This window comes from Hemitrygon akajei, chromosome 8 (assembly GCF_048418815.1).
Source record: "Hemitrygon akajei chromosome 8, sHemAka1.3, whole genome shotgun sequence".
Classification (NCBI taxonomy): Eukaryota; Metazoa; Chordata; class Chondrichthyes; order Myliobatiformes; family Dasyatidae; genus Hemitrygon; species Hemitrygon akajei.
The window spans coordinates 127,611,584-127,755,348 of NC_133131.1; the positions used below are offsets into that span (position 1 = coordinate 127,611,584).

The 143,765-nt window shown below is 41.7% G+C and overlaps 1 protein-coding gene across 3 annotated transcripts; it reads left to right on the top strand.

Annotated features, from left to right (window-relative positions):
• The first annotated feature begins 44,729 nt into the window (after positions 1–44,729).
• On the top strand, positions 44,730–109,821 carry LOC140732249 (alpha-2,8-sialyltransferase 8F-like). 3 transcript variants are annotated; one of them, XR_012100026.1, is made up of 8 exons: positions 44,730–44,911; positions 62,583–62,672; positions 66,637–66,723; positions 70,631–70,775; positions 85,226–85,338; positions 93,910–93,999; positions 105,548–105,677; positions 106,187–106,318. XR_012100026.1 is itself a non-coding variant. In XM_073054596.1 (7 exons), the coding sequence occupies exons 1-7, from the start codon at positions 44,811–44,813 to the stop codon at positions 106,656–106,658; spliced, it is 1,098 nt and encodes a 365-aa protein (XP_072910697.1). In that variant the 5' UTR covers positions 44,730–44,810; the 3' UTR covers positions 106,659–109,821. The 3 variants fall into 3 exon arrangements, 2 of the variants coding, with proteins under 2 accessions (XP_072910697.1, XP_072910698.1); XM_073054596.1 differs by lacking the exon at positions 105,548–105,677 and having other exon boundaries at positions 106,187–109,821; XM_073054597.1 differs by lacking the exons at positions 105,548–105,677; positions 106,187–106,318 and adding an exon at positions 99,933–100,245.
• Positions 109,822–143,765: the final 33,944 nt, after the last annotated feature.

Genomic DNA, 143,765 nt, shown 5'->3' on the forward strand with positions numbered 1-143,765 from the left:
TAGGCTTTACAATTCTACCGCCAGGACTTAAGAACTTTTTAAAAACTATTATTAATGCTTTTTGAGATAGTGATTTAGATGCATATCATATTTTTTTACTGAGTTAAGTACTGTATGTAATCAGTTTTGCTACAACAAGTGTATGGGACATTGGAAAAAAGTTGAATTTCCCCATGGGGATGAATAAAGTATCTATCTATCTATCTAACCTTAAGACAGTAGCTGACACTAGGATAGCCTTCCCTTTCTCACTGATCCTGTCTGCTACAAGATGAACATTTACCTACCCAAGATGTTAATTCATGAATGACTCCAAACCTTTCCATACAGCTGTGTTTCAATAGCTGCCATTTAACACTTTAAAATAAAAATACTCATTAACAGTAGAAGTAGCCATAAACACTAGACATTGCATATCTTTCTTTGATCAAAAGCTAGGTTTTCCACTGCTTCCAGTCTGCCACTGTGTACAACAGTACTTCAACACTCTTCTCCTTTTCTGCTAGTATCTGAACTCATTGTTTGATTCAGTTTTCATGCATTGTTGTGATCAAATCTGCAGTATTACATAAGACATATTTAAAGAAGGACGTTAATGTATTTGAACTAGTTAAAGTCATTGAACTAATACCACAGGGAGAGCTTGTTGCTTTTTGAGGAAAGCTTAGACAGGTTAGCTCATGCTTCATGTATTCACAGGAATTTAAATTAGATATTTCAGACAAAACTATCCAAAGCCCTTGATTTAAAGTTGCAAGTAAAGTTTAGTGCAGAGAAATTTGAGGTGAAACCCTTTTTGTAAGAAGAAAGAATAGCATTCCTAAAGGAATACAAAGGCAGAGGGTCTTGTGGGTGTAGGTCAACTCATTCTAGAAAGAATATGGAAGCATTGCAGAATGTCTGCAGGATATTTCTCAGCATGGTTCTTGGAATAAGGGACACATTTCTGGGATGAAAGTGTTTGGCAAGTCATGCAGATCCAGAGTAAAGAGAAAAGACTCAGTGTTTTTAATTATGAAACCTTGATCAGATCAGGAAAAGTGAGAAGATAATTAGTAACTGACTTTCTTTCCACAGATGCTGACTACTGTTTCCAGAATTTTCTGTCTTAATTTCAGATTTCCAACATCTCCAAAATTTTAACCAAAGGTATTGTCTGTGATGAGACCAAAGTTGTCAAGTCAACCATCATCTTATAAATTGGCATTTAAAAATAGGAACAAAAATACTATATAGTCAGAATGAAACATAAAATATTGAAATAAAGTCACAGGTACATCTTCGTAAAAGTCACCTGGAACTGTTATGCTCAGTACTAAGTAAGGAATGAGATATCCTTAATTGCAAAATGTGATGCTTGTGCTCAATCTTACAATAGGCATCATTGGAACAATGTAGAAGTCCCACAGTTTGCATTTGATTTCTCCACAACAGCAGCACCAAATGGAGTAAGTTCAACTCAAAGAAATACAAATTAATTGATGCTTCACTTTTAAGGACTGTTAAGATCCATGGGTGGTGGGAAAGGATGAGGGAGAGAGCAAGAATTTCATCCCCAGCATTTGTAAAAATACTGTGAGAAATGGTTGGCAAATTGGAAAACGGAACTATGGAGTTGTGAACCCTCTGCAGTATACAAGATTTTTAAAAATTCAGCGCATCTTACACTGACTCTTAATTCATATATACTTGAGTAAACTATCACCGACCTTAGGAAGTAGATTGACAACATCTGTAATTTTAAAAATTCTTCGAAGTTCTGCACTATAACTGATATTTGTTCCCAATGGTGAATTGTCCTGAGTGACAAGAAAATTTTGACTTGCATTGCAGCATTTCTGCAGCTGTGACCTGGAAGAGAAATCATTGAATCACAGAAGCAAACAGCACAGAACCAGACCCTCTCGACCCACCTCATCGAGGCCAACCATTCATCACTCAGTGTGTAAAACTACCCCTCAGTTCACATTTCAATGCATTTCCTCTCACCTTGACCTGCTCACTTGAGTTCTATACTTTTCACCTCAGGCAAAAAAGTACTCAAGGCCAATTATGCTATCTATATCAACCATGATGCCTGTCCCTACTGATCGTTAGACCCATATCCAACCGCTCGACTTTCTTTGGTACTGCTGCGCAGACCAAACATTCCTCTGAGCAGAAACAATTTTACATGGTCTAAAGACTGCACAGCATTTTATTCAAACAGTACTTAAAAGCAAGTTCCAGCTAAGTGGCAACAAACACTATGTGTGGGGGGAACGCTTCAGTGACTTCCAGGCTGCACACCCTTGCATATTAGGGGGAACAGTGCCTGTATTCTTTTCCACCTTTCTTATCCATGTATCTGCATCAATCCATGTAACAGTCCAAATGCCTCGTAAAGATTGTAATAGTATCTACCTCTACCAGTTTCTCTGGCTGCTCATCTGAAATATTCAGCAATCCGTCTGAAAAATTTAGCTCTCAGATAGCCATCAAATTCCTCCCCCCTTCCTTTAAACCCTTCCATTCTAGTACAAGTATCCCCTGCCCTGGGAAAATTATTCTACTTACATCTATAGCCCTCATAGTTTGATAAACCTCTATAAGATTACCCCTACAATCACTTACATTCCAGTGAGAATAAAACAAATCTGTCGAACAACTCATTTCAACTACAGACTTACATTACAGTCAACATCTGGTCTACCACTTCCGCACTGACTCACGTGCCACCACATCTTTACTGTAGCCTGTTGAACAGAATTGTATATAATACACTATGTGTGCACTCACTAACATTTTGTACAACTGCAACATGGTATCATTACATGTGTAATGAGGCACTATTGTCTATTCACAATTTTCCGTTTGGCAACACCATCACTTTTGGTCAGGAAATTATAGATTCCATGTCCAGTCGAGATTTCAGTCAAAACTCAGGCAACCACAAAGCGTGCTGGGATACTGACTATCAAATCTTTCCTTGTGAATGCATTGTTTTAATCTACAAATTACAGGAACCAGTTTCCTGAGTACTTCTGTGCACATCTTAAGAATTCTGCTTGTTTCTCTTTAAATTATTTTATTTAATAAAACATTTTTATATTACAAAGACCATAAGATGGGAAGCATAATTAGGCCATCCAGCTAAGTGAGTCAGCTCTGTCTTTCAATCGTGTCTGATTTTTTTGTCATAAAATATTTCAGTATAACAGGTCCTTTGGCCCACCTAGCCCATGCCAAACCAATTAATCTGCCTAGTTCCATCAGCCTATACCTGCTTCTAAGCCCTCCATTCCCCTCCCAATCAGATTTATCTTAAATGTTGAAACTGAACCTGCATTCACCATTTGCATTGGCAGCTTACTCCACCCTCTCACTGCCCTCTGAGTGAAGATGTTTCCCCTGATGTTCCCCTTAAACATTTCACCTTTCATCCTTAACCCATGATCTCCAGTAGTACTCTCAGCCAACTTCAGTGGAAAAAAAACCTGCTTGCATTTACTCTACCTATATCCTTCATAATTTTGTATACCACTGTCAAATCTCCCCTCACACTTCTACGTTCTAGGGTATAAAGTTCTAACCTATTCAGTCTTTCTTTATAATATGAGTCCTCCGGAACTGGAAACATACCTGTAAATTCTCTCTGTACTCTTTCAAGTTATTTATATATTTTCTGTAGGCAGGTGATCATAAATGGACACAATACTCAAAGTTAAGCCTCACCAACGTCTTGCACAATTTAAACATAACATCCCAGCTCCTGGACTCAATACTTTGATCTATGAAGTCTAACCTGACAAATCCTTCTTTACAACACTATCTGGCTGTGACACTGTGGCGACCCACTTCCTAGCGCACTCGAACCGGCTCACAAATAGCCAGCGCGCAGGCACAAAGGCCAGGTCCGCAACAAAGGGAAAAAGCCTGCAGGGGTTTGTGAGTACGTGTCCCTTAGAGCATCCGCGCCGCGGGAGGGCGGGATGAGGGAGGCTTTAAAGCAAGGCTGTAAAGTTCGAATAAAATTATCTTTGATTGCAGTTTACCAACTCCGTGTCATTATTTTAGCGCTGCGTGTAGCACACCGCTACTATTGGTGACCCCGACGGTCCAAACGATTTTTGGACCGGAGATGACCGACGCCACATTTGTTCATGCGGTTTCGTTGAAACTGCCAAGCTTCTGGACGCTACGACGTCACCTATGGTTCCTGCAAGCAGAAGCCCAATTCCACATTCGGCAGATAACCTCAGAGGACACCCGTTGCCACTACGTGGTGAGCTCCCTCGACCAGGACACAGCGGCCCAGGTTGCAGAGTTCGTACAGTCTCCCCCGGCAGACGGCAAGTACACGGAATTCAAAGCCCTGCTCCTAAGGACTTTCGGTCTCTCACGGCGCGAGTGGGCTGCCCGTTTACCGCACCTGGATGGCTTGGGAGACAGACCTCCATCGGCTTTAATGAATGAGATGTTGTCTTTGGCCGGCGGACACACACCCTGCCTTATGTTTGAGCAGGCATTCCTGGAGCAGCTGCCCGAGGACATACGCCTGCTGCTGTCCGACGCGGATTTCAGCGACCCCCGGAAGGTGGCAACCCGGGCAGACTTGCTGTGGAACGCCAAGAAGGTGAGTGGGGCGTCCATCGCACAGATCACCAGGCCACGCTCCCAGCAGCAGACCAGACCAGGCCCGGCAGCAGAGCCCGCTAACCCCAGAGGCAGGGGTGGGGAGCCCAACGAACACTGGTGCTTCTACCACCAGCGGTGGGGCGCAGAAGCCCGCTGTTGTCGCCCGCCCTGCAAGTTCCCGGGAAACGCCAGGGCCAGCCGCCGCTGATGGCTACGGCGGCTTTTCATCGGGATAGCCTCCTGTATGTCTGGGACAAGCAGTCGGGACACCGCTTTTTGGTCGACACCAGTGCCGAGATCAGCATCTTTCCTCCGACGAGTTACGACACCCGCAACAGGGCACCGGGTCCCCCCCTGAGGGCCGTGAACGACAGCACAGTAAGGACCAACGGGACCCGTACGGTGCAGCTACAGTTCGGCTCCAGCCGGTTCACGTGGGACTTCACACTGGCCGCCGTAGCCCAACCGCTTCTGGGTGTGGATTTTTTGCGGGCTCACAGCCTACTGGTCAACCTGCCGAGGCAGAGACTGGTCCACGCCGAGACCTTTCAGACGTTCTCCCTGGGTGAAGCCCAGTTGCCAGCCCCACACCTCGGCTCCATCACGCTGTCCGACAACGACTACACCAGAGTCCTGGCGGATTTCCCATCGGTTCTGGCACCGCAGTTCACGGCAGCCATGCCCCGACACGGCGTACAGCACCACATCCCGACACAAGGACCACCCCCTCCATGCTCGTGCTCGAAGGCTTCCCCCGGACAAGCTCCGACTGGCGAAGGAGGAGTTCAAGAGGATGGAGGAATTGGGGATCATCCGGCGGTCCGACAGCCCATGGGCCTCCCCCCTGCACATGGTGCCCAAAGCGACAGGGGGCTGGAGACCGTGCGGCGACTACCGCAGGCTGAACGAGGCTACCGCACCGGACCGCTACCCTGTGCCGCACATTCAGGACTTTGCAGCAAACCTGCACGGCGCACGGATCTTCTCCTAGGTAGACCTCGTCCGCGGATACCATCAAATCCCGTTGCATCCGGACGATGTCCCCAAAACGGCTCTCATCACCCCGTTCGGTCTTTTCGAGTTCCTCTGCATGCCGTCCGCACAGACGTTCCAGCGGTTAATGGACGCGGTGGGACGCGACCTGGACTTCGCATTCATCTATTTGGACGACATCCACATAGCCAGCAGCAGTCGTCAGGAGCATCTGTCCCACCTCCGTCAACTCTACGCCCGACTGAGTGAATACGGTCTAACAATCAACCAGGCCAAATGCCAGTTTGGGCTCGACACCATTGACTTCCTGGGCCACAGGATTACTAAAGACGGGGCAACCCCTCTGCCCGCTAAGGTAGATGAGGTCCGCCATTTCCTCCGACCCACCACGATCAAAGGCCTTCAGGAGTTCGTAGGCATGGTCAATTTCTACCACCGCTTCCTCCCTTCAGCTGCCCGAATCATGCGCCCCCTGTTTGCCCTGCTGTCGGGTCCGGGCAAGGACATTGCCTGGGACGAGGAGTCCGCCGCCGCTTTCATTCAAACGAAGGATGCCTTGGCGAACGCCGCGATGCTAGTGCACCCCAGAATGGACGTCCCTACCGCCCTCACAGTGGACGCGTCTAACACGGCAGTCGGTGGGGTACTGGAACAACTCATCGAGGGTCGCTGGCAACCCCTGGCGTTTTTCAGCAAACACCTGCGGCCACCCGAGCTCAAATACAATGCTTTCAACCGGGAGCTATTAGCGCTATACCTGGCAATCCGGCATTTCAGGTACTTCTTAGAAGGTAGGCCCTTCACCGCGTTCACGGACCACAAGCCGCTTACCTTTACGTTCACGAAGGTGTCCGATCCCTGGTCGTCCCGCCAGCAGCGCCATCTGTCCTACATCTCTGAATACACGACGGATGTCCGGCATGTCTCGGGAAAGGACAATGTCGTGGCGGACGCGCTCTCTCGCCCTACCATTCATGCCCTGTCCCAGGGGGTAAACTTTGAGGCGCTGGCAGAGGCGCAGCAGGCAGACGAGGAGATCCCGAGTTACAGAACCGCAGTCTCCGGCTTACAGCTCCAGGACCTCCCCGTAGGCCCAGGTGAGAGGACCCTACTCTGTGACGTTGCCACCGGCCAACCCCGTCCCGTCATCCCGGCAAACTGGCGGCGCCATGTCTTCGACTCCATTCATAACTTAGTGCACCGCTCCATCAGGACAACCGTCAGCTGGTAGCCAACCAGTTCGTTTGGCACGGACTCCGCAAGCAGGTCAGTGAATGGGCCAGAACGTGCATGCACTGCCAAACTGCCAAGGTGCAGCGGCACACCAAAGCTCTACCACAGCAGTTCCACCCCACCCACCGGCATTTTGACCATATTCATGTGGATATCATGGGCCCCCTGTCAGTGTCGCGAGGAGCGCGGCACCTCCTGACTATCGTGGACCGTTTCACAAGATGGCCAGAGGCGGTCCCGCTCACCGACACCACCTCCGAATCTTGCGCCCGGGCACTGATCGCCACCTGGGTGTCCCGCTTTGGTGTACCGGCCCACATTACCTCCGATAGAGGCGCCCAGTTCACCTCCAGCCTGTGGTCAGCTATGGCCAGCCTTTTGGGGACACAGCTGCACCACACTACTGCCTACCACCCACAGTCAAACGGACTGGTGGAGCATTTCCACTGTCACCTAAAGTCGGCTCTCATGGCCCGCCTGCGAGGAGCTAACTGGGCGGTCGAGCTTCCCTGGGTCCTGCTCGGCATCCGCACGGCACCCAAAGATGATCTGCACGCCTCGTCGGCCGAGTTGGTGTACGGCGCACCCCTGGTCGTCCCCGGGGAGTTCATACCAGCCCCAAGGGGGCAAGAGGAAGAACCCGCAGCGGTCCTGGGCAGACTATGCGAGAGGCTGTCGTGGTTACTTGAAATGACTTGGAGACACAGACAATTCTTCAAGAAAATTAAACCTTTATTTGCAAACAAAGGCTGAGGCAATCAATGAACTTGTCACCGAAAGCCCCCCGAGCTCCGGTGTACAGCATTCTTTATAGTAATTTCTTATCTCAGTTACATTTCGGTTTTATCGCCATAGCCAATCAATTTTTAGTTGCATATCATCTATATATGAATTAATTAATCGCTCTTGCCTAGCCCGCGGTATGTCACCATTGTTTTTCACCCGTTCACATTGGGGCCTTATTCGTGGCCAAGATTATGTTTTTCAGACAACCTCCCTCACAGTACATTCCTGCTCGCAGCATCCTGTCCGCCACCGTTATCTCGTACTAAACAAAGGCTGAGTGTAATACATGGGATACATCGCAGCTAATAGTGTTGCAAAACAAGCAGGTGTTCTGTAAGTGCCATAATATGCAGCTAAGAGAGTAAAAATTATCTAGTGAAAACAACACATAACAAAATGTGCCTAGTAAAATAATACATATTAATATTCGGTACCTAGAAGTGATTACATAGTATAGTAAATAGCTAATACATAGTGATTATAGTTCAGGTATATATAATGATTATATCAGGTATATTTCTCAATAAGGCTCGGTGACCTGGCCCCCATACCCACTTCGCAGCATGGGCAGAACCCGACCTGCGTAGCCAAAGACCTGCAGAACTGTAAGTTTGTGTTTGTACGACGGGGCGGGCATCAGCCACCGCTGCAACGGCCCTCCGAGGGGCCATTCACGGTGCTCAGGAACAACGGGTCCACGTTCGTGCTGGGCGTTGGGGGGAGAGAGAAGGTTTTCACGGTGGACCGACTCAAATCGGCCCATGTGGACCTGGCGCAACCGGTTGAGTTTCCGGCACCGTGGCGCAGAGGCCAACCTCCCAAACAGGGTCCGGCCCAGACTGTGGACACTGGGGAGTGTATCGCCGGTTCTGGGGGGGGGGGGGGGTTATGTGGCGACCCACTTCCTAGCGCACTCGAACCGGCTCACAAATAGCCAGCGCGCAGGCACAAAGGCCAGGTCCGCAACAAAGGGAAAAAAGCCTGCGGGGGTTTGTGAGTACGTGTCCCTTAGAGCATCCGCGCCCGGGGAGGGCGGGATGAGGGAGGCTTTAAAGCAAGGCTGTGAAGTTCGAATAAAATTATCTTTGTTTGCAGTTTACCGACTCCGTGTCGTTATTTTAGCGCTGCGTGTAGCACACCGCTACAACACCACTTTTAATGAATTATGAACCTTTATTCCCAAATCCCTTTGTTTTACCACATCCCTTAGTGCCCTTCTGCTCACTGTGTAAGATCTACCCTGGATGGTCCTCCCAAACAGCCACACCTCACACTTGTCTGCATTAAATTCCATCTGGCATTTTTCATTACATTTTCCCAGCTGGGCCAGATCAAGCTTTAATACTCTTTTTTGTTGTTCATTTTACCCCCAATCTTGGTGTCACCCACAAATCTGATGATCCAATTAACCACATTATCATCCAGATCAGCTGCTCGCTGATTTATTTGGCAATTGGCTGAACTGTTTATTCTTCAGTTCCCTGTGTAGATCTGGTTTCAGGATGTCTATGTGAGACAGCACTGCAGCTATTTGGTTTGTCATTGCACGAACAGAGTTCCAATACTCAAAAATCAAATTATCTAACTTGTGCTGTAGAGAAATCTCCTCCTTGTCCATATCTTTAATAGACTTCTTGAAGGTTTGGATAAAACATTTATCTAAAGCATTCTTTACTAGGTGGTGAGGAGATTACTTGAATTGCTTGATGCCATTTTTCCTCGTTAATAGTCTGAACTCTTCTGACATATATTGTGGTCTGTTGTCACTCACAATTTGTTCAGGTAAGCCATTTTTGGAAAAGATAGTCCTCAGAGTGGAATCAGTCTTTTCTGAGGTGGTTGACCTCATTGGTATGACCTCCAGCCTCTCAATGACCAGATGCAGCAATCAGAAACATGGAGTCCATGAATGGCCCAGCAAAGTCAATAAGTACTCTTTTCCATAGTGAACATGGCCACTCTCACAGGGTTAATGGTGCCAGTCGGTGTGCACCTTGATCTTTTGGGAATCGTGAACAGCTCTTGGTGAAGTCTTCAATTTGTCTGTCTATTCCCAGCCAGAACACGTAACAGTGTTGTGGGTACACAGTCAAGACTCTTCATCTTGACTGCGTACCCAGGTGTAGTTCATGTAGATTCTTTAACCATCTGGCGTGCAGTTTTGAGGGAACCAGAACACAAGATCCACACATCAGTGTTTGTTGCCATACTGACAGTTGGTCTTGTCACATTGAAAACTCTGGAAATATAGGATTACCATGAGCTGGCCATCCTTGCATGGTGATGTCATAGACTGTCAGTTCATTCCTTGTTTCTATTGGTATATCAGAATTTGTTTCCAGCAACTAGTCCACCTATATGGAATAATTCTGCTGGCTCACAGTATAAAGACTTTTCTACTTCAGTTGCCAGAAGTGGAAGACATGACAAGCTGTCAGCATTGCTGTGTTGTTTAAGTCATAAGAGCGGGCTCCAAGGAACAATGCCCAATGTTGTAACTGGGTAGCAGACATCACTGAAATTCCCTTTCTGCTATTGAAAATGTACAGAAGGGGCTGGTGAGGTGTCACTAGTGTAAGCTTTTGTCCATACAGGTACTGGTGCAACTTCTTTATGCCCTGTAATAGATTAAGGGCATCTCAGACCAACTGTGTGTAGTTGTGGTAGTAGTTTACAAGGCCCAAGTATGACCTGAGTTGTGACACAGTTCCAGTCTTCATGCTTGTAGTGCTACTTCAGTCTTCTCTTGTCACGTATGTAAGCCATCTTTGCTCATGACATGTCAACAATATGAGATTTCTTTCTTGCAAAACGCACATTACTCTTTCTTTGCATGAAGACCATACTCACTGAGCCTGATAAGCACTTTACCAAGGTTCTGGAGATGCTCTTCATCATTCTTTCAAGTTACAATAATGTCATCAAGGTAACGTTGTGTTCCTGGGATATCTTGGAGCACTTGGTCCATTGCTCTTTGTCAAATTGCTAATGCGATGCTAAAGACTATATGATTATACTGGAACAGTCCCCTGCGAGTGTTGATTGTGAGGAACTTCCTGCGTGACTCCTCAATCTTCATTTGCAGATAGGCTTGTGACAAGTCAATCTTTGAAGACCTCTCCCTGCCTGACAAAGATACAAAAATGTCTTCTACTTGTGGCAGGGGATGCTGCAAAGTATACAGTACTGGGTTTGATGTTCATTTTGAAATCCACAGATATGCGAATGGCTCTGGCCGTCCCTTCCTTGATCACCTGGACAATAGACATAGCCCAATCGCTGCACCCAACCTTGGAGAGAATTACAGACACTTCCAAGCTCTCAAGTTCAGGATCCACTTTACGACACTGTGCATAAGGAATTATGCACAATTGTGCACATTTTATGGAATCTTCATGTTGCTACGTCAGTCATTTCAATTCTGGCCATCACGCCTTTGAGTTTACCAATACCCTTCTCATGAGCATTAAGCAGTTGTGACAGTCTCTGGTTAGTGCTACCATTTGGGCTGCAATAGCCAGATGATGGCATATTGAGAGCTTTGATTGTGTGCCAGTCTAGTTAGATTTTTCTAAACCATTTATGTCCGAAAAGGGCTGCCCGTCTACTTTTCAACACATAAACCTTTCTTTGGACTCTATATGTCATATTCACTTTCAGTTTGCCTTTGGGAGACACTTTTTTTAGCTGTGTAGACCTTCTCTAGGTCGTCTAGAGAAGACCTTCACTGAGGTCTTCTCTAATGGTAGCTTGGAAAACAGTCTGTTGTAGATAGCCTCTGAAATTATAGACAAAGCTGACCCTATGTCCAGTTCCATTTTTAGTTTTACACCAGACACATCTATCATGATCCATAAGAATTTCTGATCTGCTTCTGTAATACTGTATAGTTCTAGACAATCTTTCAACATTTTTTACATCTTTTCTGCACTTGGATGACTAAAACTGCACACAATGCTTCAAATTAAGCCTCATTAACATCTTATACAACTTCAACATAACATTCCATCTCCTGTACTCAATAATTTAATTTGTAAAGGTCAGTGATTCAAAAGATTTCTTTACAACCCTATCTATAAATTTGCCAATAATGCAATTGTTATGGCAGAATTTCAAATGGTGGCAAGGAGGCATACAGAAGTGAGTTGGATAAGTTGGATGAGTGGTGTTGCAACAACAATCTTGCACTCAAAATCTGTAAAACCAAGGAATTGCTTGTGGACTTCAAAAAGGGGAAGTCATGGGAACACAAACCTGTCCTCATTGAGGGATCAGCAGTTTCAATTTCCTGGGAGTCATCATCATCATCTGGTTGCATCATCATCTAGTATGGAGAGGTCATTACGTAGGATCAGAAAAAAGCTGCAGGAAACTGTAAACTCAGCCAGCTCCATCATGGGCACAAGCACCCTGCTCATAGCATCAAGGACACCTTCAAAAGGTGATGCCTCAAAAAGGTGGTATCCATCATTAAGAACACCTGTCAGCCAGGACATTCCACCTTCTCATTGCTAGCAACAAGGAGGAGGTACAGTTGCCTAAAGACATACACACAATGTTTCAGGAACAGTCTTCCCCATCTGATTTCTGAATGGACAATGAATCCTCTCTCTATCTGCACTACATAGAAACACAGAAAACCTACAGCACAATGCAGGCCCTTTGGCCCACAAATTTGTGCCGAACATGTCCCCACCTTAGAAATTACTAGGCTTACCTATAGCCCTCTACTTTACTAAGTTCCATGTACCTATCTGAATGTCTCTTAATAGACCCTATCGCATCTGCCTCCACCACCGTTGCTGCAGCACATTCCACACACTTACCACTCTAATTAAAAACATTAACCCTGACATCTCCTCTGTACCTACTCCACAGCACCGTAAACTTGTGTCCTCTTGTGGCAACCATTTCAGCCCTGGGAAAAAGCCTCTGACTATCCACACCATCAATGCATCTCTTCATCTTCTTCACCTCTATGCTGCAGGGACAGGCAGTGCAGACTAAATTGTAAAAATTCACATTTGGCATCTTTAAGGTGACTGTTTTAGTGGTGGTAGCGAGGTTAGGAGTCTCTTATGATACTGCCATCTAGTGCAGTGGTCTACATGAAGCAATACGGGATACTTGGTAGACACTCGGAGGTGCTTGACATGATAAAAGGATTATTAAAACAAGGAAAGAACAGACATTCAATCACAAAGTATAGAGTCCTGTTTGGCCAGTGATGTGATTAGTTGGCAGTTGGAGAATGACAGTTGTTTATCACTGGTTAAGTAAACACGGCCCTCTGTTAGCTGCAACTGTCCAGAACATATTGAGCTTAGTGAAGACAGAAACTGTAACAGAAGGACGCGAAGTTACTATGAGACCCAACCTCACCATTGTGATGTGGATGCCCTTGGAGGATTCTGTTCTCAGAATGGGGAGGTCATCATAAACCTCTCTTGTAAAGTAAAAGTGGTACATTGCAAAACAAGCAAAGCCCAGAGGGAGTCAGCAAGTCACATGTCTGTGGATAGGTGTATAGAGACAATCGAGCCTCCTATTCTAGTGCCTCCCTCCCTGTTAAATGGGGCATGCCATAACACAGCTGCCTGAAGCAAACATCACATCTAGTTTACTGATGGCTCCAGTCACTGGAAAGCCAGTGTGGAGGGGTGGAAAGCTGTTGTATTTCACTCAGTCACAGAAATAACATTATAGCCGCAGGTGCAGAGGAGAAATTGCCAGGAGAAACCATTTGTCTATGTTAGAAGGGGGACTGGTCCAGCCCAGTATGGCAGATTGGTCATGTCAGACCCTTGCCACAGCAGCAATGATTTAAATACTTGCTCACTATGATGGACACCTATTCTGGTCCTCTGGTGTTAATTTCTTGGACAAAAGGTGATCAGGACCTTACTTTGAAGGGATTTCAGAAGTTAATATTTTGCTGAGGGCACCAAGTGATTATGGGTCTAATTTCTCAGCATGACTGGACGGCCCAAGAAGGCATTCATTGAGTGTATCACATATCCTATTTGTCAGTATAGAATCATGACTAATGGAATGGACTATTGAAATAACGAATTTGTTTATTATCACCAATTCACAGTTTACTGGGTTGTGCTACCCCTTGTACAATCTTGTACGACAGCGCCTCCACTTAAATCTGCAGATGTTTGACATGTCATCAAAAACTGCTATAGGTCTGTGGTGGAAAGTATGCTGACTGGCTGCATTATGGCTTGGTATGGGAACACCAATGCAATTGTGCAGAAAGTCTTACAAAAGGTAATTGATTCAACCTTGTACATCACGGATAAAACCCTCCCAACTACTGAGCACATCTACATAAAGCATTGCCAGAGTTCATCAAATATCTTCACCACCCAGGCCATGCACTTTTCTTGCTGCTGCCTTCAGGTAGAAGGTGCAGGTATCTCAAGACTCACACCACTAAGTTCAAGAACAGTTATGACCCCTCAACTGTCAGGGTCTAGAACAAAAGGATATCTACACTCACTTATGTACTCTGTTATATTGTTATTTCAAGCTTGTTACTTATTGCTAATAATTTATATCTGCATTTGCACAGTTTGTTTACAATTCACAGTTCCTGATGTTTAGATTGTTTACAGTTTACAGTTACTATGGTATAGATTTGCTCACTATGCCACAGAAAAAATTTCTCAGGGTTATATGTGGTGACATGTACGTACATTCAAACAAACAGTGAAATGCAATGTTTGTGCTGAAACACATCAGCAAGGATTGGGCTCTGCAGCCCAGAAGTATTGCCAGGCTTCCAACGCCAACACAGCAAGTGCACAACTCTCCAATCTGAACTGAACATCTTTGGAATGTGGGAAGAAACCAGAGCACCCAGAGGAATCCCAAGCAGTCACAGGGAGAACATGCAAATTCTTTACAGACAGCAGCTGGAATTGAACCTCAATCCTACAGATAGCTCTCTAACAGTGCTATGCTAATCATTGTGCTATAATGCTACTCTATTCTATACAACTCACCGTGATTTCATAAAGTTATTGGTTTCCATGCACCATAATCATCCCTTGATAGTTTTAGTAGCCAATTTCTTTATGTGTAAGTCAAATTGCTGGCTTCTTTCCATGCAGCATGATCTTGAATTGATCGTGAAATGTTAATATTCCTTATCAAGCATAACTATCACTAAATTCTCTCTGCAAGGTTATGACTAAAGATAATTGATATTTACACCTGCCAAACTGGCAGAAGTTGTTGGACTAGAAACATTCTGTTTTAGAAAATTATCATTAACAGACATGGGTGAAAACATGGCAGATATGTCAAGGAGATATGTCAAATCATCCACCTTGAAACACAAAACACAAAACAGTGACTTACTTGGAAATGTTTGACTTTAAATGTACCTTGGTGTCCTTGTACAAACACTATTAAAAGTTAATGTGAAGATACAGCAAACAATCTGAAAAGCAAATTGTATGCTGGTCTTTATTACTCGGTGATTTGAGTACAGGACCAATGTTGTCTTACTACATTTATAAAGGGCTTTGCTGATTCCACATCTGAAATATGATTTATAGTTTTAGTCACATGCCTTTAAAAGGGATGTACTTGCTGTGGACGGTGAGCAGTTAATATTCATTGAACTTAATTTTCTTGTTGCTGTACAAGGAGTGATTGCACAGATTAAGCTTTTTTTCTCCAGAGTTTAAAAGAATGAGAGAAGAATTATTTGAAGACTAAAATATTCCTACAGAAACAGACAGGCTGGGTGGAGTGACAGCATTTCCACTGGCTGAGTAAACAAATATTAATCCTATGACCAATATGAGTAGAAATTTTTTCATTTGCTGATTGTTTATCATTATCTAGGGCTTTGGAGCCTCAATCATCAATTTCACTCAAAAGAATAGATTTCTGAACATTAACAGATATGGGGATAAGGTGTGAGAATGGAGCTGAGGAAGATGGTCTGCCATGATGAGTAGTGGTGCTGCCTCTGATGGTCAGACAACCAATTTCTGGTTCTTTGGTTATGTTCCCATGCTCTCTTGACATTCCATGCCATTTGCATCACAGAATGTCCCGTCAGCAACATAATACTAATCATACTGTTCACCGTTGACCAGATATTTACTCGGATCATCTAGAACTGGAGAATCCTTTGCCCACCTCCGTTTAAATTAACCAGAACTTGAACTGCCAAGAGCTGTGCATTAGTGCTGCCAAAAGATTTTACTAAATGGGAAACAAACCATTTTCTATGATAAAATACTTTGAGGTTATGTTGTTACAGTAACCTTAAGACAGTAGCTGACACTAGGATAGCCTTCCCTTTCTCACTGTCCCTGTCTGCTACAAGATGAACATTTGCCTATGCAAGACATTAATTCATGAATGACTCCAATGATAGGTAAGGATTCCATTCCATACAGCAGTGTTTCAGTAGCTACAATTTAATACTTTTAAGATAAAAATCCTCTTTAACAATAAAAGTAGCCATAAACACTGGACATTGCATACCTTTCTTTGATCTAAAGCTAGCTTTTCCACTGCTTCTAGTCTGCCACGGTGTACAACTGTACTTCAACACTCTTCTCCTTTTCTGCTAGTATCTGAACTAGTTCTGAATACTACTGAATAGAACTGACGAAGGGTCTCGGCCCGAAACGTCGACAGTGCTTCTCCTTATAGATGCTGCCTGGCCTGCTGTGTTCCACCAGCATTTTGTGTGTGTTATCTGAACCAGTTGTTTGATTCAGTTTTCATGCAATAGTCATAATTTTAAATTACATTCCAGATGTTGAAACACAATTCCTGTTGTTTCATGAACCTACTCTTTGTTGTTGAATGAAGTTATTGAGCTGAAACGCTATGCGTACATATGAGATAAAACTGCATCAGAAGTTAGTGCCACAATAAAAGCACCTAACACAGGACATAACAGATTGGAATAAACAGATAGTTGACCGGCTAACGGGAAACAGACATTACATGGGGACTTTCCTGCTTGATAAAGCATGACAAGTGATGATAATCTATGTAAACAGCTTGGATGAAGGAATGAAAGGTACGCTTGTTAAATATGCTCTTGGCATTAAGTAGCAGAGTAAACTGTGAAGTGGATGAAAGGAACCTACTAAGAAATACAGGTTTAGTGAATAAATATTTGGCAAATACTGTATATTATAGAATAATGTGAAATTGTACATTCTGGTATTATCTAAGAGGTAAGAGATTGCAGAGTTCCAAGATGTAGAAGGATCAAAATGTCCCGGTGCATAATTTGAAACAGACTATAACATGAAAAGAAAGTAATTATGAAGACTAACACTAATTCATTATTTATTTCCTGATAACTAATAAATAAATTAGGGAGGTTATTTTTCCATCATATGGGGCATTGTTGTGATCATATCTGCAGTATAGTATAAGACATATTTAAAGAAGGATGTTAATGTATTTATAACCATATAACCATATAACAATTACAGCATGGAAACAGGCCATCTCGGCCCTTCTAGTCCATGCTGAACACTTACTCTCACCTAGTCCCACTGGCCCGCACTCAGCCCATAACCCTCCATTCCTTTCCTGTCCATCTACCTGTCCAATTTTACTTTAATTGACAATACCGAACCTGCCTCTACCACTTCTACTGGAAGCTCATTCCACATGGCTACCACTCTCTGAGTAAAGGAATTCCCCCTTGTGTTACCCATAAACTTTTGCCCCCTAACTCTCAACTCATGTCCTCTTGTTTGAATCTCCCCTACTCTCAATGGAAAAAGCCTGTCCACGTCAACTCGATCTAATCCCCTCATTATTTTAAATACCTCTATCAAGTCCCCCCTCAACCTTCTATGCTCCAAAGAATAAAGACCTAACTTGTTCAACCTTTCCCTGTAACTTAGGTGCTGAAACCCAGGTAACATTCTAGTAAATCTTCTCTGTACTCTATCCATTTTGTTGACATCTTTCCTATAATTTGGTGACCAGAACTGTACACAATACCCCAAATTCGGCCTTACCGTTGCCTTGTACAATTTTAACATTACATCCCAACTCCTATACTCAATGCTCTGATTTATAAAGACCAACATACCAAAAGCTTTCTTCACCACCCTATCCACATGAGATTCCACCTTTAGGGACCTATGCACCATTATTCCTAGATCACTCGGTTCTACTGCATTCTTCAATGCCCTGTCATTTACAATGTATGTCCTATTTGGATTATTCCTACCAAAACGTAGCACCTCACACTTAGCAGCATTAAACTCCAACTGCCATCGTTCAGCCCACTCTTCTAATTGGCCTAAATCTCTCTGCAAGCTTTGAAAACCTACTTCATTATTCTCAACGCCACCTATTTTTGTATCATCTGCATACTTACTAATCCAATTTACCACCCCATCATCCAGATCATTAATGTATATGACAAACAACATTGGACCCAGTACACATCCCTGAGGCACACGTCTAGTCACCGGCCTCCAACCTGACAAACAGTTATCCACCACTACCCTCTGGCATCTCCCATCCAGCCACTGTTGAATCCATCTTACTACTTCAATATTAATACCTAATGATTGAACTTCCTAACTAACCTTCCGTGCGGAACCTTGTCAAAGACCTTACTGAAGTTCGTATAGACTACATCCACTGCTTTACACTCATCAACTTTCCTCTTAACCTCTTCAAAAAATTCAGTAAGATTTGTCAAACATGACCTTCCACGTACAAGTCCATGCTGACTGTTTCTAATCAGACCCTGTCTATCCAGATAATTATATATTACCATTTTTAAGAATACTTTCCATTAATTTACCCACCACTGACGGCAAACTGACAGGCCTATAATTGCTAGGCTACTCTTAGAACCCTTTTTAAACAATGGAACGACATGTGCAATATGCTAATCCCCGTTTCTAATGACATTAGAAATATTTCTGTCAGAGCCCCTGCTATTTCTACACTAACTTCCCTCAAGGTCCCAGGGAATATCCTGTCAGGACATGGAGATTTATCCACTTTTATATGCCTTGAAAACGCCAGTACTTCCTCCTCTTTAATCGTCATTGTTTCCATAGCTTCCCTACTTGTTTCCCTTAACTTACACAATTCAATATCCTTCTCTTTAGAGAATACCAAAGAAAAGAAATTGTTCAAAATCTCCCCCATCTCTTTCGGCTCCACACATAGCTGTCCATTCTGATTCTCTAAGGGACCAATTTTATCCCTCACTATCCTTTTGCTATTAATATAACTGCAGAAACCCTTCGGATTTATTTTCACCTTATTTGCCAAAGCAACCTTGTATCTTCTTTTAGCTTTTCTAATTTCTTTCTTAAGATTCTTCTTACATTCTTTATATTCCTCAAGCACCTCATTTACTCCATGCTGCCTATATTTATTGTAGATATCTCTCTTTTCCCTAACCAAGTTTCCAATATCCCTTGAAAACCATGGCTCTCTCAAACTTTTAACCTTTCCTTTCAACCTAACAGGAACATAAAGATTCTGTACCCTCAAAATTTCACCTTTAAATGACCTTCATTTCTCTGTTACATCCTTCCCATCAAACAAATTGTCCCAATCCACTCCTTCTAAATCCTTTCGCATCTCCTCAAAGTTAGCCTTTCTCCAATCAAAAATCTCAACCCTGGGTCCAGTCCTATCCTTCTCCATAATTATATTGAAACTAATGGCATTGTGATCACCGGACCCGAAGTGCACCCCAACACATATCTCCATCACCTGACCTATCTCATTCCCTAACAGGAGATCCAAAACTGCCCCTTCTCTAGTCAGTACCTCTATGTATTGCTGCAAAAAACTATCCTGTACACATTTTACAAACTCCAAACCATCCATCCCTTTTACAGTATGGGCTTCCCAGTCTATGTGTGGAAAATTAAAATCTCCCACAATCACAACCCTGTGCTTACTACAAATATCTGCTATCTCATTATCTCATTGCAAGATGAGTAAATAGTTTTTTCATTTGATGATTATATATCATTGTCTAGGACAATGGAGCCTCAGTCGTCAACTTTGCAGGGTCAAAGAACCAATTTCTTGTTCTTTGTTTATGTTCCCGTGCTCTCTTAACATTCCATGGCATTTGTATCACAGAATTTCCCATCATAATAGTGCTCATGTGTTCACCATTGACCAGAAATTTACTCGAATCATCTAGAACTGGAGTACACTTTGCCCACCTCCATTTAACTTAACCAGAACTTGAATTGCCAAGAGCTGTGCATTAGTGCAAAAGATTTTACTAATTGGAAAACAAACCCTATTCTATGATAAAATACTTTGAGGTTATGTGGTTACAGTAACCTTAAGACAGTTGCTGGCACTAGGATAGCCCTCCCTTTCTCACTGACCCTGTCTACTGCAATATGAACATTTGCCTACCCAAAATGTTAATTCATGAATGACTACAATGATAGGTAAGGATTCCTTTCCATACAACAGTGTTTCAGTAGCTGCCATTGTATACTTTTAAGATAAAAATACTGATTAACAGTAGAGATAGCCATAAACATGAGACATTGCATATCTTTCTTTGATCGATAGCTAGATTTTCCACTGCTTCTAGTCTGCCACTGTATACAACAGTACTTCAACACTCTTCTCCTTTTCTGCTAGTCCCTGAACTAGTTGTTTGATTCAGTTTTCATGCAATAGTTATAATTTTAAATTACATTCCAGATTGTTTAAATACTATTCCTGGTTGTTTCATGAACCTACTCTTTGTTGTTGAACGAAGATATTGAGCTGAAATGCTATATGTACACATGAGATAAAACTGCATCAAAAGATAGTGCCACAATAAAAATACCTAACACAGAGCATAACAGATTGGAATAATCAGATAGTTGACCGGCTAACAGGAAACAGCCATTACATAGAGAATTTCCTGCTTGAAAAAACGTGACAAGTGATGATATTCTATGTAAATAGCTTGGATGAAGGAGTGAGAGGTACACTTGTTAAATATGCTCATGGTACTAAGTAGCAGAGTAAATTGTGAAGAGGAGGAATGGAGCCTACTAGGAAATACAGGTTTAGTGAATAAATATTTGATAAATACTGTATATTATAGGATAATGTGAACTTGTACATTTTGGTATTATCTAAGAGGTAAGAGATTGCAGAGTTCCAAGGTGTAGAAGGATCAAAATGTCCCAGTGCATAATTTGAAACAGACTATAACATGAAAAGAAAGTAAATAGGAAAACTAACACAATTTCATTATTTATTTCCTGATAACTCTAATAAGTAAATTAGGGAGTTTATGCTTCAGACATATGGGGCATTGTTGTGATCAAATCTGTAGTATTGTATATGACATATTTATAGAAGGATGTTAATGTATTTGAACTAGTTAAAGTCCTTGAACTAATACCACAGGGAGAGCTTGTTGCTTTTTGAGGAAAGCTTAGACAGGTTAGCTCATGCTTCATGTATTCACAGGAATTTAAATTAGATATTTCAGTCAAATCTCTCTGAAGCCCTCGATTTAAAGTTGCAAATAAAGTTTAGTGTAGAGAAATTTCAGGTGAAACCTTTTTTGGATGAAGAAGGAATAGCATTCTTAAAGGGATACAAGGGCAGAGGGTCCTGTGGGTGTGGGTCAACTCATTCTAGAAAATATGGAAGCACTGGAGAGAGTCTGCGGGAGATTTCACAGCAGTTTCTTGGAATAAGGGATGCATTTCTAGGATGAAAATGTTTGGCAGGTCATGCAGAACCAGAGTAAAGAGAAAAGACTCAGTGTTTTTAATTATGAACCCTTGATCAGATCAGGAAAAGTGAGAAGATAATTAGTAACTGACTTTCTTTCCACAGATGCTGACTACTGTTTCCAGAATTTTCTGTCTTAATTTCAGATTTCCAACATCTCCAAAATTTTAACCAAAGGTATTGTCTGTGATGAGACCAAAGTTGTCAAGGCAACCATCATCTTATAAATTGGCATTTAAAAATAGGAACAAAAGTACTATATAGTCAGAATGAAACATAAAATATTGAAATAAAGTCACAGGTACATCTTCGTAAAAGTCACCTGGAACTGGTAAGTTCAGAACTAAGTCCTTAGGATTGTGATATCCTTAATTGGAAAATGAGATGCTGTTTCTCAAACTCACATTACGCATCACTGGAACAATGTAGCAGTCCTACAGTCTGCATTTGATGTCTCCACAACAGAAGCAGCAAATGGAATAAATTCAACTTGAAAAAATACAAAATAATTGTTGCTTCATATTTGAGGGCTGTTAGGATCCATGGATGAGGTATAGAGGAAGAGTTTCATCTCCAGCATTTGGAAAAAATGCTGTGAGAAGTGGAATAGTTTGGTAAATTGGAAAAAATAATTATGTTGTGAACCCTCAGCAGTATACAAGATTTTTAAAAATGCAGCGCATCTTACACTGACTCTTAATTCATGCATACTCGAGTGAACTATCACCTACCTTTGGAATTAGATTGACAACATCTTCTGTTATTTTAAAAATTCTTCGAGGTTCTGCTCTATAAATGATATTTATACCCTATCATGAATGGTCCTGAGTGACAATAAAATTTTGACTTTCATTGCAGCATTTCTGCAGCTGTGACCTGGAAGAGAAAGCATTGAATCACAGAAGCAAACTGCACACCAGGCCCTCTCGACCCACTTCACCCAGGCCAACCATTCATCACTCAGTGTGTAAAAATACCCCTCAGTTCTCATTTCAATGCCTTTCCTCCCACTTTGAATCTGTGCTCTCTGGTTCGATACTTTTCTCCTCTGGGGAAAAAGTACTCGTGACAATTTATTCTATCTATATCAACCATGATGCCTGTCTCTACTAATCGTTAGACCTATATCCAACCCCCGACTTTCTTTTTTACAGCTGAGCAGAAACATTTTTACATGGTCTAAAAACTGCACAGCATTTTAATAAAACATGATATAAAAGAATGTTCCAGCTACGTGGCAACAAAGGCTATGTGTGGAGGAGCATTTCAGTGACTGCCTGGCTGCACACCCCTGTATCTTAAGGGGAATAGTGCCTGTATTCCTTTCCACCTTTCTTATCCAAGTACCTGCATCAATCCATGTAACTGTCCAAATGCCTCAAAATGATTGTAGCAGTATCTACCTTATTCAGTTTCTCTGGCTGCTCATCTGAAATATTCAGCAAACTCTATATGAAAAATTTAGCTCTCAGATCCCCTTTAAGTTCCTCCCCACTTCCTTTAAACCCTTGCCTTCTAGTACTAGTATTGCCTGCCCTGGGAAAATTAGTCTACTTACACCTACGCCCCTCGTAATTTGATAAACCTCTATAAGCTTACCCCCACAATCACTTACATTCCAGTGAGAATAAACTAAATCTGTCCAACCACTCATTTCAACTACAGACTTACATTACAGACAACATCAGGTCTACCACTTCCACACTGACTCACGTGCCACCACATCTTTACTGTAGCCTATTGAACAGAATTGTATATAATACACTATGTGTGCTCTCACTAACATTTTGTACAACTGCAACATGATATCATTACATGTGTAATGTTGCACTATTTTCTGTTCACAATTTTCCATTTGGCAACACCATCACTTTTGGTCAGGAAATTATAGACTCCATTTCCAGTCAAGATTTCAGTCAAAACTAAGGCAACCCACTCATTGCAATGTGTGCTGGGATATTCACGATCAGATCTCTGTCTTGTGAATGCATTGTTTCAATGTATAAGTTACAGGAACCAGTTTCCTGAGTACTTCTGTGCACATCTTAAGCATTTTGCTTGTTCTTCTTTAAATTATTTTATTTAATAAATCATTTTGATATTCCAAAGGCCATAAGATGGGAGGCATCATTAGGCCATCCAGCCAAGTGAGTCAGCTGTCTTTCAATCATGTCCAATTATTTATTTTGTCATAAAATATTTCAGCATGACAGATCCTTTCGCCCATCTAGCCCATGCCAAACCATTTAAACTGCCTAGTTCCATTGACCTATATCTACTCCATAGCCCTCCATACCCCTCCCAACCGAATTTATCTTAAATGTTGAAACTGAACCTGCATTCACCATTTGCACTGGCAGCTTACTCTACCCTCTCACCGCCCACTGAGTGAAGACATTTCCCCTGATGTTCCCCTTAAACATTTCACCTTTCTTCCTTAACGCATGACCTCCAGTTGTACTCTCAGCCAACCTCAGTGGAAAAAAAACCTGCTTTCATTTACACAACCCATATCCTCCTTAATTTTGTTTACCACTATCAAATCTCTCTCACACTTCTACTTTTTAGGGGATGAAGTTCTAACCTATTCAATGGTTCTTTATAATTCAGGTCATCTAGATCTGGAAATTTGCCTGTAAATTCTCTCTATACTCTTTCAACTTATTTCAACTCTTTCCTGTAGGCAGGTGATCATAAATGGACACAATATTCGAAATTAAGCCTCACCAATGTCTTACACAACCTTAACATAACATCCCAACTCCTGGACTCAATACTTTGATCTATGAAGACTAATGTGACAAAAGCCTTCATTAAAACAGTGTGACACTGTTTTTAATGAATTATAAACCTTTTTTCCCAAATCCATTTTTTTTACCACTCCCCTCAGTGCCCTTCTGCTCACTGTGTATGACCTACCCTGGTTGGTCCTCCCAAACCTCACACTTTTCTGCATTAAATTCCATTTGATTCTTCTCAATCCTTTTTCCCAGCTGGTCCAGATCCTGCTGCAAGCTTTGATACTGGTTCCTGCTGTTCATTTTCCCCCCAATCTTGGTGTCATCCACAGATCTGCTGATCCAACTAAGCATGTTATCATCCAGATCAGCTGCTTGCTGATTCATTTGGCAATTGGCTGGACTGTTTATTCTGCACTTCCTCGTGTAGATCTGGTTTCAGGATGTTCATGTGAGACAGCACTGCAGCTATTTGGTTTGTCATTGCACAAACAGAGTTCCAATACTCAAAAATCAAATTATCTACCTTGTGCTGTAGAGAGATCTCCTCCATGTCCATATCTTTAATGGATTTTCTGAAGGTTTGGATGAAACTTTTAGCTAAAGCCTTCTTTACTGGGTGGTGAGGAGATGACTTGAAATGCTTGATGCCATTTTTCCTCATTAATAGTCTTAACTCTTCTGACATATTGATGCACCATCAATAACTCTCAGAGACGGGAGGCAAAAGATAGGCTTTTATTAGCTGCAAACGTGACCACAACATCTTGGAGACTGAGGGAGGAGCTGTGCCTCCAATCACCTTTATACAGGGGTCTGTGGGAGGAGCCACAGGAGCAGTCAGCAGAGGGGCGTGTCCAGACAGGTATACATGGTTTACCACACATACATTGTGGTCTGTTGTCACTCACAACTTGTTCAGGTAAGCCATTTTTGGAGAAGATAGTCCTCAGAGTGGAAACAGTCTTTTCTGAGGTGGTTGATCTCAGTGGTATGACCTCCAGCCTCTCAATGACCAGCTGCAGCAATCAGAAACATGGAGTCCATGAATGGCCCAGCAAAGTCAATAAGTACTCTTTGCCTTGGTGAAAATGGCCACTCTCACGGGGTTAATGGTGCTAGTTGGTGTGCACTTTGATCTTTCTGGAATCCTGAACAGCTTTAGTTCAAGTCTTTAATCTGTCCGTCTATTCCTGGCCACCACACATAACACTGGGAGAGACTCTTCATCTTGACTGTATCCAGGTGTCCTTCACCCAGATTCTCTAACACTCTGATGCGCAGATTTGAGGAAACCAGAACACAAGATCCACACAACAGTGTTCTTTGACATACTGACAGTTGGTCTTGCCTCATTGAGAACTATGGAAATATAGGATTACCATGAGCTGGCCATCTTTGCATGGTGATATCATAGACTTTTAACACTGTCAGGTTATTCTTTGTTTCTATTGGTATTTCAGAATTTGTTTCCAGCAACGAGTCCACCTGTATGGAACACTTCTGCTGGCTCACAGTATAAAGACTGGCACTTCAGTTCCCAGCAGTGGAAGACATGACAAGCTGCCAGCATTGCTGTCTTGTTTGATACCGTTAAGTCATAAGAGCGGGCTCCTAGGAACAGTGCCCAATGTTGTAACTGGGTAGCAGACATTACTGAAGTTCCCTTCCTGATATTGAAAATGGACAAAAGGGTCTGGTGAGGTGTCACTAGTGTAAGCTTTTGTCCATAGAGGTACTGGTGGAACTTCTTTATTCCCCATAACAAACTAAGGGACTCTCAGTCGATCTGTGTGTAGTTGTGGTGGTAATAGTTTACAAGACCCAAGTATGACCTGAGTTGTGACACAGTTCCAGACTTCATGCTTGTAGTGCTACTTCAATCTTCTCTTGTGACATATGTAAGCCATCTTTGCTCATGACATGTCAACAATATCAGATTTCATTCTTGCAAAACGCACATTTCTCTTTCTTTGCACAAAGACCATACTCACTGAGCCTGATAAGCACTTTACCAAGGTTCTGGAGATGCTCTTCATCATTCTTTCAAGTTACAATAATGTCATCAAGGTAACATTGTGTTCCTGGGATATCATGGAGCACTTGGTCCATTGCTCTTTGTCAAGTTGCTGATGCAATGCTAAAGACTATATGATTACCCTGTGAGTGTTGATTGTGAGGAACTTCCTGCGTGACTCCTCAATCTTCATTTGCAGATAGGCTTGTGACAAGTCAATCTTTGAAGACCTCTCCCTGCCTGACAAAGATACAAAAAATGTCTTCTACTTGTGGCAGGGGATGCTGCAAAGTATACAGTACTGGGTTTGATGCTCATTTTGAAATCCACAGATATGCGAATGGCTCTGGCCGTCCCTTCCTTGATCACTGGGACAATGGGCTTAGACCAATCGCTGCACTCAACCTTTTTAATTACAGACACTTCCAAGCTCTGAAGTACATGATCCACTTAAGAACATAGTGCATAAGACACTGGACGCACTTTATGGAATCTTGGGGTTGCTAATTCATTTAATGTAATTCTGGCCTTCATGCCTTTGAGTTTACCAATACCCTTCTCATGAGCACTAAGCAGCTGTGACAGTCTCTGGTTAGTGCTATCATTTGGGCTGCAGTTGCTGGTTAATGGCATATTGAGAGCTTTGATTGTGTACCAGTCTAGTTGCATTTTTCTAAACCGTTTATGTCTAAAAAGTGTTGCCCCTCCACTTTTCAACACTGCTTTGTTTGGCCTCCATGTGTCATATTCACTTCCAGTTTGCCATTGGGAGACACTTTTTTAGCTGCATAGATCTTTAGCATCACCGAGGTCTCCTATAATGGTAGCTTGGAAAACAATTTGTTGTAGATAGTCTCTGTAAATTATAGACAAAGCTGACCCTATGTCCAGTTCCATTTTCATTTTTACACCAGACTCATTTATTGTGATCTATAAGATTTTGTGTTCTGCTTCAGTCATACTATGTAGTTCTAGACACTCTTTCAACCTTTTTTACATCTTTTCTGCAGTAGGGTGACCAAAACTGCACACAATGCTCCAAATTAAGCCTCATTAACATCTTATACAACTTCAACGTAACATACCATCTCCTGTATTAAAATGTTTAATTTATGAAGGCCAATGAGTCAAAAGCTTTCTTAATGACCCTATCTATATATTTACCATTAAGACAACTATTATGACTCCCGGTTAAGACGGCAATGGTTTAGTATCTAAAAGCTATCGCTCTGTTTCATTTCTTATCTCCGCACTCCTTCTTTCCCTTTTTTTTCACTCTAAATTGTTAAACACTTTATTTTCCCTTCTGCCTGTGATTAAGCCTGTTTTACAATCGCTTCAAAGGCCACCAAAACAGGGAAGACAGAAGTTCCTGTGGATGGCCCCTTGGGCGAAAACATTATCTTGATTTTGGAGCAGCACCAACAGGAGTTAATAGCTGAATTTAAGTCTTCTATCAATTCAGTGAATTTGGAATTGGATCACATGAAGTCCATAGTGGAGGGTCATGCCCAATGCTTATCACATCTCGAGTCTGCCACAGATGAGTTAGATTGCCATTTTAAAGAGCTGGAAACCACTTGTTCTGACTTGAGAGATCAAAACAGCAAGCTATTATCCAAAGTTACTGATTTGGAAAGTCAGAGCAGATGTCAAAATCTACTTAATTTCGGCTTCCCAGAGTCTATTGAATGTGGATCTCCCGCTGCATTTTTTCTCTACTCTGTTATATCAGATTATTGGGAATGATATACTTTCGACTTCGCCCGAGATAGACAGAGCTCATCGCACCTCAGGCCCTATGCAGGAGGCGGGGCATAGGCCACATCCGGTAATAATTTGTTTTCATCGCTACCAGATTAAAGATCTTCTGATTAAGGAAGCCCGTAGAAGACAGAAGTTAGAATATAAAGGTCAAGTAATTTGTGTTGTCGAAGACTATGCTCCCCAAGTTCTGAGTCTGCGAGCTGAGCTTAAAGGAATAATTAAAGAATTATATAATCGCGGATTCAGGCCTTCCCTTCGGATTTTCAGCTCACCTCCCGAATAATTCTTACTAGCGGAGGCAAGAAGTGTTTTAACTCAGCTTCAGAAGCACAGAGGTTTATCAATGGCCTCCCTGTGGCTTTGATTCCCTCAGATTCAATTTGATTACTTATATTGGTGGAGAAGTACTTTTTTTCTCTCTTTTTCTTCCTGATCTTTCTTTCTTTGTCTGTAATTTTTTTTTCATAGTTTCATAGTTTCATAATTTTTTTTTCGCTAGTAGGTTATTGGATAAAATCTATTTACTTGTTTTTATATTTTTTTCTCTTAAACACTAGTTCACACCTTTTTTTTGATTATTACCTTGAGATAAGCTTAACAAATTTTGGTGGAATGTTTTTTCGTTTTATTGTGTATAAGTTTAGTTTGTAGTGCTTAAAATTTTCTTTTTTTTAAAATGATAAAAATGGAGCTGATGACAATGTTAAGAGATGGGAAGTCGGTTTATGGGGTAATTTTTTTTGCTGCTGTTTTTCTGCAGCTCTCTTGCTGGGGGGTGGAGTGATGTTAGGAGGGAACTCTAACACCAATTCTATTCATAGAACCTTTAGACATTTATATTATTCAGGACATATTTCTGTCCTGTTTCTCTTGTTGTATGCCTTTGCCCCTGAGCTGTTACTCAAATTTTTGACAATGCTTATGCCTACTATTCTCTATCTTTTTTTAAAGAACGGCTAGTCCGTTGAATTTTGTAAGCTGGAATGTTAAGGGATTAAACCATCCTGTTAAAAGAAGGAAGGTGTTTTCACATCTTAAACAGCTAATGCAGGAATTGCTTTTTTGCAAGAAAGTCACATTCGTAGTTCTGATAACTCTCATCTCATGTCTAGATGGGTGGGCAGCAATTCCTTTCTACATTTCAGGCTAAAGACGGGGGTTTTCAATTCTTATCAATCAAAATGTTCCCTTTGAGCTTCATAACAAAGTATCTGAGACAAATTATCATTTTATTATTGTCTCTGGGAAATTATACAACACACTGGTAGTCTTGGCTCACTTATATGCTCCCAATTTGAACGATGTGGAGTTTTTTGATTGTTTCTTCTCTCTATTGCCAGAGCTGAATTCATATTCCCTCATATTGGGTAGTGATTTTAATTGTTCATTAGATCCAGTTTTGGATTGATCAACCTCTATTCCTAGACTACCAAGCAAATCTGCATTATCAATTCAGTCTTTCCTTTCTAATTGTGGTATTTCTGATGTATGGCGTTTTCTCCATTCAAATGTGAGAGTTTATTCTTTTCTTCATGTGTCCATTATACTTTCACTAGAACTGATTATTTTTAATTGATAATCTGCTGATTCCATCTATTCGCTCTTGTGACTATCGGAGTTTCAGGATATCTATAAGAGACAGCACTGCAGCCATTTGGTTTGTCATTACACGAACAGAGTTCTAATACTCAAAAATCAAATTATCTACCTTGTGCTGTAGAGAAATCTCCTCCTTGTTCATATCTTTAATGGATTTTCTGAAGGTTTAGATTAAACTTTTAGCTAAAGCCTTCTTTGCTGGGTGGTGAGGAGATGACTTGAAATGCTTGATGCCATTTTTCCTCATTAATAGTCTGAACTCTTCTGACATATATTGTAGTCTGTTGTCACTCACAATTTGTTCAGGTAAGCCATTTTCGGAGAAGATAGTCCTCATAGTGGAAACAGTCTTTTCTGAGGTGGTTGACCTCATTGGTATGACCTCCAGCCTCTCAATGACCAGATGCAGCAATCAGAAACATGGAGACCATGAATGGCCCAGCAAAGTCAATAAGTACTCTTTGCCATGGTGAAAATGGCCACTCTCACGGGGTTAATGGTGCCAGTCGGTGTGCACTTTGATCTTTTTGGAATCCTGAACAGCTTTAGGTCAAGTCTTTAATTTGTCTGTCTATTCCTGGCCATGACACGTAACACTGGGAGAGACTCTTCATCTTGACTGTAAACAGGTGTCCTTCACTCAGATTCTCTAACACTCTGGCACGCATGGGAAATGGGAACATTACCTTGAATCATTCTGAAATCAATGATACACTCCAGAATTATTATTCTCATCTCTATATTTCTGAATATCTAAAGGATAATATTTCTGTGGAGCATTTCTTAAATAGTTTAAATATTCCTACGCTTTCTCCTAATCTTGAAACAAAACTGAATGAACCATTATCACTCGAGGAAATATCCTCAGCTATTTCTGTACTGTAGTCTAGTAAATCTCCTGGATCTGATGGGTTCTCTGCAGAATGCTATGAATCATTTTCCTCTCTGCTGTCGCCTCAACTAATGTTAGTTTTTACCGGCTCATTTAAACATGGTAAATTGCCAGCATCATTTATTGATGCATGTATCATTCTTCTAGCAAAAAAAGGTAAAGATCCAACAGAGTGCTCTTCGTATAGGCTGATTTCTTTGCTAAATGTTGATGTTAAAATTTTGGCAAAAGTTTTTGGTCATAGATTGGAGAACATTTACCCTTAATTATCTCTGAAGATTAAACAGGTTTTATTAAAAATCATCTCTTTTTTTAATATATGGTGTCTATTTAACATCTTATACTTACTATCAGCTGGGATTCCTGAACGTGTCATTTCCCTAGATGCGGAGAAAGCATTTGGTTGTGTGGAGTGGAATTATCTTTTTTCGGTTTTAGGAAAATTTGATTTTGGACAGAGTTTTATCACGTGGATTAAACTGTTATATTCACACCCCACTGCTTCTGTCTGGACTAATTCTTATCAATCCCAACCTTTCAACCTTAAAAGTGGCACCCGGCAAGGGTGCCCTTTAAGTCCCTTACTTTTCGATTTGGCCATAGAGCCATTCGCGATTGAATTTCATTGTTGTACTGAATAGATGGGGATTTGGAAGGGGGTGTTGAGCACAAAGTCTCTCTTTATGCTGATGATCTTTTACTTTTTATATCAAACCTGACTACCTCCTTATCCCCAATGTTTTCAACACGTACAGCATCTGCAGTGTACTTTGTGTTTACCCCAATGTTTTCATTCCTCAATAAATTTAGTCAGCTTTCCAGATTCAAACTTAACTTACATAAGAGCAAACTCTTTCCAATTAACAGAGAAGCACAAATATTAGAATTTGATAACCTCCCTTCTAAAATAGTAAATAATCAATTTACTTACCTTTGCATTACAGTAACAAGGAATTATAAGCATTTTTTGGAGAAAATTTCACGAATCACAGTGGCCTCCCTTGTCCATCTCTCTGATAGGTCAAATTAATGTTGTTAAAATGTATATCCTTCCTAAATTTTTATACTTCTTTCAATCTTTACCAACTTTTATTTCTAAAGCTTTTTTTGACTCATTGGATTCTATTATTTCACCCTATCTGTGGAAGGGCAAACATCCCAGACTAAATAAAGCTCACCTTCAAAAACCTAAAAGTGTAGATGGAATGGCCTTGCCCAATTTTTGTATATACTACTGGGTAGCCAACATACGGTATCTTATCTTTTTGTTATACTTTTATCATCAGTCGGACTGCCCAATATGGGTGGCAATGGAGTTGATCACCAATAAGAATCACTCCATCTCTGCACTTCTTGAATCTGCACTTCCTTGCTATTTGCCTAAATCAATTGTTAATCCAGTTATTAGACACACTCTGAGAATATGGGCTCAGTTTAGAAAATATAATGCGCTTCATGGTTTCTCTCACTCTAATCCTATTCTACATAATCATCCTTTTCAGCCTTCTGTGCAGGATTTAACATTTCTAGACCGGCACAGAAAGGGCATTAGGTGCTTTGAAGATTTTTTCATAGACAAGCGCTTTGTAACTTTTGAACAACTGTCTGTAAAGTTTGACCTACCCAACACTCATTTTTTAGATATCTCCACATTAGATATTTTATTAACCCTTTAATACCAAACTTTCCTGAGGTACCTGATAAAAATGCTGTGGATTTGTTTCTTCCTATGAACCCACTGGGTAAAGGGTTAACATTTACTATTCGAGATATCTTACCGATGTTGAGGCGAGTCCCCTTTGATAAAATTAAAACTGCTTGGGAGCATGATTTATATCATCTTCTGTCCAACGAGGTTTGGAATTCAATTCTCAAGTCAGTTAATTCAACTTCTCCATGTTCTTGCTACTGTCTTTTACAGTTCAAGTTTATACACAAGGCTCATATTGTCTAAAACTAAATTATCGTGGTTCTATCCTGATATTAGTCCCCATTGCAATAAGCGTAAAGCGGGCGAGGCTTCCCTTATCCATATGTATTGGGCTTGTCCTAGTTTGGAGAAATTCTGGAGAGATTTTTTTAACTTTATCTCATATACTTAATTGCTACTTGGAACCTAACACTCTGATAGCTCTTTCTGAAACCTTGGGAGAAGTTGACATCTATCTGATGCTGATTAAGCATCGTAAATTTTCTTTCGCCTCTCTTTTGGCCAGACATGCAGTCCTTCTTAGGTGGAGGGATGAAACCCACTCATACTCAATGGCTCCGAGACATTATGACCTGCTTAGACCTTGAAAAAATACATTACTCACTTCTTAATTCGGACATAAAGTTCCAAAAGGTGTGGGGATCTTTCCTTGAATATTTTCATAATTGCCATTTAGATTAAGGGTGCATCCCTCGTTTTTCTCTTTTGCATTTAAATCCCTTAAAAAGCTTCTTTCGGTTAAGATTTATGGTTTTTTTTTGTGTGTAACCATATTATAGTTCAGGTAGAAGGCAATATACCTTATTTTTATAATTTCAGCTCTGTGGTGATAAAAGTTCTGATTAACATTTTATATATCGTAAGGTTGGCTTGGAGTTGGGTAGTGGGAGGGTGTGGTGGTATCTAACTTTATATGATTCCACTATGGGTGCTTTTTCTTAATTGTTATGAACTGTACATTCGATATCTTTGTTTTGCACTGTATTAACCATTTTTACTGGTTTTTTTTTTGTTTTGTCGCATTGTAGAAACTCAAAAATTAATTTCAAAAAAGACAACTATTATGGCAGAATTTCAGATGGTGGCAAGGAGGCATACAGAAGTGAGTTAGATAAGCTGGATGAGTGGTGATGCAACAACAATCTTGCACTGAAAATCAGTAAGACCAAGGAATTGATTGTGGACTTCAAAACGGGGAAGTCAAGTGAACACACTCTAGCCCTCATTGAGGGATTAGCAGTGGAAAGGGGAGGATATTTAAGTTCCTGGGAGTCAACATCATCTGTCTGGATCATTATCTGGTATGGAGAGATCAATTACATAGGATCAGAAAAAGCTGTAGAAAATTGTAAACTCAGTCAGCTCCATCATGGGCACTAGCACCCTGCTCACAGCATCAAGGACACCTTCAAAAGGTGATGCCTCAAAAAGGTCAATTCAAGTCAAGTCAAGTCACTTTTTATTGTCATTTCAACCATAACTGCTGGTGCAGTACACAGTAAAAACTAGACAACATTTTTCAGGACCATGGTGCTACATAGTCAGAGTAGAAATAGGAGGATATTTCAGATGAACACGTGACTTGAAAAATGGTGCAAGAGGGAGGGATTCAAATTTCTGGGGCATTGGAACCAGTTCTGGGGGAGGTGGGACCGGTATAAACAGGACGGTCTGCACCTGGGCTGGACTGGAACCAATGTCCTAGGGGGAGCGTTTGCTACTGCTGTTCAGGAGGAATTAAACTAATGTGGCAGGGGGATGGGAACAAGTGCAGAGAGACAGAGGGGTGTAAAATGAGGGTAGAAACAAAAAGTAGTATGGTGAAAAGTAAAAGTGGCAGGCAGGCAAATCCAGGGCAAAAAGCAAAAAGGGCCACTTTTCAACATAATTGTATAAGGGCTAAGAGTGTTGTAAAAACAAGCCTGAAGGCTTTGTGTGTCAATGCGAGGAGCATTCATAACAAGGTGAATGAATTGAATGTGCAGATAGTTATTAATGAATATGATATAGTTGGGATCACAGAGACATGGCTCCAGGGTGACCAAAGATGGGAGCTCAACAACCAGGGATATTCAATATTCAGGAGGGATAGACAGGAAAGAAAAGGAGGTGGGGTAACATTGCTGGTTAGAGAGGAGATTAACGCAATAGAAAGGAAGGAGATTAGCCTGGAGGATGTGGAATTGATATGGGTAGAGCTGCATAACACTAAGGGGCAGAAAACACTGGTGGGAGTTGTGTACAGGCCACCTAACAGTAGTAGTGAGATTGGGGATGGCATTAAACAGGAAATTAGAAATGCGTGCAATAAAGGAACAGTAGTTATAATGGGTGACTTCAATCTACATATAAATTGGGTGAACCAAATTGGTATGCTGCTGAGGAAGAGGATTTCTTGGAATGTATGCGGGATGGTTTTCTGAACCAACATGTCAAGGAACCAACTAGAGAGCAGGCCATTCTAGATTGTGTATTGAGCAATGAGGAAGGGTTAGTTAGCAATCTTGTTGTGTGAAGCCCCTTGGGTAAGAGTGACCATAATATGGTGGAATTCTTCATTAAGATGGAGAGTGACATAGTTAATTCAGAAACAAAGGTTCTGAACTTAAAGACGGGTAACTTTGAAGGTATGAGACGTGAATTAGCTAAGGTAGACTGGCAACTGATACTTAAAGGGTTGACGGTGGATATGCAATGGCAAGCATTTAAAGATCGCATGGATGAACTACAACAATTGTTCATCCCAGTTTGGCAAAAGAATAAACCAGGGAAGATAGTGCACCGGTGGCTGACAAGGGAAATTAGGGATAGTATCAAGTCCAAAGAAGAAACATATAAATTAGCCAGAAAACGCGGCACAACTGAGGACTGGGAGAAATTCAGAGTCCAGCAGAGGAGGCCAAAGGGCTTAATTAGGAAAGGGAAAAAAGATTATGAGAGGAAGCTGGCAGGGAACATAAAAACTGACTGTAAAAGCTTTTATAGATATGTGAAAATAAAAAGATTGGTCAAGACAAATGTAGGTCCCTTACAGTCAGAAACAGGTGAATTGATCATAGGGAACAAGGACATGGCAGAGCAATTGAATAACTACTTTGGTTCTGTCTTCACTGAGGAGGACATAAATAATCTTCCGGAAATAGTAGGGGACTGAGGGTCCAGTGAGATGGAGGAACTGAGGGAAATACATGTGAGTAGGGAAGTGGTGTTAGGTAAATTGAAGGGATTATAGGCAGATAAATCCCCAGGGCCAGATGGTCTGCATCCCAGAGTGTTTAAGGAAGTAGGCCAAGAAATAGTGGATGCATTAGTGATAATTTTTCAAAACTCCTTAGATTCTGGATTAGTTCCTGAGGATTGGAGGGTGGCTAATGTAACCCCACTTTTTAAAAAAGGAGGGAAAGAAAAACTGGGGAATTATAGACCGGTTAGTCTGACATTGGTGGTGGGGAAAATGCTAGAGTCGGTTAACAAAGATGTGATAACAGCACATTTGGAAAGCGGTGAAATCATCGGACAAAGTCAGCATGGATTTGTGAAAGGAAAATCATGTCTGACAAATCTTATAGAATTTTTTGAAGATGTAACTAGTAGAGTGGATAGGGGAGAGGCAGTGGATGTGGTATATTTAGATTTTCAAAAGGCTTTTGACAAGGTCACACACAGGAGATTAGTGTGCAACCTTAAAGCACACGGTATTGGGGGTATGGTATTGATGTGGATAGAGAATTGGTTGGCAGACAGGAAGCAAAGAGTGGGAGTAAACGGGACCTTTTCAGAATGGCAGGCAGTAACTAGTGGGGTACCGCAAGGCTCAGTGCTGGGACCCCAGTTGTTTACAATATATATTAATGATTTAGACGAGGGAATTAAATGCAGCATCTCCAAGTTTGCAGATGACATGAAGCTGGACGGCGGTGTTAGCTGTGAGGAGGATGCTAAGAGGATGCAGGGTGACTTGGATGGGTTAGGTGAGTGGGCAAATTCATGGCAGATGCAATTTAATGTGGATAAATGTGAGGTTATCCACTTTGGTTGCAAGAACAGGAAAATAGATTATTATCTTAATGGTGGCCAATTAGGAAAAGGGGAGGTGCAACGAGACCTGGGTGTCATTGTACACCAGTCATTGAAAGTGGGCTTGCAGGTATAGCAGGCAGTGAAAAAGGCAAATGGTATGTTGGCATTCATAGCAAAAGGATTTGAGTACAGGAGCAGGGAGGTTCTACTGCAGTTGTACAAGGCCTTGGTGAGACCGCACCTAGAGTATTGTGTGCAGTTTTGCTCCCCTAATCTGAGGAAAGACATTCTTGCCATAGAGGGAGTACAGAGAAGGTTCACTAGATTGATTCCTGGGATGGCAGGACTTTCATATGAAGAAAGACTGGTTTGACTGGGCTTATACTCACTGGAATTTAGAAGATTGAGGGGGGATCTTATTGAAACATATAAAATTCTAAAGGGATTGGACAGGCTAGATGCAGGAAGATTGTTTCCGATGTTGGGGAAGTCCAGAATGAGGGGTCACAGTTTAAGGATAAAGGGGAAGCCTTTTAGGACTGAGATGAGGAAAAACTTCTTCACACAGAAAGTGGTGAATCTGTGGAATTCTCTGCCACAGGAAACAGTTAAGGCCGATTCATTGGCTATATTTAAGAGGGAGTTAGATATGGCCCTTGTGGCTAAAGCGATCAGGGGGTATGGAGAGAAAGCAGGTACAGGGTTCTGAATTGGATGATCAGCCATGATCATACTGAATGGTGGTGCAGGCTCGAAGGGCCGAATGACATACTCCTGCACCTATTTTCTACGTTTCTATGTTTCTATGAAACAGTACAAAAACTACATTGAACACAGTGGTATCCATCCTTAAGGACTCCTGTCACCCAAGACATTCCATCTTCTCATTGCTACCAACAAGAAGTAAGTACAGATGCCTAAAAACGTACACACAATGTTTCAGGAACAGTCTCCACCATCTGATTTCTGAATGGACAATAAATCCGCTCTCTTTTTGCACTAATTATTTGAATTTTTTAGGATAATTTATTGATTTTTTATTATTATGTGTTGCAATGCACTACTGCAGGAAAACAAAAGTATGCTAGCATATGCTAGTGATATTATACCTGATTCTGATTCTGATCAAGGTACAGGTACATCTTTATACATAAGCTAGCTGAAAATATAGTTGGAGTGAATATGCTGCAGTGTAGAATAAACTGTGAAAATTCACATTTGGCATCTTTAAGGTGATTGTTTCAGTGGTGGTAGCGAGGTTAGGTGTCTCTTATGATACTGCCATCTGGTGCAGTGGTCTACGTGAAGCAATATGGGATACTTGGTAGACACTCGGAGGTCCTCGACATGATAAAAGGATTATTAAAACAAGGAAAGAACAGACATTCAATCACAAAGAATACAGTCCTGTTTGGCTAGTCAAGTGATTAATTGGCAGTTGGAGAATGACAGTTGATTATCACCAGTTAAATAAGCACATTCCTCTGTTTGCTGCCACTGTTCAGAACATACTGAGCTAAGTGAAGACAGAAGCTGTAACAGAGAGAAGAGAGGTTAATATGAGACCCAACCTCACCATCATGATGTGGCTGCCCTCGGAGGATTCTGCTCTCAGAATGGGGAGGGCATCTTAAACCTCTCTTGTAAAGTAGAAGTGGTACATTGCAAAACAAGCAAAGTCCAGAGGCAGTCAGCAAGTCACATGTCCTATCTGTCATCATAGAATCATGACTAATGGAATGGGCTATTGAAGTAACAACTTTACAATTCACAATTTACTGGGCGGTACTACCATCTGTATGACAACACTAATGAAATCTGCAGTGTTTTGACATGTCATTAAAAACCTTGGCAACCTGCTATAGTTCTGCAGTGGAAAGTATGTTGACTGGCTGCATTTTGGCCTGGTATGGGAACACCAATGTCTTTGAGCAGAAAATCTTAGAAAAGATAATTGGTTCAGCCCTGTAAATCATGGGTAAAACCCTCCCAACTACTAACCACATCTACTACAGCACAGTGTAGGCCCTTCTGCCATCGATGTTATGCCGGCCCATATATTCCTCATAAAAAAAGTACTAAACCCACGCTACCCTGTAATGCTCTATTTTTTTCATCTATGTGCCTGTCCAAGAGGTTCTTAAATACTCCTAATGTTTTAGCCTCCACCACCATTCCTGGCAAGTCATTCCAGGCACCCACAGCCCTCCATAAAAAAACTTATCCCTGATGTCTCCACTATACTTCCCTCCCTTAACTTTGTACACATGCCCTCTGATGTTTGCTATTTGTGTCCTAGGAAATAAGTGCTGGCTATCCACCCTAACTATGCCTTTCATAATCTTGCAGACCTCGATCAAGTCCACTCTCATCCTTCTATGTTCCAAAGAGAAAAGTCCCAGCTCTGCTAACCTTGCCTCATAAGACTTGTTTTCCAATCCAGGCAATACCCTGGTATATCTCATCTGCACCGTCTCCATAGCTTCCACATCCTTCCTATTATGAGGTGACCAGAACTGAATACAATACTCTAAGTGTGGTCTCACCTGAGATTTGTAGAGTTGCAACATGACCTCTGTACTCTTGAGCTCAATCTCCCTAGTAACGAAGCCTAGCACCCCTTAGGCCTTCTTAACTATCCTATCAACCTGTGCAGCCATCTTGAGGGATGTATGGATTTGAACCCCAAGGCTCCTCTGTTCATCCACACTCTTAAGTATCTGACCATTAACCCTGTACTCAACCTTCAGGTTTGTCCTTCAAAAATGCATCACCTCACACTTATCCGGATTGAAGTCCATCTGCCACTTTTCTGCCCAACTCTGCATCCTGTCTATATCCTCTTGTAACCTTCAACAACCTACAGCTCAATCCACAACTCCTCCGATCTTTGTGTCATCTGCAAACTTACTCACCCATCCTTCCACCTCTTCATCCAGGTCATTTATAAAAATCACAAAGAACAGGGCTCACAGGACAGATCCTTGCAGCACTCCACTAGTCACTGACCTCCAAGCAGAATACTTTCCTTCCACTACTACCCTCTGCTTCCTTCTTGTAAGCCAATTTTTAATCCAAACAGCAGAGGTTCCATTGATCCCATGCCACATGACTTTCTGGATGAGTCTCTCGTGGGGGACCTTGTCAAATGCCTTGCTAAAATCCATGCCTTGCACATGGATGAAAAACAAATACCTTGCTAAAATCTACATCTACCACCCTACCCTCATCAATTTCTTTTGTTATCTCTTCAAAAAACTCAGTTAGGCTCATGAGGCATGACCTTCCCTTCACAAAGCCATGTTGACTATCCGTGAGTAGACTGTACTTCTCCAAATACTCATAGATCCTATCCTTAAGAATCCTTCCAATAGTTTGCAGACCACCTATGTAAGACCCACCTACGTGGGTCTATAGTTCCCAGGATTATCCCTATTATCTTTTTTAAACAAGGGAACTACATTTGCCATTCTGCAATCCCCCAGCACCTCCGCTGCTGCCAAAAATGATTCAAAGATCATAGCTACTGCTCCAGTGATCTTTTCTCTCACTTCCCACAGCAACCTGGGGTATATCACTGATGCACCATCAATAACTCTCGGAGATGTGAGGCGAGATATAGGCTTTAATTCGCTGGAAGAGAGCAGTCAGCAGCAAAAGACCCCCACACGACATCCTGGAGACTGAGGGAGGAGCCGTGCCTCCAATCGCCTTTATACAGGGGTCTGTGGGAGGAGCCACAGGAGCAGTCGGGGGGGGGGGGGGGCGTGTCCAGACAGGTATATGTAGTTCACCACAATCACATCCTGCCCTGGGGACTTGTCAATCTTGATGTTTTTAAGAAGATCCAAGACTCCAGCACACAGGCTTGTTCTGTTTTGACCTCACCCTGATCAAGGTCCTTTTCACTTGTGAATACTGAAGCAAAGTATTCATTTAGGACCTCTTCCGCTTCCAGGCATATGTTGCCTTCTTAATCCTTTAGCGGCCTAACCTTCATTCTTGCCATACTTCTGTTCTTTACAAAACCATAGAACGCCTTAGGGTTCTCCTTAATCCTACATGCCAAAGCCTTCTCATGCTCCCTTTGAGCTCTCCTAAGTCCTTTCTTAAGCTCCTTCCTGGCTACCCTATATTTCTCATCAGCCCCTCCGGCTTCCTGCTTCTTATATCTAACATATGCTTCCTTCTTCCTCTTGACGAGTTGCCTCATGTGTTTCGTCAGCCATGGTTCCCTTTTCCTACCATTTTTCCCTTGTCTCAGTGGGACAAACCTATCCTGAATGCAGCCCAGTGGTCCCTAAACTACCTCCACATTACTTCTGTGCTTTCACCCTTGAACATCTGTTTCCAATTTACTTTCGCTAGTTCCTGCCTCATCCCTTCATAGTTAGCCCTTCCCCAGTTAAGTACTTTCCTATTTTGTCTGATTTTATCCCTTTCCATAGCTATGCTGAAGCTAAGGGAGTTGTGGTCACTCTCACCAAAATGCTCCGCCACAAAGAGGTCTGCCACCTGACCAGGTTCATTACCCAGAACTAAATCCAGTATGGCCTCTCCTCTTGTTGGCCGGTCCACATCCTGTGTCAGGAATCCTTCTTGAACACACCTGACAAATTTAGCCCAATCTATCCCCCTTGCAGTCAGGAGGTGCCAGTCAATATGCGGGAAGTTAAAATCACCCATAACTTCAACCCTGTATTTCCTGCACCATTCTAAAATCTGCCTGCTTATCTGCTCCCCTATGTCCCGAGGGCTATTTGGGGGCCTATGGACTACTCCCAGCACAGTGATTGATCCCTTCCTATTTCTGACTCCCACCCACACCATCTCAGTGGACAATCCCTCTGCAGTGTCCTCGCTTTCTATAGCCGTGATACTATCCCTGAGCAATAATGCTACTCCCCTCCTTTTCTACCTCCCATCCTATTCCTTTTAAGACACCTAAACCTGCATCAGCCAATCCTGCCCTTCCTCCAGCCAAGTTTCAGTAACAGCCACAACATCGTAGTTCCACGTACTGATCCATGCTATAGGTTCATCCCCTTTATTCCTAATACTCCAAACATTGAAATAAACACATTTCAATCCATCTAACTGGCTACATTTATGTTTTGTCCCCTGCCTGCCCTTCCTCAACAACTCAGAACATCATCATGCCTTTGTCCTTCTATCCTAATCTCTGCACACACATTCTGATTCCCAACCCCCTGCCAAACTAGTTTCACCTCTCTCCAACAGCTCTAGCAAACCTGCCCGCCAATATATTGATACCTTTCCAGTTCAGGTGCAGTCCATCCTTTTTGTACAGGTCTTCCCCAGAAGAGATCCCAAAGATCGAGAAATCTGAATCCCTGCCCCCTGCACCAACTCTTCCACCAACCATTCATCTGTCATAACTTCCTGTTCCTACCCTCTCTGTCTCATGGCACAGGCAGCAATCCTGAGATTACCACCCTTGAGGTCCTGCTTTTTTATTTATTTCCTAACTCCCCATCTTCCTTCTTCAGGACCCCATCCCTACTCCTATCTATGTCATTGGTCCCCACTTGTACCATGACATCTGGCTGCTCATCCTGTCTCCTGAGAATACTGAGAACTCGATCCGAGATATCACAGGCCCTGGCAGCAGGGAGGCAACAGACCATCCGGGATTCTTGATCTCTCCCACAGAATGTCTTTATTGTCCCCATAACTATCAAATCCCCTATCACTACTGTTCTCCACTTTTCCCTCCTTCCTTTCTGAGCTGAGGGTCCAGTCTCAGTGCCAGAGACGCGACCACTACAATTTGTCCCTGGTAGGTCATCCCCACCAACAGTATCCAAAATAGTATACTTATTGTTGATTGGAACTGCCATAGGGGTGCACTGCTCTTTCTGTCTATTCCTCTTCCCTCTCCCGACAGTCACCCAGTTACCTGTCTCTTGACTTTTAGGGGTGGCTGTCTCTCTGAAACTCTGATTTATTACTGCCTCTACCTCCCGAATCACCCGAAGTTCGTCCAGCTCCAGCTCCAGTTCCCTAACTTGGTTTGAAAAAGAGTTGCAGCTGGATGCAACTTTTGCAGGTGTAGTCATCAGAGACAATTGTGCTGTTCCTGACTTTCCACATCTTACAATCGGAGCACTGGACTGCCCTGCTACTATCTCCATAATCAACTCCTAAGTTAATTAAATTAATTAAAGAGACTTAACCGGCCTTACCTCACTGGGAGCAAGCTCGTCCTCCACCTCTTCTCACCGAAGCCTCTCGAGCCAAAGCCTCAAACCTCCACTCCTTTACTGGCCCACTCACTCACTTACATTCCTTTTGTTGTTAGGGTTGCCACACATTGAGTCAAGCAGAAGCACAGATAGTACAAGTGAATTATTTCTCAAGTCTTCCAATCACTCACAAGTCTGTTTCTCTTCCCAACAGTCATCGATAAAGTAAACCATGTCCCCAGTGAAGAGCAGCTGAATTATAGTCTTAGATTAATATAGCAAAGAATCAGGCCCCTTATATCAACTGCTCCACAGCATCCATCCCACTAGTCCCAGTTACCCATGACTGGTGCATAACACTCTAAGCCCCTCCTCTCCATGTACCTAACCAAATGCCTCTTAAATGTTGCTAATGTACCTGCATCAACCAACTCCTCTAGTAGCTCACTAACCTTGATGTGGAGAAGTTACCTCCCAGGTCTCTTTCAGATCTCTTCTCTTATGCCTGTGTCCTTTAGGTTTATGTTGTGGTAGTTATTAGGTTAATCCTATGCCACAGAGTTAGTTGCTCCCACATGGGATAAGTTCATATACTGCACAAGTGGCGTTATCAATACGGTTCATTTGAATAGACTGCCTGCTGCTGGCGTTCTTGTATGCTCTACACTCTCTCTCATTAATGAACACAACAGTTTGAACTCCCCAACACTGGGATAAAGCCTATTACCATCCATTTAAAGATTTATTTAAAGATACAGTGCGGAGTAGGTGCTTCAAACTGTGTCACCCAGCAACCACCAATTCAACCCTAGCCAAATCACAGGACAATTAACGTATAACTGTTATGGCTTTAGATTGTGGGAGAAAACCAGAGCAGCTGGAGAAAACACAAGGGTGTACAGCTCCCTACAGATGGTGTCAGAATTGAACTCTGAACTCTGACACCCAAGCTGTAATGGTGTTGAACTAACTGCTACGCCACTGTAGCACCCCAATAAAAATTATCCATATCACTCATAATTTCATAAACTTTTATAAGGTCACCCCTCATTCCCTGACACTCCACAGAATAGAAACCCATTATGGACAATCTCTCCCTATAACTCTGGTCCACTGGTCCATGCAACATCATCATAAATCTCTACAGATATATCATGGCGAGCATTCTAACTGACTGCATCGCCATATGGTATGGGGGAGGGGGTGCCGGCTAATGCACAGGATCAAAAAAAGTTGCAGAGAGTTGTAAAGTAGTCAGCTCCATCATGGTCTCTAACCTCCGTTGTATCCAGGGCATCTTCAAGGAGTGATACCTCAAAAAAGCGCACCCATCATTAAGGACCCTCATCACCCAGGTCATGCCTTGTTCTCTTTGCCTACATCAGGAAGGAGGTACAGAAGGCTAAGGACACACACTCAATGATGCAAGAACAACTTCTTCCCCTCTGCATCCGATTTCTGAATGGACATTGGACCCATGAACTCCACCTACTTTTTAATTTCTATTTTGCATGGCTTATTTAATTTAACTATTTAATATACTGTGTGTATACATATATATATATATATCTTACTATAATTCATACATTCCTTATTATTATGCACGGATCGTACTGCTGCCGCAAAGATATCAAATCTGCTCCTCAGACAGGATGAAGAGGTCAATACTCCCCAATGCCATTAGGCTTTACAATTCAACCGCCAGGACAAGAACTTTTTTTAAAGCTATTATTAATGCTTTTTGAGATAGTGATTTAGATGCATGTCATATTTTTACTGAGTTAAGTATTGTATGTAATTAGTTTTGCTACAACAAGTGTATGGGACATTGGAAAAAAGGTTGAATTTCCCCATGGGGATGAATAAAGTATCTATCTATCTATCTAAATTTCACGGAATATGCCTGTGATCTTAAACCTGATTCTGATTCTGAAATCTCTCTGTACCCTCCAGCTTTACAATGTCCTTCCTCCAGAAGAGTGACTAAAACTGTTCATAATACTCCGTGTAACCTCAGCAAGGATTTATGTAACTGTAACATAATGTCGCCCACGCCTCAGAGCTAGCTGTCTTGACAGATTACAGCCGACATGTCTATTTGTGCAGCCACTTTGATTCTCTTTCCTACTCGACACTGCCCCGCCATTTCCATCTAGGTTCTACCCTGATTTAACTGTCTAAAATGCATCAGCTCACACTTATTTAGATAAAAATCCATTTGCCATTCCGTAGCCCGTCTTGCTAATTGAGCAAGATCTCTTTGCAATACATTCCAACCTGCTTACTCTACCGATGTAAGGTTTTCGAATGAACAACCCGTAGGCGCGTGGGTGGAACCACTCGCTGAAACACACTCGGTGAATTTTCTTATAATTTTCACTATCGTGAAAGGCGAGCGAAGTGAAACTGTGATTGGCGTCTAGAGAATCACCAGCGCAAACTTGGTTTAGCATCTCTTTCTCAGACATTTGAAAGATAAACCATGCGAAATATATTATACCGGTATTTCTTTATTCTACTAGTTCTCCTATTTTGCTTCTGGTGCATTTCCTGGATGGGACGAGAGAAGACTAACTACTTAAGGTATGAATTCCAATATTTGCGAATATTTTATCGTTGTTGAAAGACTCGCGTGAATAGTTTGAAAGTAAAATCCAATACATAAATGCATTAAGTAATTTGGCTTGACCGCTCTATGTTTCTCTACGAAGTAGTTGTTTTCTCTAATCCCCTCAAATCTTTTCATTCATCCCAATATTCAAGATGAGTTTTCAGAATACAATGTAGAGATAGCTTTTGCTGTCGATAAAAAGCTGCGGGAATTGGGGTGTTGGGGTTGGACGACCCGCATCCGTTTTAGTAAAAAAAATCCTTAATGACTGGCTAAAAGACTGATACGAGACGAAACGAGCTAGAAATATGAATTGAACTGCCTTTATTACTTACATCCTACACAGTGAGAATAAGAATAGAATGAGGTGGAGGATAAATGCGTGGCTGAGAGATTGGAGCAGGGGTCAGGGATTCAGATTTCTGGATCATTCTGACCTCTTTTGGGGCAGGTGTGAGCTGTACAAAAAAGGACGTGTTGCACTTGAATCCCAGCGGGACCAATATCCTGGCTGGGAAGTTTACTAAGGCTACTGGGGAGAGTTTAAACTAGAATTGTTGGGGGTGGGAACCAAACTGAAGAAACTGGGGAAGAGGTGGTTAGCTTACAAATAGAGAAAGCTTGTTGACAATGCGAGAGGGAGGATAAGCAGATGACAGAGAAGGGGCGCGTTCAGTCCGAAGGCTTGAGATTTTAATGCGAAGAGTGCTGTGAACAAAGCGGATGAGCTTAGAGCGTGGATCAGCACTTGGAGCTGTGATGTTGTAGCCATTACAGAGACTTGGATGGCTCAGGGACAGGAATGGTTACTTCAGGTGCAGCGTTTTAGATGTTTCAGCTAGGACCGGGAGGGAGGCAAAAGAGGTGGGGGCGTGGCACTGTTGATCAGAGACAGTGTCACGGCTGCAGAAAAGGCGGACGACATGGAGGGATTGTCTACGTAGTCTCTGTGGGTGGAGGTTAGGAACAGGAAGGGGTCAATAATTTCTGGGTATTTTTTATAGGCTGCCCTATGGTAACAAGGATATCGAGGAAGAGATAGGGAAACGGATCCTGGAAAGGAGTAAGAATAACAGAGTTGTCGTGATGGGAAATTTTAATTTCCCAAATATCGATTAGCGTCTCCCTAGAGTGAGGGATTTAGATGGGGTGGAGTTTGTTAGGTGTGTTCAGGAAGGTTTCTTGTGTTACGTACCCCATAACTGGGTGTCCGACCAACAGAGATAGAAGTTTCCGTTGGAGTCTGGTGGTACTATATTTAAAGGTGTTTATTAATAAATTAAGCAAAACCTTATCAATAATGCAAATATACATATAACACAAGGTAGCAGTAATAAACCTAAAAGTGTAGGAATAATAATAACAATCAATAATAAACAAGCTCTATCGATGTCGAAGGGTAAAGGAATTGTCATAGAATATAAAGTTCAGTTCATGAGTGCTGAGTGCTTGTTATGTTGTAATCGTGAGAGAGAGAGAGAGAGGAGAGAGAGAGAGAGGAGAGAGAGAGAGAGAGAGAGAGAGAGAGAGAGAGAGAGAGAGAGAGAGAGAGAGAGAGAGAGAGAGAGAGAGGAGAGAGAGAGAGAGGAGAGAGAGAGAGAGAGAGAGAGGAGAGAGAGAGAGAGAGGAGAGAGAGAGAGGGAGAGAGAGAGAGAGAGAGAGAGAGAGCGAGAGATGTAACAGCTACAACAGCCAAACCTTCCTTTGCTTTCTTAATCCGTCGTATTGTTGTGGTCATTCAGTTATGACCCCTCTGGTCTTCAGCCAGACCATTCTTCCATGGTGGACTCGTCACCCTGGCATGAGTGGACACACACACAAGTCCACACCGGCCCTGCTATAACACTGTGAGTTTACTGACCGATCTCCTGGTTCAGTCTCTGAAAGTCCCACCTTTCTGTGGGTTCCAACACTCAATCAGTGTCCACTGGCGTGTCTGGAGGGTGTCTCTCCAGACCTGTCTTTTTATCCCTACTAACGGGGTCTCAGCTATCCATCAATTCTGAATGACTGTGTCCATCAAATCAGGGCACTCCTGCAGTCCACTGAGGAATGTTATTGAGCAAACTATTGTCCTTGCAGCGAAACAGTAGATAATTCAAAAGGAGTCACAATACAGTTAATCAGCAAACTCCTCTCTCTCTTATCTGTCACAAATGTTCTTGCCTGTTTTTCATCTCTCTTTCTCATGGTCAGCATAGCAACAGTAATAGTTCGTGGTTCCGGGGGGGGGGGGGGGTATGGTTAACTCCTTACCCCATTGTCCATCAGGTCTGTTCATCACTCATGACACTTGACACAGTATGTAGATAAGCCGACAAGAGAAAGGCTCTACTTGATTTGGTATTGGGAAATGAACTTGGTCAGGCGTCAGATCTCTCAGTGGGAGATCATTTTGCAGATGCTGATCATAATTCTATCTCCTTTACAATAGTATTATAGAGAGATAGGCATAGACAAGTTAGAAAAACGTTCCCTTGGAGTAAAGGGAATCAGACAGGAAATTGTAGGCTTAAATTGGAAACAGATGTTCTCAAGGAATAGTATGGAAGAAATGTGGCAAATATTCAGGGGATATTTGTGCAGAATTCTGTATAGGTACTTTCCAATCAGACAGGGATGTTATGGTAGGGTACAGGAACCGTGGTGTACAAAGTCTGTAATAAATCTAGTCAAGAAGTAAAGAAAAGCTTTCAAAAGGTTCAGAGAGCTAGGTAATGTTAGAGATCTAGAAGATTATAAAGCTGCTAGGAAGGAGCTTAATAAGGAAATTAGGAGAGCCAGAAGGGGCCGTGAGAAGGCCTTGGTGGGCAGCATTAAGGAAAACCCCAAGGCATTCTACAAGTATGTGAAGAGCAAGAGGATAAGACGTGAAAAAATAGGCGCTATCAAGTGTGACAGTGGGAAAATTTGTATGGAACTGGAGGAAATAGCAGAGGTACCTAATGAATACTTTACTTCAGTATTCACTATGGAAAATAATCATAGTGATTGTAGTGATCACTTGCAGCAGACTGAAATAGCTTGAGCATGTAGATATTAAGTAAGAAGATGTGCTGGAGCTTTTGGAAAGCATCAAGTGGGATAAGTTGCCAGGGACCAGATGAAATGTACCCTAGGCTACTGTGGGAGGTGAGGGAGGATATTGCTGAGCCTGTAGCAATGATCTCTGCATCATCAATGGGGACGGGAGAGGTTCCAGAGGATTGGAGGGTTGTGGATGTTGTTCCTTTATTCAAGAAAGAGAGTAGTGATAGCCCAGAAAATTATAGACCAGGGAGCCTTACCTCAGTGGTTGCTAAGTTGATGGACAAGATCCTGAGAGGCAGGATTTATGAACATTTGGAGAGGTATAATATGATTAGGAGAGTCAGCATGGCTTTGTCAAGGGGAGGTCGTGCCTTATGAGCCTGAATAAATTTTTTGAGGATCTGACTAAACACATTGATGAAGGAAGAGCAGTAGGTGTAGTGTATATGGTTTACAAGGTTGACATAGCTGGAGAAGATAATGAGGGTAAGCTCTCACTACCTATAAAGTGCTTCCATATGGCTTGCGTCTCAAATAGCCTCTGTCAACCAAGTCCAGCTCCCGGCCTTCATGTGGCGGAACTGTTCTTACCAATGGGAGAAGTGGGAAAGGTGGGTCTCTGGCGCCTCAAAACCAGATGCTTCGGGCGGATGAGGCTTGTTAGTCTTGGTCGACTGCCCACCTAGGAGAAGGAAAACTCTGATTTTTAAACCTCCGCTGCCTTGCGGCCACACCCAATCTTGAGAAAAGCTATGGGAGTAAACCCTGAGAAGAAATCCGGAGCCGGAGTACCGTAGGTGGTCAATAGGGAGGAATTCATCAATCTATTGTCCGGCAACTCCTGCAGCCGAAGAGGCCACCATGTGTAACGATCTTCGTGCCAGTGGATCCTGACCTCCGAGGCAGAGAGAGTGGGACTGTCTCCATGCTAAGGCTTTTTCACTATAATATCTTTCACGCACAGGTCCTGGTGTTGTGCATTTTTGTCTTCTTTCTCTCTTCAAAAGTCCTTCGGCGATGGGAGAGCAGCAAACCAACAGGTGGAGGTGACCACTGAGTTGCAGTTGCAAACCTGCACGTAGGCGGCCCTTGGACAGATGGTCGTTCTCCTCTGAACTCAGGGCAGTAGGGGAGTCCGACACCATCTTCGGTGACTGGGCAGCCCTTTTTAGGACAGTGGTGCCCACCCTGTAATCAGGAAGGTGCCCTAGAAAAGGTGGCCTAAACATCGCCTGCATTAGATCATCCGGCCAGTTAACCACGACTGACGGATGACCCAATCATTGCGGTCGAAATCAAAATCAAAAGAAAAAGATTCTCCGTCTAGGAGCATGGAACGTTTGCACCTTAATGGATAAGGAAAACACTGCAAGAACCGAAAAGAGAACAGCTCTCATTGGTAAAGAACTTGCTCGCTACAACATTGACATCGCAGCGCTGATTGAAACCAGGGTTGCAGATGAGGGATCCATCACTGAGCTTGCCAGCGGCTACGACTTCTTCTGGAGAGGAAGGGCGCAGAACGAAGACAGAATCTATGGAGTGGGCTTCGCCATAAGGAGTACCCTGATGAAACAGCTCCCCGACCTGCCTGTTGGCATTTGCGAAAGATTGATGAATCTGCGTCTGCCCCTCAGCCAAAACTGACATGCAACTATCATTAGTGCCTATGCCCCCTCCCTGACCAGCTCTACTGAAACCATAGAGCAGTTTTACGCCGACCTTGACTCCATCCTGCGCTCAGTGTGCCAGCCAGTGATAAGCTGATCTTGCTGGCAGATTTTAATGCCCGAGTCGGCCAAGACCATGATCAGTGGAGTGGAGTACTTGGCAGACACGGGGGTCGGGAAGATGAACAGCAATGGCCTTCTGCTTCTCAGCAAATGTGAAGAGCATGACTTCACTATCACTAACATAGTGTTCAGAATGGCCAACAAATTCAAGACAACATGGATGCACCCTAGATCCAAACAATGGCATCTGATCGATTATGTCATTGTCCATCAACGTGACATCCGAGACATGGTCATCACACGAGCCATGCGAGGAGGGCAGAGTGTTGGACGGACCACAGACTCCTCCACACCACCCTCAAGCTACACATTGTTCAATCTCATAAAACGCGTCCAAAGGAAGTACAGCCATCCTTTAACACCTCAAAACTTCAGCATCCTCCGTGTCTATGTGAATTTCAAAATACTCTTAAACAGAAACTATCAATAAACCAGCCACTCACGGGTAACCCAATCCAGAAATAGAGCCACTTCAAAAATGCTATAACTGAAACGGCAGAATCAACCCTAGGCCTCAGAAAGTGCACCCACCAAGATTGGTTCAATGAGAATAGCACCACCATCGATGACCTACTCACCAAGAAGAACAAGGCATTCAAGAATGGCAGGATAACCCGAACTCCACCTGCAAAAAGGACAGATTCAAGTCCTATCAGGCACTCGCTCAAAGGGAAATCCGTATAATACGCGACACATCGTGGAATAAGAAGGTGGATGAGGTTCAGCACTATGCTGACACAAACAACACCAAGCAGTTCTTCAACGCCATCAAGTCTGGCTTTGGTCCCTCAAAGTCAAGCATAGCTCCTCTGCTTTCTGCAGATGGATCCTCGCTTATCAAGGACAAAAAAGGGCATTAACAACAGTCAGCTCCTTAATTGCCCTCTACTGTCAACCAGTTCGACCAGATTCCCCAGAGCCCAGTCCATGAGCACCTCAGCAACACCCCCCACCCACCCCGACCGAGGTCAGCACAGCCATCAAACAGATGAGCTGTGGCAAAGCACCAGGCAAGGATGGCATTCCCGCAGAACTGTACAAAGCCCTCAACCAGGAGTCACTCGAAGCATTTCAGGACATCCTGGTCAGTATCTGGGAAGAGGAAGTAATGCCACTCGACCTTCGGGATGCTGCAATAGTCACCCTATATAAAAACAAAGGCACGTGCACAGACTGTGGGAACTATCGGGGCATCTCCCTACTTTCCATCGGCGGCAAAATCCTGGCTCGCATCATCCTCAATAGACTTATTTCAACAGTATCCGAAGGAAACCTCCCAGAATCACAATGCGGCTTTCGGCCTAAACAAAGTACTGTGGATATGATCTTCACTGTTAGACAAATGCAGCAGAAATGCCTGGAGCAGAACATGAACTTGTACTTTGTCTTCATTGATCTGACTAAAGCGTTTGACACTGTCAACAGAGAAGCCTTGTGGATCATCCTTGGGAAACTTAGATGGCCTCCAAAGTTCATCAACCTCATATGCCTCTTCCATGCCAACATGATTGGAGAGATTCTATCAGCTGACGAAACTAGCGAGAAATTTGACATTTCCAATGGCGTTAAGCAGAGCTGTGTGCTTGCACCAGTACTTTTCAACCTTTTCTTCACTCAAGTACTAATGCATGCTGTCAGACCTAAACCTGGGCATTTATATCAAATACCGCCTGGACGGGTCACTCTTTGATCTACGTCACCTTGCAGCACACACAAAGACCCTCCGAAAGCTGTTCATAGAAGCGCTCTTTGCAGATGACTGCGCACCAATGGCGCACGAAGAGGACCACCTACAAACAATGGTCAGCAGATTCTCCGCCGCATCTAAATTGTTCAGCCTGACAATCAGCCTCGGTAAAACAAAGGTCCTCCTGCAGCCTGCACCTAATAGTGCCCCTCCATAGCCATGCATCGCCATCGATGACACACAGCTACGGAACATTGACAACTTCAAATACCTGGGGAGTACCAGCTCCAGCGACAGTGCCCTTGATAAACAAATCACGTCAAGGATCCAAAAAGCAAGCCATGCACTCGGAAGGCTCCGGGTCAAAGTTCTGCAGCACAAAGACATTCTCCTCTCCACTAAACTAAAGATTTACAACACTGTTGTGGTCTCATCACTTCTATATAGTTGTGAAACCTGGACACTGTATCCAAGACATGTCAACCAGCTTGAACAATTCGACAATCGCACTCTGCGATCAATCACACAAATCCGCTGGCAAGACCGTATCTCCAACCTGACAGTCCTGGACCGAGCCAATTCCACAAGCATTGAAGCCAAGGTTTTGAAGGCTCAGCTCAGATGGACCGGCCATGTGATCCACATGGAATGCCGCGCCAGTTGTTCTCCGGAGAATTGGAGCAGGGCAACCGTGCCCAAGGTCACCCAAGGAAGAGATACAAGGACAACCTCAAGTCAAACCTTAAGTGGGCCAAACTTCAGCCCCGAGATCTCGAACACACTGCTGCTGATTGGTCCAAGTGGTGCAATCTATGCTCCAAGGCAGCAAACAACTTCCAAGGCAACTGGCGCATGCAGCGCCTCAAGGCGAGCCAAGAAAGACACAGGAAGGCGTCCGCTCCTGCCCCAACAGGCGGTGTTCCTTGCCCCACCTGCAACCATTTCGGACTTTGGCCTCAGAAGTCTTATGCGTGCCCACAGACGTTAACTACACAACACATTTGTCTTCCTCGGACTTTGAGAGACTACTACTATATGGATTTCAGCAAGGCATTTGATAAGGTACCCCATGCAAGGCTTACTAAGAAAGTATGGAGGCATGGGATCCAAGGGGACATTGATTTGTGGATCCAGAACTGGCTTGCCCACAGAAAGCAAAGAGTGGTTGTAGAGAGGTCATATTCTACATGGAGGCCTGTCACCAGTGGAGTGCCACAGGGATATGTTCTGGGACCCGTACACTTCGTGATTTTGATAAATGACCTGGATGAGGAAGTGGAGGGATGGGTTAGTAAGTTTGCTGATGACATAAATATTGGAGGTGTTGTGGATAGTGTTAGGGCTGTCAGAGGTTACAGTGGGACATTGATAGGATGCAAAACTGGTCTGAGAAGTGGCAGATGGAGTTCAACCCAGATAAGTGTGAAGTGGTTCAATTTGGTAGGTCAAATATAATGGCAGAATATTGTATTTATAGTAAGATTCTTGGCAGTGTGAAGGATCAGAGGGATCTTGGGGTCTGAGTCCATAGGATGCTCAAAGCAGCTGTGCAGGTTTACTCTGTGGTTAAGAAGGCATATGGTGTATTGGCTTTCATCAATCGTGGAATTGAATTTAGGAGCTGAGAGGTAACGTTGTAGCTATATAGGACCCTGGTCAGACCCCACTTGTAGTACCTTGCTCAGTTCTGGTCACCTCACTACTGCAAGGATGCAGAAACCATGGAAAGGGTGCAGAGGAGATTTACAAGGATGTTGCCTGGATTGGGGAGCATGCCTTATGAGAATAAGTTGGGAAACTCGGCCTTTTCTCCTTTGAGCGAAGGAGGATGAGAGGTGACCTGATAGAGGTGTATAAGATGATTAGAGGCATTGATTGTGCGGGTAGTCAGAGGCTTTTTCCCAGGTCTGAAATGGTTGCCACAAGCGGACACAGGTTTAAGGTGCTTGGGAGTAGGTACAGAGGAGATGTCAGGGGGTATGTTTTTAACGCAGAGAGTGGTGAATGCATGGAATGGGCTGCCAGCAATGGTGGTGGAGGCAGATACGATAGGGTCTTTTAAGAGACTTTTAAGGGGGACATGTTTGGCACAAGTTTGTGGGCTGAAGGGCCTGTATTCAGCCATAGGTTTTCTATCTTTCTCTGTTTCTACTGTCACATACACACAACCCTGCAAAAGTATCAGCAGCAATAGAACACACCTGGAGTCTGGTTTTGCCATTAACAAATCACTATTTTATTAGTAACTTAAAACAGGTAAATCAAGAGTTAACTGTGTTATGCACATATAGGTGTAAATAAAGTTCCCAAACTTATTCAAGCTCAGGTGTCAAGAGTTACAGTCTTATGATGGTATGAAAGAAAAGTTCAGTTCAAATGCACAGGTTAATTAATGCCAGATATTTGTAATTCAAAGGCGAGTGTTGTGAGAAGGTAATTTTGTTGATATTCCACAGATTCCATGACAGCAATACAAAATAACATTAGCAGTAGGTTTTATCTCCGAAGTTGTTCCAATCCACACATGAAGTATCACCAATAGTGATCTTCAACGAATATCCTTTCAACACAAGTGGTACCATACCCATATTCAGCTACGGGACATCTCAAAGTGGTAGCCACAGGATGCTCAAACTGAATCCACGTATGGATTATCACCAACAGTAGCTTATCACAAAGGGCACCCTCTTCAAGGGAACCACCACCCAGGCAAGGGTCGACACACCGGTAGATTCCACAAGGTTACCCCAATCACACAACGTGATAGCCACTTATCCAGTTCGATGACATACGAAATAACTCCAACAGTGATTTGCCACAGGGGTGCCTTTCTTCAGTGAAATACCACACACAGACAAAGGGTAAACACACATGTGGTATTCACAAAGGTTTTCCCCCCTCACCAGAGAACCTTCCCCTGTGGATTAACTAAGTGACAATCACACTTTCGTATTCGAATGGAATCAAGCTCACCCTCACGGACTACTTAGAGAGAGAATCCAAACAGTGATCTCTTTGTCACTAGGTTTCTTCTCTTTCAATCCTTCCTCTCTTCTCTGCAAACTTCTTCTAGTTGCAACACACACACACACACACACACACACACACACACCAAAAATACATAATGAAGCACCAAAAAATTCAAGATGATAAATGTAGAAAATGACGAGAAAAACCAGAAACAATCCAACACATTACAGGATCCTGTAGCAGGTTAACACAATTTGATGTATTGACACAGGCACAATTAGATGTCAAACATCATTCATCAAAAGCTTGCTTTAAAATACAAACTCATTAACGAAGTCACACCTTACTATAGGTACAAACCTGATTCAGCTTTAGAGTCAGAATGCCACAAATTATATTATGGCCGATTAGTTATTACAGATAGGACAATCCATAACAACCATCTGGATACAATAATACAGGATAAACAAGCAAGAACAACTTTTTTAATAGATACAGCCATTCCAAACACACATAACTTACAGAAATCAATAAGTGAAAACACCAGGATTATGTCGAATTAAAAGCGGAAATTAAAAGACTTTGGAAAACAAACAGTGTATCCATTGTCTCAATAGCAATATCTACAACTGGTGTCATCCCAAAGGCACGACACAATAGCATTAAACAATTAGGGCTACACAGTAATATCAAAGTAAATCTTCAGAAAGCCACAATAGTTGACACTGCTAGAATAGTCTGGAAGTTCAGACTAATTGACAAATGAGTGCCCTTGGATATGCTGTACCTCAGGTTTTACCAGCTTGAGCAGAGAAAAAGTAAAAATGATAATAATAAAATGGAAGGAGACAGAAGGCAGCAGAAATAGCAGAACATTTGTTGAAGATGCATTAGCAGGACATTCAGAATTATTGTATGATGAACAGTCCTGATGAAAAGTCTCTGTGGAAATGTCCACTTTTTATTCCTCTTCATGGATTATGCCTGACCTGCTGAGTTCCTCTACATAATAATCCTTTTTTATCAATGATCCTTTTCATGCTTTTGTGAAAGAATAATTTTAAAGGAATTATTTGAAGATGCAACTATACAATGGATAAAGGGGAACTTTTTCATGTACAAAGAATGTCAGTAGACATTCAATAGGTGCTGCATCAAAGGTTAATATGGAAAGAAAAAAACTAATCTAGAATCATGGAATGTTTATGCTACAGAAAACAACCATCATTTCCATAATGTCCATGCTGGTTCTTACCACTGCACTCTACCACCACTATTCTTTAGCCTTGCAAACTCATCTTCACCATAGACAGTACTTAAGATTTCCCTTTGGAAGTGGATAATGAAACCTACTTCCACCACATTTATATTCCAGATTTCAGGCACACATTAAAAAGTATTTCCTTATTTTGCCTTCAACTGTGTTCCCTTATGCTTTGAGTTGGTGGACTGGATAAATCATGGATTCATCTTCAAGTCTGAATGAATACATCACAGTTGTCACTGATTTCATTAAGACTTGTCTGGCTGAGCATGTGCCTATGAGAACATGCTGTACACACCCAAATCAAAAGCCTTGAAAGAACCAGGAGATTCTTAGTTCACTGAGGGCTAGATCTGTAGCATTCATATCTGGTGATCTAATACTATACAAAGAGCCCAGGTATGACTTATGGGTGTCATAGACCCTTCTGGCAATCCCCCACCTTGCTATTTATCTCAGGAATTGGGCTCAATCCCCTCGTTTAGTTTCCAATCATTCCCAGGTTCCACTAACTACACACACCTGTTTTTCATCAGAAAATGCAGGATAAAGACTTTGTGATCACAACAAGGAGCTGTTAGTTCTTTGGTTGACTCCGGTGTGAGTAACCTTATTTCATGTTTCTTAGGACTGCCAGTTCTAAGTCTGGCATCGCTCCTGGATACCGATTCCATGCTTGCTACATCAATAATGCCTCCCAACTCTATCTCCGCGCCCGTATGCTGCACTTGGGTTCATCCACCGCCATGCTCATGTAACAATGGGGGCACTCTCAAGAGAAAAAGAACAATTCCGATTGTGTTTAGAGGCAGAATCAGATGCATGCCAACTCTGTCAGGGTTTGCAGGCCATTACGTCCTAAAAAACAAAACCTAACATAATAAATGGCAGTGATGCTTTACTCCTAGATGAGCTCAAAGCCTTTTATACACTCTTTGAAAAAGAGAATAAAACTACAGTTATGAGGACCTCTGCAGCACCTAGTGACCCTGTGGTCACTGTCTAGGAGGCTGATGTCAAAATGTCTTTAAGAGGGTGAACCCTTGCAAGGTGACAGCCCTGATGTTGTACCTGGTAGGGCTCAATACAATAAGTCTACAGTGAATGTGCTCTCAATAGCTCTTCTCAGAGCCTTGAATCACTTGGATAATACTAATATGTATATCAGGCTGTGGTATACTTATTACAACTCAGTGTTTAACACAATCATTCCTATAGTTCTGATCATAAAGCTTCAAAACCTGGGCCTCTGTACCTCCCTCTGCAACTGGATCTTTCACTTCCACACCAGAAGACCACAGTCTGTGTGGATCAGAAATAACATCTCCACCTCACTGACAATCAATGCTAGTGCATCTCAAGGAAGCACAGTTTGTGCACTGCTCTACTCTCTCTACACCCATAGCTGTGTGGATAGACATAGCTCAAACACCATCTATAAATTTGTTGATGGGCCAATTCTTGGCAGAACTTCAGATGATGGCGAGAAGGCATGAAGAGAGGGACAGATCAGCCAATCGAGTGGTGTTGCAGCAAAAACCTTGCACTTATTGTCAGTAAGACGAAAAAAACTGATTGTGGACTTCAGAAAGGGTAAGGCAAGGGAACACACACCAATCTTCATCAAGGGATCAGAAGTAGAAACAGTGAACAATTTCAAGTTCCTGGGTGTCAACGTCTCTGAGGATCTATCCAGGTCCAGATGCAGTTACAAAGAAAGCATGACAGTGGCTATATTTCATTTGGAGTTTGAGGAGACTTGGTTGTCATCAAAGTCACTCACAAATTTCTATAGATCTACTGTGGAGAGCATTCTAACTTGCTGCATCACCATCTGGTATGTAGATGATGGGATTGTTGCCACTGCACAGGATCAAAATAAGCTGCAGAAATTTGTAAATTCAGTCAACTCCATCATGGGCACTAGTGTCCCCAACATCCAGGACACCTTCATGGAGTGATGTCTCAGAAAGGTGGCATCCATCATTAAGGACCTCCATCACCAAGGACATTGCTACCATCAGGGCCTCGAAGGTTCAGGAACCTGAAGACTCACACTTAACATTTTCAGGAATTGCTTCTTCTCTTCTGCCATCAGATTTCTGTATGGACATTGAAGCCACGAACAATATCCCACAACTTTGTTTTCTCTCTTTTTGCACTGTTTATTTAATTTTAACTTAAATATATATACTTCTTACTATAATTTACAGGTTCTACTATTATGTACTGCATTGTACTGCTGCCACAAAATACAAATCTCACAACGTATGCCAATGGTATTAAGCCTGTTTCTGGTTTGATTCTGATTCTTATTTCATAATTTTTCATAAACTGTGGCATCTAGGTGTTTACCACTCTACAAAAGGGAGCAGCCTCTTCATGTCCACACTGTTTACACCTCAAAAGTTTCAGTAGGTACATTTAATGTCAGGGAAATGTATACAATATATGAGGGGTGATTGATAAGTTTGTGGCCTGAGGTAAAAGGAGTCAATTTTAGAAAACCTAGCACATTTATTTTTCAACATAGTCCCCTGTTACATTTATACACTTAGTCCAGTGGTTGTGGAGCATGTGGATCCCTTCTTAGTAGAAGTTGGCATCTTGGACCTCCAGAAGTGGTCCACAGCAGCGGTGCTTGATAAGTTTGTGGCCTAAGGTAGAAGGAAATGAGTTATACAGCTCTCGTTACATGCACGTGCAGTTCAACTCTTTGAGTGATTATGCAGAAAGTTTGAAGTTAATAACTCATCTCCTGAAATACTTTTTCTTTGCAATCATCCACAAAAACAGAACAGTGCCCCATAGAATGAATGACAGTTAAATTTTGGAACCCCAACGTCCCCCCACTTCCCCCCTACCACGCATAAGCAGCAGCAAAGCAATGATCCCCCCTCCCCACCAACAAAAGTAAGTATTGATACCCCTCACTGAGCACTCAAATGTGCAGCAAAGCATCAATAAAGGCACAGACTTGTAGTATCTCAAAGACTACTCGTTCACCCGGTTTATTCGACATAGCACAGTCTCTCTCTCTCTGTCTCTCTCCCTCAATCCCCTCTCCCCCCCCCCTTCTCCTCCCTCCCCCTCTCCTCTCTCTCCCCTCTCTCCCCCCTCTCTCCCCCCTCTCTCCCCCCTCTCTCCCCCCTCTCTCCCCCCTCTCTCCCCCCTCTCTCCCCCCCAACCAACCAACCAACCAACCAACCAACCATCTGGCAAGGGCTGACCGGAGCTGTCAGAGTCTTATCTTCTGGTGGCTAATGGAAACCAGGTGCTGGTGATTGAGAGGAATTGGGAAAGATTGGGAATCAAGTGTGGGGATTAAGGACCAGTTAGGGAGGATAGGGAAAAGGTGGGAAATGCCAGCCAGGACCATGACACTATCTTTACTAATTATACAAAATAAGCCATTGTGTTGCAAAGGGGTGAAACAAGCTTTTGGTTTATTGATAGCACTCTCAGGTCAGGTGAAGTTTGAGTACTCCTCTGGAATTCAGATAGAATCATCAAGATTGAAATCCAGTTAAACACAGAGTCTAATGTCTTAGGATGCTAGGATGACCTAACACGGAGCTGTAATCTGGTTATGAAAACCCCCAGTGTAATAGCTGAGAGAAGCAATGGTATGGCTCATAATCTGGATAAGAGTGTACAAGTCAGAATGTGGCCAAAGCAAGGCTTTGGGAGTTGGGATAAAGGGCAGGGAGCATTAGATTCAATAACGATTTATCTATTCCACATCACATAGAATTCCTAGAGGAATTGATTAAGGATAATCAGTATGGCTTTGTGCATGGGAAATCATGTCTCAAATATTTGATTTAGTCGTATGTTTTTGAAGAAAAAACATTTATATTCCAGGTTTCAGGCACACATTAAAAAGTATTTCCTCATTTTGCTTTCAATTTTGTTCCCACTTGCATTGAGTTGGTGGACTGGACATAATTCACAGATTCATCTTCAAGCCTGAATGAATACACCACAGTTGTCACTGACTTCATTAAGACTTGCCTGGCTGAGTGTGTGCCTGTGAGAACATGCTGTACACACCCAAATCTAAAACCTCGAATGACCAGCAGATTCGTAGTCCACTGAGGGCTAGATCGGTAGCATTCAAATCTGGTGATCCAATACTATACAAAGAGGCCAGGTACGATGAGATCTCAAGAGAGAAAGAACAATTCCAATTGAGTTTAGAGGCAGAATCAGATGCATGCCAACTCTGTCAGTGTTTGCAGGCCATTACGTCTTACAAAGCAAACCCTAACATCATAAATGGCAGTGATGCTTCACTCCTAGATGAGTTCAGAGCCTTTTATGCACCCTTCGAAAAGGAGAATAAAACTACAGCACCTAGTGACCCTGTGGTCACTGTCTAGGAGGCTGATGTCAGAACATCTTTAAGAGGGTGAACCCTTGCAAGGTGACAGACCCGATATTGTTCCTGGTAGGGCTCAATACACTAAGTCTATAGTGGATATGATCTCAATAGCTCTTGTCAGAGCCTTGAATCACTTGGATAATACTAATATGTATGTCAGGCTGTCGTATATTTACTACAGCTCAGTGCTTAACACAATCACTCCTATAGTTCTGATCAAAAGCTCCAAAACCAGGGTCTCTGTACCTCCCTTTGCAACTGGATCTTTGACTTCTACACCAGAAGAGCACAGTCTGTGTGGATCAGAAATAACATCTCCACCTCACTGACAATCAATGCTAGTGCACCTCAAGGAATCACACTTTGTGCACTGCTCTACTCTCTCTAAAAACATAGCTGTGTGGCTAGGCACAGCTCAAATGCCATCTATAAATTTGTTGACGGCACAATTATTGGCAGAACTTCAGACGATGGTGGAAGGCATGCAAGAGCGAGACAGATCAGCTGTTTGAGTGGTGTTGCAGCAAAAACCTTGCACTCAATGTCAGTAAGACCAGAAAACTGATTGTGGAATTCAGAAAGGGTAAGACAATGGAACACACACCAATCCTCATCAAGGGATCAGAAGTAGAAACAGTGAACAATTTCAAGTTCCTGGGTGTCAGTGTCTCTGAGGATCTATCCAGGATGAACCGGACCTGGTGGCATTGAGATTCATTGTCACCAGGGAGGATGTTAGAAGGGCCTTCCTGAAGATAAATCCAAGGAAGGCAACCGGCCCAGTTGGCGTCCCAGGAGGGGTTCTCCAGGCCTGTGCAAGCGAGCTAGCTGGAGTGTTTGCTGACATCTTCAACTGCTCCCGTCTAAGATCCCCTCATGTTTTAAGAAGGCAACGATAATCTCGGTGCTGAAGAAGAGTAAGGTGGCATGCCTGAATGGCAATCGACCTGTGGCTCTGACATCAATTGCTATGAAGTGCTTCGAGCGATTGGTTATGGCACACATCAACCATAGCCTACTGTAGTAACACTTTGCAATTCGCCTACCAGAGCAACAGGTCAATGGCAGATGTCGTCTCTCTGTTACTACATTCCTCCTTAAAACACCTGGAGAATAAAGACGCATATGCAAGGCTCCTTCTCTTTGACTACAGCTCTGTCTTTAATACGATCATTCCAAATAAACTGATTCCTAAGCTCTGGAACCTGGGTCTTAGCACTCAGATCTGTAGCTGGATCTTCAACTTCCTCACAGACAGGACCCAGGCTGTAAAAATAGGGGACAAGCTCTCCTCTACAATCACTCTGAGCACCGGTTCCCCACAAGGCTGTGTACTCAGCCCCTGCTGTACTCACTGTATACCCATGATTGTGTAGCCAAGTTTCCATCAAACTCAATATATAAGTTTGCTGATGACACCACAGTTGTAGGCCATACCTTGGGTAATGATGAGTTTGAGTACAGAGAGGAAATTAAGAACCTGGTGGCATAGTGCAAAGACAATAACTTATCGCTCAATGTCAAGACGAAGGAATTGGTTTTTGACTTCAGAAGGAGAGTAGCGGACCACATGACCCCATCTACGTCGGTGGTGTGCTGGTGAAACAGGTCAAAAGCTTTAAGTTCTTTGGAGTCAATATCACAAATGACCTTACTTGGTCTAACCAAGCAGAATCCACTGCCAAGAAGGCCCACCAGCACCTTTACTTCCTGAGAAAGCTGAAGAAATTTGGCCTGTCCCCTAAAACCCTCACTAATTTTTATAGATGCATTGCAGAAAGCACTCTTCTAGGATGCATCACAACCTGGTATGGAAGTTGTCCTGTCCAAGACTGGAAGACGCTGCAGAAGACCGTGAACACAGCCCAGCACATCACACAAACCAATCTTCTGTCCTTGGACTCACTTTACACTGCACGCTATCGGAGCAGTGCTGCCAGGATAATCAAGGACACGACCCACCCTGCCAACACACGTTTTGTCCCTCTTCCCTCTAGGAGAAGGTTTAGGAGCTTTAAGACTCGTACGGCCAGATTTGGGAACAGCTTCTTACCGATTGTGATAAGACTGCTGAATAGATCCTGACCCGGATCTGGGCCGTACCTTCCAAATATCTGGACCTGTCTCTCGGTTTTATTTGCACTACCTTACTTTCTCTTTTTTATTTTTTATTTGTGATTTTTAATTTAAATTCTTCTTATATTTACTATCGATTTGTACTCCAGGGAGCGCAAAGTGCAGAATCAAATATTGCTGTGATGATTGTACACTCTAGTATCAATTGTTTGGTGACAATAAAGTAATAAAAATAACTAAACCAGCAATCCATGTTTTCGCCTAGAAACCTAGTTCCTTTACAAATATTGCAAAACAAATTTAGTTTTACTCAGTATAATTGCAGTAAGATTCAACATTAATGTCCATAATAATGTAAAATATAATCCTAAAAGCTCTGCAATTAGTTGTTTTATTGTTTGACTTTTTATCTTTATTTTTCTTAACCGGATTTTTGAAGAATCGCAAAACAGACAAGAAAGCATCAACAGAAGCGTATTTCACCAGAATGTATGGAACTGAGCAAAATCTTTACTCTTAAACCAAACAGGTAACAGTTCTTATTCTGTAAAATTTGTTATCTTTACTAATTATACAAAATAAGCCATTGTGTTGCAAAGGGGTGAAACAAGCCTTTGGTTTATTGATAGCACTCTCAGGTCAGGTGAAGTTTGAGTACTCCTCTGGAATTCAGATAGAATCATCAAGATTGAAATCCAGTTAAACACAGAGTCTAATGTCTTAGGATGATAGGATGACCTAACACGGAGCTGTAATCTGGTTATGAAAACCCCCAGTGTAATAGCTGAGAGAAGCAATGGTATGGCTCACCATCTGGATAAGAGTGTACAAGTCAGGATGTAGCCAAAGCAAGGCTTTGGGAGTTGGGATAAAGGGCAGGAGGCATTAGATTCAATAACAATTTATCTATTTCACATCACATGGAATTCCCAGAGGAGTTGATTAAGGATAATCAGTATGGCTTTGTGCATGTCTCACATATTTGATTTAGTAGTTTGTTTTTGAAGAAGGAACCAAGAAGGAGGATAAGGGCAGTGAAATAAATGTAGTCCACATGGACTTAAGGAAGGGTTTGATGAAGTTCTGCATGGTAGACTGCTATGGGAAGTAGATCACTTGGAATCCAAGGAGAGCTGGCCAAACAGATACACAGTTGCTTTGATAGGAGGAACCATGGGTGATGGAGGTAGATTGCTTTTGGATTGGAGGCTTGTGCCATTCCACAGGTGTCATTGCTAGGCCCATTACTATTTGTTATCCAGTAGCAGTGATTTAGATGAGAATATACAAGGTACGCAGAATAAGATTTCAGAAGACACTAAAACCAATGATGTTATTGACAGTGAAGATAGTTATTAGGAATTCAGAGCTGCTGATCAACTGGGTAAGTGGGCTGAAGAATGGGAAGAGGAGTTTGATTGATAAGCATGAGGATTTGGACCTTGGAAAGGTAGATCAAGTTAGGGCATTCACAGTCAACAGTCGGGCCCTGAGGAGCATAATTGAATTGAGGCAACCAGGAATACAAGTTTATGGTTCCCTGAAAGTAGTCAATTTAGATACCATTGAAATGAACTCAAAGACATTGCTCTGTGGGACCCCATGTAAGTTTGTTCTTGGTGCTCTTGTTGCTGTTCATCGTCACTCATTCTTGAGTAACACCATGATAACTAGTCTATAATGTTGTGATGTGTATGGAGACGGCTGACTATACCAATATGGACATGAACGTTTCTTTCACACAGATGACCAATGTGTGTGAATGCTGGAAGAACTCAGCATCTATGGAAGGGAAAAATAATTGACCCTTCATCAGAGTTGAAACATTAACTGTTTATTCCTCTCCCTAGATGCTGCCTGACCTGCTGAGGTCCTCCAGCACTTTGTGTGTGTTGCTCAAGATTTCTAGCATCTGCAGAATCTTTTGTCTTGCTGTTCCCGGCCTCAGTTTCGAAACTCTTCAGGGAGTCTTTGAAGTACATTTTTCTGTCAACTACTTCTGTCCTCAGTAAGCTCTCCATAAAGTAACTGCTTCTGACATGTCCTCCTCACATTTCAGCATGTGTAACTGCTTTAGAGATTTGTTTGAGAAGGAATCTGTGTGTCTGGAATCTGCCTGGCTACTTAATGTAAACTATTGTGCAAAGACAAATGATGTGGAAGTGGCTATTCTGTCTGACAAGTTTACTGTACACTGTCCTTGTTTCGCAAACATAAAAGTATGTGTGACAACAGCATAATACATCTCCAGCTTGGTCATTATGTTAATTCCTCTTTGCTCTCACATTTCTCAGTCCTCTAAAAGTAAAGCTGACTTTTACTGTCCTGTTGACTTTGTCATCGATATTGACTGATCGAGAGAGACACCTGCTATGGTATGTGAACTAGCACACTGCTGTAAACTGACCGTTTATGGGAATGTTTGGTCTATGTGTGGGGTGTTTGCTGAAGGTAGGCGCATAATTTCAGTTTTCTTTGAGCTAATTATGAGAGCAAAGTTGCCACAGTCATTGGGAAGTTTGCCTGCACAACAGCTTTTGAGCCGGAATTAGTGGACACTCATTTGCGAAGCTCAGGTTCCTTAAGTTGTTTCTTATACTTTGGTTCTGTCTGACTCATCTCTTTAGATTAAAAAGAGTATTATCCATCTTGTATCTAAACAACATGCACAGAACTCTGGCCAAACTCTGCAGGTCAGTCAGCATTTATGGAGTGAAGTAACAGTTTATGTTTCAGGCTAAGATTGTGAAAGAATTTGGCCCGAAGCATTGAATGTTTATTTCCCTCCATAGATGCTGCCTGACCTGTTGAGTTCCTCTGTGCGTTACTCAAGATTTTGCAGCATCTTCAGAGTCTCTTGAGTCATGTATGTCATGAAGGCCTATGGACGATCATGGCAAAGTATGGTTGCCTCAGAAGATCTATCATAATTGTCTGACAACTCTGCACAGTTAGAACAAGGAAGAATATCACAGTTACAATAACTTGACAGCAGTTGTGGCCCACAGCCATGCATTATGTGGAGACAGTCACCATTTTGTGAGAGTTGATATTCTTACTATAATCTACATACTGATTAATGGTTGTTAATTTCCCCCTTCTATGCAACAATACAGTTACCCTACACTGCAGATCTTTAGGATTATATTCCCTAGAAAGAAGAAGATTGAGAGGAGATTTGTTAGAGGTATGCAAAATTATAGACAGAGTAACTTCCACCAGGCTTTATCCACTGGGGTTGGGTGAGACTACAGCTAGTGGCCATGTGTTAAGGGTAAAAGGTGAAATGTTCAAGGAGAACATGAGGGAAAACTTCATCACTCAGACGGTGGTGAGAGTGTGGAATGAACTGCCAGTGCAAGTGGTACATTTCAGCATTTAAGAGAAATGTTAATAGGAACATGGATGAGAGGGCTACGGAAGGCTATTTCCCAGCTGCAGCTCAATGGGATTGATGGGCCAAAGGCTTATTTCTGTGGTGTGGAGTTTTATGACACTATGACTCTATAACAATCATGCAAGGTGGTGTTTTCTAGAATCGGTTCATGTTGTGTGAGTTATAAGTTGTAATGCAGCAAATATTGAAGTTCTTCTTATCCTGTTCTTCTGTCTTCTAAAATCCAGCTGCTCATTGACATGAGGCAGCTCACTTACAATAAAACCAGACTGTAAAAATGAGCGAGGGCTGCAGACCGAGATATGTTGCTGGAGATCAGAGGAGGATGGGCAACAGGAAGGAAAAGAGCCTGTGTCTAATACTGTACTCATGCAGAATTCGTCTTAGAAAAAACTTTTAAAAATAGATTCTATAAAAATATATGCATTATAACAAAAGGAATGCAAAACATTTAAGTTAAAGATCACATCGCTGCTAAAAATACATTTTTGAATATGAACTGCCTGAATTCTTCTTAAATAGCAACTGAACACAGATTACTCTAATATATTGCAAATGATCTGCCAGTAACCATGCATGAGTTTTTGAGAAGGATGCAATTCAATTAATAGGACCTCTCAGTACACATTCTTGGACTCCACTAGATTGTAGCACTTGATCACGGACAGCTGCTTCAACTGGAAATCTGGCAGGTTTAAATGGCAGTGCAATTCTGAGGGCTATGTGGCCTACTCCTGCTAATACTTTCCCATGTTTCATGTGTTTTGAGCAGATGATAAGGTGTGTTTGACTGACTTTAATGATCTTTTTGGTTTATATGATAGTAACATCAAGATGCAATCAAAGCAACACTTTGTAGAGCTGCTAGGGCTGAGTCAGAACAGATACCAATGAAACTCCTCCACCACTTCTGTGCAAAGGAGCATTCATCAGGAGGTAAATGGCAAGCCTATCCATATCACAGACTACATGGCAGCTTGCAAGGAAAATGCATGTTAAAATCCATCCTTTGGAATATACCTTGTATACTGAATTTTAAATAATGCATGGGTTTTCCTTCATATTTACCTCTTCATTATTTGATTTATGATCTTAGGTTAACTGAGGATGATTTTATCAAACTGTTCAAGAAAGTTCAGAATTGCAGATGGATGAAAAATTCTACGGAGCACAGAAAGATCCGGTAATTTTCTAGTGCTAAAGATCGGCATTTTTTAAAAGAACTATAGTAATGTTGATACTTAGAGTTTGATCAAGAAAAAACTATTGTTAAGGAATAGTAGCAACATGCTTCAAAACCATCATGCCAGGAGGCCAGTTCCCTTGAGATCGAGGTTTCCATTAGCTGTGCTCTTTGACCAGGTTTTTCACTGGTGGGGTTATCAATAAAAGTGCTGATCTTTTCATTTCTAAACATCAAGGTGTGAAGTGGAAGTTGCCTCTAAGCAGTTTCTCTTTTTAGTTTGTAGTCTGCAGCTAGTAGAGTTCCCCAGAAAATAGTTCTTGGCCCTCAGTTATTTATGATTTGGATGATGAGGCAAAACATGAGGTCTCCTGGTTGCTGATGATACAAAAATAAGATAGAAAGACTTGGTGTAATCAGCTTGTCGTGACCCTATAATGGACTACAGATAGAGTGGACAAAAACTTGGCAAATAAAATTCATTGTGGGGAATTGTGAAGTTACGTACTTCAGAAGGATAAATGGAAAGGGAGATTATGATCTGAATGGAAAGTAACGGCAAATGAGGAGTTCGGTTTTACAAAGTTGACTAGGCTGGGAGTGACTGTGCCGTGTCCAAATTTAGCCCTAGTCCAATGTAAAATGGTTCATCCCATTTTATTCCTGCTTTTTCCACATAGCATTTTTGGTACAACTAAATAGCTTACTTATATGATGCATAAGGTGGCCATTGGGCCCATTGGGTCTGGGCTAGCTCCTTGCGCAAAGCAACATCATTGGTCACATTTCCTGTCACCTTATAGTTGTAGCATTGTAACTTACTACCTCTCAAATGTACAGTGACTCTTCTGATACTCTTTCCCATCTACTTGTGTGAAAGAGAAATGCATAGAAGTCTGTTAACATTGCAGAATGCATGTGGGATGTGGGAAAAAGATGGAACAAGGGCCGAATCAAATCTCTGACCCTAGCACTGTGAGGCTGCAGCACTAACTACTGCCCTGCCATGCCTAGAGAAAGCTATTGCTCAGTCTGCAGGAACTCTTTGGCCAGATTGGGAAAGGATGGCAGAATTCCTCACCAAAAATGGGTTTCAGTAGGATTTTAACGACAGCCCAACAGCTCTGTGACTGTCATTATTAATGCCTAGTTTTGTTCTTTAAATTCCGGATTATTTAACTGCTTTTGTGTATATTCAACAGCTACTGCAAGTTTTTAATAGGGCTTCATTTGTACAAGATTATCAACCTAAACTCTGCACCACCAAATTACCCATGGAATCCAGGAAGTTTACACAGGAATCACACTGGGAACAGTAAAGAGATAAATCAGGCATTGGGTTGCAAAATTTATTTACTGTACTCCTGATTCTTGAGTAGTATCATTTACATCTGTTGACAACACCAATGTTTATAATGGCCTATTAAATAATCTGTGAAATCTGATCATTGTTGTAATGTGAGAAAAATACCAGTTTTTGTGTACAGCAATATGAAATTAACTAAGAAAATCAGATGTGACAAGAGATTAGGAAGGTATTTTGTATGTAAGCCTTCTTGGTGAAAAATTTTGAGTACCAATTTCGAGTTACCCTAATACTGATTAACACTTCCTGAGTACAAAAGGCTTTGACGGGTGGAATTTGTTAGGTATGTTCAAGAATTTCTGACACAATATGCAAGCAGGCCAATGAGAGGAGAGTTTATACTGAATCTGTACTAGTCAGTGAACCTGGTCAGGTGACAGATCTCTTGGTGGATGAGCATTTTGAAGACAGTGACCACAACTCCCAGACCTTTAACACAGCCTTGGACAAGGATAGGAACAAATAGTTTGGGAAGTATTTAAATGGTGAAAGTGGAATTATGAATCCACTGGGCAGGAATTTGGGACCATAAGTTAAGAACAGATATTGTCAGGGAAGTGGACAACAGAAATGCAGAGGTTGTTTAAGGAGTACTTGCATGGGGTTCTGGATAGGTTTGTCCCATTGAGGCAGGGAAAGGTTGGTAGGGTGGAGGAACCATGGTTGATAAAAGATGTGGAGCTTCTAGTCAAGAGGAAGAAAGAAGCTTACTTAGGGTTTAGTAAGCAATGGTCAGACAGGGTTTTAGAGAGTTACAGGGTAGCCAGGAAGGAGTTTATTAATGGATATAGGAAAGCTAGAAGGGCACATGAGTAGGTCTTGACAAGTAGGATGAAAGAAAACCTCAAGGTGTTCTCCACATTTTTGAAGAACAGGCGGATGACTAAAATGAGGGTAAGACCGATCAGAGATAGAAGAGGAAACATGCCGCTAGAGTCCGAGGGGTTGGGGTGGGGGTGTTCTTATAAAATACTTCACTGTTCACCACGAGAGGGACCTTGATGTTTGTGAGGAACAGCGTAAAACAGTCTGATATGTCTGAACAAGTTGACATTAAGGAAGAGGATGTGCTGGAACTTTTGAAAAACATTCCTATAACAAACTGCCCAGGGCTAGATGGGATGCACCCCAAGTTCCTACAAAAAGCAAGGGAACTTTTGACAATTATCTTTGCATCCTTACTGGCAACAAGAGTAGTTTCAGATGATTGGAGGGTGGCAAATGTCATTTCTTTATTCAAGGAAGTGAGTAGGGATAACCCTAGGAATTAGAGACCAGTAAGTCTTACATCAGTAGTGGGCCAATTATGAAGAATATTCTTGAAGACAGGATTTACGAGCATTCAGAGAAGCATAGTCTGATTTGGGAGAGTCAGCATGACTTTGTGAGAGGCAGGTTATATCTCATAACCCTGAATGAATTCTTTGAGGGTGTAACAAAATGCATTGATGAAGGCAGAACAGTGGATGCAATGTATTTGACAAGGTTCCTGGTAAGCTCATACAGAAAATCAGGAGGCATTGGTTGTGTGGATTCAGAATTGGCTTTCCTATAGAAGCAGAGGACGATTGTACGTGGAGCATATTCTGTCTGGACATGAATGACCAGTGGTGTTCCATAGGGATCTATCAAAGACCTCTGCTCTTTGTGATTCTTACAATATAATTGACTTGAATGAGGATGTGGCAGGGTGGTTTAGCAAGTTTGCAGATGACATGAAGGTTGGTAATGTTGTAGACAGAGTACAATATCGTTGAAGGTTAAAACAGGACAATTGATAGGATACCGAAGTGGAAGATAGAGTTTAATGTGAAAAATGTGAAGTGATTCATTTTGGGTGGTCGAATTTGAAGGCAGAACACACAAAATGCTAAAGGAACTCAACAGGTCAGGCAGCATCTATGGAGAGGAATAGACAGTTGACCTTTTGGGCCAAGTCTCTTCATCGGGACTTGAAAGGAAGGGGGAAGTACTAGAATAAGAAGGTGAGGGTATGGGAAAGAGTACAAGCTGGCAGATGATAGGTGGGGCTAGATGTGGTGAGAAGTAGATGGGTAGCGGGGGGGGGGGAGGGAGAGTGAGAAGGTGGAAGGTGATAGGTGGAAAAGTTAAAGGGTTGAAGAAGATATTGGATAAGAGAGGAGAGGGTACCATTGGAGAACGGGAAGGAGGAGGGGCACCAGAGGGAGGTGAGAAGAAGAGAAGTGTAAGAGGGGAGTTAGAATAGAGAATGGAAAAAGAGAGAAGGAGAGAAATTACCGGGAGAAATTGATGTTCATGTGATCGGGTTGGAGGCTACCCAGACAGAATATGAGGACACCTGATTTGTTTAGTATACTTTTGGATGAAGGATGATTATGCTGTTCAAGACTTTAGGTATTATCTAAGGCTAATCTTCTTCAATAGTGTCACTTGGTTCTGAAAATCGCTGTCTTGATCCCTTATTAAAAAAGGTACCTACATCCTCCTGAATGAGCAGTGATAAGTCAGCTAAATATATGATACTCAACAGTCATTGTCACAAAATGTTTTGCCTTCCAGATCACAGTTACAGAAATGCTGTAATGCATCAAAAAATTTCGTTATTACACAAGTCAATACTCCACTGGGTACAAACGTCAGTTATGCAATAGGATCCAAAAACAAAATTACAATTACCAAAGACATCTTTGACCTGATTCCGAAGGTAAGTTTTGGTTTGCTCAGCAGTGCATGGAGGCTGTGGATAAGTTAAATTTGAGGAGTAGGGAAAAAAAACCTAATGTTGCACAACATTAATCAATTAAAATCTTTTTATTCTTTCATTTCTGATCATTAGTGTCACATTTGGATACTGTTGCAATTTGAGTTGTTACTTCTGTTGGGATCCATGTCAGTGTCTCATAATTCCCAGCTTGATATATGCAGTTTTTCCAAGAATACCCAGATAAATTGGAACTCCTAAGTCTACAGAATGACTTAGGTCTGACAATCTCCGAAACAATTGGGTTTATACGTAATATATAATACATCCTCTCAGAATTTGGCCTGGGAAAATGCATTACCTCAATCTTGTTTGGATTTGTTGAGGAGAACAAGGTAGGGTCCAATATGGAAATGCTTCAGCTAGAATAGGATCTACTACTGATCAGTATCTCTAGTAGAGCAAGGAACCAGAACAATGAAACACTCACTTGCAGCATCACGGGTATGATAAAACAATACACAAAACATAAATTAGAGATAAGTTATTCAAGATGGTGAAAAGAAAAGGAAAATACTATGCAAAAGAAGGCAAGTGTTTCTTTTCTTAACTTACCTCTTAAATAACTAATCAAATCAAGTTTAAATATCATTAAAAGACCATACATAGATACAGCTGAGTGAGACAGCATTCCTCTAGCACCATGGTGCAAAACATTCAAAATAGCAAGCAAACTTAAAAATAGCGAGTAACTTAATTCAAAATAGTGTGCAAATAAGCACTTTGACTAAAAAAAAATCATAACCATAGAACCACAGAATATTACAGCACAGAAATAGGCCTTTTGGCCCTTCTTGGCTGTGCTGAACCATTTTTCTGACCAATCCCACTAACCTGCACCTGGCCCATATCTCTCCATACACCTCTCATCCATGTATCATTCCGTGTTTTTCGTAAATGTTAAAAGTGAGCCCACATTTACCACTTCATCTGGCAGCTTATTCCACACTCCCACCAGTCTCGGTGTGAAGAAGCCCCGCCCCCAATGTTCCCTTTAAACTTTTACCCCTTCACTCGTAACCCATGTCCTCTGGTTTTTTTCTCCCCTAGCCTCAGTGGAAAAAGCCTTCTTGCATTCACTCTATCTATACCCATCATAATTTTATATACCTCTATCAAGTCTCCCCTCATTCGTCTATGCTCCAGGGAACAAAGTCCTAACCTATTCAACCTTTCTCTGTAACTCAGTTTCTCAATTCCTGGCAACATCCTTATAAACCTTCTCTGCACTCTTTCAACCTTATTAATATCCTTCCTGTAATTTGGTGACCAAAAGTGCACACAATACTCCAAATTTGGCTTCACCAATGCCTTACACAACCTCACCATAACATTCCAACTCTTATACTCAATACTTTGAATTATAAAGGACAATGTATCAAAAGCTCTCTTTACTACCCTATCTACCTGTGAAGCCACTTTTAGGGAATTTTGTATCTTTATTCCCAGATTCCTCTGTTCTACTGCACTCCTCAGTGTCCTACCATTTACCTTGTATTTTCTACCTTGGTTTTTCCTTCCAAAGTGCAATACTTCAGACCATCTGTATTAAGCTCCATCTGCCATTTTTCAGCCCATTTTTCCAGCTGGTCCAAATCCCTCTGCAAGCTTTGAAAATGTTCCTCACTGTCCACTACACCTCCAATCTTTGTATCATCAGCAAATTTGCTGATCCAATTTACCACATTATCATCCAGATCATTGATATAGATGACAAATAACAATGGACCCAGCACTGATCCCTGTGGCACACCACTAGTCACAGGCCTCCACTCAGAGAAGCAATCCTCCACTACCACTCTCTGACTTCTCCCATTGAGCCAATGTCTAATCCAATTTACTACCTCACCGTGTATACCTAGCGACTGAATCTTCCTAACTAACTTCCCATGTGGGACCTTGTCAAAGGCCTTACTGAGGTCCCTGTAGACAACATCCACTGCCTTTCCTTCATCCACTTTCCTGGTAACCTCCTCGAAAAACTCTAATAGATTTGTTAAACATGACCTATCATGCACAAAGCCGTGTTGACTCTCCCTAATAAGTCCTTGCCTATCTAAATACTTGTCGATCCTATCTCTTAGTATTCCTTCCAATAATTTACCTACTACCGACGTCAAACTTACCGGCCTATAATTTCCCAGATTACTTTTAGAGCCTTTTTAAACAATGGAACAACGATCCAATCCTCCAGTACCTCACCCGTAGATAGCAATATTTTAAATATATCTGCCAGGGCCCCTGCAATTTCAACACTAGTCTCTTTCAAGGTCCGAGGGAATACCCTGTCAGGTCCTGGGGATTTATTTACTCTGATTTGCCTCAAGATAGCAAGCACCTCCTCCTCTTCAATCTGTATAGGCTCCATGACCTCACTACTTGTTTGCCTTATTTCCATTGACTCCACGCCAGTTTCCTTAGTAAATACAGTCGCGAAAAACACATTTAAGATCTCCCCAATTTCTTTTGGTTCCATACATAGCCGACCACTCTGATCATCAAGAGGACCAATTTTATCCCTTACTATCCTTTTGCACTTAATATACCTGTAGAAGCTCTTTGGATTATCCTTCACCTTGACTGCCAAAACTACTTCATGTCTTCTTTTAGCCCTCCTGATTTCTTTCTTAAGTTTTTTTGCACTTTTTATACTCTATAAGCATCTTATTTGCTCCCTGTTTCCTATACATGTCATACATCTCTCTCTTCTTTATCAGTTCCAATATCCCTTTTAAACAAGGTTCCTTGTTCTTATTAACTTTGCCTTTAATCCTGACAGGAACATACAAACTCTGCACTCTCAAAATTTCTCCTTTGAAGGCCTCCCACTTACCAGTCACATCCTTGCCAGAGAACAACCTGTCCCAATCCACGCTTTTTAGATCCTTTCTCATTTCTTCAAATCTGGCCTTTTTCCAGTTTAGAACCTCAACCCAAGGACCAGATCTATCCTTATCCATGATCAAGTTGAAACTAATGGTGTTATGATCACTGGAACCAAATTGTTCCCGTAGACACACTTACATCATCTGACCTAACTCATTTCCTAGTAGGATATCTAATATTGCATCCTCTCTAGTCAGTACCTCTATATATTGATTGAGAAAACTTTCCTGAACACATTTTACAAACCCTAACCCATCTAGACCTTTAACAGTATGGACCTCCCAATCAATATGTGGAAAATTAAAATCCCCTACTATCACAACTTTATGTTTCCTGCAGTTGTCCTCCAATTCTCGCTGACTATTGGGTGGTCTATAATACAACCCCATTAATGTGGTCATACATTTCCTGTTTCTCAGCTCCACCTATATGGCCTCAGTAGACAAGCCCGCTAATCTGTCCTGCTGAAGCACTGCTGTAAGATTTTCCCTGACTAGCAATGCCACACCATCACCCTTCAGCCCTCTGCCCCTATCACGTCTGAAACATCGTAACCCTGGAACATTAAGCTGCCAGTCCTACTCCTCCTGTAGCCAAGTTTCACTAAAGGCTACGATGTCATAATTCCACATGTTAATCCATGCCCTCAGCTCGTCAGCCTTCCCTACAGTACTCCTCACATTGAAATAGACACACCTGAAAAGATTATTACCACCACACACAACCCTTCTATTTGTGACTTCGCATAAACCTTTAACATCATTTATTTTCACCTCTGCTCCACTATCTGCTCTGGCACTCTGGTTCCCATCCCCCTGCAAATCTAGTTTAAACCCTCCCCAATAGCACTAACAAACCTCCCTGCAAGGATATTGGTCCCCTGTAGTTCAGGTGTAACGCGTCTCTCTTGTACAGGTCCCACCTGCCCCAGAAGAGGTCCCAATGATCCCGAAAACTGAAACCCTGCCCCCTACACCAGTTCTTCAGCTATATGTTCATCCTCCAGAGCATCCTATTCTTAACCTCACTTGCTTAAATTCACCCAATGACTTGGCCTCCACAGCCGTTCTTGGCAACAATTCCACAGTTTTATCACCCTCTGACTAAAGTAATTTCTCCATGTCTCAGTTCTAAATGAAGTCCTTCAATCCTGAAGTCATGCCCTCTTGTCCGAGAATCTCCTACCATGGGAAATAACTTTGCCATATCTAATTTATGGCATAGATTAGATTTAACATTTGCAATGTTTCTATCAGATCCCTCCTAATTCTCCTGAACTCCAGGGAATACAGCCGAAGAGCTGCCAGATGTTCCTCATACGGTAACCCTTTCATTCCTGGAATCATTTTCGTGAATCTTCTCTGAACCCTTTCCAATGGCAGTATATTCTTTCTAAAATAAAGAGTCCAAAACTGCACACAATACTCCAAGTGAAGTCTCACTGGTGCATTACAGAGCCTCAACATCACATCCCTGCTCTTATATTCTATCCCTCCAGAAATGAATGCCGACATTGCACTCACTTTCTTCACCACCGACTCAACCTGGTGGTTAACCTTTAGGGTATCCTACACAAGGGCTCACAAGTCCTCTTGCATCTCTGCAGTTTGAATTCTCTCCCCATCTAAATAATAGTCTGCCTGTTTATTTCTTCCACCAAAGTGCATGACCATACACTCTCCAACATTGTATTTCATTTTCCACTTCTTTCCCCATTCCCCTAAACTATCTAAGTCTCTCTGCAGTCTCTGTTTCCTCAACACTACCCGCTCCTCCACATATTTTTGTATCATCGGCAAATTTAGCCACAAATCCATTAATCCCATAGTCCAAATCATTGACATACATCGTAAAAAGCAATGGTCCCAACACCAACCCTTGTGGAACTCCACTGGTAACCGGCAGACAACCAGAGTAGTATCCCTTTATTCCTACTGTCTGTTTTCTGCCGATCAGCTAATGCTCCACCCATGCTAGTAACTTCCCTAAAATTCTATGGGCTCTTATCCTTATCTTGTTAAGCAGCTTCATGTGCGGCACTTTGTCAAAGGCCTTCTGAAAATCTAAGTACACCACATCTACTGCATCTCCTTTGTCCACCTTGCTTGTAATTTCCTCCAAAAGTTGCAGTAGGGTAGTAAGGCAGGATTTCCCTTTCAGGAAACTATGCTGGTTTTGGCCTATTTTGTCCTGTGCCTCCAGGTACTCCATAATCTCATCCCTAACAATTGATTCCAACAATTTCCCAACCAGTGATGTCAGGCTAACAGGTCTATAGTTTCCTTTCTGCTGCCTCCCACCATTCTTAAATAGCGGAGTATCTTCTGCAATTTTCCGATCAACTGGTAAAATGCCAAAATCTATCGATTCCGGACAGATCATTGTTAGTGCTTCCGCAATCTCTCCAGCTACTTCCTTCAGAACCTGAGCGTGCAGTCCTTCAGGTCCAGGAGATTTATTCACCCTTAGACTATTAAGCTTCCTGAACACCTTCTCAGTCAAAACTTTCACTGCACATTCTTCATTTCCCTGACACTCTTGAATGTTCGGTATACTGCAGATGTATTCCACTGTGAAGACTGATGCAAAACACACATTCAGTTCCTCTGCCATCTCTGCGTCTCTCATTACAATATCTCCAGCGTCTTTTTCTGTTGGTGATATATCTACCCTCAGCTCTCTTTTACACTCTACATGCTTAAGAAAGCTTTCAGTATCTCCTTTGATATTAGTCCCCAGCTTCCTTTCATAATTCATCTTTTCTTTCCTAATGAACTTCTTAGTTTCCATTTAAAATTTTTTAATAGCTTCCCAGTCCTCTATCTTCCCACTAGCTTTGGCTTCCTTTTCCCCCCACTCTTTTGCTTTACTTTAGGAGGATTACAAGAGGAGAGCTTCCATCCTCTGTCACCAACCTCATGGTTCATTTACCCCACGCTGCTCGTTCTTACCTCAAACCCAAGATCCACAAATCTGACTCTTCAGGTAGGCTCATTGTTTCTGTTTGCTTCTGCCCCACTGAACTCATGTCTGAATATCTCAACTCTGTCATATTGCCCTTGGTTCAGTCCCTTCCCACCTACACCTGTGACACTTCACATACTCTTGATCCATTTAAGCACCTTCGGTTCCCTGCCCCTGATCACCTAATTTCCAGTTCTTATACACCTCTATCCCCCATCAGTCTAAGATAAACATGCACCTGCCACTTTATGTCAACATGTCAATCTTCAGGTCATACTACGCAAGGACTTGTGTAATATTATTTTGTGACTGTACAGTATGTGCTGGTTCATAACTATATGTGCTGTGCTTAACTATATACTGTATCTGTGTATGGCTGAATGACAATAACTTTGAACTTGAAATTGAACTTGAAGGTATAGCCAATGGCACCTGCATCAGTTCTAGCTATGTCTGCTCTTTTGTTGGTGCGTGGAACAGTCCATATTCCAAGTCTTTCCTGGCAATGCTTCCCAACTCTTTCTACGCTACATTAATGACTTGTCAAAAGCACAAGTTCCTGAGTGGCATGTCTGAAGATGCTGAGCTTGTCATCGACTTTGCATCCAACTTGTTTCCATCAAAGACCAACACAGTTGAAGGATGGTGCTGGGGCTAGCCCACAAGTGTTACCACACGTCCTGTGCCAACATTGCATGTTCCCTTTAATAATATCTTTTATTATATCTACCTGATATGTTTTATAAACCTACTGACTCTCAGTGCTATCTTGACTATACCTCTTCCCCAACCTGTCACGTGTAAAAATGTCGTTCTCTTTTCTTAGTTCCTCCGTCTCCATTGTATCAATTCCCAGCATAAGGCTTTCCTTTACAGAGCATCAGAGTTGTCTTCCTTCTTCAAAGAGTGGGGCTTCCCTTCCACTACCACTGGTGTTGCCCTCACCCACATCTCCTCCATTTCGCATTCATCTGCCCTCATCTTAACTGGGAGAGATTAACCTTTGCCCTTACCTACCACTCCACAAGTCTCTGCAACCAGCACATTATTCTTCATAACTTCCACCATTTTCAACAGGATCTTGCACTGAACACTTTTTTCTCTCTTCACCCCCTCCCCCCCCACTTTCCGCTTTCCATAGGGATTGTTCTCTCCATGACTTCCTTGTCCATTCCTCCCTCCCCACTGATTCCTGCAAGCAGGACAAATACTACACTTACCCCTTCACCTCTTCCCTCAACATTATTCAGGACCCCAAACAATTCTTCCAGATGAGGCAACACTTCACCTAAGAGTCTGTTGGGGTCATCTACTATATCTGATGCTGCTGGTGTGGTGTCCTCTACAATGGTGAGACCCAACATTGATTGTGGGATGGCTTTGTTGAGCATTTTTGCTCCATCTGCCTCAATGAGCAGAATCTCCTGGTGGCCACCTAGTTTTATTCTACTTCCCACTCCCATTCTGACATGTTGGACCATGGCCTCCATTTGTGCCATGATGAAGCATGTTTAGGGAGCAACATCTCGTATTCTATTTGGGTAGCCTCCAACCTGACAGCATAAACACTGATTTCTCTACTTTGCGATATCTTCTCCCCTTCCCTTCTCCCTTTTTCATTCCCCATTCTGACTCTTCCCCTCTCTTCTCCTCACTTGCCTATCACCTCCCTCTGGTGCACCTCCTCCTTATCTTTCTCTCATTGTCCACTCTTCACTCCTATCAGATCTCTGCTTCTTCAACTTTTACATTTTACACCTTCTCACTTCATTCCTCCTCCACCCACCCAACTTCTGCCTCAGCTGGCTTCAGCGATCACCTCCAGCCTGTACTCCTTCCCCTCACCCCATCCACTTATTCTGTCTTCTCTCCCCTGCTTTCCAGTCATAATGAAGGATCTCAGCCCAAAACGTGGTCTGCTTCTTCCTCTCCATTGGAATAAAGGACATGCTGAGTGTCCAGGATTTTGTGTGCATTACATGGGACATGGACAGGATGCAGAGCTGCACTGAGTTGTGGCAGGTGGAGTTCAATCCACAAAACTGAGAAGCGATTCTCTTTGGAAGGTTGATATTGAACAACAAATATAAGGGTAAGAGCAGGATTCTTAATACAGGGATACAGGGATACAGGGACCTTGGGGTCCAAGTCCATAGATCACTGAGAGTTGTTCTGTGAGTTAATAGGGTACCTAAGAAAGAGTACGGTGTGTTGGTCTTCTTTAGCAGATGTCTCAGTTCAAGTGCTACGAAGTAATGTTGCAGCTCTACAAAACTCTGGCTCGGCCACACTTCGAGTATTGTGTTCAGTTCGGCTCACCTAATTACATAAAGGATATGGAAGCTTTTGAGAGAGTACAAAGGTGATTTACCTGGATTTGAGAAAATATGAGGAAAAGTTGAGCAAGTTGGGGCTTTTCTCGTTGGAATGGAGAAGATAAGAGGCAACTTGATGGAGGTGTGTAAGATGTTAAGAGGCATAAATAGAGTAGACATTCAGCACCTTTGCCCCAGGACAGCAATGGCAATATACTTTTTAGGCAATTGGAAGAAAGCATAGAAGAAATGTTATTTATTGCACAAGGAGTGGTAAGTGCAACTCTGATGTTCTGTAAAGGAAACTGAAGGATATACAATAAATTTTGGGGGGAATCTGAGAGGGATTGCTTACACCCAGAGAATAGTGAGTACCCAAAATACAATGCCAGAGAGAGTGGTGGAAGCAGAGTTATTGACAGCACTTGAGATGTCATGTAACCATTTGAATTGATATGTAATTATTTGAATTGCCTAGGCATTGAACGATACTCACCAAATCTTAGAAGGTTTGGTTAATGCTGATAGGTGCTTACTGTTTGGCATGGATCAGATGGGCAGAAAGGCCTGGCACCATGCCCTATGGTATGTTTCTGTGAACCCTGATATTACCAAGTTGTGGTTTTGAAAATGTTTCTTATACATGCAAATATTTTGAACTGCACACAAAATCTGTGAGGTAAAGAACTGAATTGTTCATCCTGTTGTTATGTACACGCAATGGTTTAAAAGAACCGGCAGCAACACAATACACCTGGATTCTGGTTTTGATGTTAAAAACCATTATTTTTTAGTAACTACTTAATATAGTAACTTAAACCAGGTAAATCAAAATTTAGCATGCTATGCATATATATGTGTGTAAATATAATTCCCAAACTAATTCAAGCTCAAGTGGCAAGATTTAAAGTCTTACGATGGTAATGTAAGAAAGTTCAGTTCAATGCACGGAGTTGGTGGGGCAAGAGAGAGGTATCTGTAAGCCAAGATGAAATCCACAATAGGAGAAGAATGAATAAACAGGTGTCATTGGTCTTCTGTTGTCGGACTCCGAATCCACTCTCCAGTTAACCAAACGTAGCTTATCACAAAGGGTACCGTCTTCAAGGGAAAACTACCACCCAGGCAAGGGTAAACACATCGGTAGCCTCCACAGGGTCAGCCCTTCTACGCAACGTGATAGCCACTGATCAATTTCCCTGATCGATCCTCAACCCACCTTTGTATGCACTCGAAAGTTTCACCCAGTGACTTTTCTGTCCCTGGCCTCCTTTTCGTTGACCAGTCACCTTAACCGGCGTTCACTCTGTGTCTCTGCGAGAGAGTCATCTGACCTTGATTAAATTAAACATGTAATGAAGCATCAGTAAACATCAATTGTCCATCATATAACTCCACCTCTCTTTCATCATAGCAACCCAGAAGCAGGGAGCAGTACAGTAACCAGTTTCTCCCTCTCTCTTTTAAGGGCACAGACCATGTCTGTCACAGTGATATCAATTTTGTGGTACAAAATAAACATTATCAAACTCATTTTGTGGCCTTCCCACATCAAATATACATATTAATGCTTATTAAGATAATCAGTGGGATTTTTAAATTCAATAGTTTCTAAATGCATATTCTCAGCAGGCCAAGTGGCATCTGTTGAAATAGCAATAACCTAGATATTTCCAACTGCTTAGAACTGAGAAAGTGAGAAAACAAGGAAGATTAGAAAGGACAATGGGAATATATGAATAGAATTCCAGATTTGCTACAGTGATTAGCAGTGAAGAAAGCCATTAATAGTTTAATGACAACAGTAGAAAGAATACAAGCAAAGTAACATGGCACCTATGAATTTAGATTTGTCATGTGTACACAAGCATATAAAATGCTTTAGCTTTTTTCTGCTCTAATGCCCTCATCAATCAGTCAACTGACTGTCCTGACAAAGGGTCTTGGCCCGAAATGTCGATAGTGTTTCTCCCTATAGAAGCTGCCTGGGCTGCTGTGTTCCACCAGCATTTTGTGTGTGTTGAGTCAACTGAATGACCTTGTTTACAGCGTATCCCTTTTGATTTAACTTGTCCTCTTTATCCCTTGCCCACCATCACTACAGCATAAAACTAAGAATGTTTATTCTCATAGATCTGACAAACCGGTTTGTAACTTGAAACATCACTACAACATAAAACTAAGAATGTTTATTCTTATAGATCTGACAAACCGGTTTGTAACTTGAAATGTCACCTGTTTCTCCTTCCTCCAAAGCTGTCTCACTCTCTAATGATACCAACATTTTGTTGTCCTATCTGTATTCAGATGCTCTTCCCACTTATACCATTTAAATTATTTTCAATTACCTTTTGAAAACACTAATCAATTGTGTTTATTCTTAAAGAAAATGAGTTCCAGATTGCAACCAATCTCAATATAATTTTCTTTGAAATCTCTTCCTCCATGTTTCTATTGTCCTTTATAAATCTGTTCTCTGTCCTCACATGAATAGCAAATGGAAATATGTTCCCCTTCCTAATAGTCCATTCTATTCTACCTGCACCCATCTTGTACGCCCTTAAGAAATCTCCTCTCCCTCATTATTGATTTGACTTCTCTGATCCAGTCTTGTAACTGACATCCCTCAATTGTGTCATCATTCTTGTAATTCCCTTCTGTGCTCCTTTTCTTCCTAAAACCGTACAGTCAGAAGGTACAGAAACAGGCCCCTCGGCCCTCTATGTCTGTGCCAGCCCTTGGTTCAATGCGCTCCATATCTTGGTGATTCATGGAATATAGGACAGTACAGTACATAGCGAGGTCCTTCAGCCCATGTTGTCACTGCTGGCTGTGATGACAAGTTAAATTGCATACTTGCCTTCACATTGTCAATATGCCATTCAGATGTTGTGAGAGTACTTTCCTCCACCTCCCTCCAAACAGAGCATTTCAGATTCCAACTGCACTCCTGCACTCCAGGTATGAAAATTCCAATTAATTCAGCATCAGAATCAGGTTTGTTATCATCAACATATGTCATGAAATTTGTTAACTTAGCAGCAGCAGTTCAATGCAATACATAATATAGAAGAAAATAATAATAACAATTAAATCAATTACAGTAAATGTATATTGAATAGATTAGAAACTGTGCAAAGTACAGAAATAATATGTATTTAAAAAGTGAGGTAGTATCCAAGGGTTCAATGTCCATTTAGGAATTGGATGGCAGAGGGGAAGAAATTGTTCCTGAGTCACTGAGTGTGTGTCTTCAGGCTTCTGTACCTGCTACCTGATGGTAACAGTGAGAAAAGGGCATGCCCTGGGTGCTGGACATCCTTAATAATGGATGCTGCCATTCTGAGGCATTGCTCCTTGAAGATGTCCTGGGTACTTTGTAGGCTAGTACCTAAGACGGAGCTGACTAAATTTACAACCCTCTGCAGCTTCTTTCGGTCCTGTGCAGTAGCCCCCCTCCCTCCATACCAGACAGTGATACAGCCTGTCAGAACACTCTCCACAGTACATCTATAGAAGTTTTTAAGTGTATTTGTTAATATACCAAATCTCTTCAAACTCCTAATGAAGTATAGTCGCTGTCTTGCCTTCTTTATAACTGCATCGATATGTTGGAACCAGGTTAGGTCCTCAGAGATCTTGACACTCAGGAACTTGAAACTGCTCACTCTCTTCACTTCTGATTCCACTATGAGGATTAGTGTGTGTTCCTTCATCTCACCCTTCCTGAAGTCCACTATCAGTTCTTTTGTCTCACTGACATTGAGTACAAGGTAGTTGCTGTAACGCCAATCCACTAGACAGCATATCTCACTCCTGCATGCCCTCTCATCTCCATCTGATATCCTACCAACAATGGTTGTATCATCAGCAGAAATATAGATGGTATTTGAGTTATGCCTAACCTCCAAGTCATGGGTATAGGGAGAGTAGAGCAGTGGGCTAAGCACACACCCCTGAGGTGCGCCAGTGTTATCATCAGTGAGGAGTGTATATTATCATCAATCCACACAGATTGTGGTCTTCTGGTTAGGAAGTCGAAGATCTAATTGCAGAGGGATGGTATTAAAAGCTGAGCTATTGTCGGTGAACAGCATCCTGACATTGGTTTTTGTGTTGTCCAGGTGGTCTGAGGTGGTGCCAGGAGCCATTGAGATTGCATCTGCTGTTGACCTATTTTGGCAATAGGCAAATTGCAGTGGGACAAGGTCCTTGCTGAGGCAGGAGTTCAGTCTAGTGATGACCAACCTCTCAAAGCATTTCATCACTGTTGATGTGAGTGCAACCGGGCATTAGTCATTAAGGCAGCTCACATTCTTCTTCTTAGGCACTGGTGTAATTGTTGCCTTTTTGAAGTAAGTGGGAACTTCCGTCCATAGCAGTGAAAGTTTGAAAATACCCTTGAATACTCCCGCTAGTTGATTGGCACAAGTTTTCAGAGCCTTATCAGGTACTCAATCGGGACCTTCCACCCTGCGAAGGTTCACCCTCTTTAAGGACAGCCTAACATTGGCCTCTGAGACAGAGATTACAGGGTCACCAGGTACAGCAATGAACTTCACAGCTGTGGTTAAATTCTCCCTTTCAAAGTGGGCATAGAAGCCGCTGAGTTCATCTGGTAGTGAAGCATCCATCCTCCTTTCCACCTAATCTGCCTTAGTCTTCTGTGCCAGGATCAAGAGGCCCAGTGAGATACAGCACCTCAGCTTCCATCTGTGTATGTTGTAGCTTTCTGGGTTCTAGAGCAAGAAACAATCTGGTGGAGGAACTCAGCAGGTTGAGCAGCATTTGTGGGAGGAAGTGATTTGGTGACATTTTGTGTGCCACTGGTTAATTGGATCTCTCTCTACCTTACAATATTGAATTTATGCTTCGTATTTTATGCATAACTCATCTCTCAATTTTATCCTTATGTAACCCTCTATCCAAACTTGGCTTGCTAGCTAACTTGGCTAACAGCCATGTGAGCCAGCTGTGAGAGGGCTACTTTTCATAAACAAAACATCTAGGGTCGGTATGATTTGGGTTTAACGAAACAGGAAAGTAAGGATGTTCTGATTAAGGAACACTGTTAGTAGTGAAAGCTGTGTAAATACTGTCCTAAAGACAATCAACATTTGCCAGGAAATGAAAGATTGATGAATGTCATAAAATTATAAAGCACGTATATTTACCAAATTTTTAATGTTAGCAAAGAGTTTCAGAAAAAGAAAATAAATTTAAAAGGGGCCATTAAGGTTAAACCATTCCAATGTGCACATAAACGTTGAAGCTCATTTTTGGAGTAGTTGGGTATTGCTTTACTTATGCGCTGAACCCACATCCTGTGTGAACGACTCCTCCCACAGTTTGAATTTACCTCAAAGACAATCACAAATGACAGGCTAACTCAGGAGCATTGGCTCTTCTTCCTTTAAACCATTCATCTGCACAATACACTGTTTCAAGTGGGATCCTCCGAGCATCTTCGCTTGTGCTCTCTTTTGTACCTCCACAGAAGAGACCCCAAACCAGACTACTGTCCTTCAGAAATCTGACACTCCCAATCTCTGGAATGACCCAAAACAAATGCTCCTTATCTTTAACCGAAGGCAAAACAACAGTGTATGAATCTCACTAACAGGACACACTGTATTTGCAGAAAATTACTAAAATAAAAAAAAAAGTACCTCACAGCATAGCAGTAGAAATCTTAACCAGGGTTTTACACTTACTTTCCTAAGTTATTGTGTGTTATATGTGTGTTATGTGTACGAATGTCCTTTACACCTTGCCTAGTTTGACAGTATACATGTATATAGTTAAATGACAATAAACTTGATTTGACTTGAAATTGTGCATCAGGACTGAGAATGAGGAGGGCAAGCTGGCCAGAATGGATGTGGTGAGAAAGGATTCTGGGATTCATTGTCTGAAGAGCAATGTCAAATGGTAGGCAAGTTTGCCATGCAGGGTAGGAGAGCAGGGTTGAGTTGGGAAGTATGGCATGTGAATGATAGACTGAGGCAGAGGGAGAGGGAGAGAGAAAGAGGGGGGAGAAGGAGAGGTAGAGAAAGAGGGGGAAAATGAAAAACAGATGGAGCAAGCCAGTGGGAGGGAAGAGTGAAGATTGAATGTGGTTACTGGAGAGAGATTTGCATAAACAGAGATGACTCACAGAACTGGGCTCCAATAAATAGCTCTGAATGTAGCTTAATTGTCTAATTGAATAATGTTTATTTTGTTCAGACAGATCCATTTAAAGATCACAAACTTAAATATTGCTCAGTTGTTGGAAATGCTGGATTTCTAATTAACAGCAGCTGTGGAGCTGAAATCAACGAGGCTGACTTTGTATTCAGGTAAGAAAAGAAAGAATAAAAAAAAACCCTACTCCTAGGTATCTCAAAGGTTTCCACAGCCAACAAAATATATTTAGCCATTCTCAATGTAGGAGCCACTTTGATAGCAATACATACCCACAAGTTATTATTATGTGATAATTCCTTCATAATCTGGTTTGCCAGAGTCAGATTCATACATCTTGGAATCAGGCCCTTCAGCCCAAAGAGTCCATGATGACCTTCAAGCAACTATTTACACAAACCATATCTCATTCTCCCAAACTTTCCCCCACATTGTACCACTTGTGACTGCCAGAATCTGGATCAGAGATAAAGGCTCTAGATGAAGATTCTCCACCGGAAACATCAACTGTCCATTCCCCTGCACAGATGCTGCCTGACCCACTCAGTTTGACCAGCAATTTGTTTCTTCTTCATTTGGCTTGTTCATGGGATAAATTTTGACCTGCGATCTTCAGAAAAGATTGAACTAGATCACCTATATCTCTCCTCCTTGGTTATTGGGCATGGTGATTGTTTAAAGAGTTCTTGTTATTTTCACCTTAAAGAACACGTAACAGTTTATTCAAAAAAATGTATGTCTTGCTTGATTCTGTACCAGATTTTTATGCATTAAAGTTTCCAAAATAGGACTCAAATCCAAAACCTTCCAATCCAAATCATATCAATGCAGCTATTAAGAAGGCAAGACAGTGGCTATACTTCATTAGGAGCTTGAGGAGATTTGGACGGTCACCAAAAACACTCATAATTTCTATAGGTGTACTGCGGAGAGCATTCTAACTGGCTGCATCACCTTCTGGTGTGGGTGGGTTGGGGGGAAGGTTGCTACTTCAAAGTAAGCTGCAGACAGTTGTAACATTATCAGCTCCGTCATGGGCACTAGACTCTGTAGTATTCAGGGCATCTTCAAGGAGCAGTGGCTCATAAAGGTGGCGTCCCTTATTAAGGACCTGCACATCTCAAGACATGCCCTCTTCTCATTGCTACCATCAGAAAGGATATACAGAAGTGTAAAGGCACACACTCAACAATTCAGAAACAGCTTCTTCCCCTCTGCCATCCGATTTCTGAATGGACATTGAGCCCATGAATACTCCCTCACACCTTTCTTTATTTCCTATTTTTGCACTACTTATTTAATTTAACTATTTAATATATATTTACTGTAATTTACAGTTTACAGTTCAGTCTAGTTTTCGTACTGTGTCATGTAACACCATGGTCATGAAAAACGTTGTCTCATTTTTACTATGTACTGTACGAGCAGTTATGGTCGAAATGACAATGGAAGTGACTTGACTTGACTTATTTTTCTCTCTGTTGTCGTGTATTGCATTGGACTGTTGCCACAAAGTTAACAAATTTCAGAACAAATGCCAAGGATATTAAACCTGATTCTGATTCTGATTAATAAGGGTAAGAGTGGAATCCCTCAGAAATTCTTAGTTGAGTAAAAACGTTTCTCATCAATGGTTGAATACTAATTATAGGCAGAGCCTCATTCCTAGACTTTAAAGTGGAAAAGACATTAGGTTTAAGTGATTTTCTAGAACTGATCATTTCTGATAAACAGGTAGAAATTAATAAGCAGATGCCTTCTGACCAACCAAGCACTGAACAGAAAGCTTTTTGTAATGAATCCTAGAGATTCATTGACCTAGTGACAGGATAACCACGTTCCTGCATCTCATTAGGATTCTGGACTAATTCTGGACTAATCCCATTTTCCATCACTTAGCTTGTAGCTTTCTGTGTCCTGGCATTGTGGTTTATTCCTTTAGGAAGTACATTCCAGATTCCCACATCCTCTAGGTGAAAACATTCTGGATTAGTTCCCTTCTTAACTTCTTAACACTTACTTTAACCTTGTGCCCTCCAGTTTTACACATCTCTGCTCTGGGGAATTATTTGTGAATATATTCCATCTATGCTCCTCAATCATATCCTCTTTCATTCTTCTCTATTCCAAGGAAGATAAACCCAGCCTATATCCCGGTGATTCTCTTTACACACTATGAATCTGTGCTTCAATTATACACTTTGTTAATTAGGTATTGATATACCTTGCAATTAATACAATAAGTAATATTTTATAGACCAGAAACTGGTTCACAATATTGTAAATGTATTCCAAGCAGTGTAACAGCATAATTGCACATATGAAGCTTTACAGTTTGTGTCACTGCCAAGGCCGCAGATGCTTTACAAAGCAGCTATAATGATGCACACTCACCATGTGCAGAATGTACTGGTGATGGGCAAATTAATTTCCTAAACATACTGTAGGTCATAAGGAGATATATCTTTGGCAGGGAATATATCATTGAGAGAATAATCCTGTAATATTGAAAAAAATAAACAAGATCATCCTGGAATTTATATAATGCAGAATTATAGATCTGTAGGAAATTACACTACAAATTCTAAATGACCACTTTTTAAGCTGATAAGTAGTAACATAGAAAACCTAAGCACAATACAGGCCCTTCGGCCCACAAAGTTGTGCCGAATATGTCCCTAGAAATTACTAGGCTTACATATAGCTCTCTATTTTTCTAAGCTCCATGTACCTATCTAAAAGTCTCTTAAAAGACCCCATTGGATCCACCTCCACCATTGTTGCCGGCAGCCCATTCCACGCACTCATCACACTCTGAGTAAAATACTTAACCCTGACATCTCCTCTGTACCTACTCACCAGCACCTTAAACCTGTGTCCTCTTGTGGTAACCATTTCAGCCCTGGAAAAAAAGCCTCTGACTAGTCACATGATCAATGCCTCTCATCATCTTCTACACTTCTATAACATCACCTCTCAACCTCCATCGCTCCAAGGAGAAAAGGCCGAGTTCACTCAACCTATTCTCATAAGGCATACTCTCCAATCCAGGTAACATCCTTGTAAATCTCCTCTGCACCCTTTCTAAGGCTTCCACATCTTTCCTGTAGTGAGGTGAAGAGGGCTGAACACAGTTCTCCAAGTGGTGTCTGACCAGGGTCCTATATAGCTGCAACATTACCCCTCGGCTCCTAAATTCAATTCCAAGATTGATGAAGGCCAATACACCATATGTCTTCTTAACCACAGCGTCAAACTGTGCAGCTGCTTTGAGCGTCCTATGGACTCGGACCCCAAGATCCTCCACACTGCCAAGAGTCTTACCATTAATACTATATTCTGCCATCATATTTGATGTACCAAAATGAACCACTTCACACTTAACTGTGTGGAACTCCATCTGGCACTTCTCAGCCCAGTTTTGCATCCTAGAGATGTCCCACTGTAAGCTCTGACAGCCCTCCACACTATCCACAATACCTCCAACCTTTCTGTCATCAGTAAACTTACTAACCCATCCCTCCAGATCCTCATCCAGGTCATTTATAAAAATCATTTTTCATTTTTCATTTTCAATCTTGTTTTTATTGATTTAAAAAAAATGAGTAAGTACAAATCATTGGAAAAGTTATATCAAATACAAAATGCAATAAACATACAAACAATGAAAGGGATGTATACTGTCAAAATCATATAAATGTAATTTTAGGCTATTGTGTATAAACAAAGAACCACAACTCCTCTTGGCAATTCATACAAAAAAAAAAGACTGGAAAATTTTTATAAGAGATAAAAAAAACCTAGGAGGTAACAGAAAGCGTCTGGCAGTGAAATATCTTGCCAATTTCCTCTACATCTGTGCTTGAGCAGCAGAGGGCTTAATTCAGGTAAGGGGACAGACAGGGTTCTACAAGTTTTGTATGATTGCTTGACCACTGTCCCTTCATGCACAAACTAACTTTACACATTAAGCAATTCACATAAACGCTTGAAATGTATATAAAAATTTCAGTAAAATTACCATTTTTATAGTATTTATTCGACCAATTAATGACATCAACATAGGCGACTATTTGGAAAACGTTTGCTGTGTATATTCAATTAGAGGAAGGAAATTATACTTACAAAGGTCTTTAAAATTTTTAGTAATTTTAATACCAAGATAAATAAAATAATTTTTAGCAATATTAAAAGGTATTTGATCATAATAATCAGAGTAATTATTAATAAGAAATAATTCACTTTTATGTAAGTTTAGTTTATATCCTGAAAAAATACTAAATTCAGTAAATATGGATAACATAAAGGGAATAGATTTCCTAGGGTCTGAAATGTAAACTAATAAATCATCTGCATATAACGAAACCTTATGTAGTTTATCCCCTCTCTTAATACCCTGAACAGAATTAGTATCCCTAAGAGCAAGAGCAAGTGGTTCTAAAACCAAATTAAATAATAAAGGACAGAGAGAACAACCCTGATGGGTTCCTCTATATAATCTAAAATAAGGAGACTTTTGATTATTAGTTATAACCGCAGCCACCAGGGCCTGATAAGTCAGTTTGATCCAGGAAATAAATCCCGGACCAAAATTAAACCTCTTCAAAACCTGAAACAAATAAGGCCATTCCACCTTGTCAAAAGCTTTCTCTGCATCCAGAGACACAATAAATTCAGATTCTTTAACTGAGGGAAAATAAATGATATTTAACAATCTTCAAATATTAAAATGTGAATACCTATTTTTAATAAATCCAGTTTGATCATTTGAGATAACAGTAGGCCAAACTATTCTCAAGTCTATTGGCTAAAATCTTAGAGAGAATTTTAATATCCACATTCAGTAAGGAGATAGGTCTACAGGATGCACATTCCGATAAATCTTTTCCTTTTTTAGGAATCAATGAAATTAATGCCTCATAAAAAGTTTTCAGAAGATTCCCAGAGGATATAGAATCAGTAAAAGTTTGACACAGATGTGGTATAAGCATTTCATTGAAGGTCTTATAAAATTCCACTGTATAGCTATCTGGTCCCGGAGCTTTCCCTAATTGCATAGAGGATATAGCTTTAGCTATTTCCTCTTGTTTAATAGGTGCATCTAGTATATTAATATTTTGAGTTGAAATTTTAGGTATATTTAAGTTTTGCAAGAATCTGTTCATAATAAAAGTATTATCAGAGAATTCAGATTTATAAAGATTGGAATAGAAATCCATAAATATCTTATTAATTTCATAAGGGTCTAACGTTTCAGTTCTATCTGGTCTACGTATTTTCAAAATCTGTCTTCTGACCATGTTAGCCTTTAGCTGTCCAGCCAAAAGTTTACCTGACTTATCTCCATGTGTATCAAATAAACTTTTAGATTTAAAAAATTGCTGTTCAATGGGAAAAGTCAGAAGCAAATCATATTGTGTTTGAAGTTCGACCCTTTCCTTATATGGATCTTCAGTAGGTTTTACTGAATACGCTTTATCAATCTCTCTAATTTTTTTAGTAAGCACTAACAGTTACGCTTTAGTTTCCTTTCTTAAAGCTGCTGAATATGAAATTATCTGTCCCATAAGAAAAGATTTCATTGTATCCCATATAACCAAATTTGACATTCCTTCAGTTGTATTAAGTTCAAAAAACATAGAAATTTGCTCCTTAATAAAACTAGCAAAGACTGGATCCTGTAACAATACGGGATTCAATCTTCACTGTGACATTTTCAAAAAACTATCAGAGAGCTTCAGGGTAAATTTCAGAGGAGTGTGATCCGACAATGCAATGACATCATACGCACACTCAACAACAGAGTGTAGCAAGCGTGTATCTAGAAAAAAGTAATCAATTCTTGAGTATTTATGATAAACGTGTGGAAAAAAAAGAAAAATCTTTGTCATTAGGGTGTTTATATCTCCAGATATTGACCAGGCCATATTCCAGTAGAAAAGAATAAATTTATTAGGAGGAGTTATTAGGTGGCGATGGATTGGTTGATGACCTGTCAATCGCCTGATTCAGACAGCAATTAAAGTCACCGCCCATGATCAACTTATATTCATTCAGATTTGGTAGCTCAGAAAAAAGCTTCTTAAAAAATTCAGGACTGTCTAAATTAGGTGTGTATACACACACCACAGATACCTTTTGACCGCACAATAAACCAGTAACAATTAAATATCTTCCAATCGAACCAGTAATAGTATTAAGATGTACAAAAGGGATTTTAGAGTTGACAAAAATAGATACCCCTCTAACTTTATTAGTCGATAAAGAATGATATAAAGGGTCTTTCCAGAATTTGAAAAAGTGATCTTCATTCTGTCTCCGTACATGAGTTTCTTGCGCAAAAATAATATCTGCATTAAGTGTTTTTAATTTCTTAAAAATCTTTTAACGCTTAATAGGATGATTCACGCCATTCAGATTCCAAGAGATTATATTAATTTTACTAACATCCATGTTTAAGATTTAATTTAAACTTTTATAAAGAAAACTATTGTGCAAGCGTACATTAACTCAAAAGGAACAGATTTGACCAGAAGTGACGACATATTTGAGAGAAAATGTCCATCAATAGGACCGCCCAATCAAGAAAAATATTATAATCACAAAGAGTAAGGGTCCCTGAACAGATCCCTGAGACACTCCACTGTTGACCGACCTCCATGCAGAATAGGACCCGTCTACAACCACTCTTTGCCTTCTGCGGGCAAGCCAGTTCTGGATCCACAACGCAATGTCCCCTTGGATCCCATGTCTCCTTACTTTCTCAATAAGCCTTGCACTGGGTACCATCAAATGCCTTGCTGAAATCCATACTGTTGAACCTACTGTTCTTCCTTCATCAATGTGTTTAGTCACATCCTCAAAAAATTCTATCAGACTCATAAGGCACGAACTGCCCTTGACAAAGCCATGCTGTCTATTCCTAATCAGACTATACCTCTCCAAATGTTCGTAAATCCTGCCTCTCAGGATCTTCTCCATCAACTTAACAACCACTGAGGTAAGACTCACTGATCTATAATTTCCTGGACTATCTGTACCCCCTTTCTTGAATAAAAAAACAACATCCACAACCCTCCAATCCTCTGGAACCTCTCCAGTCCCCATTGATGATGCAAAGATTATCACCAGAGGCTCAGCAATCTCCTCCCTTGCCTCCCACAGTAGCCTGGGATACACGTCATCCAGTCCCGGTGACTTACGCAACTTGATACTTTCCAAAAGCTCCAGCACAACCTCTTTCTTAATATCTACATGCTCAAGCTTTTCAGTCTGCTGCAGTCATCACTACTATTACCAAGATCCTTATTCATAGTGAATACTCAAGTAAAGTATTCATTAAGTACCTCTGCTATTTCCTCCGGTTCCATACACACATTCCCACTGTCACACTTGATAGGTCCTATTCTTTCACGCTTTATCCTCTTGCTCTTCACATACTTATACAATGCCTTGGGGTTTTTCTTAATCCTACCTGCCAAGGCCTTCTCATGGCCCCTTCTGGCGCTCCTAATTTCCTTCTTAAATTCCTTCCTAGTAGCTTTATAATCTTCTCGATCTCTAACATTACCTAGCTCTCTAAACCTTCTGTAAGCTTTTCTTTTCTTCTTGACTAGATTTATTACAGCCTTTGTTCACCACAATTCCTGTACCCTACCATAACTTCCCTGTCTCATTGGTACATACCTATGCAGAACTCCACACAAATATCCCCTCAAGATATGCCTCATTTATTCCATACATTTCCCTGAGAACATCTGTTTCCAATTTAAGCTTCCAGTTTCCTGCCTGATAGCTGTATAATTTCCCTTACTCCGACTAAATGCTTTTCTAACTTGTCTGTTCCTATCTCTGTCCAATACTATTGTAACTGAGATAGAATTATGATCACTATCTTCAAAATGCTCTCCCATTGAGAGATCTGACACCTGACCAGGTTCATTTCCCAATACCAAATTAAGTACAGCCTCTTCTCTTGTAGGCTTATCTACATATTGTGTCAAGAAACCTTCCTGCACACACCTAACAAACGCCACCCCATCTAAACCCTTTGTTCCAGGGAGATGCCAATCAATATTTGGGAAATTAAAATCTCCCATCATGACAACTCTGTTATTATTAAACCTTTCCAGGATCTGTTTCCCTATCTGCTCCTCAATATCCCTGTTACTACTGGGCTGCCTATTAAAAAAACCCAGTAAAGTTATTGACCCCTTCCTGTTCCAAACCTCCACCCACCAAGACTCCGTAGACAATCCCTCCATGACATTCACCTTTTCTGCAGCCGTGACTCTATCTCTGATCAACAGTGCCACGCCACACCTCTTTTGCCACACTCCCTGTCCTTTCGGAAACAACTAAAACCCGGTACTTGAAGTAACCATTCCTGTTCCTGAGCTATCTAAGTCTCTGTAATGGCCACCACATCATAGCTCCAAGCACTGAACCACGCTCTAAGCTCATCCACTTTGTTCACAACACTTCTTGCGCTAAAATAGACATATCTCAAGCCTTCAGTCTGAGCGTGTCCCTTCTCTATCACCTGCCTATCCTCCCTCTTGCACTGTCTACAAGCTTTCTCTATTTGTGAGCCAACCTCCTCTTCGGAAGTCATGCTATGTTCTGTGCATTTACTGCTTTTCATTAGTGTTTATCATCAGAGTAATGATTATGTTTTTATTGTGCTGTATTAAATGGAAAAGATATTTGTATAAATTTATTTGCAGATGCAATATTCCACCAATCAAGGATTATAAAGATGATGTGGGAACCAAAACGGACATGGTGACATTAAACCCAAGTATTCTTAGAAAAAGGTGATTATGTATAAATATTTAAAATTAAACCAAAAGTATAGAGACAAAGACGATGTAAAGAATATTGAATAAGTAAAAATAGGTTTAGGAAATATGATGTATTTTTTAACAACACATTTTCGGAAATCTTACCAATTTTCTTTCACCCTTTGCCAGCTGGGATTTTCCTCTTTATATTTGAATGCCAGAAATTCCATGCATTGCCTAATCTCCCCTCTGATCCAGATTTAGCTGAGTTCTGCCTCATTCACAGGCTGTTTTACATCAGGTGATCCATCTTTAAGAGAAGGTTACCTGTGATTGGGTGAACCATGACATGTTGCTGCTGGGGATTGCTGCTATGTATAAAGTGGTTGAAAGATACTCCAAGGGAACCTGAGAATTGGAAATTATTTGAATTTACTCTTCTCACCACCAAACATTTCCTGAACTAATAATCTATTTGAGCAAACGATCAACCATAAAAGGGCTTGAGTATATCTAGCTGCTTAATCAGTATCTATCATTACTGGCAGGTAACAGAAGCTGATGTAACATGGCTGACCTCAGTCCAACAGATTGCAGCTCCAGTTTCTGCATTGCTGAGCTCTGCTTAAATCTAGCCTTTGATCAGCTTGAGACAATCTGAAATCTTCACTGCAAATGAGGGAATTTATTATATGATGCAAGATCCCGGTTTAATTATTAAGTTCAAAGTTCAGAAGTTCAAAGTATATATACATCTTACATCCTTGAGATTTGTCAATGAACAGGCAGCCATGAAACATAAAATAACCCATTAACAAGAAGAATTAGCAAGAACTGGTGAGCATATAAAGCACAGACTCTATTTGCATGGTGCCATATATTGAAAAGGAAATTGAAATTGAAATGGTAAGGTTTGTTAATGTAGTTTGAGACTTGTCAAGTACTGTGATAATGGAACTGAACATGTGAGGGAGCATGGAATCGAGAGTGAGAAATAAAGGCATATTCAGAGCCTGTAGCATCGAACCATGATGTATGCACTATCTAATTAAGTATTAATATAGGTTGCAAATACATAACAGTGGGGTCAATGATACAGATGTTTAAGGTAAGTTTAACATTAATTGATGAGAATGGAGAAATCTGGGTTCCAAAACTTCCAATGTTTTATGGAGCCAGCTACACTAGGTCTGAGATGGAAGCAGTGGCTCTCCTCATTTGAACTTTAAGCCGACAGTAAAACCCAGTCTCTTTGAAAAAGAGGTACCGCCTTGCAGAGCGGTCCTTGTGGAAGCAGTCGTTGTCTGAGTCATCTGTGTCAGAGTAGGAAGGCTTTGGCTCAAACAGGACTTCAGCGAGAACAGGTGGCGTCTAGGTAAGTTCACTTCTTACTTCTTCTTCAACTCTAGAATGAATAGGGGGTGTTCCTTCTGTCAGTATTCTGTTCTGGGTTTCAGATCTGGGATTTCCAATGGAGTCCCAGCATCCACGATGGCCACATCTGTGCCAGGTGCATCAAGATGCATTTCCTTAGAGACTGTGTTAGGGAACTGGAGCTGCAGCTCAATGACCTTCAGCTTGTTAGGGAAAGTGAGGCAGTGATAGACAGGAGCTACAGGGAGGTAGCCACCCCAAGGGTACAGGAGAGAGATAAATAGGTGACTGTTAGGAGAGGGAAGGGGGGGGGGACATCAGATAATGGAGGACAACTCTGTGGCAGTCCTCCTCAACAGTAAGTACTTCATTTTGAGTACTATTGGGCAGGGGGAGAACAGTCTACCTGGGGAAAGCAACAGTGGCCATGCCTCTGGCATTGAATCTGGCCCAGTGGCTCAGAAGGCACGGAACTGAAGAGGATTGCAGCAGTTATGGGGGACTCTATAGTCATGGAGACAGATCAACACTTCGGTGGATGCAAAAAGGAAACACAGTTGGTAGTTTGCCTCCCAGATGCCAGGATCCGTGATGTTTCTGAAGACGTCCACAATATCCAGAAAAGGAAGGGTGAGCAGCCAGAAGTCATTGGACATATTGGTACCAGTGACACAGGAAGAAGAAGGGAAGAGGTCCTCATAAAAGAATATAGGGGTTAGGAAGGAAGTTGAGAAGCAGGACCTCAAGGTTAGTAATCTCGAATTTGCAACCTGTGCTACGCAAATGTGAGGAGAAGAATAGAATGAAGTGGCAGATAAATGTGTGGCTGAAGAATTGGAGCAGGGGACAGGGATTCTGTTTTTTGGATAATTGGGATCTCTTCGGGGCAGGTGGAAACTGTAGAAAAGGGACCAGTTGCATTTGATTCCCAGGGGGACCAATATTCATCTGGGACCTCCATCCACACCATCGGCTGCCACGAAATCCTGATGTTCCTTCTCCCACGATGCTTTCAGTGTGAGAGGCATGCCTCTCAGGCCCTTTGTAAATCTTCCCCTTCTTCCCTTAAACCTACGTCCTCTAGTATTCAATTCCCTTTTCCTGGGAAAAGACTGTGACTGTCTACCTTATCGAAGCCACTTATAATTCTATAGTCCTTGAAAAGGCACTCCTCCACTCTGTTTACTCTTGGGAAAACAGTTCCAGTCTTCCCAATTCTTTATAAGTCAAGCCCTCCAGTCCAGGCAATATCGTTGTGAATGTTCTTCTTCACCCCCTCTTTCTTTAAGCAAACCTGTTTTATAGTGTGGAAACTATAACTACACATATTCCTACAAGCATAATCTAACCAAAGATTTGTACAGCTGTATTTCTTCCAGAACCTAGATTCAAATTTTGTACTTTTAAAAAACTGCTTTAGTCACTCATCTCATTGGATAATCTTGTTTGTTTTTGCCCTTGAGCTTTTACCTTCTAAGGGCATTAACTTTAGCTATAAATGCCATCTTATTTGCTCTTCATTCAACCTGCGAACACCGTGACAACAAAAGTGCATACATCAGGATGTTCGTTATCAACTACAGCTCGGCATTCAACACCATCATCCCTCACAACTAATCAATAAGCTTCAAGGCTTTGGCCTCAATACCTCCTTGTATGGTTGGATCCTCAGTTTCCTCACTAGCAGACCCCAGTCAGTTTGAATTAGCAACAACATCTCCTCCATAATTTCCATCGGCAAAGGTGCACTACAAGGCTATTTGCTTAGCCCACTGCTCGACTCGCTTTACACATGACTGTGTGGCAAAGCACAGCTCTAATGAAATATTCACGTTTGCTAATGACACCACTGTTGTCCAGGCTGAATCAAAGGTGGTGATAAATGAGCATATAGGAGGGAGGTTGAAAATCTGGCTGAGTGGTGACTCAACAACAACCTCTTATTTAATATCAGCAAGTCCAGGAGCTGATAATTGACTTCAGAAGGAGGAAACCAGAAGGTCCGTGAGCCAGTCCTCATCAGAGCATCAGAAATGGAAAGGGTCATCAGCAAATTTAAATTCCTCGATGTTAACATTTCAGAGGATCAGTCCTGGGCTCAGCACCTCTACTTCCTTAGGAGTTTGCAAAGATTTGGTATGACATCTAAAACTTTGACACACTTCTATAGATGTGTGGTGGATAATATATCGACTCACTGCATCACAGTCTGGTATGAAACAGCAATGCCCTTGAAAGGAAAATCCTACAAAATGTCATGAATATGGCCCAGTCCATCACGGGTAAAACCCTCCTCACCGTTGAGCACATCTACACGAAATGTTGTTGCAGGAAAGCAACATCCATCATCAGGGACCCCCATCACACAGGTTATGCTCTTGTCTAACTGCTGCCATCAGGAAGAATGTACAGAAGCCTCAGGACTGACACAATGAGGTTCAGGAATAGTTAATAACTCTCAATCATCAGGCTCTTGAACCAAAGGAGATAGCTTCACTCAACTTCACTTGCCCTGTCACTGAAATATTCCCACAACCTATGGACTCACTTTCAACGACTCTTCATCTCTTCTCGATATTTTTGTTTATTTATTTATGATTATTATCAATTTCTTTTTGCATTTGCACAGTTTGTTACTTTTTACATACTGGTTGAATGCCCAAGTTGCTGCCATCCTTCAATGATTCTATTACGGTTATTATTCCATTAGGGATTTATTGATAATGCCTGCAAGAAAATGAATCTCAGAGTTGAATATGGTAACACACTGTATTTGTACTTTGATAATAAATTTACTTTGAACTTTGGGGTCTAGCCAGCATTAGCAGAGCAAAATAAGCATTAAGAAGTAAATAGAATTCGTGCAGTGACAAATACCGGTGTCAGAGATATTCTATTCCTATTAATAAAACAAAGTTTAAGAGGCATTGAGAGAAGCACATGAATAGGCAAAAATGAAGTGATTTAGACCATGGTCAGCTCATAATACAATGGTCCAAATGACCTGTTCTTATTCTGTGCTGTTCTAAGTTTTAAAGGAAGTTGTTAAGAAAGCAAATACCCCCACCCCCCTCATCACTGAGGACATACCCTCTTCTCATTGCTACCATCAAGGAGGAGGTGCATGAGCCTCCTTGATGTGAAGACACACATGCAATGTTTCAGGGACAGTATCTTCCCCTCTGCTATTAGATTTCTGAATGGAAAATGAACCCAAGAACACCACCTCAGTATTCTTTCCTGTCCTTTTTCCTTAACTTATTTAATGTTCTTCTCTGTATATACTTACTGTAATTTTTTATTGTTATGTGTTGCAATGTACTGCTGCCACCAAGTAACTAATTTCACAAAATATGCCAGTGATACGATACCTGAGTCTGATTCTGAAATTGCAGCTTCTTCTCTAATTATTATTATTCTCTTAAATTAGGAATCATTCCTTCAGATTGCAAAATGTGCACGAGGAAAATCAGGGTGTTTTATATCAGTTAATTCAAATTAGCCAGGAGGACAAATTAAAGACAAATTCACTGCCCAAGATGATAGTCTTCAAATGAAATCCTAAATAAGGAAAGAATCAGATGAGGTGTCTGATTCATGTCTGATGAGGTGTGGCTAGCGTAATTGGCAGGGCAATATCTGTAGTCTTCCAGAAGGCACTCAATGAAATTCTTCATAAGAGGTCATCAACTAAAGCTGAAATTGAAAGCACATTATTCACTTAACTAGGAAATTCACTGAACATCAGGAGTCAGAGGATAAGGAAATGAAGAAATACTCAAGTTGTCTTTCGTATCCTGCAGACACCTATGTTGGGTCCACAGATACTGTAGATACAACTGATGATGGAAAGTACGCAAGTTTGGTGATGTCTTGAATATTGGAATCACGGAAAAATAATATTATGAAGTGACATTGAGATAGGGAAATTGAAAAATGCAGGTAAATTTGTAAAGGATTTAATGATGTTTCCAATTTTGGTAAGGAAACACTTTTGCTGCTGCTAACAGAATGATAGTACCACACATTCCAACAAAATATGTGCTTGCTTTGAGAATGTGATTTTGTGTTTACTGGGGCTATAAAGTGATCACACTTTGATATTCTAAACAGCAGAGGACTACTTCAAAGAGGAGATAGAGCAGATGGGAATGGGTCACATTGTTGTGGATGTGAGATCATTCTGGGTGAGGATGGTAGATATCTTTATTTAATGGGCATTAGTAAACAAAACACCTTTATCATACTATGTCTGCTGACGCTGGTTAAAAAGCAAAGTGGTTAATGCATGAAACACTCATCAGGTGAAGCCACAGCTGTGGAGTAAGAAACAATATTAACATTTCAGGTCAAACATCCTTTTTCAGAACTAGAAAAGTGAGGAAATAGTCTCTCTCTCCATACCTGCTGGCTTGTTTGTTGAATATTTACAATGCTTTCAATTTCTGTTCCAGACTACCATCATCAGTTTTATCTGATTTTTGAATGTTAATGTTAACTTTCAATGTGTGTTAATTAACTAAATTTAATATTTAAATTTAAATTTGGCTGATGTGGGGATACCAGTTAACATCCTGGATTCATGATTCCAGATCCCAAGATTCACTCGTCCAGTAACAAGAAGTCATGCAAGTTAATAGATTCCAAACTTATTTTTGCCAAGTTGGAATTGCATTCTTTTTTTAAAATAAATTTTTAAATTAGTTTTTCAAAACATTTTACAAAATTAAAACCCCCAAATCCCAGTGGGGAGCATTAATACAGTGCAAGATTAAGCACACAATAACAATATGCTACAAAGGAAGAGAGTTAAACAAAAAAGCACCTAAATTAAAGACAAGTGAGCTTAGTGTCCTCCCCAAGCCCCACAACACAAGAAAAAAAAACAACAACTCCAGACCAACCACCACACAGTATTAAGAGTATAAGTCCGGACAGTCAAACTCCCAGACTGTGAATACACTTAGTAACAAAGGATAATAATGCCTACTACCAGAAAAAAAAGGGAGCTGAAAGCAAGGGACCGAAAAGAAGAAAAAAAAAAGAAAAAAAAAAACCCTAGTCAAAAGGAAGGTTATGAAAGTACTCGATAAAAGGTCCCCAGACCTTATGGAACTTTAGATCCGAATTAAGAACTGAATAATGAATTTTTTCGAGGTCCAAGCAGGCCATAATGTCGTTAAGCCATTGCGCATGAGTGGGTGGGGCAACATCTCTCCATCTAAGGAGGATCAGGCGTCTCGCCAGGAGAGAGGCAAAGGATAGTATTCGGCATTTGGTCGGACCCAGACATACATCTGTCTCGCCCCAAAAACCGAACAGAGCAATTAAGGGGTTAGGTTCTAGGTGCTGATTCAGAATACCCGATAATGTAGTGAAGACATCTTTCCAGAATTTCTCCAAGCTAGGACAGAACCAGTACATGTGGATGAGAGAGGCCACGCCCCTCTTGCATTTATCACAGAGCGGACTAATGCCAGGGTAGAATCGAGATAGTTTAGATTTAGACAGATGGGCTCTATGAACAATCTTAAACTGTAAGAGGCAATGGCGAGCACAAAGGGAGGTTGAGTTAACCGATTTGAGAACTGAGTCCCAGCTCTCCTCGGATAAGGAGATATTTATATCCTGCTCCCAGGCCATTTTAATTTTATCCACAGGGGCCCGTCGTAAGGCTGCTAGTTTATCTCGGATAATTGAAATTAAACCTTTACCTAGTGGATTAATGGAAAGAAATAGGTCCATAGCATTTTTCACAGGCATTTCAGGAAAGTTAGGAATTAAAGGAGCAGTAAAGTGTCGGATTTGGAGATATCTGAAAAAGTGAGCGTTAGGCAGGTTGAACTTAACGGAGAGCTGCTGAAAAGAAGCGAAGCGATTATCAATGAAGAGATCTTGAAAATGTCTAATGCCCTTCCTGTACCAAACATGGAATGCTGAATCGTACGTAGTAGGTAAAAAAAAGGTGATTATGTGTGACAGGGCTAGAAACGGAAAACCCCTGGAAACCATAGCATTTCCTGAACTGAGCCCATATACGCAAAGTGTGTCTAACCAGAGGATTAGCTATTGATCTGGGCAGACTGCTAGGGAGTGCAGAGTCAAGAAGTGCAGATATAGATAATTCTTTAGTGGAGCTCAACTCCATTGCCACCCAGTTAGGGCACTCGGGTTGACCGTGGAAGAAAGACCAGAAGGCAGCACAACATATATTAGCTGCCCAGTAATATAAGCGAAAGTTAGGTAAAGCCATGCCACCCTCTTTTTTAGATTTTTGGAGGTGGATTTTATTAATTCTAGAGTGCTTATTCTGCCACAGATATGACAAAATAATAGAGTCTAAGGAATCAAAAAAAGATTTAGGAATAAAAATTGGGATAGATTGAAATAAGTATAAAAATTTGGGGAGAACATACATTTTAACAACATTAATACGACCTACCAAGGACATAGATAGAGGTGACCATTGTACCAGACTCTGTTTTATAGCATATGAAAGATTGACAAAGTTTTCACGAAAGAGATCTTTAAACTTCCTTGTGACTGTAATTCCAAGATAAGTAAATTGATTATGGACTACTTTAAAAGGGAGATCACAAAATATTAGTTCTTGTGCTTCTTTATTAATTGGGAAAAGTTCACTCTTATGTAAGTTGAGTTTATAGCCAGAGATCTGGCTAAACTGGTCAAGAAGTGAAAACATTGGAGGTAAGGATGTAGACGGATTTGAGAGAAAGAGTAATAAGTCATCAGCATAGAGAGAAACTTTATGCTCAACACCCCCTCTCCAAATCCCGGTCAATTCAGGACAATTTCGAAATGCTATCGCCAGAGGTTCTATAGCCAAATCAAAGAGAAAGGGACTTAAGGGGCATCCCTGACGGGTGCCATGTTTGAGATTAAATACTTGGGATTTCTGAAAATTAGTTAGAACAGAAGCAGTAGGACACAGGTACAGCAATTGGATCCAAGAGATGAAACTTTGGCCGAGGTCAAATTTTTCTAAGACTGCAAAAAGCTAGTTCCACTCTATACGGTCAAATGCTTTCTCCGCATCAAGGGAGATAACACATTCAGGAGTCCCAGTTGGAACTGAGTATAAAATGTTAAATAGACGCCGAATGTTAAAAAAAGGGAGACGGTTTTTAATAAAGCCTGTTTGGTCATCAGAGATAATGGAGGGAATAACGGTTTCTAATCTATGAGCCAACACTTTAGCTAAGATCTTTACATCAACATTGAGCAGAGAGATCGGCCTGTACGAGGAACACTCTGTTGGGTCTTTGCCCTTTTTTAAAAGAAGAATAATAGATGCCTCATTGAAAGAGGGTGGCAATTTGCTGTAATTAAATGAGTCAGATAATACTGAAAGTAACTGAGGAGAAAGAAGTGAGGAGAATGATTTATAAAACTCCACAGGGAACCCATCAGGTCCAGGAGATTTCCCTGAGGACAGTGCAGAAATTGCAAAAGATATTTCTTCTGGTGATATAGGCGCATTGAGTTTGGCTTTGAAATCAGATGAAAGTGAGGGGATATTCAGATTCTGTAAAAATTGATCCACAGAGATTTTGTCATTCAGGGATTCAGAGGAATAAAGCCGAGAATAAAAATTTTTAAATGCGTCATTAATTTCTAAATGATCCGATGTAAAGTCTCCATTCTCCTTCCGGATCTTTGTAATATGTTGTTTGGCTTTGGAACGCCTCAGCTGATTGGCTAGGAATTTACCAGACTTATCCCCATGAATGTAAAAGCGGGTCTTGCTTTTGAGAAGTTGGCGTTCGACAGGTTGAGTGGACAGAAGGTTAAATTTAGTTTGGAGTTCAACGCGCTTCTTGTATAATTCAGGGTTCTTAGTTTGGGCATATATTTGATCCAAATCTTTAATCTGGTTAATGAGGTCTGCTTGATCTGCACGGGATCTTCTATTGAGATTTGCTGTGTAAGAGATTATTTGACCCTTCAGATATGCTTTCATGGCATCCCAGACAATCTGGGATGGCACTTCAGGTGATGTATTAGTGTTAAAATAAAAGGTTATCTGGTCCTTAATAAATTTTATGAAATCATCATCCGATAGTAAAGTTGAATTGAACCGCCAGTGTTTGTTCCTCTGAGGGAGACCAGGAAAGTTCAGAGAGAGGGTGATTGGGGCATGGTCAGAAATCAGTATACTCTGATAGTCACAAGAGTGGGCAAATGGGATAAGTTGGTTATCGAGTAAGAAATAGTCAATTCTAGTGAAGGTATGGTGAACATGTGAGAAAAAAGAATAATCTCTCTCCATAGGATGGAGGAAACGCCATATATCAGAGATACCAAAATTAGAGAGAAACGATTGAATAGCTAAGGCAGATTTAGTAGGTGATCTGGTAACAGAGGACGATCGGTCCAGTTTAGGATCCAACCAACAGTTGAAGTCACCACCCAATATAAGAGAGCATGAGTTTAAGTCTGGTAGTGAGGAAAAAAACCGTTCAAAAAAGTTAACATCATCAAAGTTGGGGGCATACAGGTTTGCTAGTGCAACTTTAGTGTTATATAGTTTACCAGAAACAATAATAAAACGGCCATTTGTATCAGATATTTTATTATGGAGTTCAAAAGGAATATTTGAGTTAATAAGAATGGAAACTCCCCTAGCTTTAGCGGCAAAGGATGAATGAAAATGTTGACCCGCCCACTTTGACAGAAGCTGGGAGTTATCAAAACAACGAATATGAGTTTCTTGGAGGAAAGCAATGTCAGTTTTGAGTTGTTTAATATGTGAGAATACCTTCCTCCTTTTAACAGGGTGGTTCAGTCCCTTTACATTCCAGCTCACGAATTTAAGTGCACTAGCCATTATCAATTACTAATGCATAAAAGGCAGCAGGCATATAAAAAATCAAGCAGTACAATAGCAGTCTGGGAGCAGAGATGTAAACATAGATTCATAAGGTCAAAATATAAACATGTCCTAAGCAATAAAGAGATGTTGGAACTGGAAAACCCACCCCATCCGCACAACCCAAAACTAGACGGCTACCAAAACAAGTAGCTAGCTCTACCAAAAAAATTAACCCAAATACAACTTCCAGATCTGTGTCATTAACAACAGTTCCGTATAAATACTATAGCAAATAATAACTAGTTTATGCACTAGAAAACATAACTACAGATTAGAACACCTTCTGCAGAAATATACAACTTAATACAGAGAAAATCGGAAGAAAACCAAAACTCACCTACCCACGAAAAATTATAGAAGAATAAAGTAAGAGAAAGGGAAAAAAAGGTAAGAAGGAAGAAGAAAAAAGAAGAGGAAGAGGAAAATTATAAATTCAAGACGAGTATTTATCAACCATTTACAGAGAAGGGAGAGAAAAATTCAGAGATTAGAAAAAAGGGGTGAAGAAAAGAAAAAGATAAAATAAATAAATATTTAAAGCAAAGGAAAAATAAATCAGCAGTTGAACCGTGAACCGACAAACAGGGAGGCCGTCACTAAAGACTTCGAACCTCCAAAACAAGTTAGAATTAGTTGTAGAACTCTGTGGGTAAAGTTATACAAGAATAAAAATAGGTTACACACACACCAAATCCCGGGAGAGATTGTCAACAGCCCTTAAAGTTTCAATGAATAATGTCTGAGTGATTCAAGTGAATTCCGAGTCCAGAGAAAGTAATTTTACTACGAGGAGTACTTATCCACCATTTTAGGAGGTCCGATCAGATTCCGAAGATGACTGGATAGCCGGAAGACTTGCCACAAACGCTTCAGCTTCCTTTTGCTGATTTGAACCACTTGAATTCCCCGGTATTAAGCTTGATTCATAGATCAGCAGGGTTACGAAGGGAAGGTTTGAAACCACGATCAAAAAGCACTTTCATTACGCCTTTAAACTCAGCGCGCATCTTTAAGGTCTGGGGTGCAAAATCTTCCACAAAGTGAATGGTTGTATCCTAGAAAGAAAAAGAACCTCTGCGACGTGCCTCCACAATCAGATTGTGTTTTACCTGGTATTGATGGAAACACAAGACTACTGGTCGTGGACGGGAGCCCAGAATTCCGGGGGGAACGTAAACTCTGTGTGCCCGTTCGAGCTCGGGCGGCTTCGGAAGCAAATCTTTCCCGAATAACTCACAGAGAAACTGGGGGAAAAACTTCACGGTTGGTCCCTTTTCAGTCGCCTCTGGTAATCCCAGAATTCTGATTTTGCAGCGTCTGCTACGATTTTCGAGATCCACCATTTTGGAAAGAAGTTTATTAGATTTTTCCTCTAAGCTGGAACAGAGAGTCTCCAAGTATTGAACACGACTTTCTAAATCTTCGGAAGTCGAATCGACGCGAGGTAGGTGTTCAGCATGTTTGTCCTCTTTATCGTTGATCCGATCCATTTTGTCTTCTAACTGTTTGAAAGCGGTTTTAAATTCCTTTAAGATTTCGTCTCGGAGCTTTCCCAGCGCCGCCAGGGTCTCGTCCGACGGGGTCATAGTTTCTTTTCTCCCGGATTTAGAACTCTTGCTAGACATTGTAAGTTAGATATATTCACAGGCAAGTAAGAGATACCGAAATAATTCCTAACTAAGGTTTAAAAAATGGAGACATTTAGTGCAAAGGTAGCGACAGTAACGGAACAAAAGTTCGGAGCAGCTAAACAATCGCCATCTTACCGGAAGTCCAGAATTGCATTCTGAAGCTGTGGATGGCACTATTAACACCTGTTTCATGGCCAGTATCAAGATCACCCAATTTATTTAGCCCCAGACTGCCTGCACAATTCCCTTTGGTTGTGTTGACTATTGAAGTTACTTTGACAGACTGATAGTATTCCTATAAACAATACTGTTTATCTTACAGATTTCGAAGTCTAAATTCAAGACGAAAGCCATTTATGGACCACGTATCCATCTATAAAAATGCCTTGATTCTGCTGCCTGCATTTACTTATTCATCTGATACTTCAATCTCATTTAAAGTGTCCTTCACACTTCAAGACTTTGGAGCCAAACAACAGGCAATATTTTTAAGTCCATCGTACCAGAAATCACTTACTCAATTCTGGAAAGCTCAAGGTATAGGCGAAACGTCTCTTTCCTCTGGTCTCATACTATTAAGTGTAGCATTGGAAATGTGTGAAGAAGTCTGGGTATATGGGTTCTGGCCCTTCTCCAAAGATGTAGCTGGAAACCAGTTGTTCCATCATTACTATGATAATATGATGCCAAAGAAAGTTCACTCATTTTCTAATGAATTTTACAAACTACTACTGCTTCACATGAAAGGGGTTGTGAAAGTGAAAGCAGGTCAATGTGAAAAATCCTCTGTGTAAGTCACTTCTTAGGATTTATTTTTTGAAAGAGGTTATAACTAACATGTACATTGGTAAGTCTTCCCTAATGGTGGGTGATGTAGACAGAAAAAATAAACACAACTCAGTTATTCAATGCTTGGCAATCAATCACCATTTCTCTGCAGTAATCCAAAATGTTATGATTCTCTTAAAATCCAAAAATCTTTGATCTCTTGTTTGATGACACCTAGTGACCAAACCTGAGTAGTGGCCACAATGAGCAACTTCCTGTCCACTCGAATGTTAGTGCTGGTTCTTACCCACCCATTCCTGGCATCAAAACCAATCACTGGAGCTTTCTTTCTAATATCAGGCTCAGTCCAGCCCCACTTTAGTCTCCTGAATTGACCCATTCTCCATCCTCCAATGTTGACACTAAAATTTTTCAGTTTTCTCAGTGGATGGAGGAAAAATCAGCAACTGCAGTATATGAACTACATCACTAAGGACCAGAATTGTAGGAAGCAACATAGTCTCTTTATCAGAGGCTACAGGAGTAGCTGGAGAAAGAGAATGTTGGCTGTGGCGATAGAGGTACAAAGTTAAGTGAGTCAGAATGACAGATGTTCAGAGGCGGACATTAATGAGTGTAGAAGAAAAGAGTGGGTGTAAAGAGTTGGAGAGGAGATGGGGATGAAGGGATAGCAAGGTAAGGAAATCACGGTGGGAGAGTGTTGATGGGAAAGGGGAAGAGAGCCAGATTGGTGTGTGGATGTGATGAGCAAAACCAAGACAGACAGAAAAGAGGAGAAAATACAGTGAAAGAGGAATAAAGCAAAGACATGATAATGGGTGAATGTGTGAGAGATGGAGGTAAAATTGAGGGTAAGAGACAAAAGGAATGAAAAGGATTAGATGAACCCACACTCTTCTCAGTTCCCTTGAACCTCTTTTTCTTTCCACACCCACTCCCTGTCACTCTCCACCATTCCTCTTTCATTCTGTTGCCTCCCTGCTCAATTTCTCTCTTCATCTTTCCGGGCATATGAGAGAGCATCCAGGGCAGCAGGAAAGTAAGGAAAGAGAATGGGACTGTTTGGATTTACTTCAGAGAACTAAGATGAACCCAAGGAACCCAACGGCCTGTCATAATTAAAAAAAAATGCATGTGCACCAGTGTTCACTAATTTCTAACCATTAAAAATGAATTAGTTTTGACCTTGTTTGAATTTACTCTCACATCCGATCCAAGGTAACTGTGGCTCTTCTGTCAGTAAAATAGTAAATAAAAGCTGTTTTTTTTCCCTAAAGTGAAGTCACCAAAGATGTCAAGGCAGCTCCCACATTAGATTAAACAGAGAGTAATAGTATTTGGAGATGCGTATAGTGAGGAAACAGATGGTAAGATTAAATTATTTTACTGATTGAGGAAAATTAATCTCCACACAGAAAACTTCTGAAGATTTGAAGCTGATTTAATTAGAGTGTACACTTGTGAAGCATTTTTGTCCACAGACTGGAGAATCTAGAACTAAGATAAGGGGTCAGCAACTTAGAATAGAAGGAAGGAGAAACTTCTTAACTCAGAAGAAACTTAACTTAGAGTTCCAAATTAGAACTCTCCATACATGGGAACCCTGAGCATACTTTATAATGACAAATTTGGATGTGTCCTAGCAGTTTGGCAATTTTGAGGTGGGGAAAGTAATAGATGAGCCACAGTTTCATTAAATAGAGAAGCAGAATTTACAGAAGCCTAAGAAGGAGGGCGGCTTGGCTCTACCAAACTTAAGATTTTACTATTGGGCAGTTAATATACGGTATTTAATATTCTGGACACAAGAATCGACTAGAGCTGCTTGCCCACAATGGGTAAATTTGGAATGTAAATCTGTGCAAGATTTTTCACTGATTTCAATCTTAGGATCTTCACTTCCTTTTTCGTTATTTAAAATGAATAAACAGATAACTAATCCCATAGTCAAGTATGCATTACGAATTTGGTTTCAATTTCGTAAATTTTTTGGCTTGAATAAGTTTATGCTGTCATGTCCTATAATATCTAACTACTTCTTTCGGCCTTCATCTATAGATCAAGCTTTTCTCTTATGGAAAACAAAAGGTATAACATGTTTTCGTGATCTGTTTTTGGATGATAACATTATGTCCTTTGAACAGCTATCTAATAAATATAATTTACCTAAAACCCATTTTTTTTTAGATATTTGCAAGTCAGAAATTTTTTGTATAATGAATTAAAGTCTTTTTTGAAAGAATGTCCATTGGACATTACAGAAAGAATTTTAGCCCTCAATCCTTGTCAAAAGGGTTTAGTAGCTATCATTTATAATATGATTATGAGTGTACAGCCAGATGTATCAGAAAAAATTAAGAAGGAATGGCAAGAAGAATTGCATTGTCCTATATCTACTGAGCAATGGGAAAATTTTTTATCATTGGTAAATTCGTCCTCTATTTGTGCTAAACATGCCCTAATACAATTTAAGGTTGTACATAGAGCTCACATGTCTAAAGATAAACTTGCTCGATTTTATTCTTATGTTAATTCAGCCTGTGACAGATGTCATTCTGATGTTGCTTCATTGACTCATATGTTCTGGTCTTGTCCTTGTTTACAAAATTATTGGAAAGATATTTTTAATATTATTTCAAGAGTTTTAAATATCAATTTCCAACCGCATCCTTTTACTGCAATTTTTGGTTTACCAATGATAGAGAATAATCGTCTATCCGCTTCATCTCAATGAATGATTGCATTTGTTACATTGATGGCTAGAAGATCTATTTTACTGAATTGGAAAGAAATTAACCCTCCAACTGTATTTCAGTGGTTTTCTCAAACTATTTCTTGTTTGAGTTTAGAAAAAATTAGAAGCGTGGTTTTTGATTCTTCAGTTAAATTTGAGGAAACTTGGAGACCATTTATTCAACATTTTCATATGAGTTAAATGGTCTGATCCTAAACCTTACTGTTATTATCCTTAATTATTTGGATGGAGGTTCGGAGTTATCAGCACTACTGTATGTATTTAACATTATGCAATTGCCCATGTTGGTTAGTTTTTTTTTAAAGTTTTCTTTTAGTTTTTTTTGGTTTTTTTTTTCTCTTTTTCGATTCTTTTACATTAATACTATGAGTTTGGGAGGCCTTATATATTGATTATTATATATCTGATTGTCTATTTAAACTATTAATTATGTACTCTCAAATGTTTTGTATTCATATTTCACTTACGTTTTTCTTAAAATTAATAAAAAGATTTAAAAAGAAAGAAAGAAAGAAAGAGAAGCAGACTCGAGGGTCCATTAGGTCATCTTCTGTTTGCTATTCTTGTTTCCATATGCTTTAGTTTTCAGAAGGACTGTAATTGCGGCTCGGTTGCTATGGTAAGGGATTTATAATTGGATAACCAAAAATGGATCTATTAAGACATATCTCAGCAATACATTTCAACATGGGGTCTTCTATGAACATTATCGATTTTTTTAAAGACCTGAAGATCCTGATAAGATCGCATGTTATACTTCAGGGTGTACAGACAAACTTATGTAATTGAAGTTAAAAATTTAAACTACAGACATTGGAAAGCTGAAATAAAAATTGAAAATGTTGGAAACAGTTAGCAAGTCAGGCAATACTTAGGGAAAGAGAATCAAAATTACTAGCTCAGGTAGAAGATTCTTGGCCAGAACTCAGAAAGAGAGAAAACATTTATTTGATGTTGCAGGGAGAGGTAGGATAACCCCAATGAGCTGAAAGGCCTCCCAGCCACCAATCGTCCAGAGAATTCTGTCCAATTAATCTGTATAGCAGATACTGCCCAATCCAAGCAACATCATTGTGAACACGTTTTGCACCTTCTCCAAAGCCTCCATGGTGATAGAAACTGAACACAATACCCCAGATGTGGCCAAATCAAAATTTTATACAGCTGCAATGTGCCTTCCCAACTTTTATACTCAATTCCTTGATTAATAAAAACAAATATGCCTCATTTACCACCCTATCCACCACTACAGGAAGTATGGACATGCACCCCAAATTGCCTTCATACATAAATGTTCCAAATGTTCCTGTATAAAATGGATTAATTTTAAGTTTTATACATACAAAATATAATTGATGATTGTATTATTGATATTTGCTCGGCTAGACTCAGATTTTGAAAAGCATTTTGGTGTTTAGTAATAAAGTGTAAAGAATAGTAATTTTCAAAAACTGACGATCTAAAAAATGTTCATTTATTGTTTGTCTGACCTCTGCATTCTGAATGGCTGGAATACTACACAAAACTCCAGCTATGGCCTAACTAATATTCTATGCAGTTCAAACATAATCTCTCCATTGTCTTTCAATAAATTATCCAATATATCATCAACATTCAAGTATCATCAAGGATCTTTGGACATGGTCTGGTTGTACAATATATAGCATCAATACTGCATTCCTCTGTCCTCCACTGTGATTTGTTGACAAAGTTTATCTTTAGCCAGCCTAATATGCTTCTCTCCTAATTCCCTGCAGGACATCTCACTTCACTTTTCAGCAGATACTTTAGAAGTGTAGCAACTGCTGTAACAGCGAAAACTAGTAGACTTGGTTAAATGGAGTAATACACACAAAATGGTGGAGGAACTCAGCAGATCAGACAGCATCTATGGAACGGAATAGTCAACAGTTCAGGCTGAGACTTTTCAGTGTTTGTGTGTGTTAATCTTGGATTTCCAGCATCTACAGACTCCCTTGAGTTCTGGGTAAAGGTTCCAGATTCAAAATACTTTAATATCATTTCCTGTACACAAGTGTAAGGAGAATGAAACAATTGTTACTCCCGATTCGAAGAACCAAAAAAACACAAAAGATAAAGAACAAATTAGTAATAAAAACACACACACAATAAATATCAATATATAGGATAGCTTATATACAACGTTTGATTGTGTGTCCATAAAGTGAACCTAGGCTGTACATAAGGTGACTACGGGGAAATAATAAAGTATTGGTTAGTGGGTGGAGATGATGATCAGCCTTACTGCTTAGAGAAAGTGACTGTTTTTGAGTCTGGTGGTCCTGGTGTGAATGCTGTATAGTCTCCTCCCTAATGGGAGTGGGACAAACAGTTGATGAGCAGGTTGTGTGGTATCCTCCATGATGCTTTTGGCCCTTTTCTGTTACCTTTCTATATATATGTACTTGATAGCAGGTAGGCTGGTGTAGTGATGTGTTGGACAGTTTTGACTGCCTGTTGTAGAGACTCCCTGTCTGCCACAGTGCAGATATCATACCAAGCTGTGATGTTATAATGTTCTACTGTGCATTTGTAGAATGACATGAGTGTGAAAGTGCAAAGTACAGCTCTCTTTAGCCTCAGAAAATCTAGGCATTGGTGAGTTACTGTGACAGTGTAGATTGTGTTCTGAGACCATGAGAGGCTGTGTGTGTAATGTTCACTCACAGAAAATTGAAACAATTAGTGACGAAGACACATCTGCTCCTTGGAATGTTTCCTTTCAGCCTGTCTCAGTGAGTAAAAAAACACCTGTTCCTTTACCCACATACAACTGTAGTGGTTGCTTGGTCCCTAAGGTCCTCCACTGAATATCAAAGTGCTGGAGATTTTCTACTGAAAAGCTAAATCCCATTCTGAGGCATGTGTTGAAAGCCTGTTCTATTCCTGGGCCTGCTGGCAATCAAGTTACTTCATGCTCTGAATTGCTGCCAATAAAATGAACTCAATTAATGCAAAAACAATGGAAATGACCAAACAGCTCACCTGTTTTTTTCCCCAAAGCTGCACTTACCTGTGAACTGCTAAACCTGCAGTGTCTAACCTGGGTTTCTTGCAAAACTCCAGATCCTCTCAGGAAATTTGGAGCTTTCATGTTTGCAATTAAGAACCCTTGTAAAATAGTCTTACTTTTCTAAATGCATTTAATAAGGAGCCAGTCAACAGTAATGGGGTTAATAAAATTGCACCATGGTTAAGGGAGCTTGTGTACTGCAAGTATGCTTTAGCATTGTGCAAATCTGCTTTTACCTCTATGTGCTCCACTAATAAATTTAGCACGAAATTAAACGGAGGTTCCGCGGCTCCAGGGCTGGAAAACTGCGCAGGGATAAGTGGACGGAGATGAAGAAGCGTTATAAACCCGCTGTTCCTTTGGTCATTATGGGGAATGTGAACTCGCTGCCAAATAAATTGGATGAGCTAGCCTCACTAGTAAGGAATGTTAAAGCATACAAGGAATGCAGTTTAATGTGCTTTTCCAAAACATGGCTGACGGCTAACATCCCGGATGTAAATGTAGAATTACCTGGTTTTACTACGGTAAGATTTGACAGAGATGCCAAAAAGTGTGGGAAGAAGAAAGGAGGGGGACTCACTGTCTACATTAACGTAAGATGGTGTAACCCCGGGCATGTGAGTACAAAGATCTCCGTTTGTGAAAGAGATATTGAGCTGATCGCCATGAGTATGAGGCCATATTACCTGCCTCGAGAATTTGCAAGCGTCATTGTGGTGAATGTGTATGTCCCGCTGCGTGCCGACGCAACGGTAGCGTGTGACGTCATCAGCTCCGCTGTTGCTAGGCTTCAGACACAGCACCCTGAGGCACTGGTGATAATTACAGGGGACTTCAACCATGTGACTTTGGACAAGACACTACCTGCTTTCTCCCAGTACGTGGATTGCTACACCAGGGGTAATAGGACTATTGACCTACTGTATGCAAACGTAGAGGAGGCATATAGTGCATCCCCACTGCCTTCATTGGGGAAAGCTGATCACAACCTGGTTTTGTTACAGCCCAGATATAAATCAATTGTGATGAGGCATCCCACTACCACACGTTCTTTTAGGAAGTGGACTCCTGAAGCTGAACAGGCCCTGAGAGACTGCTTCGGTACTACTAACTGGGATGTATTGCAAGGGGGGCTCTGTGGGGGCGTTGAGGAAGTCACTGAATGCACAACGGACTATATTAACTTTTGTGTGGATGCCGTTGTCCCTGTTAGAACTGTTTGCTGCTATCCCAATAATAAGCCCTGGATCACTAGTCACGTCAAAGGCCTCCTAAACCAGAAGAAGAGGGCCTTTAAAGATGGTGATCGGTTGGAGCTTAAAAGAGTTCAGAAGGATCTCAGAGTACAGATAAGGGGGGCAAAGGAGCAGTATAGGAGGAAGCTAGAACAAAAGCTGAAGAAAAAAAGCATGAAGGAGGTGTGGGATGGGATGAAGATCATCACCGGATGCGGTGCAAAGCGGGGGGCGAACATAAGTGGAGATGTGGAGAAAGCGAACCAGCTGAACAACTTCTTCAACAGGTTCGACAGCTCAATCTCATCCTCACCGCAGAAATCCACACCAGGCTTACTTCCCTCACAGGAAAATAGCCACTCACAGGAGACCTTGCCCTCGCCCAGGATTACGGCTGCACAGGTGGAAGGTCAACTGAGGAAGATCTGTACCAGCAAGGCGGCTGGACCGGATGGAGTTTCCCCACGATTACTGAGGGCCTGTGCGACTGAGCTGGGAGAACCACTACAGCGCATCTTCAACATGAGCCTGGAGCAGAGAAGAGTACCCAGACAGTGGAAAACATCCTGTATTGTCCCGGTACCGAAGAAACCACAACCAAAGGAGTTGAATGACTTCAGACCTGTTGCCTTGACATCGCACGTGATGAAGACCATGGAGCGGCTGATAATACAGAATCTGAGGCCACAAACCAGGCACACCCAGGATCCTCTTCAGTTTGCGTATAAGGAGAAGGTGGGAGTGGAGGATGCTATCACGTATTTGCTGCACAAATCACTCTCTCACCTAGATGGGGTCAGTTGTGCTGTGAGGATTACATTCCTTGACTTCTCTAGTGCCTTTAACACAATCCAGCCCAAGATCTTAAGGCACAAACTAACGGAGATGGGAGTAGACTCTCACATGGTGGATTGGATAGTGGACTACTTGACAGATAGACCTCAGTATGTGCGGTTGGGAGACTGTAGGTCTGACACGGTGATCAGCAGCACAGGAGCGCTGCAGGGAACCGTACTCTCTCCGGTCCTGATCACCCTGTACACATCAGACTTCCAATATAACTCGGAGTCCTGCCATGTGCAGAAGTTCGCTGATGACACGGCCATAGTGGGGTGTGTCAGGAATGGACAGGAAGAGGAGTATAGGAAACTGATACAGGACTTTGTGATATGGTGCAACTCAAACTACCTGCGTCTCAATATCACCAAGACCAAGGAGATGGTGGTGGACTTTAGGAGATCTAGGCCTCATATGGAGCCAGTGATCATTAATGGAGAATGTGTGGAGCAGGTTAAGACCTACAAGTATCTGGGAGTACAGTTAGACGAGAAGCTAGACTGGACTGCCAACACAGATGCCTTGTGCAGGAAGGCACAGAGGCGACTGTACTTCCTTAGAAGGTTGGCGTCATTCAATGTCTGTAGTGAGATGCTGAAGATGTTCTATAGGTCAGTTGTGGAGAGCGCCCTCTTCTTTGTAGTGGCGTGTTGGGGAGGAAACATTAAGAAGAGGGATGCCTCACGTCTTAATAAGCTGGTAAGGAAGGTGGGCTCTGTCGTGGGCAAAGTACTGGAGAGTTTAACATCGGTAGCTGAGCGAAGGGCGCTGAGTAGGCTACGGTCAATTATGGAAAACTCTGAACATCCTCTACATAGCACCATCCAGAGACAGAGAAGCAGTTTCAGCGACAGGTTACTATCGATGCAATGCTCCTCAGACAGGATGAAGAGGTCAATACTCCCCAATGCCATTAGGCTTTACAATTCAACCGCCAGGACTTAAGAACTTTTTAAAAGCTATTATTAATGCTTTTTGAGATAGTGATTTAGATGCATATCATATTTTTTACTGAGTTAAGTATTGTATGTAATTAGTTTTGCTACAACAAGTGTATGGGACATTGGAAAAAAGTTGAATTTCCCCATGGGGATGAATAAACTATCTATCTATCTATCTATCTATCTATCTATCTATCTATCTATCTATCTATCTATTTTTATTACATTTGTGTTGGCAGAACCAATTATTCAAAAGTTTTAGTTGCTGAATGACCATTTATCTTATAGATTCCTATATTGTTTCTTTAACTAATATCACTTAAATATGCATTTTTCTCATTCCAGACTGTGCTTTGACATGTTTATAATTCAGTGCAAAATGGCAAGTTGTCTTTAATTAACCACTGGAAAGGCATTAAAAAACAATTTGCCAAATTCTTTGCAATTAATTTTGTCAGTCCTTCTTTACCCTGTTCATTGCCTGATGCCAAAAATGTATAGTTTAATATCTAAAATGTTATGTATTCATCTAACACCAAGAGCACCTCCTTGCACCTATGTAGCACAAATAGACACCCTCCCTTTTTAAATATATCTGCCGTTTCGTGGATGCATGCATTCTCTTGTTACTTCCTGAACCATGTATTCCAAAGTCTTCCACGCTTTGTGCTGGACTGAAGTATAAGAGCAAGGTACCTAAAGTGAGAACCCCTCTTTGTAATTGTGATCTTTTCACTTGAAGTGAACTAAAATCAGTTGGCTGAGTGGAGCCAATGAGTGGACAAAAAAGTGGAAGAGAATTTGAGGTGGATTTTAAAGTACTAGTGCTGGGAAAAATAACAGATGAATATTTATACCTTAGAGACACAAGAGATTGCAGATGTTAGAATCTGCACTCCACAGAAGGAGAGAAGACTCTGAATGCCATTGTGGACAGATTAAGAGGTACAGCTGGGTGTTGCTGGCATCTGTCTATCATCCCCCCATTAACATCGACCAATCACCTAGCAGCAGTTACTTCCATCACTTCTTTTTATATACATCTCCCCTCTTTCTTTCCAGTCCAGATGAAAGGTCACAACCTAAGATGCTGATTGTTCATTTTCCTCTATAGCTGCTGCTCAACCTGCTGAATTTCTCCAGTGCTTTGCACATCGCTTCAGTTTCTGGCACCTGCAGACTCTTGTACTTCTTCAATAGTGCATTCCTTACCTGGTGCTAGGTCAGGATGAGTCAGAGCTGCAGCAGGAATTCTAAAAAGGGGTAAATATCCAGAGGTTATAGTTCAGATTGGACCTCATGACATAGGTTTAAAAATAAAATGATGAGGTCCTACAATAAGTATTTAAAGGGTTAGACTATAGATCAAAGTGCAAAATGCCCATTATTATCATCTCTGGATTACTTGTGTTTCTGTGTGCTCATAAATAAAGAAATAGGTTGTTAAACCCGATGGAGACACGAGAGTCCTCAGGTGCTGGAATCCAGAGCAAAATAAAACAAATTGCTGGAAGAAACTACAGAATGGAACACCTTCCATCGGGCGGAGGGATGAGGGATAGTGATCATATTTGCATCAGAGTTTGGATGTCTGGAGAGGGTGGATATGGGAAAGGGACAGAGAGGGAATACATGACATAAGGGTTACTCAAAATTGGAAAACTCATTGCTCATTCCATCGAGTTGTAGACCAACTAGGCAGAATATGAGGTGTTGCTCTAGTTTGTTGGATCTCACTCTGACAATGGAGAAGGCTGAGAACAGACAGGTGGAAATGGGAGTGGAATTGAAATGACAAGATGCTGGGCAGGTGGGATGGCCATGGTGGAGGGAGAGTAGGTGTTCTATAAATAAATGTTCAATTCTGTGCTTGATATTGCCGGTGTAGAGGAGGCTACATTGGAGGTACTGAATGCAGATGATATTCGAGGAGGAGACTATCAAACTTTACCTCACCTGAAAGATCTGTCTGGGTCTTTGGATCATGATGACAGTGCAAGAGCAAGTGTTGCACCTCCTGTGATTACAGGCAAAATTTCCAGGAGTCAGGGTGGGTTGAGTGGAGAGGGATGAGTATACAAGGGAACACAAGAGGGAATGTCCCTGCAAAAGGCAGAAAGTGGTAGGAAGGGGAAGATATGGCTCATGGTAGAATCCCATTGCAATAAGCAGAAATGACAAAGGGTGACATGTTCGATTGTAGGACAGGTGAGTGAAATATGATGACTAAGGGAACTTTATCTCAGTTTTCTGTTTGGAAGGAGGAGTGAGAGCAGGCCTGAGAAATGGATTAATTGTAAGAGAATTTGTTCAAGATAAGAACATGTTCATCCAGATACTTGAGAATGATGGTTGTGGGAAACTGGTTAGATCTTCATTACAGAAAGAAGCAGAAAGATTTAGGATATTCCTAATTGAGGACTGGAGTGTACAAAGGCAGATGCAATGCGTGCCAAGAAGAGTATTGTCTATGGAACCTGAGATGACTGCCTACCTGGTGCAGCAAGATGGCTGAGTTTAAAAAAAAGGTGCGCTATATTTCTGTTTGGAAAGAGGTCAGAGATAATTGACCATAAGATACAGGAGCAGAATTAGGCCATTTTGCCCCATCGAGTTTGTTGCTTTATTTCATCATGGCTGACCCATTTCTCTCTCAGCCCCAATATCCTGCCTTGTCCCTGAATCCTTTCTTTCCCTGTCTAATCAAGGATCTATCAATCTCTACCTTAAATACTCAATGACTTGGCCTATACAGCCACATGTGGGAATTAATTCCACAGATTCACCACAATCTGGCTGAAGAAATTCCTCCTTATCTCCATTCTGAAAGGACACACCTCTATTATGAAGCAAAGTCCTCTGGTATTACGCTCCTGCATCATAGAAAACATCCTCTCCACATCCACTCTATCGAGGAATATCAGCATTCGATAAGATTCAATGAGATCCTCTCTCATTCTTCTAAATTCCAGTTGAGTACAGACCTAGAGTCATGAAACACTCATCATTTCCATCAGACCCTGAGCCATCAATGCCTTTCAATCCTCTCATACCTCTGTAAATCCAATTAAACCACTGTAACACTGATCCATCTGACTTTAGATTCTCCTTTTTAAATTTGCAGGATGAATGCCTCCATGTTGTGATCACTGTTCTCTAAGGGTTCCATTATTTTAAGCTCTCTAATCAATTCCAATTCACAACCCCAATACAGAGTAGCTGTTCCCCAAGTGAGCTCAACCACAGGCTGCTCTAAATAGCTATCTCATATGCATTCTACACATTCTCCCTCTTGCGATGCAGCACCAACCTGATTTTCCCAATCTACTTGCATATTGGAATCCACCAAGACTATCCTAACATTGCCCTTTTGACAAGCATTTTCTATCTCTTTTGTAATTGTTAATGTTAGTTACTGTTCTGAGGATTATATACAACCCCTATCAGACTTCTTTTAACCTTGAAGTTTCTTAGCTGTACCTAGAACAATTCATCATCTTCCGATTCTGTATCACCTCTTTCTAAAGGATTTGATTTCACTTTTTACCAATAGAGTTACTCCACCACCTCCCCACCTCTGCCTATCTGCCTGTCCTTTCAATACAAAATGTATTCTTGGATGTTAAGCTCCCAGCTAAAATCTTCTTTCAGCCAAGATTCAGTGATGCCAATCTGTAACTGTGCTACATGTTAATCTGCCTTATTCCATAAACTGTATACATTCAAATATGGTACAACATTTCAGTTTGGTATTTATTGTCCTTTTTGATTTTGTCCCCCATTTAATTGGAACTCATCCCATTGACTGCTATTTTGCCTATCATCATCCTCTCCTTGCTAGCAATCTCATTATACACTGCCTCTGTTTGTAAAAAAAGACTACTCCATCCTCAGATTTTCCACTCCAGTTCCTACCCACTGCCAAATTAGTTTAATGCCCTTGAACAGTTCTATGAAACCTGCTCGCAAGGATATTGGTCCCCTTCATGTTCAGGAGTAACCTCCTCCCTTTTGTTCAGGACGTACCTTCCCCAGAAGAGATCCTAATGAAATCTGAACCCCTGCCCTCTGCACTAGTTCCTCAGACACGCATCCATCTGCCATATCATCCTAATTTACCTTCATTGGCACGTGGCACAGGCAGCAATCCAGAGACTATTACCCTGGAAGTCTTGCTGTTCAGCTTTCTACCTAGCTCCCTAAAATTTCTCTTCAGGACCACCTCACCTTTTCCTGCTACAGTATGTCATTGATGCCAATATGTACCAAGACTTCTGGCTGCTCACCCTCCCACTTTAGAATGCCATGGACTCGATATGAGACATCCCTGACTCTGGCATCTGGGAGGCATATACCATCCGGGTGTCTCTTTCACATCCACAGAATCTCATTTCTGTTCATCTAACTATGGAATCTCCTATCACTACTACAGTCCTCTTCACCTCTCTTCTCTTCTGAGCCACAGCACCAGACTCAGTTTCAGAGACCTGGTCACTGTGGCTCTTCTCCTGCCCACCACCACCACCCTGAAGTAGGTCAACCCTCTTGTGCTCCCATTCATTGAATGGGTTTAGTTTGAGTTTCAAAAAAAGCATAGCATGCTTTTTTTTAATCTTCAGAAAGGTAGAGAGGTAGTTGAGTTAAAATAAAGGCAGAAAACAGATGAAATTCACAGGTTCAGAACAGTGAGTACCGGGTGATAATAATACTAATTTTTTTTTGAAAAGCAGAAATTGCTGGTTAGATGAAAGATAGACTCATTCAATTGTGCAAAAGGTAACTGGTGTTATATACTGAATGCATTGAGCAATATTTCAAAGCAAATGAAATAGCCAATGAAAAGTGAGAGAGTTACTGAGTGTAATAGCTGAAAAACATACTGTTTGCTTAGAAGTTTAACTGCTCTGACCAAACCAGCTGAAATGAGTTTTGCTGATATCACGGATGTAATACAGGGATATTTAGAACCATTGCTGATTGCAGAATGCTTTAGGTTTCATACAAAGAATCTAAAGGAAAGGGAGCCCATTGCAGCATACATGGCTGAACTGAAGTAATACTCTGAGCATTGTCAGTTCAGTGATCATTTTAATAATGCTCTGAGAGATTGTTTATTTTGTAGAATCTTTCAAGAAAGCATTCAAAAATTGTCTCTAATGGAACCACAACTCACATTCAAAAGAACAGTTGAGTTCACTATATCAAAGAAAACAGCAGACAGATACACTTGAGTTGACATCAGGAATGTAAGTGAGCATGAACAAAATTGCAGCAACTAAACAGAAATCCGCCTGACTGAACAAATTACACTGCTGCTGTGGCAGGGGCTCACATACAGCAGACCAATGTGGGACAAAGGGCATCACTTGCAGAAAATGCAGCAAATTAGGATATGTACCATCAGCATGACAGGCTGACAGCAATAAATGTATTGCATAGGGAAGAGAAAAGGATATAAGAAAGCCAAGGTGCTGTTTCAGAAAAGAAGGATCTAAACTGCATGCTGTTGACGAAAAATTTGATAATGATGAGAGTCAAACAAAACTGAGTAGCATTGAGATTTACAATGGGAAAACTACCAGGAAACAATTAATATGGCTTACACCAGAAGTGAACAGTAAATTAATTAAAATAGAATTGGACACTAGCTCAGCTCTTTCAGCATTGCAGAAAATGAGTTTGAATGGCGTTTTAAAGATATTGAACTAGAGCCTGCAGATATCCAAGAAAGAACTTATACTGGAGAAAAGATCATTCCTGTTGAAATGACATTAATATATTACATACCAACAGCAATAGATATGAAAATTGAGTCTTTTTTTATAAATAAACAACAAAATTTATTAACCTCTACTTAAAAACATAGGAAAGTAAACAAACGACTAACTTAAATGGAAGTTAACAGTGTTATGCGTCTATAGTTATCCAACAGTTGAACTTAGAGACAATTCTTAACAGATCTTACTCAAACATAATCTTAAAGTGGTAATTTAAGAAGTCCAAGTGATTCATAAAGTAAGTGAGGTGAGAGACTTCCCGAACCAGCGATGATCGATGCTTGAAGAAAAAATGAAACTGTTGATGCAGATCCCAGCCAAGAAATGCCTTTTCTGAAGAGATCATGAAGAATAAGATTTCTCAGAGTAACTGACCTTGCGCCAGAGGTGGTCACCACACAACACCTGAGACCATGCAGGGGGTAACCAAAAGTGTGTGCCACAATCCACGTCAATCACGTTCAAGACACACAGAATGCCGTTGATTTCTACCCAATTCTTTGGGTTCAGACGAAGCTGGCAATTCTTCACTCTCTTTCTTGACTCTCTCTCTCTACTTCTACGATTGCGTAACCACCGACTGTGACTCCCCAACAAAACAACTATGCAACAAGCTGCGGTCTCCCCTTTTATACCGATCGAAACATGCCATCCCATGACATCACATCACCCCACTATCATGACAATTACATCATGCCAATATCACGAGATAATTACCTCATGCTCACGAGAAACTCACGGGACAGGTAACATCTCCTCCCAACAAAAGAGAACTTTGATCTATCAAGAGCAAAATTATAACTACAATTTACAAAATATACAAATGCATAAAATTTACTAAATGCACAATACACATACAATTATCATACAACACCCTACAAGCTAATATAACATATGGCCGGAGTTCAAATATCAAAGTCAAATATCAAAGTTCCACTCCATTAAAAAAAAATTATACTGCAAGTTGAATGTTTGGACAGACAGTCGGCAATTACATTATCTTTGCCTTTAATGTACATTATTAAGAGATCATATTCTTGTAAAATTAAACTCCAATTCAGCAACCTTCTATTTTTTTTTCAGTTTACTTAAAAATACCAATGGGTTATGATTGGTGTAAACCACGAGTGGTTTCTGATTTGCACCAACATATACATCAAAATGTTGCAGAGCCAAAATAAGAGATAATAATTCCTTTTCTATGTTGAATAATTTCTTTGAGGGCCATTAAATTTCTTAGAAAAGTAGGCCGCAGGATGGTCAACATAATCATAATTATCCCTTTGTAGTAACACTGCTCCTGCAGCCTTGTCACTGGCATCCACAGTTAGGGAAAATGGCTTCTCAAAGTCAGCTGACCTGAACACAGGTTGGTGACATAGGATAGCTTTCAATTTATCAAAAGTCTCCTGACATTGCTCTTTGCAAACAAACTTCTCACCTTTCTTCAGGAGGTTAGTGAATGGAAGGGCTATCTCGGCAAAGTTCTTACAGAACTTGTGGTACTATCATACCATTCCAACGAACCTTCTGAGTGCCTTTTAACCAGTTGGAGTGGGAACCTACAAAATTGCCTGAACTTTTTCGTGAAGAGGAGCCATCCTGCCTTGAACCACAACATTACCAAGATATGTCACAGTGGCATGGCCAAATTCACTTTTAGATAAATTAACAGTTAGGTTGGCTGCTGAAATCCTTTCAAACAGCTTTTCCACTGCAGAGATATGTGCTTCCCAAGTGTCATTCCCTGTGACTAAATCATCAATATGAACATATGTATGTTTTAACCCTCGAATTTCTCAATTAATCATTCTCTGGAAGGTTCATGGAACATTCTTCATTCCAAATGGCAGAACATTGTGTTCATATAACACTGATTGTATTACAAATGCAGAAATTTCTCTACCTTTATCCGTCAGTGGAACACACCAATACACTTTTAACAGATCGATCTTTGTAAGAAACTTAGCTTTTCCAACCATACAATCATCTACGCTACGGATTGGAGACGCATCAGTTTTTCTAACATCATTCACATTTCTGTAATCAGTACAAATCCGAATACTACCATCGGGTTTAGGCACCATGACACAAGGAGAACTCCAATCCGAAGTAGAGGGTCTAATAATATCATTTTCAAACCTAAATTCTATCTCTTGTTCAGAAATTCTACATTTTCCATGTCCATTCAATATGGATGTTGCTTAATTGGTTTGACATTTCCAACATCTACATCATGTGAGGCTACTGTGGTTCTTTTTGGAATGTCTGAAAATAAATCCCTAAATTTCATAATTAACTGCTTCATTTGCTGCCACTGCTGTGGCTGTAGATGAGCCAATTTCTCATCAATATTTCCCAAAATTGTCGAATTTGGTAGTCTGGCAGAAATAGCCTCAGATGTATCAGCTACCAAGTTCCCAGGGAGATCAGACTCATTGTTATTGATAACAACAGTCATAGTGGCAGACTGTTTTTCATAATATGGTTTTATCATGTTTACATGGAAAAACTGCATTGGCCTTCATCAATCTGGTATTTATACCACATAGTCCACATTTTTGGCAATGGGCTAACACAATCTACAATAACTTTTGAAAACGGTTCACCAAATGCTACAACCTGACAAATATGACAAGTTTGGCAAAACGTCGCTACATCTTTCCTCAACTCAGTCCAGTAGAAGTGTTTATAAACCTTGTTCGCTATTTTGTTCACACCAAGATGGCCAGCCAAGGGTATACTAGGAGCCAAAGTTAAAATCTCATTCCTATAGACTTTAGGAACTACTACCTGGTGAGCAACTGCCTATTCCTCAATTGTCAGAAGCTCAGGTGGTCTCCACTTCCTCATTAACACTCCACTCTTGAAATAATACCCTACAGGTACTTTCTCAATTTCACTATCTGGAAGAGCATTCTCTCTCAAGGTGGCATTTTCAGGATCTCGGCTCTGCTCTGCTCTGCTATAATCTTCTTGCTAGACAAAGACAACTAATTATGGTCAGACTTACAACAAGGATCTTGATTAAATAATGAAGGTAGAAAAGTTACTGACAAATCATCAAAACATGAATCCTGATTTGAGCTGTTATGGGTAGCAGACCCATGCTGCACAGAACCATCTGCCTTGGCAGACTGTTTGGCCGTTGCTCCGGTTACTGCACAGGAGGGATACATGTTAGAATCCATCTTTGGATCATCAGTTGTTAGCTGCACTGCAGGAACAACTTTTCCATCTCCTAGGTCATTCCCTAACATAAAGAAACACCATCCACCGGTAAACTGGGTCGTAGTCTATTTTAACAGTTCTTGAAACAAACCCTGACTTTAAAACTTCTTTGTGCAGAGGTACAGACATAAGGTTGCCCCCAATACCTCATATAAGAATTACCTCACCAGTGTCAGTCTCATCACTAAACTTTAGAACACTGTCTAAAATAAGTGACTGAGAAGCCCAAGTATCCTGACATAAAATGATCGAATCCCTTCCTAGCTCAGTCTGTTGCAAGGGGGCGTTGGGAGCAGACCCAAATGCAAGACCCAGACCCTGAAATACTAGTAGCTGGACAAAGATTATCAATAATGCAAGGGTAATCAGGAAGCAAGGATTGATCAGAGGGAAATTAAGGAGAGAGCAAAGCAGAAGCGGGAGGAAATGAAGCTAGACACAGACACAGTCCCTGGACTAGACAGAGACACAGGACCTGGCTAAGACTTGGACTTGGAACATGGGACCTGGACGAGGAGCTTGGAAGTTGGAGCCCAGACGTAGGTTTTATCTCCGAAGTTGTTCCACTCCACACATGAAGTATCTCCAACAGTGATCTCCAATGAATATCCTTGCAACGCAAGTGGTATCACACCCAAATTCAGCAACAGAACATCTCAAAGTGATGGCCACAGGATATTCAAACAAAATCCATTTATGGATTATCACCAACAGTAGATTATCACAAAAGGGACCATCTTCAAGGGAACCACCACCCAAGCAAGTGTTGTCACACCGGCAGATTCCACAATGTTACCCCAAGCACACAATGTGTTAGCCACTTATCCAGTTCCAGGACATATGAAATAACTCCAACAGTGATTTGCCACAGGGGTGCCTTTCTTCAGTGAACTACCACACCCAGACAAAGGGTAAACACACACGTGGTATTCACAAAGGATTTCCCCTCACCAGAAAACCCACTCTGGTGGATTACCTAAGTGACAATCACACTTCCATAGCCTAATGGAAACAAATTCACCCTTATGGGCTATTTAGAGAGAGTCCAAACAGTGATATCTTTGTGACTAGGTTTCTTCTGTTCCAAACCTTCCTCTCCTCTCTTCTCTTCCTGCAAACTTATTCTAGTTGCAGAACTTGTGAGAGTCATTTATTAATACTCTGGATCGATCTTAACTCACCTCTTTTGGGCTACTGAAAGTTCTAACCAGCGACCAACTCACTGGTGTCTTCCATTGACCGAATCTATCTTGACTCTAACTGTGTGTCTTTCATGAGTCTCATGTCTGTAAGAGGAATTATCTGACCTTGCTTATTCAAAACATGCTACCACTTGTATAAACAATCGCTGCTCACCATAGCAACCCTGCAATTCTGCAGTCAGTAGAAATCCAAAAAAGCAAAAATCAGTCTCAATTCTTTCGGCATTTTAAAGTGACAGACCACAGAAAAAATGAACCCTAAGTATACATAACAGATTGGACTTGATACTCGACTGGGACTGGGAACACCAAGTCTTGACTTGGACTGGACTGGGAACACCAAGCCTTGACTTGGACTGGACTGGGAACACCAAACCTTGACTTGGACTGGACTGGGAACATGAAACACAGAGCCGAGACACCTCCTTGGATACAGGTCATGGGGCTGGGACTCCTCTTAGACACAGAACACAGAGTCAGGACCCCTCCTTGGGTACAGGACATAGGGCCGGGACTCTTCTTATACACAGAAAACAAAGAGACAAATCTCCACTCAAGGTAGCGGCAAATAAGCAGAGGCGAGGACACAGAGAGACAGATCCCAACTCAAAGTTGCAGCAAATGACCGGACCTACCTAGTGAAGGTGAGGACATGAAGAGATAAGACCACACCATGATAGACTGTTCCTTATCTTGACGCTACAAGGCTCCAGTCTCACTCCAGCGAGTTAACTTGATGGGGATTCTGACAAAGTCACAGACGGGAATGGTCCAGCAAGGAATCACTGGTCCCCAGAGCTATTTATGTTGCCAGTCCAAAGTGAGAATCAGATGCTTCAATTAAGGCACGCAACGGAACCAGGGAAAAATGGAATAACCAGAGTACGGAATCCACGGACCGGACCATGAACCAGAATGTGGACATCACGGACCAGACTGCGACAATACCCTCCCCTTTATGGGAGCCTCCTGGTGACCTACAGGCTTGCCTGGTTATCGGCAACCTGGGGGGGGGGGGGGGGTGGTGGGGGGTGGTTTCAACAACAGGGGACCCTGGAGGGTGAGAGTTTAACTACAGTGTCTGTGTTGCTGTGTCCATGTCTGACTTGGCCGTTCACACAGAGTTTGTGTGTCAAATTCAAGACACAGACTCTGAAGTAATAGGAGCTGGATAAATATTATCAATAATGCAAGGGAAGTTGGGAAGCAAGGATTGATCAGAGGGAAATCCAGGAGAGAGCAAAGCAAAAGTGGAAAGAAATGAAGCTGGATATGGACACAGGCCCTGGACTAGGCAGAGACACAGGACCTGGACTAGACAGAGACACAGGACCTGGACTAGGACTTGGACTTGGAGCACGGGACCTGGACGAGGAATTTGGAACTAGGAGCCTGAACAGGGATTCGGGACCAGGGGACTGGACAGGGACTCTGGACCTGGATCTTGGCAAGAACTCAGGTCTTGGATGGGACTTGACACTCGACAGGGACTGGGACACAAAGCCTTGACTTGGACTGGACTGAAAACACCAAGCCTTGACTTGGACTGGACTAGGAACACAAAGCCTTGACTTGGACTGGATTGGAACATGAAACACAGAGCCGGGACCCCTCATTGGGTACAGGACATAGTGCTGGGACTCTTCTTATACACAGAACATGAAGAGACAAATCTCCACTCAAGGCAGCAGCAAAAGGTCGCATCTCCCTAGCGAAAGCAAGGACACGAAGAGGCAAGACACACTACAATAGACTGTTCCTTATCTTGTCGCGACAAGGCTCCAGTCTCACTCCGGCAGGTTAACTTGACAGGAATTCTGAAGAAATCGCAGATGAGATAACTCACAGGGTTCTGACAGGAATGGTCCAGCAAGGAATCACTGATCCCCAGAGCTATTTATGTTGCCAGCCTGAAACAGCAATCAGGTGCCTCAATTATTGCACCCAACAGAACAAGGGAAAAATGGAATATCCAGAGTACAGAATCCACAGACTGGACCATGAACCGGAATACAGATTTCACGGACTGGACCGTTACATGGTCAGATCTTGACAGAGCTTCCTTCGAATGTCCGAACCCTACAGGTTTATGGGTGTTTCAAAGTTTTTCACACAGGCATCTGGAACTGCCTCCTTTTCCTTCATCTTCAGACGGGAACAGTTAGCCATAACATGACCAGATTTTCTACAATAGTGACAAATAGGTCCAAAATGTTTTTCCTTCACTTGCGTCCCTTCATATTTATCTTTATCACTTGCTTCCGATTTAATTTCTGGTTTACCCTGACTATCCATGCTACTCTTTTGGAAAGTTTTTCTTGGAGTAATCTTACTCTTGTGGGTTCGAGCATACTCATCTGCTAATTTAGAAGACTCTCACAACGTGGCAGTGTCCCTTTCATCCAAATATGCCTTTATGTCATTAAGGATGCACCTTTTAAATTCCTCAATTAAAAATAACTCTTTCAAGTTGTCATAACCTCCATTCACATTTATAGATGTGCACCATTGCTCCAAACACACAGCTATGTCATAAGCAAATTCCACATAAGTCTGCTTCACAGCTTTCTTCAGACTTCTAAATCTTTGTCTATAACCTTCAGGAACAAATTCATAAGCTTTACACAGTATCATAACCAGTGGCCTGTTCACCAGCTAAGGCCATATAAACCTGTTGTCCTTTACCTCTAAAGACACTTTGTAAAAGGACAAACAAGCCCTCTTTCAGCCATTGTGAACTCAGAGCAACTTTCTCAAAATGCTGGATTTATCCACTTCTGCCTCATTAAATGGAGGGACCAATTTAACTTCCTAACTAGCAATAAATGGTACAACCGGTTTCCTAGAACTGTAAGCTGGATTCTCGAGCCTCATCTTCTGCATCTGTAACTCAAATTACCTCTGCTTCTTCCCTCTGTTCCTCTGCTTCGTCTCTCTGTTTATCTGCTTCTCTCCTCTGTTTATCAGCTTCTCTAGCATCAAACTGCCTCTGTCTTTCTTTATCCTCTAACCTTATTTGTTCCAGTCGTAAATGGATCTCCTTTTCACTTACAGGAAACTTCTCTATTATCTTCTCATCAAAGTCCCCCCTTAGATATATAATACTCAGCTATTTTCCTGTGAACCTCAGGCCTTGACATAGCCGGCTTTATCTCTGTAAGCTCCAGCTCTTTAGGACTTTTCAGTACCACACCCCTTTTGGCTTTTGCTAATACCTCAGGAGTTGGTGATGCCAGAAAGATTCCAACATCCATTGCTGCTGATTTCCACACACAAACAAATTAAACAAAAAGAATCAGGTATTTTCATTTTCTCAATCAGATCAATAATTAAACAATCAATTAAGATCCAAATATGTTCATATTCTGGACGAGCCCCCAATTTTTTTTAATGCACCAGCAACAATAGATATGAAATTGAGTCGAGTGTTTATAAATAAACAATGAAATTCATTAACCTCTACTCAAAAACATCAAAAAGTTAAAAAAAAGACTGATTTAAATGGAAGTTAACAGTGTTATGCATCTATAGCTATCAAACAGTCGAACTTCGAGACAATCCTTAACATATCTTACTCAAGCACAGTATTAATGTGGTAGTTTAATAAGTCCATATGATTCATAATGTAAGTGAGAGGAGAGACTTCCCAAACCAGTGATGATGGATGCTTGAAGAAAAGACAAAACTGTTGACGCAGATCCCAGCTGAGAAATGCCTTTTCCGAAGAGATCCCAAGGAATAACATTTCTCAAAGTAACTGACCTTTCGCCGGAGGTGGTCACCACACAACACCCAAGACCATGCAGGGTCTAACCAAAAATGTGTGCCACAATCCACGTCAATCACTTGAGACACACAGAATGCTGTTGATACCTACCCAATTCTTAGGGTTTGTATGAAACTGGTAATTCTTCACTCTCTCTCTCCTTCTATGATTACATAACCACTGACTGTAACTCTCAACAAAACAACTACGCAACAAACTACGGTCTCCTTTTTATACTGGCTGGAGCATGCCATCACGTGACATCACATCACCCTACTGTCATGAGACAATTACATCATGCTCACCAGAAACTCACGGGGCAGGTGACACCACTAACTCCTAAGGAAGTAGAGGCACTGCTGTGCTTTCTTTCCAATTACTCTTGCATGCTGGGTGTGGGATTGCTCCTCTGAAATAGTAACACCCAGGAATTTAAAGATGCCAACCCTCTCTACCTCTGACCCTCTGGTAAGGACTGGCTCATGGATCTCTGGTTTCCTTCTTCTGAAGTCTATAATCAACTCCTTGATCCTACTGACATTGAGTGAGAGATTGTTGTTACAAAACCACTCCGTCAAATTTTTAATCCCTCTCCTGCATGCTGATTCATCACCACCTTTGATGCTGCCCTCAACAGCAATGTCATCAGCAAACTTGAGTGTGGTATTGGAGCTGTAGTTAGCCCAACAGTCATAGGTGTAAAGCCAGTAGAGCAGGGGGTTAAGCATACAGTCCTGGTTTAATAAGAGAATAATCCAGTGAACTAAATCAACCTTCACAAGGTCAAGATGCACAAACTAGAAGAAGAAAAAGGAAGAAGGAGGGAAGTATCTAGAGCTGTCAGAACCACTTCCTGTAGCCTCAGAGTCAACTCCTACAACCACCACAGTGGAGACCTCAGAACCTGAGAATGTTTCATAACCACAAGTCTCACCTGCCAAGCACTTGTCAGGAAAGGCATTAACCCGCAAGAGTAAGAAATCCTCCACGGCGATTAAATCGTTAGACCGAAATGGGACAATTTTAAATTGACTATGCTGTGGATGTCTGGTTATGATGGTGCTGGTGAAGCACACGACAACTTGCTGCAGCAAACAAAATGGCTAACTACTTTATTAATCACACTTTTTCTCGGAATCTCACTGATTCTAACTAAAAAGGAATTTGATTTTCATTTGCTATCTGAGATTAGGCACCTAAAACAGACTGTTGGAATTTTGAACTTTTCTTACTCATGTAAGTATTTTATAACCATATAAACTATATAACAATTACAGCACAGAAACAGACCATCTTGGCCCTTCTAGTCCATGCCAACGCTTACACTCACCTAGTCCCACTGGCCCGCACTCAGCCCATAACCCTCTATTCCTTTCCTATCCATATACCTATCCAATTTTACTTTAAATGACAATACTGAACCTGCCTCTACCACTTCTACTGGAAGCTCATTCCACACAGCTACCACTCTCTGAGTAAAGAAATTCCCCCTCATGTTACCCTTAAACTTTTGCCCCCTAACTCTCAAATCATGTCCTCTTGTTTGAATCTCCCCTACTCTCAATGGAAAAAGCTTATCCATGTCAACCTGATCTATCACCCTCATTATTTTAAATACTTCTATCAAGACCCCCTCAACCTTCTACGCTCCAAAGAATAAAGACCTAACTTGTTCAACCTTTCCCTGTAACTTAGGTGCTGAAACCCAGGTAACATTCTAGTAAATCTTCTCTGTACTCTTTTTATTTTGTCCATATCTTTCCTATAATTCGGTGACCAGAACTGTACACAAAATATATATTGTATATTTGTATATATTGTTATTTTTAAATCACAAAACTTACCTCCAGAAGTGTGTGTTTTCAATTCACTGCTTCCCTCCAATACACAAAGATGGTGTAGTACTATGTAATTGGATTTTTCCACAAGATCAGACCAGCACTACACAGATGTTACACAAGTTAAAATAAGCTTTAAAAGGTAAAAATAGTGTAACTAGAAGAGGCAGATTTGTGTTTAAAGACCAAATAGAGCCCATCAACACTTGAAGGAAAAACACAAGTTATTTCAGAGAAATCCTTTTAATGCACCTTTTGGAAAATTTCAGTGGGAAGCAGTGGATGCTATGTCCAGTTGCTTTGCTGGAAATTCTTAGTCGGATAGCAGTCCATGGGTTTCTCTGCAGATTCTTCAAATTCAACTAAGACAAGCATCAATTTTGTTTTAAATTTTATCAAAATCAGGGATTATAGAACGTGTGCAGAATGAGCTCAAGATTAAATGATGAACTGTAATTTTTTTGAATGGCAGAGCAGGTGCAACAATTTCTCACTATCCGGTTTCTTGTGTTTCATTGTAGCGCTTAGTGTAAAGTCACACATTCATCTTTGCTGCAGCCTTTTGACCACAAAGAGACTTGAGGCATTACTGCAAGTGGTTTTACAGTCAGACATGAAAATATTCTGTTCCCATTGTCTGTTTGTGGGTCTCTAGAGCAGTCGTTATCATCTGTTCATCCTCTGAATATTGCCAATAAAATAAAGAAACATAATAAAGGCTGTGAATGATCACTCCACAGAAAGCTGTTCTGGGCCAGATGCACAACCTAGAAGCCAATTGACTAGCACATTTCCGAATATGTTGCAGTGCCACTGAAAACAATTCCTCAGTTTGTATTACAGAGCAAAATTTACGCTTATTATGTCAAGAAAGTTAAGTATAATTTATGTTACTTTATATTTATATTATCTAATGTTTATCATGTTTTTCAAACACTGCATTGCTGCTGCAAATAGCTATTTTATGGTGTTTATAGCATGTGTGTGAATGCCTATAGTGATAAACTTAAACTTTGCACTTTAAAGAAATTGTAGGGCAAATACACAAGTTTAATCAAGACTTGGGCTTTAGTGTGAATGTTTAAGAAGAAATGAAGAACCAGAGATGAAGATTAAGGAGAGAATTCAGAATTTAGTGCATGGGCAGCTGAAGGGAAGATAACTGTTAGTGGAGAAATAAAATATGGGATGTTTAAGAGACTTAAGTTGGTGATCCCATCTATCTCTGAACACCGTGGGAGATAACAGAGACAGAGAACAAATCAAAAATATTTTGAAACAAGGTAGGAATTTTTTATAGTAGAAGTTTTTTTTAAGCAAAAGCTAAGATAGATCAGCAATGAGTAATGGGAGAAAGGGTGAAGGGGTAATGATGTATGGTTGAATCATTGCCTTCCTGTTTGGTTTAGTAGTAATAACAGTACTACTGCACCAAGAGTGTGTTTGTTTCTTAACGCCTTTTCTCATACATTTTCATGAAGCCAGGTTTTAACACATTTTAAATTATAGAATCAAGACCACTGGAAAATGATGCTGGTGAGGTAGTAATGGGGAAGAAAGAAATGCCTGATAAACTTAATGGGTACTTTGCATCTGTCTTCACTGTGGAAGACACTAACAGTGTGCCAGAGTTCAGTGAATGTCAGGGAGCAGGAGTGAGTGCCATTGCTATTATGAAGGAAAAAATGCTAGGTAAACTCAGAGGTCTTATGGTGGACAAGTCACCTAGACCAGATGGACTATGTCCCAGAGTCCTGAGAGAGGTTGTGAAGAGATAACAGATGCATTGGTCATGATCTTTCAAGAATCACTTGGAGATCTTCCTGACTTTAAATCAGTTGTTGGTTTTTCTTTTGAGGAAGTCAGTGAAAGCTTTACCTGCTCAGTTACAGACAAATGCTCAGGAATGCTTATCTTTCTTGGCTGCACCAGTGGTTGGTACTTACATCACTGGTCAGGTTTCTTGCTTTATCTTCAACCTTTGTAGCCTTTATTGCAATTGTGTTGGACTGTCCTCCTCTTGTGCTTGAACTGGTATGGCTTCAACAGGTCCATCCACTACAGCCGATTTCTCCTCTAACTTGTCTTCAGATTTTACCAAATTTTCAATTTGCACCATGTTTCCTGGAGAAGCGTGTATAATTTCCTTAGTATCTGGACTGCTTTCTTTTAAAGGCAACTGGGAATTTTCTATATCAGTTCCTTCATTATTAGACTGATCATTTTCAAATTTTTCACGTCTTAGAGAATCTATTTCCCAATTTTTCTTCTGTACTATTTGTTTCATTTTCTCCTAAATGCCATTCCTTTAACTCGAAGTGTACAATAATTTTTTTCCTTCTACAATTTCTTCATTTTTAATATCTGTATGCAGGTCAGATTTTGATCGGGACTGACCATACTCCACTTTATGAATCTCTTTTTCTTCTGATTTCTCATTACAAAGCAGATCTGGCACTTTATCCTTAGAATGTGACTGAGTTGTTTCAAAATTACCCTCTTTAGATCCTTTCTCACCACCTTGTGCTCTATCTTTGGACTTTGCTTACATGCTTTCTGAACGGGACAGGCTATACAGCCGACTGGTGGATAATGAGGGTCTGGGGAGAAGGTCAATCGCACTGTCGTAAGGGCGATATGGAAGCAGAGTAAGGGCCCATTGCTTACTAAACACCTCCCCAAGATCATGATATTCTACGGGAACAGTGGACGAGTCAGGGGGATTAGAGGCGGACGAGATAGCAGTGACCTCCACTGGGGGAAGGGCTGATTGCAGGGAAGAGGAATGGCAGAATGACCTCCAGCTGACTATCTTTCCAGTGGACCAGTCAATATGGTGGTTATGACGGCTTAGCCACAGGTGGCCGAGGACTAAATGGGCCTGAGGAGAGGAGATTAGATTGACCCGAACCACTTCCCGATGGTTTCCGGAGAGAAGGAGAAGCGGGGGTTCTGGGCAATGCGTGACATGGGCCAGGAGTCTTCCATTTAGCACATTGACATCCAGGGGGCTCACAAGAAATACCAGCTTGGATGGCTAGAGTTTCATCCAGGAAATTTCCACTAGCGCTAGCCAGAGACAAGGACTGTTGATTATGACACAGAGTGACTTGAACCTGCATTTGGGGTCAGGGACATAACGGAAGGTTGTCTGCCTCACCAGTGTCTCCACTGCTACTAGTGAGAACTCCCCCCACACTTCTGGCCGAAGGGGACAGGTGGCAAGGAAGTGGCCGGACTGACCGCAGTATAGGCACTCGCCCGCTCTCATTCTCCGGAGACATTCCGCGGGAAAAAGGCGGGCCACCCCCAGCTGCAGGGGTTCCTCTCCCGGGGTGGTTGAAGCAACAGGGGTGGGAGCTCCTCAGGGTGCAGGAGGGAGAGAGAGGCTTGTTCTGGCGAGGGGTGGTAAAGAGAGCCGAGAAGTGTCAAAAAGAGGTGGGCGACCAGTTTTGTCTCTACGGCGCACCCGGAGGCATTTGTCCAAGGCCGGGGAGATCAGTGAATCCAGGCGGTCGGAATCTTTTCTCTCCGCCAACTCGTCCTTCACCAGGTCGCTAAGTCCTCCCCAAAATACCCCCTGGAGCGACTCATTAGAGTCGGCTGCTAATGTACGGAAATGTACTGAATATTCAGCAATGCTGCGGGAGCCCTGGCGGAGAGTGATTAGGCGCTTAGTGGCATCTTTACCGCGGTCTGGGTGATCGAAGACTTCTCTCATCTCTGTAATGAAATGAGCGAAAGATGTGTAGATATCGGGTTGGTTGTCCCAAACTGCTGTGGTCCATGCTAGTGCGTTTCCCCTTAACAACCCAATGACATAAGGGACTTTAGACTTCTCTGTGGAGTAGGTCGACGGCTGCTGCTCAAACACCAGGGAGCATTGAAGGAGGAAACCCCGGTACTTCCCCAGCTCTCCAGCATAGTGCTCTGGCTCTGGTACGTGAGGGTCTCCGGGCGGATTTCCAGCTGTGGTTTGAGTGATATGTGTGGAGACACGGTCCACCGGGTTACTGATCTGTGCGACGTGAGCAGACAGGGAACAAAGTTTCTCCATGAGCTCCCAGAGAAGTCGGTCGTGCTGCCCCAGTCGGGAACCCTGTCTGGCGAGGGCTTGTTGGATGGTGTTTGTGTCCACTGGGTCCATGATGGGGCCAGATTGTTCTGTTGCAGAAAACGGGTGAGCCCGAACGCAGGACACTGGCACAGAGATAGATTTGGGGTGCAGACGAGGGTGTGAGTGTGTCTGGAGTTGACCAGCAAACGGAAAGGCAGGCGGCAGGCAATACTTATCTTGACAGGGAGAGACACAGTTACACAGGCAAACCTCGGTACTGAAGTAAAACTTAGAAAACACAATCCTAAGTGGCTGGGAACGTGAATTACCACACTGGTTGAAACAATGATCTGGTGATGAGTGAATGCAAAGCCGGGGTATTTATGCTGCAGGTTTAGATGAGAATCAGGTGCTGCAATCAAGGAGCTCGGGAGAACACAGAGAAAGGGGAATTAGGAGAATATGAAGAATTAATGGTCGGGACCCTGACAGATTTACAGAGTTAAGGAGGAATTTTTTTAGCCAGAGAGTAGTAAACCTATGGAATGCTCTGCCACAGACTATCGTGGAGGCCAAATCCATATGTATATTTAAGACATAAGTTGATCATTTCCTGATCAGTCGGGGATCAAAAGATATGGCGAGAAGGCAGGTGTATGGGATTGAGTGGGATCCAGGATCAGCCATGATAAAATAATGGAGAAGACTCATTGCACTGAATGGTCTAATTCTGCTTCTATGTCTTTTGGTCTTATGGCATTTCAAAGATTGTGAACTGAAGCCTGCAGATATTCAACTGACAACTTATATGGTCAGAAAGCCTTTGACAAGTTCCGCAGACGAGGCTGCTTAACAAGCTACGAGCCCATGGTATTACAGGAAAGATTATAGCATAGGTAATGCAGTGGGTAATTTTCAGGAGACGGAGAGTAGGAATAAAGGGCGCCTTTTCTGGTTGTCTGCCGGCAAGTAGTGGTGTTCTACAGGGGCCTGTGTGGGACCAATTCTTTTTAAGTTATCTATCAATTACTTGGATAATGGAATTGATGGTTTTGTAGCTAAGTTTGCAGAAAGAGAGGAATTTGCATCAGTTCCTCCTCTTCTTTATCCCTCCCCATCCCAAATGTCTTAAATTTATATTTTGCCATGTAATAATGGCGGGTACATGGTGGTTCGGCGGTTAGTAGTCAGGATATCAGAGGAGCCCGTTTGGGTTCAAAGGAACCGACCTGGTTACAGACCGTGTTGTTGCCCACATGAAAGCATCGAAGTTGGTGCAGTATAACCATGGGAGATTGCCTCAGATATTTCACTTGTGAACCAAAGACTCTATTGGACAGTGATAATGTAAGTTGTTGCAGGTCTGTTACCCTTGTCTGCTGAAGGGACAGTCAACATGGGAGGTGTGCCGCCTCAGTGTGGTGAACTAGATATACCTGTCTGACTGCTCCTGTAGCTCCTCCCACAGACCCTGCTGACTGCTCCTGTGGCTCTTCCCACAGACCCCTGTATAAAGGCGACTGTGGTCTGCTGCTCTCCCTCATTTTCCCAGGATGTAGTGTTGTTTGTTCTTCCAGTCAATAAAAGCCGATATCTCACTTCCTAAGTCTCAGCGTGAGTTATTGATGGTGCATCACTCAGTTGTAGTGAGAACTTAGTTTCATGCCTTGGGTCTGCCTCCTGCTGCAGACCAACTGAGAGACATGGAAGCACTACAGTGTGGTTGAGCTCGGCTGGGGCCTGACACCACTCCCCCATTGGTGCTGCCCTCCTGTGTTCAAGCGGTGAAATGACAGGCTGGATGTATGTTTCTGTACACTGCTGGACTTTGTTGCTCAGGGTCTGGTCTATATATATTTTTTGAATGAATATGCTTCTTTACTCAATATTTGAATAATGTTACTTCTTAACATTTCTTCTTTATAACACGATTTCTTCTTAATACTGCTCCTTCTTCTGTTTGGACCATGTACAGAAAGTTCTGATGTGTGGTTCCAATATTATTGTACTTCTGAGGTACACTCATACTTATAATCTGGCCATCAATCAATCACCACTTGTATTACCTGACTGAGAATTTTGTCCTTCTCTGTCTTGTTATGATACCAGCCCCCTCCTTTGTGAGAATTGCAAGAGCCCTAGTGAAGGGGGGGGGGGGGGTCAATGACCCAAGAGAGAGAGAGACGTGCTGAATAGACACAGGAAATGGGAGAGAGAGAGAGAGAGACGTGCTGAATACCGCGTTCCACCAGCATGCAGAATAAGGCGACCTTGACTATTGTCTCATGAAGACCACGTGTAAAGCCCTCGGGCAAAGTGGGATGGTTGAGAGAGAGATCGACACCTGCGATCCCGTGAGGAAGTATAAAGGAGGGTCTGGGGGGGGGGGATGACCCCTCCAGACGCACCAAGGAGACACGATAGCGATCCCGTCGTAGCGGGAAGCCATTTTGAAGGAAGCCACGTGCGTTAGATTCTGAATCGGGAGTCTGTGGCTGGAATCACGGAAAATCGCTTTTAACTAACAACAGGAAAGCCGGCTCCCCTGATCCCACGGCTTTGCTTCGTAAGGACCCGGGCAAGTGTTCCTTTTCCTCACCAATCTCTCTCTCTCTCTCCAACACGGGAAACCCAGTGGTTTCCAAAAGGCTGAAGCCTGCCGACTGTTGAATAACTGTTATATTTCCAAATGGACAAGATATTATCCCCTAGACAACGATAGAGCTTATTTCTGATTGATTATTACCATACCTGCACTTTAGATTGAGTATTGACGATGTATGTTATCTGAATGTTTGTATTAACCTTACTTTTGTGCCCCTTTATAAATAAAAACGTTTGAAAATGGTACCATCAGACTTCAGCGGACCTCTTTATCTTTGCTGGTAAGTGATCCAGTTACGGGGTTCGTAACAACGTGGGTGCCTCGTCTCGAGATTTGAAACCTAATTGGGAGGGCAGTGAATTGGGTTTGTAAGTAAAAAAAAAACATAAAATAAATTGGATCTGGTACGCGGGTAGCCAGACGGGAAACCAGCAAAGATGGATGTGGATGAATTTATGAAAAACCCGACTGTAGAGGTGCTAGAGGCGGCCACCAAATCAGACTTGTTAAATTTGGTGAAGGGATTGGACCTTGCATAAGTGAGGTCGTCCATGAAAAAGCGGGAGGTGCGAGGGGCCATAACTCGTATTACATTGGGAAGAAAGTGTTCGAAGCTGAGGTCTTGGAAAATATCCCTGAAAAAGTACCAGCGAGTGGAATTGATCAGCTAGAGTTGGAGAAATTAAGGTTGGAACATGAATTTAAAATGAAGCAGCTGGAAGCGGTTGAGAGAGAGAAAGAAAGGGAGCAGGCGTTCCACATAAAGGAGTTAGAGGTGGAAAAAGAGTGGGACCAAGCTGAAAAGCAAAGACAGCATGAAATTCAGCTAAAAGAGCTAGAAGTAGCTGAGAACGAGAGAGAACGAGCCGAGAACGAGAGAGAACGAGCCGAAAAGCAAAGAGAGTATGAGGAGAGACGAGAACAGAGGGAACATGACTTGGAGATGGAGAAGTTAAAGAAAGAGCGAAGAGATCTAGGGTTAGATCGAGACGAGAGGTTTAATGTTAGTCGGGAGTTGAGGGTAGTACCTCCATTCGAAGAGTCGGATGTTGATAGTTATTTCTTGCTTTTTGAAAAGGTGGCAGTAAATCAAAAGTGGCCCAAAGAGCAGTGGGTGGCGTTGTTACAAAGTGTGTTAAAGGGGAAGGCACAACGAGCATATGCGGCCTTGGCCGTCGAGGAAGGGGAAGCGGAGAATTATGCCAAAGTAAAAGAGGCCATTCTCCGGAGTTACGAGCTAGTACCTGAAGCGTATAGACAAAGGTTCAGAAATTTACGGAAAGGGTGGAATCAAACGTATACTGAACTAGCCTATGAAAAGGGTGTGCTCTTGGACCGTTGGTGCACCGCGGAACAGGTGGACGGGGATTATGGGCGTATCAGGGAGTTATTTCTGATTGAGGAATTAAAAGGGTGTGTTCCGGAGGAGATCCGGATGTATTTGAATGAGAAGGCGAATAAGTCCATCTCAGAAATTGCTAGGTTCACAGATGAATATGCCCTAACCCACAGGATAAAGATTTCCTCGCCAAAAGGTTACCCGAAAGACCGTCGGAACGGTAGGGAAAGTCCGCCGGCTGAGGCAGAGGTCCCGCCGGGAGCTAGTGGTAAGGTTGAGGGGAAAAGGCCAGGCGGCCCGAGATTTCCGGGCTTGACCTGTTTTAATTGTGGGAAGGGAGGACATATTGCCACTAGGTGCTTTGCTCCGAGAAAGGAGCCAGAAAAAGGGAGAGCAGCGGTCCCTATCGGGTGTGCCGTGGTAATCAGTAAATTGACGAGAGAGCCCCGGGTAGACAGAGTATGAGAAGGGTCAGAGACTTGGCTGTCACCCGGAACCGTGTCCGTGAAGGGGGGCGACCCAGCCATTCCCGTCCGAATCTGGCGAGACACCGGGGCGGAGCTGTCGTTGATCCGCCGTGAGATACTAGATTTCGGTCGGAGAAGGGGAATGGTCGCCGTGAAGGGGATAGGTACAAGAATAGAAATGGTGCCCCTACATCAGGTAATTATGGATTGTGAGCTGGTATCTGGACCAGTCGAAATAGGGGTGCCATCAGAATTCCCGAGAACTGACGCGGATGTCCTCCTCGGAAATGATTTAGCCGGGGGGCAGGTGTGGACACGGCTCAAACAGCCTGTGAGGATTGCAGCTCCGCCCCTTGCATCTCCAGTCTGTACCACAGGCGCGAGCATTCGCAGCCTGTCGAGAAAGGCAGCTGAGAAAGTGAGCAGTTTAAATCTGGCCAGTATTGATTTGGCCGAGATGGTCCTACCGACCCTGTACCCCGAGGGTTCTGAGGGTGGTAAACCGAAGAGTAGTAAAGTGAAAGTGGTTAAGGGAGAGGAGCTAGATCTTCCCTTAGCGAAGAGAAAGGTTCTAGAGGTAGGAAATAAAGATGAGAAACGGAAAAAGCTGTTAAAAGGTCCAGAGTTGGACATGGATGATCTGTCGGGGGTGGCAGCCCTGTTTGAAGAAGTTGAGAGTTATCAAGGTGTTCCCGATAATGAGATGAAGGCAGTCCTAGATGAAAAGGATGCCATTACCTTGGAGAGGTCTGCTGGGTTGGCAGACGAGGTTGTTTCAGCCCGCGGGGTTGAGTTTACTCCGGAAGGGAGTTGTTCAGAGAGGAACTGGGAGGATCAGGAGAATTTAGAATTTGAAAAGGGTACGGGTATTGAAAGCCTGGAAGAGGCAGATGTCCCGTTTGAGTGTGTCCAAGATGTGGATGCACATGGTACTGAACCTAGTAATGGAGCTCAGAAAAAGTCTGAGGTATTTGATTCAGTTGAAAAGGAATGCAGTCCCTGTGGGTCAGATGGACTGGGCTCAGTGAAGACAGGGTTAACCCTGGTAATTGGGGGAAGGGAGGGTTCCCAGGTGTTGGTACACGAAGGGGTGGTGAACCTTAAAGTGGAACTCGACCATGGGGGGATAAACATTATTATTGAAGGGAACGGGAAGTTTGTAGTTCCCAAATCGAATGAAGAAAATTTAAAGTTTAGATTGGTGTCAGAAGAAGCAACCAAGCTACAGAAACGAGGGCTTGGTAACGCGGTGCCTGCGCATCGATTACAGGTTGATTTGGAATGTAAAGGTGCCCCACACGCTGTTGTTATTCAAGAGAGCGCTGTGAAAAAGCCAAAATTTAAATGCGGCCTGAGGGAAAGGTTCGAACTGAAACCCATCAGCCTGCATGTCCTGACAAAAGGGCTAGCCGCCTGGGTAACATTACAGAATTGGGTGGAAATGGTCTAAGTGGTGTTGATAAGATGACCCTGATGAACGAGACGGGCTTGAGTTCACCACGCCAAATTACTCAAGTTCCCCACAGGGGGACTCAACGAAAAAGAGGCGACGGTTAATGCGGATGCCATTTTCTTTTTAAACAGCAAAGCAGGTTGTACGGGGTTGCGCCAAAGCCTGTGAATAATAAAGACAGCCCCTTTGGAGACCTGCCGGTGAAGTGAAACGACCGAAATGATTAGTATTCGCATAAACTTTTGTAGATGCACCTAAGCTAAGATCACACCTCCTTAGTTTTGTTGCTGAAGAAAAAAAATAAATAGGTGGTTATTGAATTGAAGTCTGATGCTACAAGATTTTTAGTACGGTACGCGATGTTAAGATATTAAAGAAAGGGACACTGTAATCGTTAACCGTTTAGAAACTGACTTGAATGTATAACAGTAGTACTCTGTGAAAAGAAAGGCTTGTGTATTGTGGTAGATTCAAAAATCCTGTAAGACTCTATACCACTGTTTCTAACCGCTGGTAAAAAACGTTTAAGAGGGGAGGTGTTATGATACCAGCCCCCTCCTTTGTGAGAATCGCAAGAGTCCTAGTGAAGGGGGGGCTCAATGACCCAAGAGAAGTTAGAGACGTGCTGAATAGACACAGGAAATGGGAGAGAGAGAGACGTGCTGAATACCTTGTTCCACCAGGATGCAGAATAAGGCGACCTTGACTATTGTCTCATGAAGACCACGTGTAAAGCCCTCGGGCAAAGTGGGCTGGTTGAGAGAGAGATTGACACCTGCGATCCCGTGAGGAAGTATAAAGGAGGGTCTGGGGGGGGATGACCCCTCCAGACGCACCAAGGAGACACGATAGCGATCCCGTCGTAGAGGGAAGCCATTTTGAAGGAAGCCACATGCGTTAGATTCCGAATCGGGAGCCTGTGGCTGGAATCATGGAAAATCGCTTTTAACTAACAACAGGAAAGCCTGCTCCCCTGATCCCACGGCTTTGCTTCGTAAGGACCCGGGCAAGTGTTCCTTTTTCTCACCAATCTCTCTCTCTCTCTCCAACACGGGAAACCCAGCAGTTCCCAAAAGGCTGAAGCCTGCCGACTGTTGAATGACTGTTATATTTCCAAATGGACAAGATATTATCCCCTAGACAACGATAGAGCTTATTTCTGATTGATCATTACCATACCTGCGCTTTAGATTGAGTATTGACGACGTATGTTATCTGAATGTTTGTATTAACCTTACTTTTGTGCCCCTTTATAAATAAAAACGTTTGAAAATGGTACCATCAGACTTCAGCGGACCTCTCTATCTTTGCTGGTAAGTGATCCAGTTACGGGATACGTAACAGTCTCAAAACGCAGCAGTTCCAACTTTTTGGGAGCAACAGGTAATTTCTATGACCATATCAATAAATACCTGAACATCAGTAATGTTCCTGTGACTGTCTTTTGTTGTTGAATCCACAGCTCTGGAAAGTGTGTCAGCCATGTACATGAATTTTCCAGGTGCGTGTGACACATTCAACACATATCTTTGCAATCTGATCATCATTCACTGAATTCGTAAAGGACAGTCACTTAATGGTTTGTTAAATGATGCAGTCAAAGGCTTATGATTGGTTTCAACATCAATAGACTGCCCTGACACAAACTGATGAAACCTCTCACAAGCAAATATTTTTTGTAATACAAAATATAATTTTTTTTGTATGACTCCTAACCGCTCCATTCTGTTAAGCTCTGTATTCAATTGATCACATAATGCAAAAGGCACTTTTCTACATGGGTGTACTGCAGATGGCACTGTGTTGTCAATTTTAATCTTGTGCTCTCCTGGAAGACAACCAAGCCCTTTGAACAAGTCCTCATACTCTTTCATCAAGTCACTGTATTCTGACTCTGTGTCACTGTCCAGGACTAAGACTATTTTCACCAAGTTCAGTTTCTCATAGACAGATAAACCCAGTATTGACTGTATATTCTTAGGCATGACCACAAAGGAAAGCATTTGCACCATATTTTTGTGTGATACTTTTGCCACATATGTTCCTTTAACTGGAATGTCTGCACCTGAATACCCAGTCACTTTTATATTTGTCTGATGTAACGTTGGTCTTGGCTTTAATGCATTAAACTCAGATTCTGCAAGAACATTTACTTGTGCTCCAGTATCCAATTAAAACAGAATATTGTTTTGGTTCACTTGCAATGGAATAGTCCAGTCATTCTTACTTTGTTTGTTTTCTCAAAGCACATCCATAAAACTCCTCACGTTCATTTTCAAGCATGGCATTTACGTGTTTTATTTCCTTTCTACTTCTGCAACAGCGTGAAAAATATTATTCTTACCAGTTGTTGCACATTTTCCGATACACTGGACACTTTTTAGATCAGTGCTGCCACCCACAGCGATCACAAAGGTTTTTTCTTGCAAATGACGTCTTGTTCTGTCTGTTTCATTGTCACTTCCTTATTTTTTCTAATAAGTTTGCACTTTACAGCATCTATGTAGCTCTCAATGAAAAGCTCTTTAGCCGGTGACATCATGGTCTCTGAAGCTTTGCAGAGATTCTAAGC

Excerpts from the sequence above, each read along its gene's own strand:
- LOC140732249 (XM_073054596.1), top strand. The coding sequence starts at position 44,811 with ATGCGAAATATATTATACCGGTATTTCTTTATTCTACTAGTTCTCCTA. Across the intron at positions 44,912-62,582 it reads GAGAAGACTAACTACTTAAG|AATCGCAAAACAGACAAGAA; the intron begins GTATGAATTCCA and ends GGATTTTTGAAG. Across the intron at positions 85,339-93,909 it reads GAGGCTGACTTTGTATTCAG|ATGCAATATTCCACCAATCA; the intron begins GTAAGAAAAGAA and ends ATTTATTTGCAG.